Here is a 125,584-nt window from a genome sequence, read left to right as displayed (position 1 = left end):
GACCTGCTCCTGAATCCTGAAATTCCCAAAGGCTGATGTCTGAAGAGGCATATTCTTTAACTTATACACAAACATCCACGTGTACATCCTTATTGACAAACTGTGAACTTTGGAAGGAAATAAAAAGAAGGGCAACAGAAAGAGGGGGAAGGAGAAAATGAGGAATAGGAGTAGAAGAAGAGTCAGGTGGACAAAATGAAACATGGGTACACCTAAAATCAAACTGCTCTTTTGAAGTAGAATTTAGGTTATGATTTTGTGAATTTATCAAAAGGACAGTGATGAAGTTTTGGGGTGATGGTTCACGGGGTTTGGAGCTGACAGCCAAGAAAGAATTCTTGAAGACATCTTTGGTGCAAAAAGATGATTTTATTAAAGCACATAGACAGGACCCATGGGCATAAAGAGCTGCAGTGACTGGTTATATACCATGTAGTTGGGGACATAAAGGCAAACAGGAAGTTGCCAAAGAAGATTCACAAGATGCTCCAGGCCTAGCTATTGTCAAGCTAAGGTTGTTTTTCCCACTAGCAAAACATTAACATTAAAACAGTAGGGAGTTCCTGGAGAAATGTTCTACTCTGTCAGCCTCAAGTATTTGTCAATGGGCTGCAGGTTTTAAGGAAATTTAATGTTATCTGCCATTTCCTTCTTGCCTTTGTTCCCCATATCACTATGGAGGGGTGATGTTGGGGTTCTAGGAAACTGAACCTATAGATTTCTAGAGACTAGGCTATTGATAAGAATTGCTTTTTTCTTATAATTTACTAAGACATTTGTACTCTGATGGAGACTCATGTCCTGCATGACTGTGATCTGTACCACTTAACCATTTGTCTCCTTTCCTTCATTCTTGGGCAGCCAGCAGTGCCTGAGGAATATCACGCTTATCCCACGTGGGGGATGGGGCTGGGTGTGCTAGCCTGTACTTTGACCTTAGCCTGCCTTATGCTCCCTCATCAATGAACAAAAAGGTAATAAAGGTTTTGCCTCTGTTTAGCTTTCAAAGTTTCATTTTTGTCTCCTCTGTTAAGACAAAATATAAACAGTATGCTCCCTTTGTCATTATTGGTATCAATTCCAACCAATTTCAGATTACAATGATTTTTTTTCTTAAAGAATAAATGAATCACTTTAGATTCTTCTAAATGCCAACTCTTACTTCTTAGGTATTACCTTCTCCCTGTAGGGATTTTGTATAAAGGGGTAAAATTGAATAAATAAAATATCAAAAATACAGACTATAAAGTGACAGAAACTCCCCATTTTGACTTTGCCAAATTAGAACTTCATTAACATTATCACCTAGAACTCTACTAGTTCGGTTACTTCTGTCTTACTGATTTTCTCTGAGTGAATAAGTTCTTGTTAGTGGAAAAACTAAACCCACTTTTAAAAAGTTTTAGAAGATATTTGGCCTATAAAAAGCACATAATGCCTTTAGACTCAGGCATTGAAAAGCCAAGGAAAAGGCAATCTGCAGAGACAAACATAATTATAAGTAAATAAATTGTAGGGCTTAATTGTGAATACCCTTTTACTGTGCTCGAGGGAATAAAGCTATTCTCATAGTCTATTTTAGACCTAGAGAGGAACTTTGAGATAGGCCAGACAGACCTCTCTGCTGCTGGAGCCATTTTTAACTCAAGGGGATCAGAATAGGACTTATTTCCTAGAGTTATTATATAAATTAAAGGCACAAGGTTAGCTTTTGAAGTGTTCGTTGAAATAGGTCACCAGCAGAAAAACATGAGTACTTTAGGCATATGAATTGGCACCATTGGCCTGTTTACATTTATTGACAAAAAAAGAGGAAGAAGCAAGCAGAAGATGAAAGGAGACATGGGAGTTTGTTTATTTGTAAACTTTTCTTTTTATACTCAGAAATGAAGATAAATTTTCAATTCTATTTGTCAGTTATACCCCAATAAAGCTGGGGGGGACCCAATTGTGCTGACTTAGACCAAAGGCTATTGCATCAGTGTGCAGATTGTGTGCTGTTAGGATTGAGGGGATGGAAGGAGAGTTGGTACCAATGGGACAATAGCAAGGACGAAGAAAGAAGAGAGTGGAAGTAGCAAGAATTATGCTTTATGGTAATCAGATTTTCGCTATATGGCCTAACACCCAAATATCATTCTCCAGCTATTCTCATTGTTGATCTAACAAGGTTTTGAGTTTCTTTTTTTACAAAGCACTTAATGTGACACCTGACATGTAACGGACACTTAACAAATGGCAGCAAATATTGTTATCCATGTGTATTCTGGCCTCAGTGTTCAGATGCTACATCATACATGCATACCACCATTTAACCAGAATAAATGGAAACATCATTTCAGACTTATCCATACAACAGGTGCCTACTTAATAAAAGTACAGGTGATCTATCCTCCTCTGGAAATATAATAGTCTTTCCCCTCAGTTCAATCCTTTAATAATTAATTTCTACACATACATTTTCCTTTTCCCTTTCTTTCTCTCTCCCTCTCCCCACCCCCCTTCTCTTTTTGCCTTAGATAACAGAAGAAGGACCTATATGAAAGCAGTCATTTGTAAATGGCTGTTTTCAATTTATTGTTGAAAGATCACTCAAATCCTCAGATGGTTACTGCATGATGCTTGTCTTGGGTAGCAGAGCAGAAATGATTTAATTTGAAAGCAAAGGAACTGTTCCCTGAGCTATCAGTAAACAAATTAATGGAAAACATTTCCTTCCTTTACTCTGCGGCAATCTATCTACTGCTTAGGACCTTATAACACCTTGTTCCTTTCAGGTATGTGGATTGTGGCCTCTTTCACACCTTAATCACTTGACCTTTCTACTATTTGAAACCAGAACATATTTGTCAAAACTTTATAGATGTATTCTAATGGAATCTAGGTGGCCAGTGGGTCTGGACTTGAGAAGCTGAATGCTAGAACTTGAATAGTGATGTTAGAGAAAGTGCCCTGGGGCCAAGAAACATTCATTTCAAAAGGAAAAATTCTAAGAGAGACAATTCAGAGCATATTTGTCAATATTCATTTTGACATTGAAAGTTATTTTTTGACCTATCTTTTGACAAAGCCTTGAACTTTAAGAGGAAAAACAGACCTATTTTTTTTTTTAATGTTTGTTTATTTTTGGGACAGAGAGAGACAGTGTGAGAAGGGGACAGGCAGAAAGAAAGGGAGACACAGAATCCAAAGCAGGCTCCAGGCTCTGAGCTGTCAGCACAGAGCCCGACTCAGGGCTCAAACCCACAAACCGCGAGATTGTGACCTGAGCTGAAGTGGGACGCTTAACTGACTGAGTCACCCAGGTGCCCCAAAACAGACCTAACTCTTAAATGCCATTGAGAAGTTTTGCCAAATTTCCTATCAGAGAACATTATTATTCATTACATGGTTTTTCACTATCATGTGTATGTTATGAACTAAAGAAAAGGAAGGGTCATTGTGGAAACCTGGCCTAAGGAAGCAGGATCGGCTTAAGAGTGACATCTGTTAAAAATGTAATTAAACGATTGTTCTCCTATAAAGCTGGGCTGGGCTAAGCTGGTCATCTAACATGGTTGCCTGAGTTATACAGAGATTTCATGGAATCTGTGCCCAGGGCATTCTGTGTTCTACAATCATTCACATTACTATGTGTCTATTTACCCAGAGCCAAAGGGAAGCCAAGTGTTCAGACTGATATGAAGCCTTAACGATTTCCTCTGTGTGATCTTTTCTAGCCTTTGCTTTAATATATATTTTTTTCCAGTGGGTAGGAAAGAGGCAGGGACCGAGCAGGTGGCTGGATGAAAACAAGGTTCACTTAGTGTCTCTGTGTAAGAAGCTTCTAGAATCTCTGATAAGTGAGGGTAGGTCAGGGCAAATCTCCTCAGTGGGGTAACTTTTGGTCAATTCTGCAGCACTCTAGTAGCATAATATTAAAACCATAGAAGGTTGACAAGCAATATCTTTTGTCTCTTAACAACTACCCAATTTCACCTCTGCTTCCACTGGTCCAATTCTCTCTGATTAGCTGTTTCAGTGGCAAATGAAATAAAAATCCATGGTATTAACCTGTCATATTAAAAAACCCTTTTTGCTCTAGCGCATACATTTGGCACAGCTGTGCATTTTGCATTTAAATATCCCTCCACCAGTGGGCTGCTTGAAACTATTGCTTTTCTATGGGAAATTAAACAGGGAGCTGCTTAATGCTCCTTGTTAGTTTTTTAATAAAAATGGAAGTGAGAAGCCAGCAGTACCGGGAGCAAATGTCTGCAGGACCCCATGGCTGTGCTAAAAGCAAAGAGGAGGAACCAAAATGCATATTACTTTAAACTGCCCCTGCACCGGTGGCTTTGCAATACCCACTCCACTGTGGACCTCTGAAATTGCCTCTCAAATGTTGTTTAGAGGTTATGTTAAATTGGGAGAGTCTTCTCCTGGGATCATTAGGCAGCTTTCAATTTGGTTTTCTAATAAAATATTGAAAGTTACAATGTAGAAACAAAGCCACAGCTATTGAATTTGTGTGGCTTTTGTGAATTAGGGAATCAAGAAGAGGACAACAAGAAATAGAGGAATGGAGAAGAAGAGAGAGGGAGCAAAGAGATTGGGAGAACCAGATGCAGCTCTTTCAAGGAAGACACACACACGCGCACACACACACACACACAAACAAGAGAGACTGAAGCAGAGACTGAAAGAAAGAGAAAAACAGAGAGCAAAACAGAGAGAGAGAGAATGGCCAAAACTCAGCGTTGGTGTCTGACATGGCATTAAACAGAAACAATTTATCTAGGCTGAGCCCTTAGTCTCATCAAATTCATTTTTGTGGCTAAATCCTAAACTTTCAGGGAAAATAATTCTGGATTGATCTAACTGCAGTATCCTTATTTCAATGCAGACCATATCTGGTGGAGTGTTGCAGAGATTTGTAATTGTAAACATGAAATTAGTCATTAGCAGCGGTGTCCCAAAGCAATAAAGGTTTTATTTCTTTTTCTTCCTTACCTTCATCATTTCTATGCTAACATGCATACAATTAAATTTATTGAGATGACAAAACCTAATTATCCAATTTTAAAAATAGTGATATGAACTAACTTTAAAAAGTTTACTGTTCAACAGACATTGACAAACTTTCTGTATGAGGCCAGAGAATGGGTAAATCAGTCATGGAGTGTCAGACTCTTGGTTTCAGCTCAGGTCATGATTTCAGGGTTCATGAATTCCAGCCCTACATTGGGCTTGGCACTAACAGCACTGAGCCTACTTGGGATTCTCTGTCTCCCTCTCTCTCTGCCTCTCCCCTGCTCTTGCTCTGTCTCTGTCTCTGTCTCTGTCTCTCTCTCAAAAATAAAGCTAAAAAAAAAAGCCAGAGAATATATAGGTTTTTGTGGCTATATGGTCTCTGTCTCAACTAGTCAACCCTGCAACATAGGGTAAAAGCTCCACAGACAATTGCCAAAATGGGTGCGTTTGTTTTCCAATAAAACTTTATTTACAAAAATAGGCATTAGGATGGATTTGGCACCAGGATCATGTCCCTGCTATGCAGCAACACTTTTTAAGTAATCCAGGAAACATGTACAATAAGCTTCCGGGGGAAACAAATGTCTGGTAGGGAAGCTTTTCCTTAGTTCTAACTCTTTCACATAAGAGAACAAATGCCCTTAAATTTTCTAATATTGCAAAAATACTCATTTAGTATTCTCAGACTACTTACAGCTGCATTTGACACTAGTGTAAATTAATCTTCATCATCTCCTCAAAAGTCAATGTCCATGCTCTCATTCTAATTGGAAGAGTGATAACTTTGGTCGTTTATTTATCATTTTAATTTCTACCAATTTAATACTTCACTAACCTCCTTTGACTTTTTTTTTTTCTTTTTGTATTGTTTTTAAGCACACACTTCAGTTTTTTGGCCTGTGGTTTTAACTTATGTTTTCAGTAATGCTTTGATATAAGAAGTTCAAATAAAGTGGTTTTTTTTTTAAGATTTCATTTTTTAAAGGAATCTCTACACCTTACATGGGGCTCAAACTCACAACCCTGAGATCAAGAGTTTCATGCTCCACTGACTGAGCCAGCCAGGTGCTCCTCAAATAACGTGTTTTTTTTTTTTTTTTTTTAAATCCCACAAAACAGCATACATGAGATGTTCATAATTGGAGTGTGTATGATCATGGTACTTCATAATTAGGGGTTATAGTTAGAGACTATATCCCTTCACTCCTCAATCAGGAGGGAGCTCACAACTCCCAACTTCACTCCAAGGAGTGAAGGTTTGCACTCTACATCTAAAGTTCCAACTTTTAAGACTGCCACCTAAGAAATGTCCCCCCTAAAACATTTAGCTCTTAAAGCCAACAGAACTTGCATCCAGAGACCCACAGAGTATAGAAAACAAAAAAAATAGATCTTAATGGGTTCACAAAGACACTGTGGCTATCCTCCAAGGGTTCAGCCCAGAGAGAGCAAGCACAATCCTATTTCCTAGTCTTTCCCTGAAAGAGGACTATTTACATAATTTAAAAGCTGCTGCCTGAGGGTCAGGCTTCTAATTTAGCACACATCTAGGAGCTAATTGTGATCTCCCTGGAGACCCGGGAAGCCAGCAGACATCATTTTTGCCTTCTCATTCAAGCCCACTCCAAATAACTAATATCTACCTAGAAGGGATGTGTACACACGACCAGCACCCCAGCTTTTGTTGCTGCCACCCAAGGGACAGGCTTCTAGGTCATCTGGCTCTAACAGTCAATGGAACTTGCTTTCACAAGTCTTACAGGACTACAGCAAACAAAAAAGACTATTCATGGACACAAGAGCATGCCCCCACCCCAAAGATGCACCCAGACCCAGCACAGAGGTTAGGAGACAAAACAAACAAACAAACAAACAAACAAACCATCAGCTTGCCCCCAGGTGCTATGATCCTGCACTCTTGAACAGTAATAGGTGTTAGCACACCCTCAACACTGGGGGCCAGTAAGAAAAAAGATGGCTTGGATAATCACAAAGGTTTGAAATATTTAGAATAGGCCAACATAGTCAGAAAGTAGATTGGTGGTTGCCTAGGTGTAGGGGTTGAGGTGGGCAGCATTGAAATATGACAGCTAGAGTATCAAGTTTCTTTTTGAGTTGATGAAAATGTTCTAGATTGATTATGCTGGTGGTTGTACAACTCTGAATATATTAAAAATCCTTGAGTTATACATACACTTTAACTATGTGAATTTTATGGTAAATTTACCTCAACAAAGCCCTTAAAAAAGAGAAATTGGAGTCATCTCTTCTAAACCCTCATTTCAGTAAGATATTTATTTTATACTTAAACATATGAATATACACTAAATTTTATAATATTTTCTAGCATTTACTGAAGGACAACAATGTGTGACTTTTAAGTCTCTCTAAAGACAGATATTTGTTAAGAGAGAGAGGGAGAGAGACTGATGCTCTTACAACAAATTACTTCTAGGGAAAATTCCCTGCATACCTCATCACTTTAGCTACCTCTCTCACTTGGTTAATGCTTTGGGTAACAGGGATAATGAAGAACCAGTTTTCAAATGACTGACAAAGTTTTGAGTTTAACTTAAAAGCTGAAAGTGAAATCTCATAGTTAAGCATTTCTATGTATATTAGCCTAGACAGTGAACAAAGAGAAAAGCAGATGAAAACAATTTTGATTGAGACCCAGAGTTTATAGAGAATGGAGAAGCCAGCCCACTCAGAGGGTCAAAGATCCTGAAGCCAGGGTCTCTTGCCTTTGGGCTTCCTATGGAAAAGACACCTCAGGCCAGTAAACATGAAAAAATAAAATGTCCAGGAGAGTGTACTGGAAGGGGGTGAGCAAGAAAAAAGTATCAAAGAAGACAATTTTGATTAATTCATACAGATTTTGTTTTGGTTATCCTGACCAGAAATGAAGATCTACTTGATTGGAAGACAGAAAATCAGGTGACTTAATGTGACTCCTACAATTGACCAACTGATGACCAGAGAACTCAAAGGAATCATAGGTTTTGGGGTGATAAAAAGTTTCAGACAACTCTTCAATATACTTTTAACAATATCTCAGCCTCATTTTTTTCTGGTTATGTGATAAAGAGTTTATCTTATTTCTGTCTTCCTTTGTCTGGCATTTTTGTATCTCCAGTGCATTTTAATGTTTCAACAGTTATGCCAATTTTATTCAAGGAACACAATTTCTAACCTGTATTAGTTCTCTATGTTTTCTGCCTTCTCCCTTCTCCCCAAGGTACCCACAGACTAGCAAACTTATGTACCCTTTATTTGATCTCCTTGCTAGTAATTTAGAATATGTTAGGATTTGCCAGGTTGTAATGTGATATTCAAGTTGTCTAACTTGATATCATAGCAAGGTATGCACTAAGAGAATTTTGCAAATGAAATCTCTTAAAGACAAGATGATGACACATCACAATTTTCCTTTCCTAGTCGCAAGCACTACAATGCATGAGGTGGAAATTATTAATGTCTCAGGAAGACACAGTAACTCAAAACTGCTGCAGCGTAGTAAGGTGCTACAATTGGGGGGAAAAAGAAGAAAACTGCCAAAAGAGCGTCAGGGAAGTTGAAAAAATGATGAAGTCTGGAAATGCATTTATGAGTCACAATAGATGGCTTTTTATCAACTCACTTGTAGGAAAGTTGAAAAACAATGCTGAGATTCTGTTTGTTTGTTTTTTTCTCATTCCCTTTATCATTATTATTATTGAATAATAGTATAGTACAATTGAATAATAATTCCAGCAGCAGATCTTTTTTTCCTTAAATGAAGGTCCTAATTTCATTAGGAATTACCTGATTTCAGATCAGCCATTTTCCTCACAGGCCAGCACACAACAGCAGTTGATGCCTGGTGGCTAACCTCCTGGTAACCACTGCAGCTTCATTTGATGATTAATTATTCACTGAGCACCTACAGTGCCCAGGGAAAGCCTCATGCTCTTGCTAGCGACTTGCAGCTTACTAGGCAAACACTGACCAAATGAGGCAAACAAAAATGTGACACAAGTGTGACACATTTACAAATGTGCATTCTGGATCCTCCAAAGGGGAGCATATTTCCAAGATGGAATCATGGCCTGCATCATCTTAGAAATTTACCAAATCATTTGAAAATAAATATTTGTGTATGTAATTATGTAAATATACATATATAAAATTCAGAATTTAATATATGCGTGTGTATCCATTTATCTGCATCTCTATATAAATATGAAGTCCACAAAGGGAAAAAATATTTATAAGGTAAAACATTTTCAATCTTTGCTTATGATGAATGACAGAAAATTGGCATGGTGTTTTTGTGTGGCTTTTAAAACAATACCCAAGCATTAATACCATTTATAAATAAAAGTTGCCTAAAAACAGGGCAGAAGAAGATTTAATTGTGAAAATCTCAAACTGAAAGATAGAAATCTTCTGAGACTCTTGCTACAGGGCACACAATTAATACATGTGGCTAGGGATTCAGGGAAACTTAGTTCCAGCTTAGCACCTCATTCTCCAGACCAATTGTGGAATGCTTTGCCAATCTCTGAGGCATGAAGTCCCAGTTTTCTATATGGATTGTTACAACAAGCCACCTTTGTGTCCTGCCTCTCTCAAACACGTGCTTACAAATATTTTAGAGAATCCTATGAATGTCACAGGCTGTACTAAGCTTTGACACTATTTCTACACTGCGTATCAGTTTACCAATGAGAAAATGGGGGTGAGGGCAGTGTGTTGATCTTAAATTTAACAAATAAGTGTATGTTCATAAAGATAAGGCTGGAAAGCCCTTATTATTTCATCTTTAGCTGGGGTGATATTTTGAACCCCATTCTTATAAACTTAAATGTCTAAAGCTACTAGGTTCATTGAGTTTTTTGAAAACTTGCCCTGTTTTTTCATTTTCTCATCTGTCAACATTACAAAATGTAAATGGCATGGCCATACAAAGAAAATCAAGAATTCTATTTAGTTTCTAAGTCCTAGAAGTCCTTCAAAACAAAGCTTATGCATACCTAAAAACACTGATCAAAATTAAGTCTGCAGTCAAAACTAAATAAATATCAGCCAATGCATCTTAGTAATAAAGATTAGAAAAACCAGGAGATGCAATGAATGTGGTATGTGAGCCTTTGTATCTTTAGCAAGTAAAACAGCATCATTTGTGGAAAGCACTGCATTTACCTCCGCAGAACTGGAAAGGGAGTAGCCACCTCGCCCTTATTTCAGGGAACTGTCATTTTTTTTTTTAAGTCTTATGTGCTTTGGCCTAGACATATGTTAACTCATGGGCTAATATATTTGATTTTTATTTTGATATATCCATTCTTCTTCCTGAAGTGTTATTGAACCATCATCTTATTTTCCATATTCCCCAAATGTCTTCTGGTCGATACATTTTCTAGTAGTGTTGACAAATAAAATATAGAATCGCTAGATGACCTGAATTTCAGAGAAACAATAATTTTTTTTTAAATATAATATGTACCATGAAATATTTTTGGCATACTTATACTTAAAAAATCATTCATTGGGGCGCCTGGGTGGCGCAGTCGGTTAAGCGTCCGACTTCAGCCAGGTCACGATCTCACGGTCCATGAGTTTGAGCCCCGCTTCGGGCTCTGGGCTGATGGCTCAGAGCCTGGAGCCTGTTTCCGATTTTGTGTCTCCCTCTCTCTCTGCCCCTCCCCCGTTCATGCTCTGTCTCTCTCTGTCCCAAAAATAAATAAACGTTGAAAAAAAAAATTAAAAACAAACAAACAAAAAAAAACTACATACGCTTTTAAAGGAAATGTTTGTCTTAGCCAGACCTATCACTCCCTACTTATCTCTCCTGATTAGTTATTAACAATAAGATCATTTGTACATAAATGATGAAAACAGTAATATTTCTTTCTGGCATTGTAGCCCCAAAGAACCAACTTTTTCACTTCCTATTGTGCAGATCTTTTTATCATGGAAACCATTGCCTTCTGTAGCTACAAAGTGCAGAGCCAGGAGTTCATCTGACCTCTTCACTAACCAGAGCCATCAATGCCTCTCCACTTCATTTATTTTCATTCCCTGAACTAACAGCACAAATAGAAAAACTTCAGTAGAATAATTATGTGACAGTGGGTACAGAGGAAGGGGACCAAAGTGACATGCTTTGGAGCATTAAAAATACTGTAATCAATGAGACTTTTTGCTCAGTGATGTGACTCATTTGTTTTTAAACATCTTGTGGCCACATATGGTCTTAAGACTGGAGACAGAATCATACAAGATTTTATAGAGGCTTGTGATTTTTCTCCCTTGGAAGAACTGTTTTTCACTAGTACTTGCTGATTTCTATCTATGTAAGTTTCTGATGATAAAGTCTCTTGCATTTGCCAAAAAATAAAAATAAAAAAATAAAGCAAAAGACACTATTTTCCCAAGGTCCTTTTTCTTTGTTCTCAATGTCACCTGCCTAGATCTGTTTCTTTAATGCTTTGACCTATATATTTACACAGAATGACCTTTAGCTTCAGTTTTCTCATTTGTAAAGTGAAGGAAACAGTAGTTACCTCTCTTAATTGTGATGAGTATTAAATGAGATGAATGTCAAAATTCTTAGCTTTGAACAACAGTAGTGTATTGTTTGACACTGGTTGGCTGAATACCTTCCCATCTGCTACTCTTACCAGTTTGCAACTTACTTATTGACATGCTTTCTGTATAATGTTAAATATGCAACTAACTATCCAGCTTCTTGCCTCCACATGGATGGTTGGATTCTGACATTTTGGAGGCACAATTTGAAGGGATAATTGCTATAATTTCAATGTTATTATGCATTTGTCCTAAAGGACTTCATAGCTTGGGGGGGGGGGGGATTGTTTTGCTTTGTTTTTGTGTCGTTAAACTTTACTAAACTGACCATCATTCATAAGTGTTCCATTACCAAATTTAATACACATTTAGATTTTCTTAACTGATAGAAACTTTTAAGTGGAATCAACCTGAACCTTGCTTAATTGTTACCTTATTGTTCACAGCAATTAAGCACTTTCAAAGACCATCTCCACAAAGAAGATGTCTTTGGTCATATGTCTACACCAAAAACATAATCTAAGGATGGTGACTGGTTGAGAGGAACAATCATATTTATTATCAACAGTAAATCAATAATACAAAAGGTGCACTAATAGTACCGCCACTCTCCTATAAAATGATAGCAAATCCATCATAGTAAGTAGCATCTTCAAAAATACAAGATTCTGATAACCTCTACAGCTAGGAAAAATGAATAAATACCTCAAAATTAGATATACTCTATTGAGTTTCATGTTATGTAATTTGTGAACTATGCAACATCAAGTTATGTGATGGGGTGGGGGGGAGCTAAAAGAGAAGACAGCTTAAAAAGAAGCTAGTTATTTCCCTAGGACACATTTACATTTTAAATAACAGCAGTTTTCATTTTTTGAAGTTTAACTATCTCCTACAGTAGCCATGTTTTATGACTTCATGTGATTAACCTAAAACATATGTTACAATAACTGAAGAACATTAAAACTTAAATTTAAAAGTTATATTTACAAAGAAGTTGAACACAGGATCCTTAAATATTAATAAGATACATGCCTCCTAGGGCCTAAGATGTCAGAAAAAAAGCATGCAAAAACTCACTGAAATATAGCAGGTCATTATAGAATGCAACCTCAGTTAAGACTTTTGGTCTCGGCACAACTGCACCAGATGTCAAGGTCTGTGATCATAATGTATTTAAAATATTCAGGTGCACAGACCATTTATTAAACCTGGTCAAAGAAAAAGAATGAGTGATTACTTCATACTTAGCCTTTAATTAAAACAGAATTCTTTCTTGAAAGGGATCTCATTTTTTAAAATTATGTTTGTCCTTCTCAAAGGGGCAAGGGTTATATTTTCTCTTTCTATGGAATTAATATTAAAAGCTAATGAAAAAAATCTATGTGCATCACAAATACAGCATACCAATGCAACAGACCCTGCTTTTATGAATATAACTTATAATAATGTGGGCCTGATATTGCCCAAATTTGTAAGAGATATTATCCAAGTCATAACTAGAGGCGTGTGGAATCAGAGGGTAGTGCATCATCCCATTAATACATTTGAAATTTAAGGGAAAAAACAATGATGACTCATTTGGATGAGTTATTAAATAAGGGAGAACTCAAGGAGAAATTTTGACTTAAGGTATAAAGTATTGAACAGAGCCAGGGAAGATATAAGAGAAAACAGGTGGTATTAAAAAGGTGAGTGGAGGCAGTCTTGTACAACACAGAAGCAAGAGTTCCTATGTGTAGTATAATGACTAAGAACATGAACTTTGGATTTAAACATGTCTTTGTTTGGGGCGCCGGGGTGACTCAGTTCGTTAAGTATTCAACTTCGGCTCAGGTCATGATCTCAGGGTTTGTGGGTTCAAGCCCTGTGTCAAGCCCTGCGCTCAGAGCCTGGAGTCTGCTTTGGATTCTGTGTCTTCCTCTCTCTCTCTCTGCCCCTCCCCTGCTCATGCTCTGTCTCTATCTCAAAAATAAATAAACGTTAAAAAAAAAAGACAAGAAAATTAAAAACAAACAAACAAACAAACAAGTCTTTTTTTTAAACTCGGTGCTTCTCTTTACCAACTGTCTCAGAAATTTCATCTCTGTAATGGAGATGATGATAATGGTGGTGATAAAGATGGTGATGATGATGATGATAATGACACATAGATGTTTGCATCATGAAATCCGAGGGTGTGTACAGAGGACATAGCACTCATTACATGTAACAAATAGCAGGTCTTTGTATTCCATGGGTGGAAAGGTTTAGTTAAAGAGAACTGGACTGAGCTGATTGTCACTATACATAACACAAAAACAAAGTAAAACTGCAGTCAAAGTTGAATAATAATGTGCATTTAAAAACATCATTCAAGGGGCGCCTGGGTGGCTCAGTCGGTTAAGCATCCAACTTTGGCTCAGGTCATGATCTCGCGGTCCGTGAGTTCGAGCCCCGTCAGGCTCTGTGCTGACAGCTCAGAGCCTGGAGCCTGTTTCAGATTCTGTGTCTCCCTCTCTCTCTGACCCTCCCCCGTTCATGCTGTCTCTCCCTGTCTCAAAAATAAATAAACGTTAAAAAAAAATTTTTAAGTAAATAAATAAAAACATCACTCAACATGGAAAAAATTTAAAGACAAAAAAGATGAAACTAATGTGCATTCAGTATGAAAAATACCTAAACAAAAATATTTAAAGTTATATAATACAAAAAGTAAAAATGACTTCCATAATTCCAACACCTAGATATAATTACTTTCAACATTTTTCTTTCATCTCAGACTTTTAAAAATTCATTCACATATACACATACTCATTCACACTATTTTATTCTTTCAAAATATAACCGTACTAAGAATAAGTATCTTGTCTTTTTGGATATACATATTTTTCCATGTCATATATATGGTGATATAGACATATAATATGCTACATATTATTCCATTGTATAAAATAAACTCACAGCCAAGAGACACAGCCTAAGGAGACATGATGACTAAATCTAATGTGATAACCTGGAAGGGATTTTGGAAAAGAAGAGACATTTGATAAAACACAAGGACATCTGAATAAAATACAGACTTTAGTTAATCACAATGCACCAATATTAATTACAATACAATATTAATTGTAACAAATGTACCACACCAAGGAAGATGTTAATAGTAGGGGAAAATGTTGGGGGGATGTATGAGAACTCTACCTTGGTAACTTTTCAAAAGAACCGGCTTCTTATACATTTTGTACTCTCAAAAATGCTCAGTATGAATTTCCAAGAATGAAAAATTTGGGGTCAGAATATTCACATTTGGAAACTTTGTAAACATATTTTCAAGTTATCCTTTACAACACTGTACTATGTACATAAACTAAGTTTGTAAATACATATTTTGTCTCCACTCAGAATATTATAATCCTATTAAATTTTTCATGTTAGATTAAAATTATATTCCTTTTTAAATTTGTAAACATGTTTTTAGTAATGAAGTTGACTGTCTTTTTATTGGCAATTCATATCCATTTACTTGTAATTATTAATATGTATGTATGTGAATTAACAGGAATATTATAACATTCAGAATATTTCCACTGTTGACATTGTTTTCATTCTTGCCTATACCTTGCTTTAAAACTGTACTTTTTTGGTACCTAGCAGTATTTTCAAGACAAGACAGAAATCTCCTCAGTAGAGTCAGTGAGTGTTCATATACTCTTATTTTTCATACTGTCTCTACCTCTGGGAAAGACACTTGAAGCTGCCTTCCAGCTATATTCCTGCTATAAAAGGTGAAGGAAAATTGTACAACCAAGTGATGACTGTAGTAGATTTATGTGCTATTTAAATTTAGAACAGGGGAAATATTAAGTATTTTCCTATATATCTCTATTTTTGATTTGTAGTGCATAATTATTTGCAAGAACAAACTAAATATAAAGCCAATTTACAATATATCAAAAAAGAAAGAATATAATTGTGAAGAGAAATAACTTTCAGAACTATCAGATAAAAAGATGCAAAATACACACCATCTTTTATTACAGTTCAACTGTTATATAAATTGCTTCTTATTGTGGTTATATGTAAGCTTTGTAATAGTTTTTTTTTTTCAGAAACATTGATGTAAGCTAGAAAATTCTGCAAGTGTAATAATCCTCCTCAAAATGAATATGTTTTTAAAAATCAAGTCTAGAAGAAACATGTTCCTTATAGAAACCAATTAAGTAATACCCAAGGCAAGGCTATAACTTAAAACATCTGCATAGACTTTTTAGCATTTATATAAAAGATGAATTGCTGGGGTGCCTGGGTGTTTCAGTTGGTTAAGTGTCTGACTTCTGCTCAGGTTATGATCTCATGGTTTTTGAGTTTGAACCCTCTTTCGAGCTCTGTGGTGACAGCTCAGAGCCTGGAGCCTGTTTCGGATTCTGTGTCTCCTTCTCTCTCTGCCCCTCCCCCACTTGTGCTCTGTCTCTCAAAAATAAATAAATGTAAAAAAAAATTAAAGATGAACTGCTGACCAGTATTTTGTCATTTTTCTCCTTCATAGGGCTTAAAGATCTGGGATAGTGTCTCTTTCCTGTATTCCCCTTAACTTTGTGAAAACTGCATCATTATTGAGAAAAAAACCAAACATCTTTGTAAGTTAGTTTTTTGGATTGATATCAAATTTTTACTACAAAACTCTTTGTACCAACCAATTACTCAAAAACAGAGCATCTGCACCCAGTATTGCCCTGTGTATCCCTTCAAATTTTCCAATACATGAAAAATATGACTGAGAACATTTGCTGATATTTACTGAGCATGTATTATGTGCTATTCTAAGGGCTTTAAATAGTTTTATTTAACCCTCACATAACCTTACAAATCAATGTTAATCCCCATTTCTACAGATGACGAAAGTAACACATAGAGCAATTAGCTTACCAAGTATCTCAAAGCTAGGAAAGGAGACAAGTCACTGGAAACATACAGCCTTCTTTAGAAAACATATTATTAACCTTGTGTTATGCTCCCTTATAGATCACTGAAGACATTGAGGCAACACTGGGAGAAAGATGCTATTAAAATAAAGTTATGATGCATGAACTTGGGAGAACACAGGTAACATGGAGCAAGTAAAGTGATGCAATTCACCTTGATGATATACAGAAGAAACTAGGTCTTTCTTGTAGACATTTACAAAAATTTCTTGAGTGTCTACAATGTATATGTCAGGCACTGCTTTATCATTCAGGTGAATAAAATCAGACATAAATGTTACCTTATGGAAATCATCATCTAATTTGGGATGCATGTATATTTATAAGTTGTAATAGTTGTGATAGGAAGAAGCGATTGTGAGTCATGAGAGGCTATACTGGGGCTATTTGTAGGTGTCTAGGACCAAATCTTGGGGCCTTCAAATATGTAACCCTCCCTTCCCCCCCAAAAAAGAGAAGTACTACAGATTAACACGGATGGGTCAGAAAGGTAGGAGATATGGTAGATCAGATGAGTATATTGCTCATGAAAGCCAAGGGAAAAGCAACTTTTGAGAGACAGAATGATTAATACTAATACTAGTATGAGTTCAAATAAGAGTTAAAAATATCCATTGAAAATATCAACCTAGATATAACAGGTAATCTTTTTTTGGATAAGCTGCTGGAATAACTTTTTATTCCTCTACTCTCTCACTGTCTCTTCCTCTTTTTTTCTTTTCCATAAATTGTGTGTATTTGTTAAGAGAGGTGAAGTAGAGGTAGGTTGAATAAAAGGACATGATCAAGTGTGTAGATTACTGGCTTGAACAAGGCAGAATCTATCAGTGCTCTAAGTTAGCTGGATACTCTTAACATTTATTTAAATCTTCAGCCTTAGAGAAATGAGCTGATTCTCAAATTAGCTACAAATAGCCTGTAGACAAGCCATTTAAAATGTGATTTTCTCAGTTTGCAAAAATGAACCACACTTACTCTTGCAAAGAAAATCATGCTGTCCATCAGGTGGGTGATTGAGTGGCCATCATGCTTCTTTGCTGTCTAGCATGCTGCTCATGGTCAAAAGTTCGGTGGGGATTTAACATGAAAATTTGGAGAATTACTGTGCCCAGGAGGGGAGATGATTTAGGCAAGAGAACATACTGAGATGAATTGTAGCAACTGAAAATAGAATTTTTGTGTGGCTTTTTGTGATGGTTCCAGAGACTGTGGTGGTTTGCCTTTAAGTTCTACTCTGATTGTAGGTAAAAGATGGAATTTCCTTTCACTTTTTTACCCATTCAATCCTGATCATCCATATTATTCTTATCAGACATGATCATTACTACATATGGATTAGTCATTCTAATGTACTGGGACTTGGCAGAAAATATACTAATTATATTGCATCAGTTAAGCCCTTTAGACCTCCACAAAATAGGCTAATGTCAAGAAATGATATATGCTCATAAAAAAATAAATAGGGAGCTTGAGATTAGAATTCAGGGCACTGGTTTAACAATCCTTTTCTCGCCACTTAGCTACAAAACTAATGTTACAGCTGTTCATGGCCATTTAAAATAGAAGAGAACATATTGCCAAAGGAGGGTGTGGGTGTATGTCAGGCACTGTTTTCTGGCCAAATTTCAAGTTGGATAATTCTTTACCAACTTCCTGAATCTCTGTTATTTTACTGGAACAATATCCATTCCTTTCCTCTCTTGTTAATCAGTGTTGTTTGCTGTTAAATATTTGCCACGATATATTTTAAAGTTGAAATGGAAAGTCCTAGTTAGTCTTCTGAAAGGTAATAAAGCAATCTCATGTACATACATTGGGTATCTTCTTTGAGCTAGACACTTTGAATTAATAAGAACATCTGAAAGTCTGTTATTGTAAACAGAATTTCATACTTACCTAATTGAGCTTTTTCAACAGTGCTTTAACTTCAGACCAAATACTGACACCAACTGCTAACAAACAGGAGCTTACCGGTTGGGTTGGGATATCTGTTTTGAAAGGCACTAACAATATTTAAAGTCGTATTTCCAACTTAAAAATTTCTGCTTCTTTGCTTTACTGCCCTCCTCATCTCCCTCCTGCTATATACTTTTAACAGAAGCACTCAGAGCTACTTGGATGGAAAAGCTATCTTGACTTCTTACAAAGACCAACATCTTAAGTGGTTTCCAAGTTGTTTTGATGGATATTGTTTATCAAGTCATTTCTGTCTCTCTGTTTAAAATACACAAAACCAAATGTACTTCGAGAGACAGTAAAACAAATCAAATAATACATATTCAGCCCTTTCCCAAATGCCTGAAAGAAACAAGTGAAGCACTTACAAAAAAAATGACAAGTGCTTTGCTGCCTTTATCTTTTTCTTTCTTTATCAGGCTTGAAATCATTTTTGAAAGGAAAAAAGCGTCTAGTGTGGACATTTCTATTTCAACAAGATAGCTTGCTATTCTGCCTTAAGTAGCAACAGCAAGGTAAATACAGAAAATAACTTTAAATGGACATATTTAACTGTAAGAACTTGAATGCAATTGATACACTTCTAAGAGCAGATTCTGAAGTAGAAAAAATATATATAATTACTCCTCTTTCCCCAGAATAAAAAGGAATATGTAAGTACAAATAAAACATTGGCTTCTTTATATTAAAAAGATTTAAAATATTTCCTTGACTAACTGACAAGAGATTCATTTTAAGAATTATTTAATATTTTTTAACCTACCACTGTTTGGCAATTATACAAACATATTATGCATTTAGTTATTTGAATAAAAAACAGAAAAGCACACTACAAAATCAAGACGTTACCTAAACATCCCCACATAATCAGGATATAAATATTATTCAAACAGTGTGCACTGTTCATATGCTGTCTGAAATATCTAAGTGAATTTCCAATTCAGTCAGTACAAATTGCTTCAAAAATTCAAATAGCCCAAACATGCTAGTTCATAGGACTCTGGCTAGCTGCGAATGTCCAGCTCTTTTATTACCCTATGGTCTTCAGCCAACTTTCCCTTGCTCACCTCCAACATTTGTTCATTTTACCCTCTCAGTTGCTTAAAATGCAATTTCACACACTCTTCTTTCTCCTCCTTCTCTACCTCCTTTTCCTCCTGCTCATTCTTCTCATTCTTCATGTTCGAACTCCACATACTAATAATACTTTCTTTACTTTAACCAATCAAATATTTTTAATTCCTCCAAGAAAACTCTGAAACACTTCTCTGTGAAAACTAAAACAGGGATTTGCCATGAATCCTCCATTCCTGCAATTATAATTACTTAAAATCTTTTTTTTTTTATTGTATAATTGGTTGTCAAAAACCTCTGTGGACCTATCAGTTTATATGCACTGATTACACATGCTTTAGATTAAGTCACTCTTGTGAATTGATGATATTTCCTGACATACCATTTGAGAATATTTCGTTCTTGCTCTTTTCCTCAATCCATATAAAATTCAAATACCTACTCTGGCAGATTTAAAAGCTAAAACTTTCAGCAACTAAGAGGCATCTTAGATTTGCTGTCTTCAACTAATGATGAGTAAATGAGAATGGACAATATCAGGGCATAGACAAAGACAAGCACATCATAGGAGTTAAGAAATGCTGAGATGTGCCTGCTGAGCCCACTGTCTGGTAAGGATCCTGGATACTTGGAACAGAGATTCTGCAGAATGGAATGAGAAGTTCCATGAATTTTTTTTTCCTGGTTTTATATCTAATAGGAACTAACAGAAGGAAAAAATGTTGGAATAATAGGTTTAAAAAAACAGGGGCACTTGTATGTACACAAACCTCAATCCCATGACTAACAGACTCATCTGAAGAGTGCCCATTGTTTGAGGGTAGCTATTTTTGGAAAATATGCAGAATGACTGCCAATGGTGCCAAGTGGCCCAAAGAGAGAACTTTATATCAATGTACTTAACGAAGGGTTCATAGTTCTATAGTGTCCCAACCTAAGTATCTGAGGAGTCCATTTGATTTGACCCCACCTATAAAAAAATGTGATATTTTTATTTATGTATGTAAATTTGTGTGTATCCATATATGATCAAATATATATCTATATCATTACAGCTAAATGTTTAAGCTTCATGCGGTCGTAATCTTACTTAATACAATACTATTTCTTTTGTTTTACTCATTTGGCTGAATACTAGCACTGTTTCAATCTTTTTCCTAGCCTTCAACATTATAACCTTGCCTTATTCTCTTTGGCATCTTATTCTGCATCATTTTATTTCCCAGTTAAACACCCATACAGGTCTCTCTGAGAAAAGCTGCAATGAGCTTCCCTCAATTTTAAATCAATATTCCTTAATTAAGTCTTATACAGTAATTATGCCCAGTAAGAGAAATAGAAAATCAAAATAAGTAAAATAAAATTGAAGTTTATTTTGCCCTGTCATAAAAGAAGTACAGAGTTCAGCCCTCCAGGACTGATAGGAAAGCTGTCTATTGCCAGCAAAGAGGCACACACCTTTAATAGCCCCAAGAATTTAGCACTCAGCTTCCATCCTCAATGTCAAGGTCCAAAATAACTACAGATCTTCATCCATTCGGTCTTAGTTCTACACAAGAAGAAGGAAATGGAAATGAAAGAGATGGCAAAGAGGTGCACATTAGCCGTCTGTCCCTCCCTCAAGGAATTTTCTCAGAAGTGCCATCTGTCAACTCCCCCTTATATGTAATTGACCACCTTAGCTGCAACGGAGCCTGAGAAACGCAGTTGCTATTATGGGCACACGGCCGAGCAATAAACTAGTAATTCATTTCTAAGAAAAACAGAATATACCTGAAGTAGGAAACTAGTATTCTTTGATTACAAAGTCTTTTTCTCCCTAGGGGGAAAAATAGTAGTATTCCAATGAATACTCCAGCTTTCCCTGAATTTTACACTAGCTCTTTAAATTTGTAACTACCCTAAACATATTGAAATGTTTCTACTTTAATTTTCTATGGTAATTTCTGTAACTTTTATAACATAGGAGATATAATTTGAGGAACTCAGTGGTTTAAGAAAAAAATAGCTTTCTTCTACTATTTGTGTGGTTGACTGCATTATGATTCCAAATCATTTGCTTCTCTCTCTCTTTTTGTCTTGGAGAATTACATATCTTGACACATTGCAATATATCTTGCATTACTTTACTGTAGGTGAAATGTATTTCCTTTCTTCAATGTCAGGTATGCCAGTGTGACTTACTTCAGCCAATAAAATGAATCAGAAGTAGTACAAGCTTATTTTTAGAGGAAGCTTTATGTGCTATTGTCTGTCTCCATAAACTGTCTTGTTCTTTTCCCTTTGCCATAAGCATACCACATCACAGATGGGGGTCTACCTTTGGCCTCTGCTCTGAAAGGAGATGGCATATCCAGTAGAAGCAAAGTAGATGAGAACCATAGACATATCAAGCAAGAACCAAACAAATGTTATTACGTGCTGTTAAGATGTTATGGTTACTGAGGGTTCCAGGGATGATGGCGGCGTAGGAGGACGCTGGGCTCACCGCGCGTCCTGCTGATCACTTAGATTCCACCTACACCTGCCTAATAACCCAGAAAACCACCAGAGGATTAGCAGAACGGAGTCGCCGGAGCCAAGCGCAGACGAGAGGCCCACGGAAGAGGGTAGGAAGGGCGGCGAGGCGGTGCGCGCTCCACGGACTGGCGGGAGGGAGCCGGGGCGGAGGGGCGGCTCGCCGGCCAAGCAGAGCCCCCGAGTCTGGCTTGCAAAAAGTGGAGGGGCCTGACGGACTGTGTTCCGACAGCAAGCGCGACTTAGCGGCTGGGAGGTCATAAGTTAACAGCTCTGCTCAGAAAGCGGGAAGGCTGGAGGACAAAGGGAAGGAGAGCTGCTGAGCCCCCGGAAGACAGAGCTCAGTTTGGTGGGGAACAAAGGCGCTCGCTAGCGCCATCTTCCCCGCCCATCCCACAGCCCAAATCCCAAAGAGAACCAGTTCCTGCCAGGGAACTTGCTCGCTCCGCGCAAACACCCAACTCTGCGCTTCTGCGGAGCCAAACCTCCGGCAGCGGATCTGACTCCCTGCTGCTGCCACAGGGCCCCTCCTGAAATGGATCACCTAAGGAGAAGCAAGCTAAGCCTGCCCCTCCTGCCCCTGTGCACCTTGCCTACCCACCCCAGCTAAGACGCCAGATCCCCAGCATCACAAGCCTGGCAGTGTGCAAGTAGCCCAGACAGGCCACCCCACCCCACAGTGAATCCCGCCCCTAGGAGAGGGGAAGAGAAGGCATGCACCAGTCTGACTGTGGCCCCAGCAGTGGGCTGGGGGCAGACATCAGGTCTGACTGCGGCTCCGCCCACCAACTCCAGTTATACACCGCAGCACAGGGGAAGTGCCCTGCAGGTCCTCACCACGCCAGGGACTATCCAAAATGACCAAGCGGAAGAATTCCCCTCAGAAGAATCTCCAGGAAATAACAACAGCTAATGAGCTGATCAAAAAGGATTTAAATAATATAACAGAAAGTGAATTTAGAATAATAGTCATAAAATTAATCGCTGGGCTTGAAAACAGTATAGCTGACAGCAAAGAATCTCTTGCTACAGAGATCAAGGGACTAAGGAACAGTCACGAGGAGCTGAAAAACGCTTTAAATGAAATGCATAACAAAATGGAAACCACCACAGCTCGGATTGAAGAGGCAGAGGAGAGAATAGGTGAACTAGAAGATAAAGTTATGGAAAAAGAGGAAGCTGAGAAAAAGAGAGATAAAAAAATCCAGGAGTATGAGGGGAAAATTAGAGAACTAAGTGATACACTAAAAAGAAATAATATACACATCATTGGTATCCCAGAGGAGGAAGAGAGAGGGAAAGGTGCTGAAGGGGTACTTGAAGAAATAATAGCTGAGAACTTCCCTGAAGTGGGGAAGGAAAAAGGCATTGAAATCCAAGAGGCACAGAGAACTCCCTTCAGACGTAACTTGAATCGATCTTCTGCACGACATATCATAGTGAAACTGGCAAAATACAAGGATAAAGAGAAAATTCTGAAAGCAGCAAGGGGTAAACGTGCCCTCACATATAAAGGGAGACCTATAAGACTCGTGACTGATCTCTCTTTTGAAACTTGGCAGGCCAGAAAGAATTGGCACGAGATTTTCAGTGTGCTAGACAGAAAAAATATGCAGCCGAGAATCCTTTATCCAGCAAGCCTGTCATTTAGAATAGAAGGAGAGATAAAGGTCTTCCCAAACAAACAAAAACTGAAGGAATTTGTCACCACTAAACCAGCCCTACAAGAGATCCTAAGGGGGACCCTGTGAGACAAAGTACCAGAGACATCACTACAAGCATAAAACATACAGACATCACAATGACTCTAAACCCATATCTTTCTATAATAACACTGAATGTAAATGGATTAAATGCGCCAACCAAAAGACATAGGGTATCAGAATGGATAAAAAAACAAGACCCATCTATTTGCTGTCTACAAGAGACTCATTTTAGACCTGAGGACACCTTTAGATTGAGAGTGAGGGGATGGAGAACTATTTATCATGCTACTGGAAGCCAAAAGAAAGCTGGAGTAGCCATACTTCTATCAGACAAACTAGACTTTAAATTAAAGGCTGTAACAAGAGATGAAGAAGGACATTATATAATAGTGACAGGGTCTATCCATCAGGAAGAGCTAACAATTATAAATGTCTATGCGCCGAATACCGGAGCGCCCAAATATATAAAACAATTACTCATAAACACAAGCAACCTTATTGATAAGAATGTGGTAATTGCAGGGGACTTTAACACCCCACTTACAGAAATGGATAGATCATCTAGACACACGGTCAATAAAGAAACAAGGGCCCTGAATGAGACATTGGAGCAGATGGACTTGACAGATATATTTAGAACTCTGCATCCCAAAGCAACAGAATATACTTTCTTCTCGAGTGCACATGGAACATTCTCCAAGATAGATCATATACTGGGTCACAAAACAGCCCTTCATAAGTTTACAAGAATTGAAATCATACCATGCATACTTTCAGACCACAATGCTATGAAGCTGGAAATCAACCACAGAAAAAAGTCTGGAAAACCTCCAAAAGCATGGAGGTTAAAGAACACCCTACTAACGAATGAGTGGGTCAACCAGGCAGTTAGAGAAGAAATTAACAAATATATGGAAACAAACGAAAATGAAAATGCAACAATCCAAACGCTTTGGGACGCAGCGAAGGCAGTCCTGAGAGGAAAATACATTGCAATCCAGGCCTATCTCAAGAAACAAGAAAAATCCCAAATACAAAATCTAACAGCACACCTAAAGGAAATAGAAGCAGAACAGCAAAGGCAGCCTAAACCCAGCAGAAGAAGAGAAATAATAAAGATCAGAGCAGAAATAAACAATATAGAATCTAAAAAAACTGTAGAGCAGATCAACGAAACCAAGAGTTGGTTTTTTGAAAAAATAAACAAAATGGACAAACCTCTAGCCAGGCTTCTCAAAAAGAAAAGGGAGATGACCCAAATAGATAAAATCATGAATGAAAATGGAATGATTACAACCAATCCCTCAGAGATACAAACAATTATCAGGGAATACTATGAAAAATTATATGCCAACAAATTGGACAACCTGGAAGAAATGGACAAATTCCTGAGCACCCACACTCTTCCAAAACTCAATCAGGAGGAAATAGAAAGCTTGAACAGACCCATCACCAGCGAAGAAATTGAATCGGTTATCAAAAATCTCCCAACAAATAAGAGTCCAGGACCAGATGGCTTCCCAGGGGAGTTCTACCAGACGTTTAAAGCAGAGATAATACCTATCCTTCTCAAGCTATTCCAAGAAATAGAAAGGGAAGGAAAACTTCCAGACTCATTCTATGAAGCCAGTATTACTTTGATTCCTAAACCAGACAGAGACCCAGTCAAAAAAGAGAACTACAGGCCAATATCCCTGATGATTATGGATGCCAAAATTCTCAATAAGATACTAGCAAATCGAATTCAACGGCATATAAAAAGAATTGTTCACCATGATCAAGTGGGATTCATTCCTGGGATGCAGGGCTGGTTCAACATTCGCAAATCAATCAACGTGATACATCACATTAACAAAAAAAAGAGAAAAACCATATGATCCTGTCAATCGATGCAGAAAAGGCCTTTGACAAAATCCAGCACCCTTTCTTAATAAAAACCCTTGAGAAAGTCGGGATAGAAGGAACATACTTAAAGATCATAAAAGCCATTTATGAAAAGCCCACAGCTAACATCATCCTCAACGGGGAAAAACTGAGAGCTTTTTCCCTGAGATCAGGAACACGACAGGGATGCCCACTCTCACCGCTGTTGTTTAACATAGTGCTGGAAATTCTAGCATCAGCAATCAGACAACAAAAGGAAATCAAAGGCATCACAATTGGCAAAGATGAAGTCAAGCTTTCGCTTTTTGCAGATGACATGATATTATACATGGAAAATCCGACAGACTCCACCAAAAGTCTGCTAGAACTGATACATGAATTCAGCAAAGTTGCAGGATACAAAATCAATGTACAGAAATCAGTTGCATTCTTATACACTAACAATGAAGTAACAGAAAGACAAATAAGGAAACTGATCCCATTCACAATTGCACCAAGAAGCATAAAATACCTAGGAATAAATCTAACCAAAGATGTACAAGATCTGTATGCTGAAAACTATAGAAAGCTTATGAAGGAAATTGAAGAAGATTTAAAGAAATGGAAAGACATTCCCTGCTCATGGATTGGAAGAATAAATATTGTCAAAATGTCAATACTACCCAAAGCTATCTACACATTCAATGCAATCCCAATCAAAATTGCACCAGCATTCTTCTCGAAACTAGAACAAGCAATCCTAAAATTCATATGGAACCACAAAAGGCCCCGAATAGCCAAAGTAATTTTGAAGAAGAAGACCAAAGCAGGAGGCATCACAATCCCAGACTTTAGCCTCTACTACAAAGCTGTCATCATCAAGACAGCATGGTATTGGCACAAAAACAGACACATAGACCAATGGAATAGAATAGAAACCCCAGAACTAGACCCACAAACGTATGGCCAACTCATCTTTGACAAAGCAGGAAAGAACATCCAATGGAAAAAAGACAGTCTCTTTAACAAATGGTGCTGGGAGAACTGGACAGCAACATGCAGAAGGTTGAAACTAGACCACTTTCTCACACCATTCACAAAAATAAACTCAAAATGGATAAAGGACCTGAATGTGAGACAGGAAACCATCAAAACCCTAGAGGAGAAAGTAGGAAAAGACCTCTCTGACCTCAGCCGTAGCAATCTCTTACTCGACACATCCCCAAAGGCAAGGGAATTAAAAGCAAAAGTGAATTACTGGGACCTTATGAAGATAAAAAGCTTCTGCACAGCAAAGGAAACAACCAACAAAACGAAAAGGCAACCAACGGAATGGGAAAAGATCTTTGCAAATGACATATCGGACAAAGGGCTAGTCTCCAAAATCTATAAAGAGCTCACCAAACTCCACACCCGAAAAGCAAATAACCCAGTGAAGAAATGGGCAGAAAACATGAATAGACACTTCTCTAAAGAAGACATCCGGATGGCCAACAGGCACATGAAAAGATGTTCAGCGTCGCTCCTTATCAGGGAAATACAAATCAAAACCACACTCAGGTATCACCTCACGCCAGTCAGAGTGGCCAAAATGAACAAATCAGGAGACTCTAGATGCTGGAGAGGATGTGGAGAAACGGGAACCCTCTTGCACTGTTGGTGGGAATGCAAATTGGTGCAGCCGCTCTGGAAAGCAGTGTGGAGGTTCCTCAGAAAATTAAAAATAGACCTACCCTATGACCCAGCAATAGCACTGCTAGGAATTTATCCAAGGGACACAGGAGTACTGATGCATAGGGGCACTTGTACCCCAATGTTCATAGCAGCACTCTCAACAATAGCCAAATTATGGAAAGAGCCTAAATGTCCATCAACTGATGAATGGATAAAGAAATTGTGGTTTATATACACAATGGAATACTACGTGGCAATGAGAAAAAATGAAATATGGCCTTTTGTAGCAACGTGGATGGAACTGGAGAGTGTGATGCTAAGTGAAATAAGCCATACAGAGAAAGACAGATACCATATGGTTTCACTCTTATGTGGATCCTGAGAAACTTAACAGGAACCCATGGGGGAGGGGAAGGAAAAAAAAAAAAAAGAGGTTAGAGTGGGAGAGAGCCAAAGCATAAGAGACTGTTGAGAACTGAGAGCAAACTGAGGGTTGATGGGGGGTGGGAGGGAGGAGAGGGTGGGTGATGGGTATTGAGGAGGGCACCTTTTGGGATGAGCACTGGGTGTTGTATGGAAACCAATTTGACAATAATTTTCATATATAAATAAAAAAAATAAATTAAAAAAAAATAAAAAAAAAAGATGTTATGGTTACTTATCATCATTGCAAAAATTGGTGAAAATTGCCTAATACTAAAATACTTAAGTAACTTATTCTAGTACCCATGTATACATTGAAAATTTTACTTTTTTTTCATCTGATGTTATTGAAATTTCTTGGTAAGCAAACACGATCTAAGAGGTCACTTGCACCTGAGGGTCATCTTTCTTCCTCTCCTACAGGTATATTTTAGCCATTACCACAGACCGTATTTGGTGAGTTCATCTTACAGAGTGCCTGTCATTATTTCTGACACAGGCAAGGTAAGATGAAGTGAAAATAAAATGTCTAGAACTGCTCCTCCCATCTACTCTCTTTCTTTATTCAAATGTGAATCCTCATCCTTTCTCTAAATTCTCCTATTAATAAAGAAACAAGAAATGAAACATAATGGAAATCAAGCAGAGGGCATTTAAGCGGGATTTTCATTCTTTTGGAAACAGTTGAACTAAATCAAAGTTGCCCAAGGAAAAATAAAATGTGATTTTTCTTTCAATGAACCCCACTACATCGTCTGAACATGCCCGTAAACATTTCATAAACAATTTTGCTGCTAGTAATTAAAAAATGAGAGAAAAGTTAGTGATTTTTTTTGCTTTTGGGGGGTACCAATGAATTGCTTAAAAAATTTCTGCCTGAGTTGGCAGTCTATGTTTTCTCACAATTCAAAACAACTGCATTTAACATAAAGAAAAGAGATGATTTTAAGAAAATAGTTATGGGTACTAGATTTAATTATGACTAGGTGTACATACACGTACATTTTTTTCCTTCTTTTTTCTCTCACCCTGGTTCAACTTTATTAATTCAATCTTCATGTAATTCAAATAGCTGTGGTTTTGTTTTATATTGTTTTGTTTTGCTTTTTTTGTTTGTTTTGTTTTTAGAAATAAGATTAGGCACAACAAAGGAACAAAGGTAGAAAAAGAGATCTAGGAATGAGTGATTTAATAGGCTTTCCTCAAAGAATAGCAGTCATATGATCTTGAAAAGAAAAACATTTTAGGGAGAACATATAAAGAAAGGATAGCACCAGGGCTATCACTGGAGCCATAGTTTTCCTGACCAGACACTTTATTTTGGACTAATTGCTGTTAGAAACTAAACTTCTTTGGGTAGAATTCATTAAAGAAATCATTTATACCAAATCTCATGATATAGCAAGTTGTAGTGGAAACAAGGCTGTATGCTTGCTGTGATGGCAGAATAGTGGCTCTCAAGATAACCATACCCTAATCCCTGGGACCCGTGAATAGGTTACTTTATACGGCAAAGGGGACCATGCATGTGTGATTAAAGATCTTAAACTGAAGAGATTATTCTGGATTATCCAGGTGGGCAAATAGAATCAACATGGGTGGGTCCTTACAATCTTTCCCAACTATAGTCAGACAGAGATATGACTAGGGAAGGATCACCAGGAAGATGCAAAGTTGGAAAATGGAATGGTCTAGGAGCCAAGGAATGTGCTGGTCTTTAGAAGTTGGAAAAAGCAAATAGATTTTCCCTAAAACTTCCAGAAAGAAGCAAAGCTCTGCCAACAGCTTGATTTTGGCTCAGGGAGACTTATTTAAGATTTCTGTTCTCCAGAACTAAAAAATAATAAATCTGTATTATTGAAACTACTGTTTGTGGCAATTTGTTATAGCAGCCTTTGCTTGTTAACACGCTTACGAAACACCACTACCTTTTCCTGCCAGATACACATTTGAACCACATTCCCCAGATTCCCTGGAATTTAAGTGAAACTTCAGGTCATCTACATGGGCATGTGGACTGCACAGTCACATTATGAACTGTACTTAAAAAGGCTCTGTGCCTGGTTCAATGCTCTGTTGTTATAATCATGAAATTCTCAATTATGTTTGGCCAAGAGGGCCCACATTTTCATTTTTTACTGGGACCCCAAATTATGTAGATGGTCCTGCTATAGGACTATAGAGTAGACTATAGAGACTATAGGACTGACGTCTGTCCAGTGACATTGACAGAGATGAGTTATGCCACTTTGGGGAAGGACCCTAAAACAAAATAATTAAATTAAATTAAAACATCCCAATTCTCATGGTTCTCCTTTTCCCTTTGCCACCAAGAATTAGAGGATTCAGTAAGGATGTACCAGTGTAAAGAACTTCTGGGCCCACTAGTCTGGGGGAGCTATCAGGAATTCTGTGCTCACTGAGCACTGTGAACAACATGCATATGGAAAGGTGCTGCAGGGAAAGGATGCATACACACATTGTGCATCAAACCTCTGTTTGGACACTTGCTCCACTGACCCTTTGACATAACTTACATGACACAAGTTCAAAGATAAAATGTTTAAGAATTTCAAGATGTCAAGAGCAGAACTGAGCACAGTGCCTTTTTGACTGAGGAGGCTTCTGCATCTATGTAGGGCATATGCCTATGAAATCAGCCTAGACACGTTTTGTGTCATTTTGTCTCTCTCTCTCTCTCTCTCTCTCTCTCTTTCCTTCCTTTCTTAATGTGTAGAGGGAGAAAACTCTTAATCCTGCATGACCATGTCTTGTTTAGGCTCCGGAATACTGAAAATACAGCCAAGAAAAGAAAAAGCATATTTAAAATTACAGGCATTTAGTTACAGAGCTAGAATCTGGGTATCCTGATGATTAGATCTTAACAAGCAATAAAACCTTTTAAGAAAGATGCTAATGATCAAAATAGCTACTTCCCTTCTTCCCCTCAACTAATTTTGAAGATATATTTGTAAAAACAAAACAAAAACAAAAAAGTAGAAACAAACCAAAAATGGATCTTTTGAATGACACCATGGAGCAAAGCCCCTTGATTTGGACTGTGATATTAGCTAGAAATAAATTCTCATTATATTAAGTCCTTGGTCTGGTAAGATTGTTTATTAGAATAGTTGGCTCCTCGTAATAAAATATAGTTTATACTAAACTGGAGGATATAGCCTAATTATTACCTGAGCAAGAAATAATATTTCTAGATATGACAATAGAAGTAATGCCAAAAATAACAACTGCTTATTCAGTTGTTGTAGTTAATAAATAAGAATAATCTTGAAAAATACTGGAACAACCTAGACTCAATTCTGCTTCCTCAAACCTATCAGGTCTACTGGCGAGAAAAACTTAAATTGGGATTTTATATTTTTATAATTCACACCATGGGAAATAAGCCATTCCCTGGTTTAAGCTGGACTTTGAAAGAGTTAGACCTTCACAATGATTTTATAACTGCAAGATTATATTGAGTTACTGCTTTGCATTGGGCTTTTTGTTTTTCTTCCTGAGAAACTTCATTTTTTTTTTTTTTTTTTTTGGTAGCTATGAAGAGAAACAAGAGAAAGCCACCACGTCAATGTTTAGTTATTCAAAGTCAAGCTCCCTTAACACAAAGTTTTCCGTTCTTCTCTTTCTTCACTGTTAATTAAATCTTAATAGTAGCCCTCCAAATGATAAATAATATTATACCTTAACGTAAGCCTTCACAGAAAGTGGTTAAATTGGGAGTGTGTTTCTAAGTGTTTTTCTTGGTTATTACTTTCATCATTGCCTTTGTTCTAGTCTTCTAATCACAAACACAGTTACATAAAATGGCCTCACTGAGAAATAGGATGTCAAGAAGAAGGGAAAAAAATATATAATTGAAGTTTTGTAGCTGTTAAGAGATTGAAGGGCTCAGAACATATTTTGCTATTATTGGCATGGTTAAGATGACTTAGATGTTTTGGTTCTTGAACTAAATGAAATAAATGTACAATGTGCCAGTAGTTCCAAACAATGATTCTGCTTTTACTTTTCTGCTCCACTGAGATGAGTGACTTTACTGTCAGTGAAACTTATGACAAGGTTGGAAGGGAGATTGATTTTGGGGTGGGAGGGATGATGTTAGAAAACCAACTGAGATTCACAGAACACAAAACTGCACATCACTGCACATTAAAATTACACTTGTGGTTTTCTACAAAGAAGTATTAATTGATTGAATACTGTGTGCCTAGCAGTGACTTAGTAAAATATAATATAGGAAAACACTTTTCTATAGATAAACAAAACTCTTTCTAGTTAGGATTTTAAAATACTTTGGAAGAAATCAAATTTACTTATTTTAATCATGAAAGGTTTGTAGCTGAAAATCACTTGAAACATGAGTTGTAAAGTGAAAGAAATCCATGATTCAATTACTTGCTAGCTTGGCAAAATCTAATTATGGCTTTAGTTTTTGATTATATTTCTGGGGATGAAGAAAAATTTTTATCGATTTTTAAATTACCATTGGTAAAATGTACAACAGTTATATTTTTATGTCGAGACTATTTTAATGGTGACTAATGTTTGAAAATTGCAGACAACACAAATGCATATTTCCTCTCTCTCTTGATACATCATTAAAATAATGGTAAAATAGTAAGTACTATGAACCACTACAATAAAGAATATCAAATGGAGGCCATGAAAAAATAAGAAAGGCTAGTAAATTTCTAGAATACAGAAAACAGTAGACACAGTGTTGACTAATGACATGAGAAAGCCATAGTCTAGTTGACAAGCAAACAGGTTTGTAACTGATGAGCTAGCTAAACTGCCTGCCAGGCTACAGAAGGGAAGAGTGTAAAGCAGGGTTGATTGCAAGGTCACAGGAGTGGTTGCCCCTGCCTGTCTACAATTCCACTCCACAAATGGGATCATCTAAAATAAGGGTGCATTGGGGCGCCTGGGTGGTGCAGTCGGTTGGGCATCCGACTTCAGCCAGGTCACGATCTCGCGGTCCGTGAGTGCGAGCCCCGCGTCGGGCTCTGGGCTGATGGCTCAGAGCCTGGAGCCTGTTTCCAATTCTGTGTCTCCCTCTCTCTCTGCTCCTCCCCCGTTCATGCTCTGTCTCTCTCTGTCCCAAAAATAAATAAACGTTGAAAAAAAATTTTTTTAAAAATAAAATAAAATAAGGGTGCATTGCTTTAAAAAACCAAATCGTTAGGGATGACTTACTTGGGCAGAAATAGTAGGCATTAGTGCTTCCATTCCTTTTCTTACACTGAAGGGTTCCCCAGCAAAATGACCCTGTACCAGAAGATACTTCCTCCAGGTCATAAAACTCACACACATATTCACAACTGTGAATGAACCTTTCTTTGGCTCACTTAAATATGAATAATTTACTGTTGGCCCCCACAAAAGACCCTAACATTGAAAGACAAAGACCAAGATAAACAAAAGAAGATCAATTCTGAAGGAGATAGAAGTTAGGAAACAGAAAAAAATATGTAAAACTAAATAACACAAACCCAAATTCTAATTAAAATCTTCAGAGAGAGAGAACATATAGATCTATATACACATATACATATACACATATACATATATATGTATGTGTTGCATTAATTAAAAAAGATACTATGAAAAAAATAATCACAAAATAAGTAGAGTTTCCTGGAAGCTAAAACCAAAATATAAAAAAGATTAAAAGATACATTTCAAGAAATCTCCCTGAATACAAGGCATAAAAATAAATTTAAGTAAAAATATGACAGAAAAGATGAGATAAAAAGTATCAACTATTGGAAAAGTCAGAGAAAGCTATCAATAACAATTATATTAATACAAGAAAATTTCTCTGAGTTAAATACTTTCATATTAGAGAGGCCTGAATCCAACACAAGTGAATGAAAAATTATCAAAACTTAGATACACTGAGGAAATCCTAAAATTCTTGAGTGGGAGTAGGAATGAGGGGCACCTATGTAGATGAATCCAGTAGCATCGTTCTTATAAGAATGAATTAAGTTATTTCTTTGTGTCACTAAGTGAACAATGATTTTCAACCTCAAACATTTTTCACTACAAGCCCTATGGATTACTTGACTTTTATTTTCTAGTTTTAATTAAACTTTTATGGAGATAATTGTAGATTTGCATGCAGTTACAAGAAAGATCCAAAGAGATTCCTTCAACACTTTGCCCGGTTTCTCTCAATGGTACATGTGTCTATACCTAGAATGATATGACTTCCTGGTATATTCATTCTTTTATCAATAAGTAATGTCCCTCTTTGTCTCTAATATTTTTCTTTGCTCTGAAATCTACTCTATTATATGTTAATATAGCCACTCCTGCTGTGTTCTTCTTGCTTAATATTTGCATTATATATGTACACATATGCACACATATGTATACACATATGTATTTGTATATAGAGATATATTTTTACTTTCAAATTATATTGCTGAATTTGAAGTCATTTTTCATAAGCAGCATGTGTTGGTGGTTCTCAACACCATCCCCTTATATGATGATTTGTTAGCAGTATTCACAAGATTTAGCATATAGTCAGATTCACAGCTACGATGTATTAGAGCAAAGGATTTACCTGGCAAAGGGAAAGTCATATGGAGTAAAATTCAGAGAAAACCAGGTGCAGCTCTTGAAGAGTCCTCTCCCAGTGGAGTCATACAGTAAGTGCTTAATTCCTCAGGCAATGTGTTGCAATAACAAGTGTGGAATGTTTTCCATTAGGAAAGCTCCTTGGAGACTCAATACCCAGAGGTGTTTTTTGTTGTTTTTGTTGTTTGTTTGTTTTTGTTTTGTTTGTTTGTTTGTTTTTTAATTGGCAACAGGTCATGTAGGCATCTTCTGCTCGGCATGTACCAAAATTCCACATTCTCCCCCAAAAAGCAGGTGTTTGGTATAGACCATACTATTTGCATAGTTTAGGCCGAAAGAGTCAATTTTATCACAGAAAACCAAGTTCCAAGATTTCAGGTAGGGGCCAATCTTACAAGATGGTGCTTTTAAGGCCTGATAGTCTCAGCCTACTCTGTTAATCCTTTGCTGCAAAAAGCATGTATATAGGTTATCTTTTTGTATCCATTCTGCCAATCTGTCTTTTGATTGTTGTACTTAGACCACTTACGTTTAAGGTAATACTGATATGTTAGAGTTTCAATCTGCTATTTTATTTGCTTTCTATTTGTTTCTTCTGGTTCTCATACCTGGGTTACTCTTTTCCTGCTTTACTATAGGGTTTTAGGCATATTTTTTAAGATTCCATCTTCATTTATTTAAAATGTGTTTGAGAGTATCCCTTGGTAGAGTTTTCATAGGGGTCGCTCTGTGTATTAAAATATATATGTGTGTGATACAATAGGCTACTGGAATCAACATTTCACCAGTTCAAGTGAAGTGTGGAAATCTAACTTCCATTTAGGTCACACATTTAAATATCATTGTCTTGAGTATGAGATGGTATTATAATTTTTGTTTCAGTCATCATATATGATTTATAAAACTCAAGAAAAAGGAATTGTTTATTGTAGGTATCCCTATTTCCTCTCTTTCCACTGTTCCTTCTTCCTTCCTGATGTTCCATGATTCCTTCTTTTATTGTTTCCTTTCTGTTTGAAGAACTTCATTTAGCCAATCGGTAAGGTAAGTCTGGTAGCAACAAATTTAGTTTTGTTTTGTTTTAGAATGTCTATATTTCCTTTTTCTTCCTAAAGGATAGTTTCACCAGGTATTATAGCATCAGGAACTGCAATTGTTTTCTTGCAGCACTGAGAAAATATTATGCCAAGTTCCCTTGGCCTTCCACAGTTTCAGATGAGAGATCCATTCCAGTCCAAACTAGTGATCCCTAGGGGTAATGTGACATCCATCTTAGCTGTTTTTAATTTTTTTCTTTAGTTTTCAAAAGTTTAACTATAATGCATCTTGACATGGATTTCTTTGGATTTGCCTGCTTGAAATTCACTCAGCTTATCTATAGGTTGGTCTTTTACCCATTTGGGAAGTTTATAGCCACCACTTTTAAAAATACTCTTTCAGTCCCATTGTCTTTCTCTTCTTCTTCTGGCATTCCAATGATACAAATATTAGACCATTTTTATGTTTCACAGGTCCCTGAATCTCTGCTTATGTTTTTGTTGCTGTTGCTTCTGTTTATTTTCTATTGTTCAGATTGCATCAATTATATTGTTCACTGATGCTATTATTTGTCATCTCCATTCTACAATTGAGCCCACCCCAGTTTTTTTACCCTGTTTTTGTATTTTTCAGTTTTATATTTTCAATTTGGTTTATTTTTATGACTTCTATGTCTTTGCTGAGATTTCCTATTTTTTTTTAATTTTTTTTAACGTTTATTTATTTTTGAGACAGAGGCAGAGCATGAATGGGGGAGGGTCAGAGAGAGAGGGAGACACAGAATCTGAAACAGGCTCCAGGCTCCGAGCGGTCAGCACAGAGCCTGACGCGGGGCTTGAACTCACGGACTGCAAGATCATGACCTGGGCCGAAGCCGGCCGCTCAACCGACTGAGCCACCCAGGCGCCCCAGAGATTTCCTATTTTTTAAGTTAACGAGTTTTTATTATAATCTGTTGAAATATTTTTATGACACCTGCCTTAAAAGTCTTGTCAGCTAATTCCAACATATGATTTATTTTGGTGTTGGCATCAGTTGATTGTCTTTTCTTATTCAAATTGTATTTTCTTGGTTCTTTCTATGATGGGTGATTTTTTATTGTGTACTGGACCTTTTGTCTCTTGTGTTAGGAGAATCTGGGTTCTATTTAACATTTCTTTTTATTTTAGTGGGAATATTTAGAACCTGGAGTTTGGCCTATGTTTGTGGACTATGGTACTAATGTCAGTTTAATTATCAGAGCCTTTGTGGTATTATTTTGATCAATCTTGTTCAGCTGTTGCTACAGTGGCTCCAGCTATTCCCTGCTGGTGCTGCATCAGGGGTGTGGAAGGAGTTTCCTTAGTCCTAGCTGCCAGGTATCTCTCAGCAGGGAGGGTATAGGGGGATTCTCCTACTGGGGTTCCTCCTCTGCATCGTATTTCCAGATGGGGGAGGAAAGTCTGCTGCCTGCAGCGATACAGGTGCTTCTCAGATGAAGCCCCTTTAAGTAGCTGGGTCCTTTGCCCTAGTAGCCCAACCCAGTGACTCTTGGCAGACAGGAAGAATCTGGGTTTCACTGAAGCAAAAGGACCTCTTGGACCAGGAAGCTTGATGTGGCTGCATCCATTTTCCCAGTTCCAGCTGCCCACTCTCCTTTGCTAGGCAGGGGAGGTGAGTGTAGATACAGCAGGGACAATGAGGCTTCCTGAACCAGGCCACCTACTGTATATTGGCTCTCCTGCCAGCTCTGCCTGCCCAGGTGGGTATCTCTTAGTGGGTAAGAGGCGTGGAATTTTTCAGGCCTAGTGGAAAATAAGAGTACCTCTCCTGGCTGTTTATTTCTGGTAGGACTTCCAACTGACCCTTTTTTCAAGTAGTATCGGGCTTCCCTGATTTTGTCAGAGGGAATTCTGTTTGGGGAGGAATGACCTTCCTTCTGTTGCTAATTTAGGATTTGGGAAATGCTGGGTCTGGGTGGCCTTCCTCTGTCAGAAGGGGAAACACAAGATGCCCTGCTGCTGCTGTGTCATTCCCAGTGTCCTTCATACCACCCTTCAGAGTCCTTTGATTGTGTCTTGTACCCTTTCCAGGGTATATAGTTGTCTTTAGAGGAAAGATGCAGGGAAAAGCAATTCTACACCATCTTGTCCAGATTAGAAGTCTCTTATTTGACCTTTTAGTATGTATCGATATATAATAATTCAGAAAAATCATCTTGTAAAATACTAGTTGAAATACTTTCTTTGGGAAGTAAATAAAAACAATTTTAATTTTGGCCAGTTTCAAAACCATATACTATTTTTTTAAGTTCATATGAAATAACAATGACATCTATCATCTTTACAAAACTCATGCAGATAAACTCTTTTCCTTTTTGAAAGAGGGAAAAACTGAACCCCTGAGAGATCCACTCTCTCAGGAGTGTGAGGCTAGATAGTGCTGTCATGGACAGAGACTCAAATTTAGATCTATATAGTTTAGTAAACTGTTTCTTTACATTCCAATTTTATGATTTTAGTCTCAGCCTTCTAAAATTCTGTATATATTTATAAAAAAAATGTTCACTTGGAAACCCTCAATATGCATGAGCTTGTTTATTTTATTTTTAGTTTTTAATGTTTATTTATTTTTGAGAGAGAGAGAGAGAGACAGAGTGCAAGTGGGGGAGGGGCAGAGAAAGAGGGAGACACAGAATTCGAAGCAGGCTTCAGGCTCTGAGCTGTCAGGACAGAACTGGATGTAGGGCTCAAACTCATGAACAGTGAGATCATGACCTGAGCAGAAGTGGATGCTTAACCAACTGAGCCACCAAACAGCCACCCTGTTTGTTTATTTTAAATTAAATCTATTCAGTAGAAATATGAACCTGTAAAATGTGGTTTGAAGTCAGACTTTTCTTTCCACATATCCAGATTGCTCCATTTACGAACAATAAGACCTTGGATAAATTACCTTATCTTTCTGATTCTCAATTTTCATAGCTGTAAATTGAATTTAATAATATTCGCCTCATCATGCCATTCATTGTAGTGATTGTATAGTGACAGAAAAAACATTGCAAAACACCTAGAATGATTTCTGACCCATAAAAGGAACTTAATGATATATTATTATTATTTTATTATTACTATTGATAGATGATGATGATAAGAATGGTAGAGATGAACAGGAGGAAGAGGAGAAAGTCTCTTCAAAAATATCGAGGCATAAAAAGGAAATAATCTAGCCTAAGAAATCAGCTACAGCTAATTGTATTAGTCTGGATGAGAGATATGAGAAAATTGGAATACATAATGAGAAAAGGTATTGGTTAAAATGGATGAAACAAAGAATAAATATAATTTTATAGAATCAAATCAAATTTTTCTCATCAGCATTCGTTTTCCATGTAAAGGCAGAGCAGGTAAAATCACATTGGGAATTCAAGGGGAAGGAAAAGTATGAGTTGAACACATTTAAAATATTCACAAATTCTTATAACAACCAGTTAGAGGCTAAGAATGGATCACTGGCTCAGTTTTACAGTTGTGGAAATTTCATGCATATCCTGTTAAGATCTTGAAAAGTGAAAGGCACCACCATTTTGGATGAACTGAAACATTTTAACAATATTTCCACTAAATAAGGAGCAGAAATTTAAATGCTGGTGGTAAATGTAAATGGGGAAAATAAATACCCCAAATCTGTGGCTGCTGTCAGAGATCATATGCAAATATCCAGCACATGACACATATTAGAAATTAAATAGAACATTAGAAATCATCTGATCTAATGAAATTATTTGACTAATAAGGGAACTGAGGTTACAAATGCACAAGATGAAAAATGTGGCTTTTCCCACAGATGTAAATTGCTAAGGAAGAAGAGAAATAAAACAAAGCAAACCACCTTATTTCTGGAATCAGGTCCATTGGTGGTAATATGAATTACAGAAGCCTATTTGTATACAGGTAATATAGATGTTCCGATCAGGCTGACAGATATTCTGAAAGTAGATTGTAAATAAAGTCTGTTCTAAAATATGATGAAATTTTCTCCAAGGTATTTCAATCTTAAGACAAGTAAACAAACAAAAGTACTTTGTAGTTAACCTCTCATAAAGTAAATAGTTATTTTGTAATGTAGCAAATTCTAAATGATCTCCTTAAAATTTTGAATTTCGTATTAATTAAACAAACACATGGCTGGTATATGCAATATATGCTTGGACATGGAGTATGGTATATATAGTTCTACTATGTAAGAAAGCAGTTTAACAACTAGTGAAACAGACACACCATTACCTATAATGTTTAACCCTCATATCATTTCCATGCCATTTTCATAAGAGAGAATAAAAGAAATGCTAAGATTATGCTGGGGGCATAGTGATTGGTAAAAGGCTTTCTGAAGGAGCTAATTTCCAAGTATGGCATAAAGAATAAATATAGATTTGGTGGTAGAGATGGAGGAAGAGATGTTTCAGGCATGAGCAAAATTACAGAGGTATGGAAGTAATTGTGTAAATAACCTAATAAATGGGCAGGGTGGTGGGAACTCAACGTTTAGAGAATAGAAGGGCACCAATAATCTGAGATAATGCTAAAATTCAAGGTTGGAACCAATATGTAAGGTGTTTGATGCCATTTTTTTTAAGTTTATTTATTTATTTTGAGAGAGAGAGAGAGAGAGAGCAGGGGAGAGGCAGAGAGAAAGGGAGAGAGAATCCCAAGCAGGCTCTGTGCTGTCAGCATGGAGCCTAATGCAGGACTCAAACTCACCAACTGTGAGATCATGACCTGAGCTGAAATCAAGAGTTGGATGTTTACCCCAGTGCCCCTATTCTTTATCTATTAATACAAGGCCCTTATCAGATGAATGGTTTGCAAATATTCACCTACATTCTGTAGGTTACCTTTTAATTTCTTAATAGTATTATTTGCCATTTTCCACCCACTTCTTTTTATTCTTACAGTAACTATTTGAATTAAGTCCTTTTTATTTTTGGACTCATTTCTTAATTGTCTTGTAGACTTCCAAATGGACTCTTGTCTTCAGTTTCTACCCTCTCACATCAATCCATCATGTAGCTGTGAACTATCCTCCAAAATCAAAAATCAGATTGCCATTTCTTCCTTACAAACTATCTGTGTCTTCTCTTTGTATCTAGCATAAATCTTAACTCCTAAAAATGGCAGCAAACACGGGCACCTGGGTGGCTCAGTCATTTAAGCATCCGGCTCTTGATTTCGGGTCAGGTCATGATCTCACAATTCCTGAGATGGAGCCCCAAGTTGGGCTCTGTGCTGACAAGGTACAGCCTGCTTGGGTTTCTCTCTCTCCTCTCTGCCTCACCCCCACTCCTGCTCTCTCCTCTCCCTCTCTCCTCTCTCTCTCTCTCTCTCAAAAATAAAAAAAAAAGTGAGTGGATTTGAATAATATTTCAGTGGTAAAATTAGCAGAATTTAGTAATTTGTAAACTTAGAATGTTGATGAATGAGATTGTTAATAAAATGGCATCCTCTGATTAATCTCTGTGAATGTGGTGTTTGTGGCATTGCCACTATTTACAATTTAAAAAATCAGATGTAATAATATGTTTGGGTGGAAAAAAGTAAATTTCATTTCAGTCATGTTGAACTGAGGTATTGATTTCTTTAGTTTTTCTTTGTAATTCATGAGATTTATAATTTTGTAGAAGACAGGACTATCATCTTGTAGAATAGGACTTATTTCTGTTATGTATGTTTTTCAGGAATACTACAGAAGAGACACTTTGCTCTTGGTGCATCACATCAAGATGCACATTGTGTGGATTTATACTATTACTGGCAAAGCTAACTTGTAATCAATCACTTGGTTAAAATGCTGTCAGGTTATTTTTTCCCTTAAATATATAGTGGAGAGATGTTTCCATTGAATTGAAATGATTTCTTCCTTATACATTTGGTTGAATTCACCAGTAATGCCATTGGTATGGAGTTGTTATTGTTTTAGGAGAGAGAAGTCAGAAATGTTTCATGATAGATGCAATTTATTTAATAGACAAAAGTAATTCAAATTACACTATTTCTCCTTGTGTAATTTTTGGTAGTTTGTGACTTCCCCAAAATGTCTGTATTTCATCTAAGTAATCACATTTATTAACATAGTTTTTTATAACATTTCCCTATTGTCTGCTAAATGTCTGTATAATCTGTAGTGATATTCCCTTTTCCCCCCGATATTGATAATATTGGTATGCTCTCTCTTTTTTTCCTGCTCAGTATAGTCAGAGGCTTATTGATTTTCTTGATTTTTTACAAATAACCTGTCTTTTGTTTCCTGACTTTCTCTATTGGTTTCTTGTTAATATTCTTGCTTTTTGTGCCTATTTTAATTGTTTTAGTCCCTCTGCTTGCTTGGGTTTAGTCTGCCCTTGTTATTCTACTGTGCTAATGCAGAAGCTTAGCTTATTGATTTAAGACCTTTTTCTTTTTTAATAGAAGCATTTAGTGTAACCAATTTTCCCTCAAAATTTAACTTAGTTCCTCCAGTATTAATGTTTTATTTTATTTTCATTTGAATTATTTTCTAATTTTCCCTGTGATATATTCTTTGATTCTTGCATTACTTAGAAGTGGTTTTAAGTTATTTATTTTGATTTTAATTCCATTCATTGATTGTATGATTTATATCTTTTTTAATTTCTTGATTTTTTTTCTGTAATGCCCTAGAATTCTGCTTATTATAGTGAATGTTCCATGTGCAGTTGAAAAGAATACGTAGGGGCGCCTGGGTGCCTCAGTCAGTTAAACGTCCGACTTCGGCTCAGGTCATGATCTCACGGTCCGTGAGTTCGAGCCCCGTGTCGGGTTCTGTGCTGACAGCTCAGAGCCTGGAGCCTGCTTCGGATTCTGTGTCTCCTTCTCTCTCTGCCCCAACCCGACTTGTGCTCTGTCTCTCTCTATCAAAAATAAATCAATGTAATAAAAAAAGAAAAGAATATGTATCCAGTTCTTGGTAGAAAGTAGTCTATAAATATCAGTTAGATGATATTGGTTGATAGTATTTTTCAGGTTGTCTATGTTTTTACTAAATTTCTGTATGCTTTTTCTATCAATTAATGAGTATGGTACTGATTTGGCCAACTGTAATTGTTGATTTGTCTATTTCTTATTTTGCTGTATCAGTTTTGCTTCCTGTATTTTGAAACTTTGTCTGTTACACATTTAGGAACCTAGGTCTTCTATATTAATTAAATTCTATATTATATAAACCCCTCTTTATACCTGGTAATATTCTTTGTTGTAATTCTATTTTGCCTGTTATTATTATAACCAGGCTACTTTGTTTTTAATTAATGCTTATATGGAACATATTTTCACATTTAAAATATTTTTAAACAATCTACATTACCCTTTAAATTCAGTTTCATATAGCATATATTTGAGTCTTGCTGTCTTTTGCAATTTGAAAACCTCTGCCTTTTAATCAAGGGTGTTTAGATCATTCACATTTAATGTCAACACTAAATTGCATCTTAATGTAATTTAATGTAATTATAGTTGTATCTGAATCCAGCATTTTACAAGGTGTTTCCTTTTTTTCCAATCGTTCTCTATTCCTTTTGTTCTCTTTTCCTGATTCTTTTTGGACTAATTGGGTATAAAATTTCATATTCCATTTTATTCTCCACTACTGGATTTATATACATCACTTGAAAAAAAATTAGGATAATTCTTAAACAGTATTTGTCACCTAATCACCAACAATATTTTTGACTCAGACAATTCTCACTTTGTTGTAGGGTATATCCTCTGCATTCTAAGGTGTGTAATACATCCCTGGACTATATAAGTAGACACAGTAGCACATTTCAATTTTGATGGCCAAAAACATCTTCAGACATTATTGATTGTATCATGTGTATATGTATGTGAGTATATACGTGTGTGTGTGTGTGTGTGTGTGTGTGTGTGTGTGAGGGGGGGTGGAGGAGTAATCATATACATGTGAGAAACACTGTTCTGGGTTTATCATAGTACAATTTTGAATAATACCATATCATTTCCATACAGTATAAAAATTTTAGAGCCATCCATTGCTTGTACTGTTGGCATGTGTTTTATTTTTACATGTGTATAAATCCCATAATACATATTTATAGTATTTGTGTACTCTATCAATTATTCATAGTACAATTGAAGAATATATTGATTGTAATTATTTATGCATTTTTTATTTTCTAGCCCTGTTCATTTCTTTGCATAGATCTAATTAGCTTCCTTGATGATACTTCTGATTAAGGAACTTCTTTTATTAAGTAATTTTTTTTTGAGTTTTTAAAATTTTTATTACTTTTAGAGCTGTTATAGGTTGAGGGAAAGGTACAAAGATTCTGCATGTACCCCTGCCCTCACACATGCATAGCGTCCCTCACTATCAACATCCCATACTAGAGTGTTAATTATAGATGATGAACCTACTTTGACACACAGTCACCCAAAGGCAATAATCTGAATGATTGTTTCCTCTTGGTGAATCCATATTATGGATTTAGACAAATTTATAGTGACATATATTCATTGTTATGATATCATAGAGAGAACTGTTACTGCCCTAAGTTCTCTGTACTCTGCCTATTCATCCCTCCCTCCCCCACCTCTGCCACAATCCTGGCAACTACTGATCATTTTACTGTCTCCATAGTTTTGCCTTTTCCAGAGTCTTATATTGGAATCATACAATATATAGACTTTTCATATTGGCTTTTTCCATTTTGTAATATGCATTTAACGTTTATCCATGTCTTTTCATGGCTTTTCTTTTTAGTGCTGAATAATATTCCATTGTCTGGATGTACCACAGTTCATTCATTCATCTACTGAAGGATATCTTGGTTGCCTGCAAGTTTTAGCAATATTGAATTAAGATGTTATAAACATCTGTGTTCAGGGGAGAGCTTCTCTACTCTCTTGGCTCATTCTCCATCTTAGGTGTCTTGTGTTCCTGGGCCCTTGGGGTGGGGTTTTGTCTATCTGCATCCCTGAGTCTTTCCTTTAATGTCGCCCAAACTCTACCTTGTATCTGTTTTGAGTATTGAGCAGGAGACCGTTTCTTGACCCACCTCCAACAGTAATAAACTTGTAACATTTCCTGAAGCTGGAAGAGAGAAATCTTATTTAGATAGACCTGAGTTATCCAATTTATCTCAACCTCTTCCATTTACTCAATGTATACTCAGACACCCAATACAGGACATATTTTCTCACTTACTTTATGTATCCTATGCTTTGTGGACATTTCAGTATAGAACCTCAAATATAAATAAACCCATACCACTATAAAATTCCATTAGACAAAAACTGCCATATCCAATACATTCACATACTTAAAGAAATTTAAGTTGAGATAGGTCTGGTATAATACTACTACTAATTGTCTAGGATTAAAAAATAAACTCTAAAGCCTAGCTATATCTAAGTCTCTATTACTCACTGGATAAGTCACTTAAATTTTAGGACATAATTTCCTTATTTTTTATTCAATTAAATAAAAAAATAGGTACACTTTACAAATCACTGTATTGAACTGAAGATGAAGAAAATGCAGTATTTATCCCAAATGAGTTTGCACTTCAACCACATATTGTATGACTGTCTCTTTATGCTCCAAAATTGTATAACTCTAGATTCTATGCACAAGGAAAAATGAACTCATATAAAAAATAAATAACATCATTTAACCACACTAGAAAATATTTGAAGTTAATAATACAATATTGCTTAATTCAGCCTGACAGAATCCTATTGATTTTAGTTTATATGAGGAATTTGATTTATGCTCCTTTTGTCTCTTTTGATTAATATAATATCTCATCTTACACAAAGATTCAGTCATCCAAAATCCTCCTGTGTATTCCATTTCAAATAAATTGAAAGTTTTGTTCCAATGAAACTTGGTTTAATAAAAAGAATATTTAAAAGTTAGTTTGGAGCATGGAAACTTCAGATTTTAGATAATAAATACGTTTTCATCTTATTATATGTATTTCATAGAATTTAGCATTATCTCAGGTTTCATCTTAGTTGGAGAGAAGACAAAAAGATTTATGGACAGTCATAGCCTACTGCTTTATGCTATAACTTTTAGTGAGATATTTTCTTAGTATAGTTTGTCCAAGATATTAACACTTCTAAGACACTACAATGACTACTAATGCTATCTTCAAATTTAACAATTGACATTAGTTAAATACATTATACATGTATATATATTAATAAAATGACTTCCTATTCCATTAAAGAAAATATTTTCAATAACTATGCATTGACAATGAAAAAAATCTGTATGCTATGGTCTCAAACCATTTGTCTCTGTGTTTAAATGTGTTTGAAGAAAGAGTAAGTACATATGTATGTATTTGTATATCTATCTATCTATCTTAACTATTTATCTGGGGAGTGAGAAAGGTTGTGTTTCTATTTTCTTATATTTTGACTCTCTGAGAGGGTTTTTTTCCCTTCCTGACACCAACATTCATTCTGATAATGAGTGTCCTACAATTCAATTCAATTCTTACACTAACTACCTGCAATTAGAGTCAGACTTCACAAGTTCAAGGGCTCAGTCCCACAAAACTGCCCCCTGCCTCAGATGCCAGAAGTATGGGCCACCATACTTCTGCCTGGCTATAATCTAGAGAGTCTTACAACTACTTCCTCGGGTTTTATAACAAAAAGTACTTTACTTACATTTACTTGTTTATTGTAAAGCATACAAATGAGCAGTCAAATGCAGAGGTATATAGGGCACAGTCTTGAAGGATCCTAAGCATAGGAGTTTTTATTGCTATGGCGCTGGGGTGTGCCATGTCCCAGACATGTGAATGTATTTGACAAACTCTCTGAACCTCATCAGTAGGGATTCTTATAAAGGTTTCATTATATAGCTGTGATTGATTAAATTATTGGCAAATGGTGACTAGCTTAGTCTCTAGCTTCTCTCTAATTCCTGGAGGTTGAGGCTCAAAGTTCCAAATTTCTAATTAAAGATTTGGTCTTTCTGGATATCAGCCACTATCCTGAAGCTATAGGAGCTATCAAGTGCAACTCATCATAACAAAAGATCCCATCACCTTTATCACTCAGGAAACTCCAAAGGTTTTAGGAGCGCTATGCTAGGAACTAGGGAAAAGACTGAGTATCTTTCTATGATACCACACCCTATATCATTTTTTTTAATTACAGTAGATATACGGCACCTTTATAAAAAGAAAAATAATATAACATAAAATTTGCTATTTAGCAAAATACAGTTTTCATATGAAATACCTGTACAGTAAACGTAAAGTTTACAAATATTTTATTTATGTAATGAATATCTCTGAACTAAATTATTTCTTGAGAAGTGTTTGAAATATCTTAGAAGGCCTTTAGGGTGAGTCAAATCAGGTTTACATCATTATTGTGTGGTATGATTTGAGGGTCACAAAACCACCACTTCCTCATTCCCACATTTCCATTGGCTTTGCCACAGAGGTTGAGTTACCACGTAACATGCATTTTCTTAAAGTCTGTTTACTGCATGAGACAGTATGCAAAAGGAATACCGACACTGAAAATAAACTCGAGAATATATTCATCTTCTAGGTGCAAGTTTCTACCCTTGAACAACATCTCCTCAATCACCCCACCCTCATGCCAGCCATGTATTCTGGTAACCATGTATTCTCTGTTTCTACAAGTTCAGCAATTTTAGATTTCACATATTAGTGATATTATATAGCATTTATCTTTCTCTGTATGACTTATCTCACTTACCTAATGCCCTCAAGGTCTACCCATGTTATCCCAGTAGGTCTTTGGCCACAATAGCATACCTTCATAAAACTTTGAATTAGAAGTAGGCTGATAGACTACCTAGTCTATTTTCTGAGGAGTGTTTGATTCCCTCTAGAGCATAGGCTGGCACATGTATTGTCCTTGGGCCAAATCTGGTCCACCTCCTATTTTTATTAAAAAAAAAAATTATTGGAACACAGACTCACGCACACACACACACACACACACACACACACACACAGAAACCTTGAAAAGCAATGTAATTATTAACTTAAATCTCATAAATGCCAGAGAAGGTTTCTGCCCTGGTTTGTTGTTGTTGTTACTATTGTTTTTAATCTTTTAGACTCCACATAAAATCCCTTTAAAAATCAGAATTTGCTGCTTTTATATATTAAGCCTCTACTCCAGATCCCATAATTAACTTTATCTGGTAGGTCTCAGATCTTGCCACTGAATGAATATAGCCCATTTCACGTCTTCTCAGTTATGGTTCTACTTAATCTGGTCAAACCCACAACAAAATAAAATTTGAGGTCCTAAATAACAAAACCTTTTCCCTCTCTTAGAAAGCAGAGAAGGGGCTACCATTGTGATTATTCATAATTCATTTTAAAAATTTATTTTTACCTGTTATTTTAATACTAAAGTTTGGTTCAAGACAACACAAGCCCCCTGAAGTTCAAATGTTCAATTCAGGTTAGAATTTACATTTACCAAGTAACTAGTTGCTTAATTTCAGTGACAGAAAAATAAATAAGACATAATTTTGCCCTCAAGAAACTCACAATCTAGTAACCGACAAAAGAGCACAATCATAACTTTAGTATAGAGGGAATAATGTGATAAACTATCAAGCATCAATTTCATAATTTATGAGATAAGTTTATAGGATTACTTGGCCTTGAACTAAATAGACCATTCATGGGATAAAACAAAAGACAATTATATTTTGCTTTCTAGGAAAGGCTGGGCAAAGATTCAAAGCATAAGATGTTTTCTGAAAGGACAAAAACAGAAATTAGAAAAAGTACACTGGACTCTTCTGTTTGAGTAGAAGCTCATGAAGGAAAAGGATAGGAAGGAAATGTCAGTGAGACTGGATAACACCTTGGATTCCAGGGTGATGTGCCCAAGATAGAGATTGATATATACATGCCGTTGGCTACTATCAAAGTTAGTTGGAGATAGTTGAGGGCTGGAATAGAATTATTTGAAAACACTCAGATTTTCAGCTTCACTTGGTCACTGGAAATGTTAGGCCATTTATCTTCACATTCCTAAGCTTTTTTAAACAGCTTTATCAAAATATAATTGATATACAGAAAACTGCACATATTTAATGTATACAATTTGATGAGTTTGGACATATACTCACCTCAGTAAGGTGATAAATGTTATCAATCATCTCCAAAAGTTTCCTCATGCCTTATTGTGTGTACATGTGTGTGTGGTATGAACACTGAACATGAGATCTCAACAAAATGTTAATTAAGTGTATTGTTATAGGGTATTGTTAACCACAAGTACTATGTTATACAGCAGAAGCCTACAACTTGTTCATATTGCATAACTGAAACTTTATCCTGTTGGAAAACAACTCTCCATTTCCCCCTCCCCTCAGCTCCTGGCAACCACCATTCTAATCTCTGCTCCTATGAGTTTGAAAATCTTAGAAACCTCCTATAAGTGGAATCATGCAGTATTTGTCCTTCTATGACTGGCAAAATTCATTTAGCATAAGGTCCTCCAGATACATTCATGTTGTTGCATACAGCAATGTTTTCCTTTTTTGAGGCTAATATTCAACATTATACGTATACATCACATTTTCTTTATCCATTCATCTGTCAGTGGGCAGTTCGATTGTTTCCACATCTTGGCTATTGTGAACAATGCTCCAATGAACATGGGAGTACAAATGTCTCTCTGAGATCCTGATTTCAATTATTTTGCATATGCCCAGAAATGGGATTGCTGGATCATATGGTCATTCTATTTTTAATTTTTTACTTCCATCCTGTTTTCCATAGTAGCTGTACCATCTTACGTTCCCACCAACAGTGTAGAGGGTTACTAATTTCTCCACATCTTGGCATTTGTTATCTTTGTTAATGACTGTTGTCTTAACAGATGTGAAGTGGTATTCTCACTGTGGTTTTGATTCATGTTTCCCTGATGATTAGTGATATTGAATACCTTTTAATACACTGAATTTTCTTTAAGAAATTGGTTAAGTTGGTTTAAATATCTCCAACAATACTAAGAAAGTACAGCCAAAAAAAATAGAGAAAACAAAACAAAAGACAAAACAACAGACAAAACAAAAAATTAAATTAAATTAAAAAATCACTTTGTGATTTTCACAAAAAGTACTTTTAAGTGGATTCTGACAACGTTTATTCACCTGGTATCTGGGACAACATCACCAAGACTACTGAGAGGAGAACTCCGACTCCAAAATCTGGAACAGCCAGCACAGCTGTGAAGCCAAGTTTATGGGGCTTACTAGGGCAGCAGCTGGGCATGAACTGAACAAAGAGGATAATTCCAGTGCTTTGGAGCAGAGTGTAATGAAAAGCACAGCTTAATCTCTTGGTGAAGCAAGAAAATTGTATTTAAAAAAAATCACTAAGTGATCAGCACTTTAAATAACAATGTCATTTTTAAGGCACTCTGAAAAGTTCATGTTCTTCATCTCCCCCACATTCATTACTGTCATTCACAAATCATTGCCAAGTCAAATTTTCATCTCCCTTTGATTTTTAAACTGGGCATTGGAGTAACTTAAATAATGTTTCAATTTGTTGAGAAAATTTGATTTAAAATAGGAAAAGCAAATGAGGTCCAAATTGACAGCCAAACCTTTGGGAAAGAGGGATTAGAGAATGTGGCATTTCCCATGTGTCCCTAACATTGGACTTTAGGCCGTAATGCTGAAAATAGGCTGAGAGAAGGAAGTAGAATGTCTGTGATAAAGATGTGTTAAAGTTTACCTTGGTTAAATTATCTCTTCAAATGTTCAACTAAAAGATATTTCAACCTTAAGCTAATTATCAGAGGGGTCTTGAAAAAATTTTAAAGTATTGCAATGTAATGTTAAAAACAAATCAGAATATGAATGAATGAATCCAGGGAGTATATGGCCTAAGAGCAGGAGTGGTCTATTAAATCCTGTGTAGCAGGTAAAACTTTATAATTGTCTCACCCCTCCCTTTTCTAAATCCTGTCTGTTTTTCTGCTATAATACTCACTTCCCACCTGTTATACAATTGTTAGAATCTTTATGTTTACTTGAAAGAATTAATAATTAACAAAACATTTGAATTTAATTCTTTCAAAGAAGTAATACAATTCAAAACAGATTTGTATGTGTGGAGATAGATTCAACCATTTTATTGAGGTGTGTGAGCAGTCTCATTATTTTAATGAGAATCTGATGTTTGTGTATATGTGGAATGATGATTGTATGCTTCATCTGGGCATGAGAGAATTTCTGAATATTAGCTGATAGACAATGGTAGAAAACTACATCCTGACCAGAATAACAGATGAGGAGATTCATCCACGGCCCAGAATGTTCTCCTGTCCTGAATGGCATGTATGTAGATGCTACTAGGCAAACTACTTCTATAAGTATTACTGAATGCAAGGAAAATGTTTTTATATATTATGAGATATAGTGAGCAATGCCTACATGCATGAGATAGGAGATGTGTGTAGGGTATGAGTTTTTAAGATGTCAATAAAAAATTGTCTAACACTTAGAATTGGACAGAAGAGATCAGTGCACATTGTTTAAGTGAAATTAAATCTTATCTACTGGACATGTGGAGGAATATCTGATTCTATAGGGGTATGAACTTTTTATTGACTTTCCATGGCTAGACTATTGGACAACTCTGTTGGGCTAGAAGTTAACTTATAGAAAAATGTGGTCAAATGTGCATTGCCCTTATTAGAGATCCTGTACGTTAGTAAATGTATCATTTGCTAGAGGTGTCATAAAAAGAACTACAGACTGAGTGCTTAAATAGAAATTTATTTCCTCAAAGTTCTGGAGACTAGAATTCTGAGATCAAAGTGTTGTCAGGGGTGGTTTCTTCTGAATCATCTCTCCTTGGCTTATAGATGGTCATCTTCTTCCTATGTCTTCACATGATCTTTCCTCTGTGTGTATCTGTGCACTACTCTCCCCTTCTTATAAGGAAACCAGTCATAGTGGGTTAGGGCCCACCCTAATGACCTCATTTTAACTTAAATTACCACTTATAAAATGCTGTCTTCAAATATCGTCACAATTTGAGGTGCTGGAGGTTGCTGGACTCCAACATATAAATTACTAGAGGGGACACGATTCAGGATATAACACCATATTACTTAATGAGTTGAAGAAAATTTCTGAAAGGGGCTCATTTATACTTGCATATCATTTAGGTTTTCCTTTTTTGAAAATTTTGATTTATTTGGAGATAAATAAGGGATGGGTTGGAGCTTGTTAAATTAGCTCTTATCTTTTGACAATGGAAAAGCAAAGTTCTACCCTAGTAGGAAAGTCATGTGATTTTATAATATTTTGTTCATTGCCTATATTTGTGTCTAACATCTACTGTTAATATCAATTTTCTTCATACCCAGAAGCCAAGTTTGGATGGAATCTCAGAACAACCAAGAATCTTCAGAAAGATTATGAAATTGTTTCCTCAACAACTATATGGAAAACAAATCCTCATGTTGAAAAGGAACCTTGATCCAAAAACTTACAAATTACCTTTAGTTCTTTCCCATCTTAACTATAAGAGGAAAAGGAAAGCATTAAAAGGCTGGGGTGAGAAGGAGAAATCTGATGTATGTTTTGACAACAGATTAGTTCTCTGTGGAATTCTATAGTTGTCACTTTATGTTATCTTCTTTTATTAAAGCTTGCTTTATTAAGGCCTACTGGCACCAATATTGGTCGGGCTGGCTGGTAACCTTCTTCAGTAGATGAAGCTGATTCTGAAGGGATGATGGTATAGGGAAGAGAGGAGTGAGAACAATAAGTGCAGATACTGAGCATACCAGGCTCAGGTCCTTGACTGGAAGACAAAACAAGCTTTAGTTCTAATGATTCACAACTTGATAGAAACCTGTACTCCTTATTGTATAGAGATTATCCCTGTGTTAAGAAAATGAGATGTAGTTCTACTCATTTTAAAAATCAGTCATTTGAAACTGCTATGCTTAATTATTTATTGAGTAATTGTATCATAAAAGGCAAAATTTGGGAAATTTCCTACGAGTATGTAGGCCATAAATTTTAATGCCAACCCCCCCACGAAAACAAAATAAAACATTGTGATAAATCACCCCAAATAATGTTTTACTAGTTTTAATCAGAAATTGTTACAATTTTATAAAGTGGTCTTAAAGTTCTCAATGACAGCATTCCAAATTGCTGGCGAGATGATCCATACCAAAGAACCTAAAACTGTTTAAAGTCTTAAAGAAGATACATTTCACCTATAAATTTGAGCAGAGGAGATCCTTCAAAAATAATGTCAAGGTGATTTGCAATCTACCAAATAGTTTCTAGGAGTGCCTTTACTCTTCAATGGACCAAATAAATAACTCACTTTCACTATTATCCAATCTCCCCAAGTTCCAACTTCTTTATATGTAAAGCAAGGACAATGACAAAACCCTATAAGGCTGTTGTGAAGATTTGATATACTAACCTTGTCAACAGAAGCACTCAATAAATAGTATTTTCTTATATAAATAAATATATGCACTTAATTCTGGACATCCAATGATGTTATAAGTAGTGGGGTGCCATACTTAAGTGTTTATTTCATTAAGATGACTAAGGCATCAGTTTGCATAATCAAGGCCAATATGCATGATGGTAGCCAAAGAAATGTGTTAAAAAGACTATTGTATTTTAATGGTCCAGATAAAAGATTATGAAGCCCTAATTTAAGGAAGTAAATGTGGAGAAAAAGAAGAAATTATACCTATGAGAGTTATTAAGTATCTAAAATTCACAAAGCTTGATCTGAGAATGGTAGAACAAGTGAAGGGAATAGAGAAGTCAAACATATCCAAATTTTTGAAATGGAAAATGGAAAATGCTAATAGGGAAAAATCTAAATACCTTATAGGTTCTTAATGATCTGCTTCTTCCCTACCTCTGACCTACTTTTATAGCATAAATAATAGAACAAAGAGAATTTTTAAAAATACAAACCAAGTACATCACTAATCTACATATATCGCTCCAATGAGTCCCACTGCTTTTAAGGTAAAGTCCAAAATTTCCATATGGTCTAAGATTGCCATGACTGAGTTCCTGTGCTTATGTCTCTGAGATTATTTTATGCCTCATCCCTCCTCAATTTCTATGCCTAAATCACATAGCTCTCTTTCCATTTGTAAAACACAGCAAGCACTCTCCCAACTTGCTGTCCTTCTTTTCCCACTTGCGGCTCAACTTTTCCCACTTGCTGTCCATCTTCCTTGAAACTACTTTTGACATAGCTGGACAATTCTCCATTTGGCCTCACCTTAAATATCATCTCCTCAGAAAGAATTTCCTCAGCTACTAAATTTTTTAACCTGAAATCTAATTTTTTTATTATAGCATTGTATTTATTTTTCTGAAGGGCATTGCTTACAATATGTTAAATACATTTATTTATTTGTCTAATTATTATACAGCACTTCCAAAGATTTTCAACTTCATGAATGCAGGGACTATGCCACTTGGCTTTAGATACTGTGTGCCCATCACTTATTGTGGCATTTGGCATATAGTACACAGGCAATACATATATCTCCACGAAAGGATGAATATCCAATAGGAAATACATATATTTGTGGCTTGAAAAAATATATAAATGGAAATACGGATTTGTAATAATAGCCATACAGAGAGTAACTAAAGCCTTTAGAGAGAATGTAATGACTAGAGGAAAATAAATAGAAGGAAATGTGAACTTAGATTAATCTTGGATCATGCCAATACTTTTATTAAAAGCTTTAGCTTTTTTTCCAACTTATAAAAGCAATACATGTTTGTTGGAAAAATAAATAAATAAAGGTTCCAACCATAAGACTAGTTGGGGTACTGCATAGCCTCACTATCAACAATTGTGTAAATATCTCTGAATATGTATTTTAAGAATATGCAAACCTATCATTTAAATAAGTAAATAGAGAAAATGGCACTCACCAGAGTTTCAAATAGAGCATGATATTTGGTCTGGAAAATATCTTTCACTAGAGAACTTACTGAAAGAACTGAAGTATGAGCAAAATAAAGAAGGACTTTCAGTAAAGAAGAGGAATAATTTGTGTTTCTCTCTCAGGAGATAAGAAGTACGTTTAAAAAAATGAGGTGGGAATAAGGATGATGGTCAAAATTTCTGGGACCTTCTACTTGTGTTTCTCTTCGACTTCCTTTTAAACTTTAATAGTTCCAAAAGAAAACAAAACAAAACTTCAGGCTGTGCAACTTTGTGCTCCAAATCTATCTTCATATTTGGACAGGGATAAGAAGAAAGCATCAGAAATAGAAAATGTGGAGAGGACATTTAGAATTAGATCATGGCTGAATTTTATAAAATTTCCTAGTAATATCTGGGTAATATACATATACTTTTTTTTTACTTTCATAGAAGCATACTCTACAAACTGTTCTTTAACTTCTTTTTGTCATTTTGTCATAAAATTAATTCCGTGGTAGTATAGGTAGATGTTTTTAATCTTTTTTAAAATACGTGAATCAAATTCCATTGTACTTCATTGTGCAATAAATTATTTCTTATCCCATGTTTACAGACTTTCAAAGTGTTTCTATATTTAGTTTATTGTATAGTGGAGAAATTAATAACTTAATATTTATGAGCTCTTTCTACATATGTTGCTCCTATAATCCTTGAAGTAGATTTTAGTTCAGTACATTTGGATTTCAATGAAAACTTACTCCCCAAAGTCATGTTAATGTTCATGTTCACCAATAGCATGTGAGAGTTCTTCTACCACATTCTTTTTCCACCAATACTGTCTATTTTCAATTCTGTTAAAAAAATTTTTGCCAGCCTAACAGATGAAATATAGCTTGCCATTGTTAAGAGTAGTACTTTAATAATGAATTAAGTTGATAATCTTGTTATATGTTTATTTATTTTTATTTTTATTTTATTGCTGTGTTGTATTTTTCTTGTTTGCTTCACAGATCCACCTTCTCCCTTCCCTTCTCTATTCTGTCTCCCCTACTCTAGCATGGATGAATTACATAAATTAACCCTGGCTTCTATTTGGTTTCAGCTGAGGCTGAGCTTCAATATGGCATTATCTCCTGATAGTGGGTGGTGTCTGCTCCCTGAAGGGAAGTTAAGTATACTGGATCCGACCTGTCATGACAGATGCCACATTTTGTCTTCATAAGGTAAGGTATTTTCAATATAGATTTGCCTGTTTCTCAAAAAAACCTCTGCTAATTATGGATTTCAGCACACTATTTCACACAGCATTTCATTGAACCAAAGGACGTGTGTGTGTGTGTGTGTGTGTGTGTGTGTGTGTCTGTGTGTGTGAAGAGCCTGTGGCAGTGGCTCAGTCCTATAGTATGCACTTATGGTATGTCCCATCATTCATATACAACTGGTCTGGTAGAAAGTTTGAATGGACTATCAAAGGCTTAGTTACCATGCCAGTAGAGGATCCATCTCAGCAAATTTTGGGTGAAGTCCTACAGAATGAAGTATATGTCTCATAATCTAACAACTATCTTGTGTCTTCTTCCCCTTAACCAAAATGTAAGGACCAGGAAGCAAATGGTACAGGTGAAAATGGCCTACCAGAAGAATTTGTTTCCCTTTCTTCATGACTTCTGGCTCAATGAATTTGGGGGCTCTTATGCTGAAGGAAGTAATGTTTCTACAAGGGGACATGGCCATGCTTTCAATAAATTGGAATTTGGGACAATCTTCAGATGATGTAGAACATGGATAATTTTTGTTCTGAACCATTAGGAAGAGAAGTACGTTACTAGCTAAGAAGTTTGACCCAATTATTAAAGGGCAATGAGTTGCTGACATAAATTTTTGCAAGACTATGTCTGAAACTCAAGTAATTTATTTGGAGTACATCTTTATAGTCCATTGCTAAATAGTCTTGTCAGGGGGAGGGAGTTAAGATGGCAGAGTAGGGGGATCCTAGGCTTGTCTTGTCTCTTAAACACAACTAGACTAATATCCAATCATTTTGAACACCTAGAAAACTGATCTGAGGGTTAAGAGAACAATCTGTCCAATTAGAGGTAGAAAACATGGCAGGTATGAGGTTTGGAGATGTGGCAGGTATGAGGTTTGAAGATATTTGTGGGAGAGAAAAGCCACAATGCCACATAGGAGAGGGAGCCCTTTCCATGGAGAGAGGAGAGAGAGAAAGAAAGAGAAATGGGGAGAGAGAGCAGCATATTGGGTTTGCACAAGAAAAAAATTTTACCAAAACCATTGACTGGGGAGTCAAGAGCAACTGATTATTGCAAATTTTTGCAGGCAGCAGAACTCAAATTCTGAGGTTTTTGAAGTCACACCATTCACCAGAGTGGAGCCACATGGGCATAGCTGTGTTCCTGGGGAGAAGGAGGGCAGAGACGCGCAGCAGAGAGTGGGTGCAGGGATCCCCAGGGTTGCACTGGGAGAGAATGCTACCCTTTCTAGAGCACCTTTGTAAAAGGGTATATTGCCTCTCCAAGGACAAAAGACTTAGTGGGTACCAAGGAGTGGCCATTCAACAGCAAAGGACAGAAATACACACAGAAGACAGATAATCTGGTTGTTGATTTTTGCTGTGCTTCACCATAAACTCCAAGCACTCTTGCAGTCCTGCGACTGCTTTTCTGGGATGAAAGTGTACCAGACACAGCATGGTGAGGCTCTCCTCTGGAGGAGGGGAGTAGGTCTATGCCTTGCTGGGTCCTTTAAGATCTGGAGTTTTGAGTCCCAACTAGGCACCAGAGACAAAACCAAGGAAAACAGTGGCACCAGGCATGCTAATGGCCTGGGAACAGACAGGGTGAGGGCAGGAATCCAATAGAAGCCTGAGACACAATAGGGGAGATTGTTTGCTTTTCTGTGACAGCTTCATGAACAGCAGTGGACAGGTGGGCTTCCTGAACTCCCCGCTGCAGGGATGAGAGAGTAGGTTAATGTCATTTTCCACCTGCCTACCAGCATGGTCAGACTTCAGTGAGCAACACAACACCCCGAGTGGACGCTGCAGGCGTCTACCAAACCCCACTCCTCTGCACCTTACAAGTGCATCCTTACTAGGGCAGGTCTGACTGTGAGCCAGTGCAGAGGACCTCTCTCTCAGAAGACCAGCACAGTGGGCCTGCATGCATCAAGCCTACTGATCATGGAGTACTCCAAAGCATCAGCTTCAGTTCTGGTAGAAATAGGACAAGGCTGTTTTTGTTTTGTTTTGTTTTTTGTTTATTTGTTTGTTTTTACCAGGCTTATTTTAATGAACCAATCAAAGAACACCTAGTTAACGGTCCAAACACTCCCCACTCTACAGAGGACTGACCTGTGGAAAAGAACAGCTAAAACACAATAGTAGAATCCACACAGAATACAATAGAAGCATTTCCTGAAGTGCCAGGCCCTGAACAGTGTATAACCCCTTCTTAATATAGCATTAGTCTCAAGAACAGGAAACATAACAAGCTTTCATAACACACAAAAGACAGAAACCTAAACAAAATGAAAAACAGTGGAATTCTCCCCAAAACAAAGATTGAAAAGAAATCATAGCCAGGGATTTAATAAAAACAGATATAAGTAATATATCTGAACAAAAATTTAGAACAGTCATAAGAATACTAGCTGGGGAGAAACCCTTGCTGCAGAGATAAAGACCGAAAAACTAGTCAGGCCAAAATAAAAAATGCTACAACTGAGATGCATAACTGACTCGATATAATCACAATGAGTATGGAAGAAGCAAAGGAATGAATAAGTTATATACAAGATAAAATTATGGAAAATAATGAAGTCTTCTGGAATCCCAGAAGAAGATGAATGGGAAAAAGGGGAAGAAGGTATATTTGAACAAATTATGGCTGAGAACATCCCTAATCTGAGATATGAAACAGGCATCCAGGTCAAAGAGACACAGAGAACTCCCCTCAAAATCAAGAAAACAGGTCAACACCAAGTTTTACTTTTACAAGTGAAACTTGCAAAATACAAAGGTACAGAGAGAATTCTGAAAGCAACTAGAAAATTAAAGGTCCTTAACCCACCAGGATGGACACAGCAGGTTAGCTGCAGATCTGTCCACAGAAACTTGGCAGGCCAGAGGGAGTGGCAATGATATATTCAACATGCTAAATGGGAAAAATATGCAGCCAAGAATACTTTATCCAGTAAGGCTGTCATTCAAAATAGGAGAGATAGAATTTTCAAAACAAGGAAAACAAAGGAGTTCACGGACACTAAATCAGTTCTGCAAGAGATATTAAAGTGGACCTTTTGAGTGGGAGAGAGACCAAAAGCAACAAAGACTAGAAAAGAATGGATTAAAACTACAGGAACAGTGACTTTACAGGTAATACAATGGCACTAAATGTATATATATTAATAATTAGTCTGAATGTAAATGGACTAAATACTCCAATCAAAAGACATAGGGTATCAGAATGGATAAACACGCACGCACACACACACACACACACACACACACACACACACACACACTAAGACTCATTGATATCATCCTTATACTGCTTACAAGAGACTCATTTTAGACCCAAAGACACCTCCAGATTAAAAGTGAGGGGATGGAGAACCATTTATCATGCTAATAGACATCGAAATAAAGCAGGAGTAGCCATTCTTATATCAGACAAACTAGATTTTAAACAAAAGACTGCAGTAAGAAATAAAGAAGGGTACTATATCATAATAAAGGGTCTATCCAATAAGATAGAACAATTGTAAATATTTATGCCCCTAACTTGGTAGTGCTCAAATATATACATCAATTAATCACAACTTAAAGAAATTCATTGATAATAATATCATAAGTGTAGGGGACTTTAACACCCCACTTATAGCAATGGACAGATCATCTAAGAAGATCAACAAGGAAACAATGTCTTTGAATGACACACTGACCAGATGGTCTTAACAGGTATTATTCACAGCATTGCACCCTAAAGCAGCAGAATGCACATTCTTCTCGAATGCACATAGACCATTCTCCATAATAGATCACATACTGGTCACAGATTAGGTCTCAATCAGGACAAAAAGATTCAGATCATATCATGTACATTTTCAGACCACAATGCTATGAAACCTAAAGTCAACCATGAGAAAAAATTTGGAAAGACCATAAATACATGAAGATTAAAGAAACATTCTACTAAAGAATAATCGGGTTAGCCAGTAGATTAAAAAAGAAATTAAAAATACATGCAAGCAAATGAAAATGGAAAAATGGCAGTCTAAATAAAACCTTTGGGATGCAGCAAAGGCAGTCCTAAAAAGGAAGGATATAGCAATACATGCTTTCCTCAAGAAGGGAGAAAAGTCTTAAATACACAACCTAATCTTACACTAAAGTAGCTGTGGAAAGAACAGAAAATAAAGCATAAAACCAGCATAAAAAGGAAAATAATAAAGATTAGAGCAGAAGTAAATGATATCAAAATTAAAAAAAAAAATAGAATAGGTCAAAACTAGGAGTTAGTTCTTTGAAAGAATTAACAAAGTTGATAAACCCCTAGCCAGACTTATAAAAAAGAAAAGAGAACAGACCCAAATAAATAAAATTATGGCATGAAAAAGGAGATATCACAACCAACACCTCAGAAATACAAACAATTATAGGGACTATTATGAGCAATTATATGCCAACAAATTGGGCAATCTGGAAGAAATGAATAAATTCCTAGAAACATATAAACTACCAAAACTGAAATAGAAAGTAATAGAAAATTTGAATAGACCTTCTTCTGAAACTGTCCAAAATAGAAATGTAAGGGAAACTTCCAAACTTATTCTATGACGACAGCATTATATTGATTCCAAAATCTGACAAAGACAGGTAGAAAACTTGAAAGACTCCACAAAAAAATTGCTAGAACTGATACACAAATTCAATAAAGTCACAGGATATAAAATCTAAGTACAGAAATCTGTTACATTTCTACACACCAATTATGAAGCAGCAGAAAGAGAAATCAAGGAATCAATACCATTTACAATTGCACCAAAAAACGTAGGATACCTAGGAATAAACCTAGCCAAAGAGGTAAAAGATCTACTCTGAAAACCTTAGAACACTTATTTAAAGAAATTTAAGTTACAAAGAAATGGAAAAATATTCCATGCTCATGGGTTGGAAGAACAAATATTGTTAAAATGTCTATACTACCCAAAGCAATTTACACATTCAATTGAATCCTTATCAAAATTACATCAGCAATCTTCACAGTACTAGAACAAACAATCCTAAAATTTGTATGGAACCAGAAAAGACTTCGGATAGCTAAAGTAATGTTGAAAAGGAAAGCAAAGCAGGAGGCATAACAATTCCGGACTTGAAGCTGTATTACAAAGAAATCATCAAGGCAGTATGGTACTGGCACAAAAACAGGCACATTGATCAATAGAACAGAATAGAGAACCCAAATGGACTCATACCTCTGTGGTCAACTAATCTTTGACAAAATAGGAAAGAATATCCAATGGAAAAAAGACAGTCTCTTCTGAAAACTGTGTTGGGAAAACTGGACAGGGGCATGCAGAAGAATGAAATTGGACCACTTTCTTTCACCATACACAAAAATAAATCCAAAATGGATAAGAGACCAAAATGTGTGACAGGAAACCATCAAAATCAGAGAAGAATACAGGCAGCAAACTCTTTGACATCAGCTATAGCAACTTCTTCCTAGACATGTCTCTGGAGGCAAAGGAAACAAAGGTAAACATGAACTATTGAGACTTCATCAAGATAAAGTGCACAGTGAAGGAAACAATCATCAAAACTAAAAGGCAACTTACCGAGTGGGATAAGATACATGCAAATTAAATATCAGATAGAAAGCCAGTATCCAAAATCTATAAATAACTTATCAAACTCAACACCCAAAAACCAAGCAATCCAGTTAAGAAATTGGCAGAAGACATGTCAAAGAAGACATACAAAGGGTTAACAGACACAGGAAAAACTGCTCAACATCACTCATCATCAGGGAAATACAAAATCAAAACCACAATGAGATACCACCTCACACCTGTCAGAATGCTAAATTAACAAGTCAGAGAACACGATGTTGGCAAACACGATGTTGGAAACATGATGTTTCCACGATGTGGAAAAAGGGGAGCTCTTTTGCACTGCTGGTAGGAATGCAAACCGGTGCAGCCACTCTGGAAAACAGGATGGAGGTTCTTCAAAAATTTAAAAATAGAACCACCCTATGAGTTAGTAATTTCACTACTAAGTATTTATCCAAAGGATACAAAAAATAGTGATTTGAAGGGGCACATGCACCCCAATGTTTACAGCAGCAGTATCAACAATAGCCATATCATAGAAAGAGCCCAAATGTCCAACAGCTGATGAATGGATAAAGAAGATGTGTATATACATACACACACATACAATGGAATAATACTCAGCCATCAAAAAGAATGAAATCTTGCCGTTTGTGACAAACTGGATGGAAGTAGATGGTATTATGCTAAGCCAAGTAAGTCAGTCAAAGACAAATACCATATGATTCTACTCAAATGTGGAACTTAAGAAACAAATCATAGATGAACATAGAGGAAGGGAAGGAAAAATAAAATAAGATGAAAACATAGAGGGACGCAAACCATAAGAGACCCTTAACTATAGAGAACAAAGTGAAGGTTGCTGGAGGGGAAGGAGTAAAGGGGATGTGCTAATTGGGTGATGAGCATTAAGGAGGGCACTTGCTGTGATGAGCCCTGAGTGTTATATGTAAATGATAAATAACTGCTCCTGAATGATAAATTCTGCTCCTGAAACAAGTACTACACTATACATTAACTAAATTAAATTTAAATAAAAACTTGGAAGAAAAAATATAAATGAATGGTTATGATCAATGGAGATCTGCAGCAATTCAACAGAAATAAAGATCATCAAGGATTCCGATGTTATAAGAGTAAATATTTGGTCACACAACCAGGCAGAAAACACATTTAGATAAACTGGGGGCAGAGGGTAAAATGACCTGGAATGAATTGAAGAAAATCAGCCATGTTATTTAATACACATCTTGTGATCAGCTATAGCAGCAGTTGCTGTAGCAGCTGTGTTTTATAGAATTAAATTGTTTATATTCTCCCTGTTTTATCCTTTGTTTAATTTAGGTTTTAGAATAGGATTAATTTGGCAACACTTTACAGGAATATTGCAAAATGGAACTTCATGCACTCCCCATATTAGGGACACAAAGTTTACTTAAATGAAGGACAAGGATGGAAGCTAATGTGCAGGACAGGAGTGGTAATTGAGAGGCAAAAGTACCAAAATTTACTGAAGATTTTTAAAGGTTTATTTATTTTGAGAGAGACAGAAAATGCATGAGCCGGGGAAATGTGGAGAGAGAGGGGGAGAGAGAATCCCAAACAGGCCCCATGCTGTCAGTGCAGACCCATGTGGGGCTTGAGCTCAGGAACCATGAGATCATGACCTGAGCCAAAACCAAGAGTCAGACGCTTAACTGACTGAGCCACCCAGGTGCCCCTTGATGTTTTATTTATTCTCCAGATCCATGTTTCATCTTTTCTACATTGCTATCTGTCCAGAGATGTTAACATATAAAGACTACATCAAAGGGGCTGTCAGAGAGAGAAAGAGAGAGAGAGAGAGAGAGAGAGAGAGAGAGAGAGAGAGAGCACTGCTAGGTGTTGAGGTAGTCAGTTAGGACAAAAGTCAAACTCAAAGTAATAGCCAAGTCTTTATTCATTTACTGAGATAGTTGAAGAAGGAGACTAGAAAGAAATTGCTGGCTCCCCCAGAGTTCCCATTTCTTTCCCACAGAATGGCACTAGCATGAGGGTCAGGTGAATCAATGCTAAGAAAGGGATCATCTCATTGCCAAAAGAACCTCCATCCCAAAAGGCTCCTGTCATTCTATAGACCTAGGGGCCAAGAGAGGGGAAGGGACATGGAAAAGTACTGGGTACTGAGTCAGAGTAGATGAAAATGTCTTAAGGTCTTTGCTTGCTTTGGAGGTCTCCAAATGCAGGCACCTGGGGTACGAGTACAGATCTACATAAGAGCATGTTTGGCTGGCTAGTGGGAGGCAGCAGGGAGGAATAAATCCTTTAATGTAATTATCTCCAGAGATTTCATTGCAACTGGCTATGCACCAAGTCTGGTATGAGGTGGGTCGTTCCCCCCATGAGAGCCCGAGAAAGACTTTAGAATTGCCCATGGTTGGGCCTGAAAGATCATACAAAGGATTTTGGCTTTCACCTAGGCTCCTCAAGGATCTCACTGTCTCTAGCTTCTAATTGATTCAGCTAATGGGGATCCCAAAGAATAAAAAGAGGAAGGAAGAAGGTGCTTTCTTTATTCCCTGTCCAAGGAGGTCCAAGTATTTGTTCCCTGCTAATCTCTTTCCCCACCATCAGGCACTGTAAGCCAACTCTGTCCCTGGACTGAAGGTCACAGTGCCTTTGAGGGCAATGAGGCTCTCACAACTCTCTGTCCCTCCAGGTTCTGGTAACTATTCCTGTTTTCCCCCTTAGAGCCTAGGATTGGTACTAGCTGAAATTTTACTAAATCTGGGGTCTGCACCTATGTCATGTGTTTTACCTACCTCACAAAGAAACTGCCTTTGTATTGTTACATTTTGAATGTTTTAATTACCTTGGCTGAGACAGTTGCTCATGTATATTCCTTCAATTTTAAAAAATTTACCTTAAGTCTTTTTTTCATTTTTAAAAATAACTGGTATTCATTGATTTATTACATAAATATTTATTATGCACTTGTCAGGCTTTGTTCTGGGCTCTGTAGCCTATGTATGGACAATCTAGCAAACTTAAGCTTACATTTAATGGGGGAAAGGGGCAGGCAGTAAATAAATAAATATCTCATATACAAGAAGAATATAAAAATGGCCAGTGGTAGTGGTGGTAGAGCTGCTGTTTCACATAGGGTAGGGAGATACACTTTCATCAATTAAGCAATATTTGAGCAGAGACTTGAAAGAAGTGAAGAAGTTGGAACCTAGGAGGTAACTGGGAGAAAGTCATTATAGGAAAAGCATCATAGCAAATGAAATGGCTCTAAGGGGGGCAATGTGCTTGGTATGCCAGAGGAATAGCCAAAAGGCCGACACACTGTAGTGGAACAAGCAAAGGGAAGAGTGGCTGAAAAGACGGTCAGAGTAGTAGCTATGGGCTGCACAAGCTTTAAAAGATACCAATAGCTAAAACTCATCCCATAGAAATTAAATCAGAAACTCTGGAATAGGGCTACAGAATTCATATATTTTGGAAGCTTGCCAAGATATTTTAGTGTGTAGCCAAAATTGAAATCCACAGGTAAAAATAGAAAGTATTGTATACCTTCAAACGACTTTAGCTTTTACTCTCAGAAAGATAGGAAGTCACTGAAGGGTTTTGAGGAAAGAAGAGATGTGATCTGACTTTTGTTTTCAGAGGATCTCTCTGTCTGCTGTGTTTAGAATAGACTGCACTGGAAGGTAGAAAGAGGCAAAGCAGGAAAACCAATTAGGAGGTCATTGCCGTCCACATGCCCAAGATGATGGTGAAGGCGAAAAGTGAAAAGGATAGAAGTAGTGAGCTTCTGGGTGTATTTTTTTAGAGACAAAATTGACCCAATTTGCAGACGGGTTGTCTGTGAAACATAAGATAAGGAGAGGACACAAGAATATCTGCAAGGCTTTTGATCAAGGCAAACAGAAAAACAAAATTCCTAAAGTTACTGAAATGAGGAACACTATAGTAGCTTCAAATTTGGGGATAGGGTGGGATTTTATGTTCGATTTAATATGTGTTTTTAGGCTTTTTAATTTACCTCTTTATTTAAACATCCATTTAAGTTTGAGATGCCAATTACATTTCAAGTGAAGATTTCCAATAGGCAATTATATGTGCAAATGTGAAATTGAGATCTATAGACCACAGACATAGCATACAAGTAGTACACTATTACCTAAGCCATGATGGGATGATCTAGGAAGTGGGAGTACAAAGGAAAGCAGAGACATCTGAGGGCTGAGCTCTGAGACACACCAAAGGCGAGAAATCCTAGACTTGAAGACAAGCCAAGAAAGAGAATGCTGGGGGTGGGGTGGAAGAGGTTAAGTGGGAAGAGGAGAACCTGCAGAGTCTTATCGTAGGAGCAAAGTGAGGAAAGTCTTTGAAGAAAGATAATTAACTATGTCAAATGTTGTCTATACATTATGAACAATGAGGATTTCAAAGCCTCATCAAATTTAGCAACATAGATGGCACTGGCCACCAAAATGAGAGCTCAGTGGTGGAGGAACTCAGTGGAGAAGGTCAAGAGAAATGACAGGAAAATAACTGGACACTGCAAAACAGGCCTCACATTTACTCTAAAGGCAGGAAGAGAAATACCCTGACAATAGCACAGGAGCGCAGGAGCTGTGAGGCCATGGAAAGAATTTTTTTTTGATATGATAGATGTTGCAGCATGGTTGATGGAAAAGATATATTTAAAGACTTCCTCATTTGTCATTAATTCTGCAAATATTGTTCTGTTTGTCTTTTGATATTGCTGCTGAGAGCACTAATATTTAAAGGTAGGATATGAAGAATTAAAATCTGAAAATTCATCATCCGCTACATAGAGTAAGACGGGAGACTGCCAATACCAAGCATCAAGAATGTAGAATTCTTTTTTTTTATTTTTTTTTAATGTTTATTTATTTTTGAGACAGAGAAAGACAGAGCTCGAGCAGGGAGGGACATAGAGAGAGGGAGACACAGAATCTGAAACAAACTCCAGGCTCTGAGCTGGCAGCGCAAAGCCTGATGCGGGGCTCGAACCCATGAACTGTGAGACCATGACCTAAGCTGAAGTCAGATGCCTAACTGACTGAGCCACCCAGGTGCCCCAAGAATATAGAATTCTTTAAGGAGCCAAATCAAAGCAGGGCCAAGAGATAGAGGCTATAAGAGATTTATATTTATTCCAGAGGGATTTAAGGAAACTAAATATTTGGTAAAATTCTTACATAAATCTCTTCTTCCAGGCTACTTGGATCTTCTTCAGGGTAGTGTGTGTGTGTGTGTGTGTGTGTGTGTGTGTGTGTGTGTGTGCGCGTGTGTGTGTGTGTACAAACTGAAGAAGAAACAGAGAAAGAACCTTGGTGCTTGAAACTGGCAATGTTTAATCTTTCTGTCTGTAAGTAAGCTTTAGTGTTCTTGGATCATTTGAGGAAAAGAAGACATCAACATGTGTTATCTCCTTTAAGACAGCCGTGGTATATATTTTGAAGATCTGACATATAAAAGTAGTAAATCTTTAAAACCATTCTGCATTCTGTCATCATACAGACAACATGTATATTTCCAAAAATAAAACAAAACCTAGGTTATGGAAGTCTTTAGCCAGAAGTTTGAAGGCATTTACATATGCGTTTTAATATAAAAATGTAGTCACTTAAATGCATACTGTATCCATCACAACTCAGAGCCCTCTTAAACTACATAATTGCGACAACTCTTCTATTGCCATCTGCCACAAAGACGGTATTCACTGAAAAAGAACCAGATGTGGTAAACAAATTAACACGTGCACCATTGTCAAATGCTGCTGTTCTAAGGCGTATAAGTGACATGGCAATTAATGCCTGTGAACAGCTGGTTTTAAAGAGTATGGAAAGTGATTACTTTGCCCCATAAATGGTCAAATCCACAGATGTTTCAGGTTGTGCTCAGTTGTTGGCATTTGTAAGATATATTTTGGAAAACACTGTGAATGAAAGCATGCTGTTTTGTAAAACTTTGCTGGATGGCATAACAGAAGAAGAAAACTTTCTGAAATATTTCAAGTGGCAGCACAGATTTTAGGGTAAGTAAGATGCAATGTGCAGTTCTTAATATGGACTCTAGCAAATCAAAGATCAGGGGAAAGAAAGAGCTTTGCTAATGCCTTCTGGATGTATTATGCTATCCACTACAATCATCTAAATGATCATGTCTTTGGAGAGATGAGAATAAATGGCATCACTTGTCGAATCTCTTCTTGCAGATCTGCAATGGCAATGATGGAAAAATTTAAAATCGGCAAATTAAAATGTGCTCAAGTGTCACCTTTCTTTCTTGATCAAAAATTAAACTTGGCAGACTAATTGATAATCCATTTAGCTTTACAAGGTCAGCTTCCTGGAATATCCTTTCTTTCTCACCTTTTGAATGATATAAACATCTTCTAATACAAAGAGAAATGCATTCTTATGATCACTGACAAAACTGAGGCTTCCATATAAGTTAGTCAAAAAAATTAGAAAGCAATATTAGGTTTATCTTCTGTGGAAAAAAATTACATAACCGTCCACCAGATTTATCATTCAATAAGAACTTATGAACAAAATCAGAAAATATTGTATGATAGTAGAATAGAGTTTCTCAAAATAATTATTTTATTTCCAGAATCACTTTATAAATATGAGGTTATTTTCTATATTTACCTTTAAATGTGAGTTCTTTATTGTTTACCAAAATAGAATCTCAGCTTTACTATATTATCCAGCATCATACAACCATTTGATTATTGACTGTATTTCAAATGCATCAGAAAATATATTCAGATTATGTATAGTGCTCATTTGAGAGAAAACAATATGAATCAACTGATTCATATGTCAAGGAATTGTTATAATTGTGGTAGTTTAGTAGCATAATTCAGATCAATGATTGCAAATTAAAGAAAGAAGGTCCCAGAGTTAAAATCAAAGAATGTGGTTGTTTTCTAATTCACCAAACACAACCAGGGTTCACAGATACAAAATCAGTTACTTTCTTTTCTTAAGTTTATTTATTTATTTTTGAGAGAGATAGAGTTGGGGAGGGGCAGAGAGAGAGGGAGCAAGAGAATCCCACCAAAGCTGGGCTGGCACTGTCAGCACAGAGCCTGATGGGGGGGCTAGACCTCTTGAACCATGAGATCATGACCTGAGCTGAAATCAAGAGTCAGATGCTTAACTAACTGAGGCACCCAAGTGCTCCTAAAATCAGTTACTTTCAGTCGAACATTCTTAAGTAATAGAGACAGAGATAGTGACGCATGAAAAAGCAGATTTAAAACTACCCCAAACAAACAAGGGTCCTATCTTTCTACTTTTCTCCCCCATCGACAACACCTGCACATTTCTGGCCAGTCTGCAACTTTAGTTTCTTTCTCTGCGGATTTTAGTTTAAGAAAAAAAATCACAATGGATCCCTTTTTAAACAAGAAACAGACATCAATTGACTGAGAAAATGTAAAAGAAATGGATCAGTGGTCAAACACATCTAAATGTTTTCTTTGTGTTAGTATGAAAAGAACTCAAATCTCTCTATATTTAATATTTTCCTTAATAGACACAATAGAATAATAGTAACAAGATTTACTCTTCTACTTTAAAGAATTAAAAAAAAATCTATAAAATGACGGACACCAGACCACAGGCATAGCAGGATGATAATCTTGGAGAGAGGAAAAAAAAGTGAGCTCTTTGATGACATCAGGATATTATGTAGACTGCATATTTAGAAATGTGAGTTGAGAGACACACCTTTAGATTTCAAGGCGGTCAAGTCAGGTAGAATTGCAAGACAGAGCGTCATAAAGGACAGAGCTGAAGATGGTGGAAGAGGGACAGGGAGGGAGACATGGAACTATGCAGAGGTTTTTCCCTTGAGGCTTCACCTGAGTATAATCAACACATGCTAGGAAAAGAACTACTGGAAGAGAACTTAAAGAACATCCTCAGAGTTTACACAGGGATAGAAACAGTTTGTTCTCATTAGACAACAGTTTGGTCTCACGAGACAGATCTTCAGGGGCGCCTGGGTGGCTCAGTCAGTTAAGCATCCAACTCTTGATTTCAGTTCAGGTCATGATCTCAAGGTTCGTGAGTTTGAGCCCACGCCAGACTCTGTGCTGACAACTCTCTCTGCCTCTCTCTCATAGAATAAACAAACTTTTTTTTAAAGAAATTTTCAAATGATGTAATATTGAATAGAATCTTAGAAAGATGTTGTCTCAGTAATCGGGTCATATTAAAACACTACTGCTCTACATCCACATAGCATAGCAAACTTCAAAAGAATCAAATTACTTCCAACTATCTATTGCATGCAGAATAAGATTTTAAAATATTTAAAGGCATACAAAAATTATAGCACTCCAATCACAAAGTTCACAAGTGGCATGAAAAACAAACAAACAAACCAATTGCCAGGCATATAAAGAGTTCAAGCAAATACAACCCATAATGAGATAAAAAAAAAAATAGCCAATAGAAACCAAGAGAAAAAAAAGGAGACACAAAGATAACAAGATAGACAAGGAAACACAGATAGATAGATAGATAGATAGATAGATAGATAGATAGATAAGATAGATAGACAACACAAAGATAGACAATGAAATTAAAACTACTATTACAAATATGCTCCATAAATGCAAGAAAATATAGAAGGGAGTATGAGTATAAAAAGGAGAGGCTTATATGATACAACAATAGCCAAAATGAACTTCTAGACTTAAAAAAATAATGCCCAAAATGAAAAATGTGTTGGATAGGACTATAGCAGACTGTATTCTGCAAAGAAAAGATACAAGAAGTTAAATACACATGAAAAGAAACTGTACAAGATGAAAAACAGAGAGAAAATATAATTTACAAATGTATCATACTAATAATGTAAGATATTAATAATAGGAAAAACTGGTTGTGGGGTATGTGAGAATTCTCCATAGTATCTTCACAACTTTTCTTTAAATTGAAGACTATTCTAAACTGTAAGTTGTATTAAAATAACTGAATGAGGGATAGTGAGCTGAGGGACAGAATCAAGTGGCCTATATTTATGTAACTAGAGACCCAGGAGAGGAGAGCTGGCAGAAGCAGGAAAAAAATATTTGAAGAAATAATGGTAAAAATCTTTCTAAATTTGATGAAGCTACAAACCTACATATTCAAAAAGCTCACTGAAGCCCAAGTGAAGAAATATGAAGGAAACCATTCCAAGACGCATTATAACCAAATTGCTTAAACAGTCTATGACCTATGTGACAAGAATGTTGTTATATCCTTCTCATCTTCTGCACATCCATTCATAAAGTGACCTTTGACTTCCTTTCCAGAGTCCTATTTGCCACAACAGCAACCTCTACTGTCTAGATTTTCTGTATGACTAAAATTTTCAGGAAAACTTTATGGTTTCATGTGTCTATTTCTTCTGCATCAAATCCTGCTCTTATGCAATCTAGGATCACCTATTTGTTTCTAAACATTCTTGTCAAGTGTCACTTCTTAAATGTTTTCCCAAGCTTTTTTTATGAACTCTGTAGGTTCTCAGAAAATATTTGCTAAATTAATGAGAAGATGGATGGATAAATGGAGTTCTTTAAGCCTTAGAGCAAGGAAAAAAGACATGGTAATTGAGAGCAAGTTAGATTATAAATCTAAGCCAGTACATTGGAGTGAACTTCCTTGGAATTCCTTTGAAGAATGGGCACCACTGGACTAGTGGGTGATTATTCTAGTTTAAGAGGAAAAGATGAATTCTTATAGAGAATGCTTTCTCAAGCTTCTCCCATTCAGAGTTTCATCTCTTTTATGATTGGGTGAGAATAGACACATTTTCCTACAGTTCCTTCAGTTTTTGCAGAGGAGGATTCCATGCACAATCACATGCTGACATGTGCATAGGTTTCAGCAACCATGGAGACAATAACTTCAGAGTGCAGCCAGGTCCCATGATGTTATGAAAATTAGACTTCATGTAATAATAACAATAGTAACAATCACTATTTATTTTGTAACCAAGGTTATTCTAGGGCCCAAGGCTAGACCTAGGGTGAGGCAATGAGGTTACTTGCCTCAGCACAAAATTTAAGGAGGCACCCCAGATCTCAGTAATCAAGATAAATATATTTTATGGCAATATTAAAAAAAATAAAAACTGATGCAAAAACCCATGATGGACTATTATATCAAAATTTTAAATAAAAGCAGAATTATTAGTACTGATTTTTTTCTCAGTCACTCATATGTCTCAGAATGATGCCTTTATTAGTTCTGGTTAAGAGTTATGATTCAACAGAAAAGGAAGAAGGAAGGAAGGAAGGAAGGAAAGAAAGAAGAAAGAAGAAAAGAAAAAAAAGAAGGAGGGAGGGAGGAAGAGAGAAAGAAAAAGAAAGGAAGGAAAAGAAGGAAGGAAGGAAATAAAGAAGGAAGGAGGAGAAAGGAAGGAAGGAAGAGGAAGGAAGAAAAGGAGGGGAAGGGAGGAGAAAGAAGAAAACAAACAAAGGCTGTACTAACAGCCTTTAGTTGAAGGCACATTTAAAATGTACACTTGTTGGGGCTCCTAGGTGACTGATTCAGTTGAGCATTGACTCTTGATAGCTCCAGTTATTCCCACAGTCAGGATCTAGCCTTGTCTTTGGGCTCCATGCTGAACTTGGAGCCTGCTTAAGATTCTCTCTCTCCCTGTCCTTCTGCCCCTCCTCCTCCCCAGTTTGTGCTTTTTCTTGATCTCTGTAAAAAAAAAAAAAATAATGTATACTATTTAGCTGAGAGAGTTACCACTTCCTTTGACACCCTCACTGCCCTACCTCTTTGCAGCATCAAGTTGGAAATAAATTCCACATCAGTGTTTATAGTAAGATTATAAACAACAAACAACAGAGAGGATACAGATTCTTGTCTGACTGAGTTTACTTAAGACAACCAATGGTCTCTCTGTATCTTAACCTTTTGCATGGTTAGAAATAGTACTATGCAAACAAACAAACAAACAAACAAACAAGAAATACAAACAAAAACTCCCACTATATTAATTTCAGAGGATTATTGCATTGTGAAATTAAAACAAAATTATCAGGGTGCCTGAGTGGCTCAGTTGGTTAAGCATCTGACTGTGGCTCAGGTCATGATCTCCTGGTTCGTGGGTTCAAGCCCCGCATTGGGTTCCATGCTGACAGTTCAGAGCCTGGAGTCTGCTTAGGATTCTGTGTTTCCATTTCTCTCTGTCCCATACCATTTTCTCTCTCTCTCTCTCTCTCTCTCTCTCTCTCTCTCTCTCTCTCAAAAATGAATAATGTTTAAAAATTTAAAAATAATTATGTCCCCTGACCATTATTGACTTCAGATATAAATGTTCTTAATTTCAAAGTTAAGATGAATTTTCCAGGAAAAAGTTTTGACTTTAGCTCACCGATCCAAAAGCAAACACTTACAGAAATGCAGCTCTGCTTGGCTGAGTGGGTGCACAAACCTCTGACAGTTAAGAGTGAGGTGGCTTTAGTTCAGTGGCTGAACAGAGCTGGATGGAATACCATAGATTCAAACTTACAGCCGCCCCCCTTCTTGAGCCAGATGGCACAGATGTGGAGTGCGATCTATGTCAGACCAACAGAAGGGGCAATGGAATCAGAATTGAACTGATAAGACTTTGAACTCTGTTCAAAGGAATTTTGCAGTGCACTCTAAGGCTACAGATTGAGCCCAGCTTGATCATGTTACTACCTAATAGCTGACTTTCTATGCCACTTTACAGCCTACAAAATGTTTTCATGAGCAACCCCTTTGAGATGCCCAGCTCAAATATAAGAATTGATGTAAATGCTTACACATTGATACCACATGCTACATGAAAAAAACTGAGACCTGAAGAAGACTTGTTCAAGTTCAACACAGTGAGTAAGAATTGTAGTTCCTAAAGCTATCTGGTCCAAAATTCAAGATTTTTAATTTTATTTTATACCTTCTTTACATTACACTGTCATATGCAGAGTGGAAAGAACATCAAATTCCTTTTTCCTTTGCTCACATTAGTATATGTTGAAAATGCCTTGGCTTTATTTTTTTAAACTTTAATTACTTATTATTTTTTAATTCCTTATTATTTTGAAACAAAGTTACAAAAAATTCTAAGTAGAGCACAGATAAATTATTTGCCCTTTATAATTTGAAAGAGATATTTACATGATGTCTCCCCAAATACTTTATTGTATAGTTTTAAAACAAGAACATTTTTTCAACAGAGCACAACAGAACCATTGAAATAGAGAAATTAACATTGACACATCACTACCATTCACTCAAAAAGTTGAATTCAAGTTACCATCTAAGTTTTACCAAGTGTTCCAGAAATGTTCTTAACTGCAAAAGAATAAAACTCAGAATTCTATGGGGCATTTAATCTTCCCCTTCATTATTAAACCTTTTTGCAGTCTTTCATTGGCTTTTATCACACTGCACCTTCATAGATACCGGCTAGACATTTCATAGTCTATACCTCAATTTGAGTTTGTCTGATGTTTACTCATAGTTAGATTCAGGTTGTGCATTTTAGGACGATCACAGAAGTAATATTATGTTACTGTTGCATCTTATTAGATTACCCAAGATTTCTTTTTGCCCTATTACTGGTAGTGTTAATTTTGATCACTTGGTGAAGGTGGTATCTACTGTGTTTCTCCACTATACAAACTTTCAGTTTATTCATTTATTTTTGTGTATCACTATGAACCATGGTTGTCTATTTTATTCAGTGTGCTGGTAATCCATTAACATCATTATTTATTTTGATACTTAGTTGTCCCACAGTTGGCCAGCGGAAGTCCTTCCTGCTGCCTTCTGTGTTCTTTTGGCATGCACCCTCATTGTTTGAGACTTTTATTATTCCTGGTACATGATTGCTAGGCTCATGTTATCCTTTTCTGCCCTACCACTGGAATCAGACTTTTCTGCAAGGATTTCTAGTTATTTGGGGGGGGGGGGGGGAGAATAGAATTTAGAAACCAACACCTGGATTTAAGATGTTCTTACTACTATTGGGATGCCCCTGTTTCCAGGCTTTCCAAATGGAAAAGCAACAAAAAATATATGTAAACACACATATATTTACATCTCTATTCTATATTTAATTCTATATTGAAAACCACAGGTTTACACTAAAGTCTTTAATTTCAATATAATACTGTAGGGTTCAAATTAGTTTTCTCTCTTTCCATATTAAAAAATTTTTTTTAATGTTTATTTATTTTTGAGACAGAGAGAGACAGAGTATGATCGGGGGAGGGTCAGAGAGAGAGGGAAACACAGAATCTGAAACAGGCTCCAGGCTCTGAGCTGTCAGCACAGAGCCCGACGCGGGGCTCGAACTCACGGACCGTGAGATCATGACCTGAGCCGAAGTCGGATGCTTAACCGACTGAGCCACCCAGGCGCCCCTCTCTTTCCATATTTTTAATTTCTATCTCTGATGGTGAGAAGTCCAGTTCTCATTATCCCTACCTGACATATTTATTTAGGTGATCAATGCTCCTCTATGTGACTGCTCTCTCAATACTGTTGCCGTCCTCTTCATGTACAAACTTCATGTACAAACCTCTCCAATACAAACTGGATCCAGTTGGGCTCCAACACTTTGCACCTGGCTGAACTGCTCCCCCACAACATGTGAATGCTTTTTTCTCCCTACTTTTCCTCCAACTTTCTGGGTGGAATTACCCTATAATATGGAAAATGTTATCACTCTACACTCCTCACCCTACCTAGGGTTAAATACCTCATGATGATATGGTCTCCCAGGTGAACATACTCTTTCCTGGCTATGGTTATGACAGCTCTATTGGACAGTGATACCATGCAGATGCCCTTCTCAACCCACTTGGGGTCACACACCCAGTGAAGAGATAATCCTTCTGGAGACATCTTCCTCATACTGTTCATAATCTAATTCTCCATGTCAAGCTTCCCTCCCTGCACACACACTGGAATGTCCTCCATAGGCCACTCAAACATTGACAACTGCACTGAATTAACTCCTCCACAGTCCCCTCAGGCTCCAACACCCTATGCAAGACCACCTTGCAATCCTCTCTTTTATACATGCTTTTCTCACCTTGCTTGAACTCTTAAGACTCTCCCCCCGCCCCCTCCCCCCACCATGGATATTCACCTTATCCCTTCTGAGATTCAATATCCTGAAGAGGGCAACTCTCTACCCACCACATGAACACACTTCTACCCCACTTACATCAGAAATCCTATAACTAGCCACACCATCATGTGGACACACTTCTCACCATGTTTTGGTTCTGACATCCCACATCAAGCTGCCCTCTTAGTGGGCATTCCTAAGGAGGCTTGGGTTTTGATCCTCTCCATTGGGCCACCTCCCCTATAAATGTCTTTTTCACTCACACTGATTCCAAAACTGCACACTGAGCACTGGCCCCACTGTCCCCCCATCCCTGGCATGGACATCTATTATTCTCAGCCCCACCTCTTGATTGGTGCACTCAATTTTTCAAGAGGGAACAGAAAATGGAAGGGGTAGAGAAAAATAAAGCATTGTTTCAAAACATAGAACGATTTTCCCTTACCATTGCCCTCTTTGTTTTTCAATAGGCATTTTTATTCACAAAACTGATTTCCACATTCTTCCATCCTCATCAGATGTCATTGTCTCAGGTTGCTTACTAAGTCACATCAGGAAATGATGTATATAAACTAAGTACAGGAGCCATATTCTATAAAACATCAATAAAATATGCACATATAAAGAAATATATTTTAAAAGACGACTTGGAAAGAATCCTTTTTTTTATTATACCAAATGATTAAAAATCATTTTCCATGATCTTAATTCTCTTGATAATTGCCAATTGATAGTAATTAATTAGAAAATTTTTCTGCTAATTGGATAAAATTCTCTTTATAGATGAACAAAGCCAATTGGTTTTTTGCTCTGTCAGAAAAAAATAATGAAAAACAATAGGAAAAAAGCTTTAAAGTTGTAATATCAGCAGGGAATTATTTTGACAGCACACTTTCTAAGAAAAAGTACATTTGAAATAATGCTAGCCTAGTTGGCTCTTTTTCAGAACTTTATTTCATTTTTATTTTTAGGCTCTTTCCTTACTGAGTATGCTCTTGGCCTTTGAAATATATTGTTTTTTATGTGTGTCTATGTACCTTACTTTAAGGAAAATGAATATATGTGAGAAACAGATCTCAGAGTGAAGACCTGATGCTTTTTGGGTTGCAAAGTCTGATGTATCTATATGGTTTATAGGGCTGGATAACCTAACAGCAGTTTTAGGATGATGCATGATACCTAAGTAGATCCCTATTCCTATGTCACCAAGACTGAGATGCCTAACCTGCCTCATTAGGGGTCACTCCTCATCCTCCAGGCAGCATTCTAGAAAGGAAAAGAAGGCCTAAAGTGTGACGTGTATGAAGACAATCTCAGCATCACCTCTCCATACACATTAGTTCCCCCCCGCGCGGCGGCCCCATAGCACCTTTACATCAGGGCAAAGAAATCTGGAAGGAGGTTGGCTTATTTAAAGTACCATATAGCTAAAGTCTCTGAATAAAACAAAGAGCACAAAGCACTACTGCTTTTATGATCAAACATAGAAAAGTATGTTTATAGTAATGGTTACAAAGGAAATGCACAATATTCATATCCATAATGGCAGGAAATGTTCCTAGAAATCAGGGCAGACCAATGCTATATTCATGCTACTGCATATGGTGCATGAGGTTTGCGGAAGAAGTGGCTGTAGCAAAACATGGCACCTACAAATAACTGCAAGTCGTACAAATCCAATCCTGCTGTTGAAATCTCATACAGGTATCCCCACAGCACTCCATATACAACTGTGAGAGATTTAGAAAGGCCTAGGTATGGAGATTCCAGTTGGGGACAAGTCAGAAAGTTTACACTTTATTCATGATCTTAAGTTTATTTGTTCCTGGTTACTTGTACTCCAATTATATCAGACTTAATTTGTTGTGGCCCAAGAAATGCTTTTTATATATGAACACCCAGATTTACTCCAAAGATAATTCTCCAAATAACTTCCTATTGACATCTCATAGAAATCAGCATATACTGATCCAAACTTTGACAAAAGTTATCTCCGTTTATCTTTCTTTCTTTGACTATCATCTGGCCAGACTTCTCTAGATCTCAGCCAAACCTTTGGGCTTGCTTGACTTGAAAATATCTGTCAGTTTTATCATAACTCAAATCCTTCTGACCCATGTCTGGTGGGTCTTCCCCTCCATGCTTCCCTTGAAGGATGAAGGAGTAGAAGAAACTTATAGTGCTGGCTGCACTTCTTGTTAATGTCAAATGGAGTTACGTAGGATTTTTCTTGTTTTCTAAAAGTGACCCAATCAGAGAAGACTGTATAATAAAGAACTAAAATGAGACAAGTCTTTGGGGAATGCTGTAAAAGTTATTAGAGAAAAGTTTTCCCCTTTCCAAAACCAAGGGATCACTTCTTAAGAACGGGTGCCCAAAGAAAGAGAAAGAATTATGTTCCCTAAGTGCTTAGGCAGTGCACTTGTAACTGTGCCCCTATACTACACAGGTAGAAGAAAGGATTAGAAAGAAATGGTAGAGATAAGAAAGAGGGAGCTGAGCGGAGCTCCTTGTCCTTCATCATTTGGCAGTGTCTGTTGTGAACAGACAGAAGGAACTTCATCAGTAACAGGCTCTTGGGTAGATTGATGCTGGTCGGAAATAAGTGGCATTGGTATGGGTCTAACTAGAGCCTTATCTCTGATATTAAGAAATTGTGCTACTGAACACCACTTTGGGAGTCTTAACATCAATAGGTGTCCTTCTAAGAAAGACAGCATTTAAGTAACTGCTACATAAAAAGCACGAGTAGCCAGTTTCAGTTATCTAGAGAAGCAACAATAATCAACCTTGCTAGATAGTCACCTCTCACAGTGAAGTCAGGGAACACTCCTTTTTCCCCTTCTCTATTCCGCTTTCTAATTAGCCCTAGAAAAGAAAGGAGGGGAGTGTGTAAATAGTGATTCTGTCAGAATTTCCCTTTCCTGCTCTTTTTTCAAAACACTAAAGTCACAAGTGTTTTGTCTGAAATGGTGGAAAGAAGAAAAAACGTTTGAATCTAATTTAATGTGAATGTTTCTTAAATAGTGGGATGGCATACTAAATACTGAACTGAAACTCTTTTAATTACTGAGAAATGACTATGAATGTATTGAAAATTCCAAGATATTAACAGACTCACTACATTGTAATATTTGAATAAATAAAATTGTTATGTGATATATCATCATTGTTACTTGTTATATCATCAAAAGTTGATCTTTCTTAACAAGCTGTCCTCTTACTAGTTAAATGACTCTGGTGATTCACTTACACTTTTTGAATTTCAGAGTTTAAAGTGTGACTTTAAATTTAAACAGCCAAAGTTATAAGCAAAGGAAATCCATGAAGGATAGCAAAGAGCTGACAGGATGGAAATGTTTTCCTTCTTACTTTAGTCAGTAAGAAGAAAAAGGGCTCTACTGCATGGATTTGAAGGTCAACATTGTATGGTGAAAAGCTTTAATTGAATTTAGGACAGAAGGAGAACACTGGAGAAAAACTTGTATCGGCATTAGGAGGTAGGAAATGACATTAAATGGCCAGATCTGGATAAGATAGGTCACAAACAGGGAAAGAGAAGGATATGATAAACCTAAATCCAAATGTCAAAGCAGAACAAGTTTCAAGAAAAAAATAACAAACAAAAAAACATGAAGTACAAGGCTTTAGAGGTCCATAGACAATTACATTAAAATATTGCTGAGGCATGTTTTCGTCTCATTGATCAATGAGTATCAAGCCTGCTAATCAGTGCAACTACACAAGTGAACATAATACAGTCATCTCTTGCCCCCACACTGCTTAGAATCTAGAGAAGCAGAAAGACTCTAATGTTTTCTCTCTCCCATTTCTTGCCAATTAAAATGTTTTATAAACTTTATATTACTAAAGTATTTCTGATTCTCTCAATGTAGTTTATTTTTAATTTTATTTTTAAAAATTTCATTCCAAATTGAGTTTTTAGTCTTGTTAACAGTTAAATTCTATCAAAATTCTTGTGACTGGGGCAATGGTTTTTACAGGCAGTCAATCTAGGCAGAAGTAAGTCTAAGACTTACTTATAAAGCTACTGCTATACGTAGAGGCTACTAATTTTGTCTGTTGAGACCATAGAATACTGGTTGCCACAACCAGGCAGAGTTGGCTTAGCAGGATTGCTAAACTCAAGTATTCTATAGTCATTTATTAACTTGCAGATTGTTTAATATGGACTATATGCTGATAATTATATTTGTCCAAAGTCTACAAGGGGAAGAGGACTGTAACCATTTCTCTTTGGATATACCCTTCAGTGAAGTCTGTTTATGATTTCTCTTTCACAAAATATATGATGAGACGTCTAATTGGGGAGGGAGTCTAAGGGTTGCATTTCTATAAAAGTTTTTTTGGGCTACCTTTTCTGTCTGAAATGCTCAAGTCTATTATTTCTTTTCTGGTTTCCATACTCTTTTATGCTGCCACATAGGAGACTCATTACCACTTAAAGATAACTTCCATTTTTTCCAGGTCTACCCCTTTTTGAAGACAACTTTTGGGTTTTATATTTGAATTTGTTCATAATAACATCCTTTAATTACAGAAGTTTTGTTTTGTATCACAAACTTCAAACTCTTAGTTGTTTTTTTTTTTACTTACTATTCCTGCAGTCACTGTCCTCTAATTTAGTTAAACATGCTATCTGTACTCTAATTGCTACATATTTTCACCCTGCCACCATCACCATAAGATCTCTTCTGGTGAAGGGTTGTTTGACACAGTCATTCGCAACTTTGAGTTCCTTGCTGAAAACAGATTCCGCAAAGAATATGTGTATAACCATTGAATGACCTTATTTACATACTTGGCAATTGTAGTGCATCTTGCTGTATATCTCACAGATCCTCAGGATGGAGACATTCATTCCTCCAATAGTCATGACTATTGGCTACAGATGGCCTATGATTGATTCATTTTAGAAATTGCCTTCAGCCTAAGAAAGCTGCCTCTCCCAAGGTCATGGTCATTGCTGGTGTCAGCTTACATTCAGTGACTGGTACTTGCACATCTCTGAAGTCTTGGCTCTGTTACTTTGACTTGGAGTGATCCAAAGATGCCTATGGTACTGCCTGAGCCTTCTGTTGCATCTGCATTACAGTTCAACTTCTTTCTCTGTTCAGTCCTGCTACTTTCACTTTTTTACACCTGTTGTTCCAGTATTTCTTCCCCAGTACAGCTTTTGCATGCAAATTCCTATCTTAGATACTGTTTCTGAAGACTGTGACTTAAGCCAATTGGTATCAAGAGTGATTCTAAAGAGTTAACTATAAAATGGTATAATAGAGCTAGATGACCCACTGGCTGGCTGCAATTGTGAATCCTATTTTTGATAGTACAGGGAGTACTGAGAAGCCTTGGTATGCTAGAGCAATGCAATTATTAAATTTTAACCAGTAGTGAATGAGTGAAAATAAATGCACTGGAGAATACAATATCTCAAGCATTTAAGAAGTAAAAGAGAAGTAGTCATTATAATGTATGATATTAGGTGACTCTTGCAGGGTACTAACAATGCATCAGAAAAAGACAAAGAAAGACTCTGATCACTGTTTTAAGGCAATATATGAAAGTCACAATACCTCCTTGGAAATATATAAAAATATTCTTATTTTCTGATGCTAGACAGCAGAAAAAGTGTGAGCTTGGGATATATGGGATTAGGGTAACAAACTATACAGCTACATAAGGGAGAGTTTCCTCATACGGGAACATGTTCCTGTCACGTAAAATTTAACATTTTGACAAGGACCCTGGGAAATGGTGCTAATCACTACTAGGTAGGTTGTGCAAAGTTGGAAAAAGTGATTGCCCTCACTAAATAAAGAGAAATGAAGAGATACCCTGGTAAAGAGTGGAGAAAAGATAAAGTGTTCAAGAACATATGCTGTTAGAGTGCATATAATACATAAGTCTGTGAAACATTACGAGAACCCGGAGTACAATTTATTTAGCAAAGTGGGAAGAAAAGTATTAGCGAGGGGTACACCAGTATTGTAAATATCTGTGATGACTATCTCCTGTAGGCTAGGAATTATTTTAAAAGATGATGTTATCTGATTGAAAGAAAGGTGATAGAATGCCAAATTAATAGAGACCAGGTGGTAAGGTTTAATTGTCAGGAGAAAGATGAGTGAAATTATTGAAATCTATGTCAATGTCAACCATCACTATGGTAACTGTTAGTAGAACACAATGCTTCTGGGAAAAAGCTATATGTCAGCCAACAATGACATTGCTTGATTTATAAAATAAAACAAACATTATCCATACTGGCTGATAAGGCAGTCAAGAGAAGCAGCCCCCGTAAAAGTTATGAGACCTAGCCAAGTTTCAATACTCAAGTCAGTTTATAAACCAAGAACTCAGAGTGAATGGGAAGCTGGGTCTCCAGACCCTATAACATCATGGGAAATATGTAATGACTCTGTCAGTTCTTCCCCCAAAGAATGTGAATATTAACTCAATAATCATACCCTGGGAATATACAGCAGAAAGATAATAAATGGATAATAAGTAGATAATAAATAAATCTGGCCCAGGTTCTTTTCACTCTGGTTTCACTTGTTCCACAAAGTTAGTAAATTTCCAAGTCTTCAAACATATAATCAAAATGAACACCTTACTTGTTAGTTTGTATAACCCTTTGTTCTGGTTACTATTGTAATACAACAAATTATCCCAAAGCTTAATGGCTTAAAATAAACGTTTTATTTTTTCTCATTTTTTGTGGATCAGGAATTCAGGAAGAACTCGGTTGAGCAGTTCTTACTTAGGACTTCTGATGCTTCTGTTGTCAGTTGTTGGCTGAGGTTGCAGTCATCTGAAGACTCAACTGGATTATATATCCAAGATAACTTGGTCACCTGTATACCAGTTGATTCTTTGATTGTTGGTTAACAGCTCAGATGAGGACATCATCTACAGTAGTGCATGCTGAGTCTCTAGAGTATTTGGAGTTCTTACATGATAGCTGTTTTTTCCCAAGGCAAAGATTTCATGGGTATTAGGTAGACAGTGCATGACCTTTCCCGACATAGCCCTGAAAGGCATATATTATTACTTCCACTGCATTTGGTGATCAAATTGGCCACAAACTACCAAGATTTTAAAAAGACAGAATAGGAGGAATTTGAAAGACTTTTGAAGCAATGGATTCAAATTGCCATGCCCTTCCATCGATTCCTATGAAGAGTTACAATGGGAAAGGCCAAAGCAAGTTCCTGGAACACTCCCTTCAACAACTTGGTCAAGGTAGTAAATTAAAACCTAAAGTTATATCCTAGGAATGGCAGAGATTAGTGTCACCCTTGTAGTCTTAAAGGATGCAGGAGTGATCATCTTTATCATGTTCTCATTTAATCTCATTTAATCACAAAAGTGAGACAGATTGTGAAGTTTAATAATAGACTATCAAAAATTCAACCAAAGACTAGCCCCAATTGCTGTTTTCCTGGTAGGAGTAGTTAAAGCACATTAGCATAACTATAGGTATATGATATATAGTCATTATCTGAAGAAAATTTTTTTTCATCTTTATTAGGAAGGTGATCAGAGGTAGTTAACAATCATGTGGAATGAAAAAAGAGTATGTATTATGATATTTATGTTAAGTCTCCTTCTCTCTATCATACTGTAGTTCAAAGAGACTAGGATCCTATGGATATTCAGCAGAATATAGTAATACAGTTGTCATTATGTTACTTGGACATGATGAGTAAGAAAGAGTATTCTGGCAACCTTGGTAAAAAAAATCCATGTAGTCAAGAAATAGGAGTTTCAAACCTATAAAGACTTAGGAGCTACCCATATTAGTGAGGTGTTTATGGGTCCAGTGAACTGGAATATGCCAAAATATGCCATATATAACAAAGGCAAAATTATTGCAAATAGGATCTCCCGTCACTAAGAAGGAAGCACAGCCCTCATTTGGCATCTTGAGGTTACGGAGACAGCATATTCCACACTTGGGAATACTGCTCTTACTCATTTAAGCTGCTGACCCAGATGCCAGCTTTGTACAAGAGGCAATGCAAGAAAGGACCCTTGCATGTAGTAGGTCCAAGCTATATTATAAACTACCGTGCAAGAAGACTTGCTACTTTGGTCACTTAACACAGCAGACTCAAATTTTGACCTTCGGAACAAATCTGGCCAGGTTCTTTTTTGTTAATAAAGTTTTGTTAGAACACAGCAGTGACTACATATTTACATATTGACTACAGCTGCTTTCATACTGCAATGTCAGGTTAGAGCACAGGCAGTCTTTACATGGTTCTGATGTTTACAATTTTAGTTATCATAGTTTATTTAGATAACACTAGTCTCCCAAGAGCATGGTTCAAGTTTCAGTCACCACGTTATATTAACTGTACTTCCATTAAGCACAGACTTTGCTGCTAGCTCTTCAGTCCCCAATCATCAAATGATCCTTGAGCATCAACTGTTCAGTTCACACACAGACGGAAAAGCATGTTGTTGTGTTACCTCCTACTTTCCTAGTGATAAACCCAAGTGGTATTTTTTTTAATGAATAATCAAGAAAGAGACTTAGCCAAAAGGAGACTTAGCCACTTTTGAACACTTCAAAAAGTGTTTTGAAGAAATAGAAAGTAATAATGATTGAGGTGAAATTTGAGTCTAACATAAATGGAGCTAGAGAAGCTATAGCTGACCATCAGAATGTTAACACTACTATCATTAGAGAGACACTGGATATACAGCTTGAGGAATTTGATGAAGGAGAATTTATCAACATAGTAAGTGTAATAAAGTGGTTGTGATGCAAAAGGTGAAGATGTCTCAGAGGAAGTGACACTGCAAAATCTTCACAATAAAGGAAAATTTGGATATATTTTATTGAAATTGAAAGAGCAAAGGATAAAACATTGGAAGCTGATGCAACCTTAGAAAGAAGCATGACAATTCACCAGTGCACAGAAAAGATGCCCACTCCATCTATTCAGCTATACAATAAGAAGAAAGCAAGTATTGTTCAAACTACTTCTTTAATCAATCTTTTCTTTTAATTGTAAATTCACATGCAGTGCTAAGAAACAACCAGACAACTCCCATGGGCCCTTTATCCAATGGTAAACATCTTCCAAAATTATAATACACTATCACAACCAGAATAATAAGTCTAATTTTTTTTAATTCTCCACATTTTCAATGTTTGAAGTCACAGTATACTATATAAATATTAGTTTTACTATTTTTTAAGTTTTCCTGTATGCTCACAATTGGCTGTGACCATTTAATATTTTGACAAAAGTTTTAAAACTACGGAACAATCATAATTTTATCCATTAATTATGAGATTGCTTTGCATGGTTTCAGCTTGCCATAGTCATCTTTTTCTGGACCTTCTCCATCTACCCTGCAAAGCAAGGACTTTTGAAGGTCTGACCCACGAGGTCTAAACTATATACTATCAGGCTCTGTACAGAAAAAAACTGTCAACCCCTGGTCTATGGTATTAGTAGGCCCTTTATGTACTCTGAAATATTTCCATTTAGCAGAGTATGTCATCTGACAAAATCATAAGTTTTTTATGAAAAAGTGTTAGGAACTGCCAGGAAATTCACATCTTGAATATAAAGAAGAACTTAAAGTTAAAGGCATTTGAAACTATAAAACGTCTAGCATTAGAGAACATTATAGCATTCATTAAAAGAGGGTGGATCTACTGAGTGGTTGAATGAATTGTATCTCTCCCGCCCCACACAACTCAACCAGAATATGTCTGGAATTATTTCGTTTTTGCCCTTCCTGTCATGTCTTTACAAAAGAAAATGTGGTAAGATAAGAGATGCATGGTACTGAGATTTCAGGACAGTTCTTTTAAACTTGCTTTTTTGTTAGTCTGTCTAGTTTAATAAAAGTGATTATATTTTACTTGTACAAATGTTCTAAGATGGAAAGGTTTATGTTTTTCCCACTTTCCTATACAATATCTTTAACAAAGAAGTTCATTTTATTCAAGAATATTAAGGTATTGTAAGTTTATTTATTTTTATTTTTTTTTTAACGTTTATTTATTTTTGAGACAGAGAGAGACAGAGCATGAACAGGGGAGGGTCAGAGAGAGGGAGACACAGAATCTGAAACAGGCTCCAGGCTCTGAGCTATTAGCACAGAGCCCGACACGGGGCTCGAACTCACGGACCGTGAGATCATGACCTGAGCCGAAGTCGGCCGCTTAACCGACTGAGCCACCCAGGCGCCCCTTAGAAGTTTAAAAGTAGAGGAAAATTCATTTCACAGAGCAGATTTTTTTTTCAATTAGCTCTTGCTTTTGAGTATTTAGAGGTAATTAATTACATATGAAGCTACTTTATTACTTTGGAATTTTGAAAAATACCACACAGGATGATATTAAATCATTTAAAAAATTTTAAAAATGGAAATTGGGAGTTATGGAAGGACAGGAGAGATTTGAGTTTTATCTGTGTCACTATCTGTGGGCTCCTCTCTATCCATGATTACTTACTGTCACCATCAGTATGTCGGTGCTCAGGAAAGCATAGGATAAAAACGAATCACCATAAGAAAGTGTTACTCAGGCAACTGGTCTTGAACAATATCAATATGGAGTCAAGTCTGCAAGAAAATGATGAATACAAAGGGGAGAGACTCTACCAATATGCTTTTTATACCCCTAAAAGACCTACTGAGACTTTTACTTTCATTTATTTTCACCTTGCTGTGTGACTTTGGCCCATGTACTTAACACCTTTCATCAGCAGTTTTCTCATCTTTAAAATAGAGGTAATAATAGTAGTTACCTCAAATATTATCTTGAGAATTAACAAAAATATTGCTTGTGAAATGTTTAATACAAGGCTTGGTGAAAAGTGTTCTGATAGTTATTGCAGCCTTTGAATGAGTTCTGAGTTCCACCAGCAGTCACTTAAAAAAAAAAAAAAGCTAACTATAATGTGATATGATAAGTGTTATAGAAACCATTTGATGTAGTATACAGTCAGGAGCCACTTTACCTATTGACCATGATCTGCTTCCTGAGGCAGCCAAGTGAATAACCTCTCATCTTATGCTTTTTAAAAAATCAACCTGGTGCCCACATATCATAAAATAAAAAAAATATCAGGGTCAAAATAATGGAGGAAAATTATAGATTGGGAAGTCATCAAGAAAAACTGCAAACACAGAAAAAAGTCAAGGGAGTAGTGTATTCTCTATATGGCAGCTTTTCAAGCACAGTGTCTAGCAAACAAAACAAAACAAAACAAAACAAAACAAAACAAAACAAAACAAAACAAAACAAAACACCTTAAAGAATAAATTCTCTTTTCCATGATCATCAGTCCTTGGAAATAGAGGCCCTTTCCTCATGCTAAAAGAATCATCATTCGAGAGGAGAAATTTGGTCTGCAGTTGCTTCCCTCAATGTGTCCTTCAGCTGAAAGTCTGAAATGTAGGAGACTGAAAAGATCAAATGAAAATTAGTCACCCAGACTTTGAGAGGCTTTATCAGCCTAAAATGAGGGAAAAAGTACATGGTATTGAAAAAGATTCTGCTAAATAATTTTGATGCAAGATGAAAAAAACAAGTATCATTTTGAACAATAGTTTGTTATTAAAAACACATAAAATTTACAATCACCAAGTTTTCCTTTTCAATGTATTGAATTATCTATTTTATCAAATAAGAGATGAAAGGTGAGATGACATAATTGAAAGGAAATATGACTGAGGGAAAGTGAGCTCAGTAATAAAAACAGAGACATTCCAAAAATCAAAATTGGGAAAATAAATGAACAGGCACCTTCCAAATAAGATATATAATGGTCAATATACATTTGAAAAATTCTCAGTATTATCATTTATCAAGGAAATGCAAATTAAAACCACAAAGAGAAACGACTACATACCTTTTCAAATCACTAAAATTTATAAATATTGGCCATACTAAATATTGGCAAGGATGTGAAGAAAATGTAATTCTTATACATTGTTGGTGAGAATATAAAACACTGTTGTTTTGTAAGACTATTTGGCATTTCCTAATAAACAACACAAATGACATATGCAATGTCCATGAATAGCAATTCCACTATTAGGTATTAAGAAAAATATTTTTATATATACACAAAGAGCTGTGATAGGCACCGTCATAGTGTCTTTATTCATAATGGTTAGAGACTGAGACCATCCCAAATGTCTGCCAAGAGAAAAATGGATACCAAAATTGTATTCATATAATGGAATACCACTTAGTAGCAAAACAAAACAAAACAAAAATCTATATATACAACATGAATGAGTCTTCCAAAGATCATGTCAAATAAAATAAGAGAGGAACAAAAGAATAAATGATAAATTAATTTATATATATGAAGGTCAAAAATAGGCAAAACTAACCCACAGTGATAGAAGTCAAAATAGTGTTAACTTCTATGGGTAAGGTTGAGATTGACTGGAAAGGTCATGAGAGAACTTTCAAGAATGATGGAAATATTCTATAGTGTGATTTGGTTGGTATCTACATGCTGAGTGTAATGCAATACAATAAAACTTACCCATTTTAAGCATACAATTAGGTAAGTTTTGCCAAATGTATTATAGTTCATACAACCAGCACTGCAATCATGATCTATTTATTCTGTTCCATATGGTAGCCAACAAGTGCCAGTGAGCACTTGATACTAAGAAATGCGGTAAGCATAGAATACACTCTGGATTTTAAAGATTTAGTACAGGAAAATATAAGATATTCTATAACTTTTACACTGGATACATGTTGCAGTGATATTTTGCATATATTGAGTTGCATAAAATATACGATTAAAATTAGTTTCACCTGTTTCTTTTTTCATGTGGCTATTGCAAAATTTTCAATTCCATATGTGGCATGCATTACAGTTCTCATGAAGAGTGTTATAAGACTATTGAATGAAATTATTGAGATTTGTTTTTGCCATTATTTCCCACCTCCTATTCTTCTGCATTACAGATGTCATGTATTTTACTTTTACATATGTTGTAAACACTATGATACATTTTATTATTTTTGCTATAAAGAGGAGGTTATATTTTATTTTATTTATTTTTTAGGTATTTTCTGATGAAATGATGTTTTTAATGCTTTTAATATTTATTTATTTTTAAGAGAGAGAGAGACAGAGCACAAATTGGGGAGGGGCAGACAGAGAGGGAGACATAGAATTTGAAGCAGGCTCCAGGCTCTAACTCATGAATTATGATTATGACCTGAGCCATCAGAGGTTTAATGAACTGAGTCACCCAGGTGCCCTGGGGCAGTTATATTTTAAAGAACATTTTAAAGATAGGCAATGCCTTTTGTAGATAACTGCATAATTACTGTTTGGGGTGCTCCAAATTTTTGTTCTGCCAAAAAGACTTTTAAACATATGTGATAAGGCAGGTTTATTTTTTGTTTGTTGATTTGTTTTGGTCTGAAAAGTCTTTAGTTTGCTTTTATGTTTTAAAAAATTATTTTTGCTGGCTATCAAATCTGAGTTTTTCAGTTATTTCTTTTAGCACTTTAAAGATATCACTTAATCACTTCACTCATGATTTCTCTGTTCTTACCTTTTTTGTTCTCTGCTTTTAGATTTCCTCCTTATCATCAGTTTTTAAAAGTTTAATTTCAGTGTGCCTTGGTATGGTTTTCTTTGTTTATTCTGCTTTGTGTTCTTAGAATTTCCAGGGTATTTAGTTTTACAGTTTCCATCAATTTCTTTTAATTTATTTTTTATTTTTTACCTTTCTTCAAGTTTTCTTTGTATGCTTTCTCTCCTGAGAACTAAATTATGGATATTTTAGTACATTTAATATCGTTCCTCAGGTGACTGAATTGCTAGTTGTTTTGCTTCTATTTCTTCTCTAAGTGCTTCACTTTAGTTTTTAATGCCAGGTCTTTAAGTCTATTGATTTCTTCTTCAATACCTAATTATTGCTAATTTCATTATTTTATTTCCAATTTTGGTATCACATTTTATCTCCTTAGAATTTCCATTTGTGTTTCTTGTTTGTATTTATTCACTTCATTCTCTTTATCAGGTTTGTGTTTTCTCCTCACTCTTCTGTATATAGGGAGCACATTTTATTTTTCTGGATCTGTTTTAAATACAATTATAATTAGAACTTACAATTTAAAATTTACTTCATGTATTGTTTGATTTTGTTTGCATTGTTTGAATTTTATCCTCATTATGGGTCATATTTCCCTGCTTCTGAGCATGTCTGGAAATTTGGATGCTGAAGTATGAATTTTACATTTTTGGGTTCCTCATATTATTGCTTTAATGTAAGTAGTACTGGACTTTTTTAGCATGTAGTTTACATTACTTGGGATTTGTTTAATACATCTGAGGTTTGCTTTTAAGCTTTTTTAGGTCAGTGCAGAGCAGTCTTTAATCTATGGCCAATTGAGCTCTATTACTAAGGTGGTATCTTTCTGAGAACTATGATGCCTTATTTATTGAGATTTTTCCATTTGGACTGGTGGTAATATGAACTATTCCTAACCATGTGTGAGATTTGCAAATTGTTAGGTTTCCTCTTTTCTGGAAAGCCTTTCCCCAACCTGTGTAACTTCCTTTAACACATGTATTGAGGGGTACTCAGCTGAAGAATTGAGGGGTCCTCTTCAAAGCTCTTTGCCCTTCCCTCTGTGCAACAATCCCTCTCCATTATTGAGCCACAAATTATAAGCACTAAGACCTCCCTGAACTTCGATCTATATCGTCTTATATTAGTGACCACCACATTCTCTGCAGGTTTTCTCACCCTGCACTACAACCCCTTCCTGCTTCTAGGCAGGAAGCTGAGGTGATCAGAGGGTTCACCTTATCTGTTTTCTCTCACTCAGGAATCACCATCCTGGCTGCCTGTTGCCCAATATCTTAAAAAATGTTGTTTTTAATATTTTATCCAATCCTCCTGTTATTTGAGACAGTGACATAAATCTTTTTATTTCATATAGACCTAAAATTAAAATCAGTAACTATCTTTTGATTGATTTGTTTCCACATTCAACAGATTATACATTCAGATACTATTTTGAAGAGGCCCAGAAATTTTTACTAATTGATACAGAGAATGCAGAAAAAAAATGTGCCCCCAAACATTTTAAACATTGAATAGAGAACCATGAAAAGAAATAAAAAGTTGAAATATAAGCTGGTAAATATTTAAATATTTGCATGGATAATTTATCAGCTTGTCACTTGGCAAAATTTTGTATTCAATATTATGAAGTGCCTTTTGAGAGTAGAGATTGCTAAGAGATAATGCAGGCTACTAAGAAAAGTTATTCTAATGTTATTTTCCCCTAGAAATAAATTAAGGAAGAAACTTTTCTTTCATAAATTCTTTAAATAATTTTTTCTGGAAGAATAATAAGGCTGAACAGGATAAATGAATTTTTTTTTGCCAAATCCTCTATTTTTGTAATGTGTATTGTCTCTTAAGATTGCTTAATCAGATAATTTATATTTTCACTGATTAGTGTTCACTGTGCCTGGCTCACTAAATAATCCAGTCCCCACTACAATCTGATAATGATGAATCGTGACACATATTCTTCCTACCCTCTCCTTCTCCGGCATCTCGTTTTCATCAAAGTCTTAATGAAAAAAAAGTCACTTATTTATCAAGGTATAACAATATATAAACTTTCAGTGAAAATGAATATTCTATATGACTGAAACTTATCTCTCTGTATCCATACCCTGAAATGTTAAGCAGTTGTGTTTTGCATCTTTTTTTTTCTGTTTAACTCTTAAACACAATGCTACTTGATATCTGTGGTAGCAGAGTTACTCATTTGTGAACACCAAAAGCTGTACAATATTCTCAGATGCAGAGTGTGGGGCTCTTGACTCCTTTCCAGAGGGCTAAGATTATGGAAATTAGATTTCTGGATGAATGTCTAATTACTGTTGAAGTGAATACCTATGAAACTATATGCAATGTTTTTATCAGAAACTAAGGATGGTATTAAAAGTTATAGTCATTAATTCATGTGTTGAATAAATATTTATTGCATACTTACTATGCTTCAGAGACTGTACATCTGAGTACGTAATGGTAATATAAATGCCAATTATAAATATTGAGGCTTGGTTAACATTAACACCCTTGCTCTCTGCATTCAATTTTCCATATGGGTCGGCTACATTCTATTTAATAAGTTTCATCAAGAACTCTTTACTACTCTAATTTAACCTATTTACTCTCCTAATCCTAGGTACAAATTATCAAAGTGCTTAAAATGCACTTCTGGATAGTTTTGAAGTATACATTTAAATAGTGATAGAATGTAGTTTAACCAATATGGTTTAAAAAAATAAGCACAATTAATCTGACTGCAGCACAAATTAAGCCTCACTTTTCATTTTCTTAAAGCCCCAACTTTACACTGGCTCTTTGGATACTGTGTTTGAATCCTAACATCACTGGTACAGCAATATTAATGAATAAAGGTGATTTTTATATCTATAGTAAAAGGGGAGACTCAGAGAGAAGCTTCTTTCAGCAAACCCCCTCCTCCTACAGATGTGATCTGGTTTATGGTAGCAATTTGGCATTGCACATTTTTTACTACAAAGTTTCAAAAAAACATCTTGATACAGTATTTCTGCAAGTAGTTTCAGAGGATTATTTATGGGTCTGCAAGGATGCCAGATTGTCTCATTTTGAGACAATTAAAACAGGATTTTAGGCAGCTATTATTTGCATCTTTAGGAGAAAAACCCATTAGCACAAGGCCAGGGGATCATTGGGACCTGGAGAAGCTACCTTGAATAATAATCCTGGACCCTACTATATTCGAGCAAGCAGACCCACTGATGCCTGTTAGAGCAGTCTGCATGTAGATGGGCACAGAAACAGAAGCTGCAAGTCTTTTAGGATGATAACTAATATATTTTTTATGAGGCAGACTGAAATGAGACTCCAGAGAGAGCAACAGAAAAGACTGATCAGAAAGAGTAAAATTGGTGACAAGAAGTCATTGTAAAACATATAAATCATGGGGAAGCCTGTGCACGGAAACAGACCAAAACCCAGAAATCCACATTTTACTAGAGGTCAGCTTAATGAATTATCAATGTGAATACTTAAAATATTTAATATTTTACCACATATGGGAAAAGGCCAGTTGTTGACTCATTGAAAGGCTGTTGAAAAGGCTCATTTCTCTGTCATGAGGTTCAACATCATATCAGGAAATATCCACTCACAAATTTGGAATAAAGAAAATGGTAAGAATTCTTTCAATGGCACACATTAAAAAAAGTTAACATCTTGGTTTCTATGTTAGCAATTAACATAAAAACTGACCCACTCCCAAAGTTGACATTGGCACTGATACTGATATTCCCACTTGTCGAAATAAAGACTTAACTAATGTTCGATGAAATGCAACCAATGTATTTTAAGAGTCATGGGCCAGGTGTTTTGTAGGGATAGATACGGTAAGGGGGACAGCTGAAGTAAAGAGACCATTTTTCTTCTTTTTAAAAAGTGTCCCCTGTTCTTGGCCTAGCCACCTCTTCTCATAGAAAGTTCTCCAAATAAACTATTCCAGTATCCCCTATGTTCAAGTACTATGCCAGGTACTGGAAAAACAAAGACATTAAAATGGGGTCATTTTTCTCAAAGAGCTCATAAATGAGGAAACAGACAAATAGTGGTAATTGTGTTTGATAAATACAATGCATGTCTTAGGTTTCTATGCCAGCAGTATAGAGGTGAAATGTGAGATAATTACACTTCATTTCTTTCTTCACGAGTTGGAATACTTGCCTGAAGAAACAGAATGCCAGAAAATTCTATCCATTCAATCCCCCTAGCCAGAATACAAATGTAGCAAAATTAAGCCTAAAAGACTAGTATTTATTTCTAACAACATTCAGAGAAAATGTGACAACTTACAAAGCTATTTATTCTAAAGGCTAATTATGTATATATTATATACATATATATAATATATAAATATATCGTATATATTTTATACACACACACACACACACACACACACACACGTACTTTAATTAGGAATTCTCCCCTAAATCTCATCTACTGTAACAGGTATATATCATGCTGTTCAAAATTCATTAAAAAAAAAGCAAACTAAAGCAACCCATAACAAAAAAAAAATAATTACAGCTATAACTTTGATAGAATAGGATTTTATAGTTTTTAGGTCATTTTCATGAACATTTAAGAGTCTACTAACAAGTATCTCACAAGCAAAAGAATATGTATAATATTAGTTTTGTATGTTGAAACAATGTAATAAAGCTATGTGTATGGTATGTGTACAATATATACTCATGTAAATATGTATATCTTTATGTATATATGTGTATACACACACACACACACACACACACACACACACACCAGACAAATTTCTGAAATAGAAGACTGACTTAGAAAACAAATGAAGTTATTGCTCACATCTATCAAAATTCAAGGGGCATACCTCACAGAACTAGAACAAATAATTCTAAAATTTGTATGGAACCTGAATAGCAAAAGTAATCTTAAAAAAGAACAAAGATGGAGATATCATGCTGTCTGACTTCAAACTATATTACAGAACTATATAATCAAGACAGTATGGGATGGGTACAAAAACAGACACACAGATTAACAGAATAGAATTGAGAACACAGAGATAAATTCACACATATATGGACAATTAATCTATCACCAGAAAGCCAAGAACATACAATGGACAAAGGACAGTCCTTTCAATAAATGTTGGGAAAACTGGACAGCCACATACAAAAGAATTAAATTTGACTACAATCTCACACCATATGCAAAAATTAACTCAAAATGGATGAAAGCCTGAATGTTCAACATCAATGTGAATGTGAGTCCCCAAACCATAAAAGTCATAGAGAAAAACATAGGTGGGAAACTCCTTGACATCAGTCTTAGTGATATATTTGTTGATCTGACTCCAGAGTCAAGGGAGACAGAAACAAAAGAAAGCAAATGGAACTACATCAAATCTAAAAAAGCTTCTACACAGCAAAGGAAACCATCATTAGAACAAAAAGGTAATTTACTAAATGGGTCAAGATATTTGCAAGCTGTATACTCAATAAAGAATTAATATCCAAAATGCATAAGAAATCCACACAACTCAACATCAAAAAAAAAAAAAAACTGATTAAAACTAGGCAAAGAAACTGAATAGACATTTTTCCATACACAGATGGCCAACAGAGACACGAAAAGATGCTCAACATTACTAATTACTAATCTCCAGGGAAATGCAAATCAAAACCACAAGATATTGTACCTGTCAGAATGGCTGTTATAAAAAAGGCAAGAAGTAAAAAGTATTCGCAAGGATGTGGAGAAAAAGGAGCCCTCTTGAACTATTGGTGAGAATGTAAATTGGTACAGTCATTACGCAAAACAATATGGAGTTCCTCAAAAATTAAAAATAGAACTACCATATGTCCAATAAACCCACTTCTAGGTATTTACATGAAGAATGCAAAAATACTAATGTGAAAAGATATATGCACCCCTATGTTTACTGTAGCATTATTTTTTTTTTAATTTTTTTTTCAACGTATATTTATTGGGACAGAGAGAGACAGAGCATGAACGGGGGAGGAGCAGAGAGAGAGGGAGACACAGATTCGGAAACAGGCTCCAGGCTCTGAGCCATCAGCCCAGAGCCTGACGCGGGGCTCGAACTCCCGGACCGCGAGATCGTGACCTGGCTGAAGTCGGACGCTTAACCGACTGCGCCACCCAGGCGCCCCTACTGTAGCATTATTTATGATAGCAAAGATATGGAGACAACGTGTCTGCTGATAGACACGTGCGTAAAGAAGATGTGGTATTCATATATACACTGGAATTCTATGCAGCCATAAAAATGAATGAGCTCTTGCCATGTAAGATGACATGAGTCATCTAGAGGGTATTATGCTAGGTGATAATAAGTTAGACTGAGAAAAAGAAATACTAAACAATTTCACTCATATGTGGAACCTAAAAACAAATGAATAAAAAACAAAACAAATGAATAAACACACAAAAAGTAAAATCAGACTATAAATACATAGAGAAAACTGGTGGTTTCAAGAGGGGAGGTGGATGGGGGAGATGGGCAAAATGGGTGAAGGTACAGGACATACAGTCAATGATATTTTAATAGACTTGCATGTGACAGATGGTAGCTGTACTTGTGATGAGCACAGCATAAAGTATAGAGATGGTGAAATCACTATGTTGTACACCTGCAACTAATGTAACATTACATGTCAACTATACTCAAGTAAAAATAAATTAGTTTGGGGTCTATACAAAATGAGATAGTATAAGAAGCTGTTTTTTTTTTAACTGAACCTATATTCCACAGTTCTCCATGTCTTCCTACTCTTAAATTTCTAACCTCCAATCCTTAAAAAAACACTCTTCTGCCTTTTTGATGTCAACCACCAAACCAAACCTATTGAACTCTGTAAGGCTTCTAGATAAAGTACATTTTACTATTTACTCCAACACCAAGGTTGAGATTTTATCAGAGGACTACTGATACCTTGATCTCTGTTCTACACTAACCAGTACTTATGGAATATGAATAGCAATGGGGAAGGGAACAAGAGCCCAAAGAGCCAGAGACCTAAATCCTAGTGGGAAATGTAGGCTCAGGCAAGCAAGATCCAGAATCAAAGGAAAAAATAATGGAACAAACATTTGTCAGCTTTTGCCATAGAGAAAAGGAACTTTTCTTTCAGACATATTTTATAGCCAAACTGTGTCTGAGTGGTGGGGTGTGTATGCCTGTGGCTTAAGAGGATTCCAACAGGGGTTCTATAGGTGCTATTGATATAATATAGTACCAGTGCAGCTATTAGAGTCAGGGTTCTAATACCAATTTTACCATTTATTCACTGTAAATTTAGAAAACTATTCATCAAAACCAGCTTATTTTTTTCAATAGGCAAAATAGAACTAATCATAATCTCATCGGATTGTCACGACACTCAAGTGGAATATTGACAGTCAAATGTCAGATATGTTATCACTGTTTAATACATTCTTTGTCTTTTCTCTTCTAATAAATAATATATAGAAGAACCAGGCTTATCAGTGGCTTCCGATAGCACCAGCTGTTGATTTATTGATATGCTTAGCAAAATTCAAAATGTGTTAGAGAAGTAAAGGATGCAATAGGTACACAGAATCTGGTTACAAAGAAATAGCATTTGGGATGGATTGCTACATCATCCAATAAGACTGTTCCTTCTTACATGAATCCCAACTTTTGTGCATTTTGCACTTATGACTAAGGGATAAGAAAGTGGTTTAGAAACAAGAAGGGCCATTCAGCACAAATAAAGAATGCCTGTCTCCTCTCCCCACCAATTTGCTTGCACAATTCATGCTATCTCTGGTTTTTGACCCTCCTTATTTAATACATCTCAGCACCTCATCCTCCTCTGTTGCAGGTAGGGAAAATAAGTTTTTGTTTAAATAACATCTTAAGTACATTGGCATGTATAAGTATGATTTATATAATTACAGCAGTTAGTAATTAGTGTAAATAGAGATCATGTCACAACTAGCAAACATCATTAAAGCATATACCAAGTCAAGAAAACTCTGTGTTATTTTTTGCAAGAAACAAAGTGTGTTAGATGAATCCCCAAATTGCCTGTTGGAACAAACTTGACATCAAACATATTGTACCTCATATCTAGGTAAAAATTATTGCACAGGAATGTTTCTTAGGAATATTTTTCTTCACAAATTTTAAATAATTTTTAAAATTCAGAAAAATAAAATGCCCCAAACATAAATTTTTCACTTTGTTTCTTCCTGTTTCCATGTGAAAGAACTGTCTATCACTTATACTGGCTCTTTGAGGGAAGTTTTGTTTATAGTCTCACCCTTCTTAGTGCCCTAATGGAAATTGACTTTTTTGTGTTTATCATTTACTACCTTATTCTGTTATTAAAAAAATGAACGAATGCCAAATTTTTCCAGCTAAACTATAAGCTCTTTTGAGAATAGGAGCTTTATAGTTTTACATTCCTCATGCTCACAGCCCCACATATAATGCCTTCCAAATATCTAGTAGTTGCTGAGTCAATTAAAAAAAAGAGTAAAATGTTTATACCAGTAGTAATTATTTAAATAAGTTTAATTTGTCACCATAGATCAAATCTATATAATCAAAGGATAATTATTTTTTCAGCATTGTAGGGTATGGAAAATATTTTGTTGTACACTAGCTCTTTGTGTCTGGATAACTGCCTGAGGAAATTATTTATATACATGAGGGAAAAGAAGTTAGAGACAATGTAAAGTTATAGCATGTCATTCAGAATGCAACTGGTGGAGGTAGAAATTAAATCCAAGAACTTCAGCCACTCAATACATAAAAACCTGAATCTATTTAATTGCAGATTAACTGTACTTAAAAAAAAAACATATGAGTAGCATTTATTTTAAAAAAGTAAGTCTAACTAGCTTCATGAAAAATAAATACATACCTGAAAGAACACTTTTTCAAGGAAATATATACATTTGGTTCTCATTATTCACTGCAGTTATGTTCTGTAAAGTTACTATAAACACTGAATTAACAAATACTGAATCATCGCTCCTTGAAAGGGATTAGATGCTTACATCTAGATGGCCACACATTTTTGCATAAATAACCTTGTTTCACATGTCTTTAGCTTAACGACACCTTATTTACATATTGTTAATTCATTAACATTGAACCCACAGTCAACGGCACTATAACTCACGCCTGAACACAGCTGGTCTAACACACATAGTTTCTCAGTAAGGCATATCATAGCCTTTTGTAATTAGGAACAGTAGATAGCACCCAACACTCTGCTTGGTCGCCTTTTTAAACAGTGACATCAATAATAAAATATTAAAATATGAAATATGAAAAACATCGAATTAAATAACCCACAAAAAGTACACTTGTTTATACTGTGAGAACCGAAATAAGAAGGCAAACCACCTTCTTGTTTGATCTTAGCTGGGAAAGCATATGCTGGGTGATTCACATTTCTTACCTCTCTGTACATATGAATGTTTCTAAATTACTGTGAAACTATCATGAGCATTGATTGATTTGAGGGTTACAAATAAATTTTAGTCAGTAGGCAAATTTGTAAATACAGAATCTATGAAAAATGAGGATCAACTGCATTGAATTTCCAAACAAGACATATTGTGCTATGCATTAAGGAAGATGAATAAAATATTATGGCTGATTTTGAAGGGTTCAAAGTTTATCTGGGAAAATGGAATATCAATAGTTAATGCCAGTGCAATGTAATTGAGTTCTTATCAATGGAGAACCTCAAAGGAGGAAACAACTCAATCTTTAGTTTGCAGTTGACTGTCCTCCAGCATTACACATATGGAATGTAGGGTCAATTCCCACTGCATTCTTATCATTTTCAATTTATGAACTGGCTCTTCCTTGTTGATATGGAAAAAAAATCTCAAAAAACACCACCTCATTGTTCCTCTATCCTTTTGGTGCTCAGCAAGGCAAATTAAGCCTTCATGGAAATTTGAATTTAGAAAAGGGAAACATTTCATATATTCTGTATTACATATAACCACTCTACGATTTCCCACCGAAATGGCTCAACAAACTTTACTGGAAAAAAGAAATTCCAATACCCTCTTTCTTCATGGAAGGCAGTAGTACACTACTACAATGTAATTACTTCTCTTGTCTTCTTTTAGTCTTGTCCAAATGAGGTCTATGTATTTCCATAGAGCCTAAAATTTCTTACCCTCCTCAAACTTCCAGTTGATTATATTTCTTTGGGTAACATAGGGCTTTTTAAAAATAATTATATTTTTATGTTTCAGATCTGAGATCTAATCCTATAAGTATTAAAAGATTTTATATTTGTATATCTGGAAATCCATAATTCCTGTTTTATTTTCTGGCCTGGGGTTGTACTTTGAAAAATAAAGTAATTATTTTGCTATACTACTTTTTTTCCTATGACACACCTATTTAAATCCAGGATATGTTTCTTTTTTTTTTTTTTTCAATTTTCTTAGAGAATTGTTTTTCCCTCCAACTTATCCTTTATATTTTCTACTCCATCTACAACAAAATGACACCAGCAAACTTTGTAACTATTTAAAACTGTTTGTTCATGTAAATGAGACTTGATCCTAATTATCTTTAGCAGAACTCTTACCTTTTGTTGGGAACAGCTCTTTCATTTAAACTTGCCCTTAACACCAGTGCCTTAAATGGCAAAATATGATTTCAACTCATCGCTTCCTATTAATCATGTTTAAATTTCACAGTGAATCATGGACCCCTTTGGTCTGTCCCAGTTTTAAATTGCTTCTCATGTTATTATTGTATAGATTTCCTTGTCTTACATTTTTCTATGTCTACTAAATTAGCTCTTTATTTCCACTGCTCTACTATAAAACTTCTCAGAGTTTGCATTCTCTGAATTTGGAATTAACTTTCAGCTATTATTCTAAAAAGTATTTATTTAGGTGAACATGACATATTTACTTTCTGTATTAGAACTCTGAACCTCCAAAAGAAACTGCTATTTTACCCCTAAAGCACTTTGAATGTTACCCTCCTCCACTAGCCCAACAGTGATGTCACTTGAGCTCATTCGCTTGTTGAAATGGGATTTATTTTTGTCAGAACCGAAGTTCTTTTAATTGATATTTACATAAAATTTCAATTCACTTTGATCTCCTATGATCACCTCTGTGGCATAGAAAGAAACTATGCACTTTGGTGAAGTTTGTTCTGTAAAATGTTATAGATTATTTAGCAGTACTCTCTCATTTGGAAAACTGAAAATTGTTCTGGGATGAGTCAACAGCAAAAATATATTAATATGTTATAGTTTTGTATCATTAGAGGAAATAGAAGCTTTTGAAATATTATCTTGTTAATCAGTTGATCTTTCCTCTCAATAATTAGGTCTTTCAATTTACTTCTAAAATTACCGGATATGGTATTTTCAGCTAATACAAAGTAAAATTCACTTAATGAAAAAAATGACATTTGAAAATAATAGATTTTTCTTTTCTTATATTAAATTCAATTCTCTCACAACTCTTGGTGGCTAATTCATTGCGACTATCATTTAAAACTTTGATCTTCTAATTTTTAATGGTTTAAAATTGAGGTAATTAGAAATTACATGATAATGATTAATTAGAATATGAACAGCACTATGCTTGAAGTACAAATAATGAGTGGGAATGTGTTGAATTTTTTAATGTTTGGAATTATATTGGTATTTGAGAAATGCAATTATCATTTCCAATAGCAATTTCGTTCATACAAAGAAGTTTTAAAACACAATTGCAGCTTGAGACCTCCAAATTTGTTCAAATATGTTAAAATCCCACTATGTCCTTTTAATTTTGATATATATAAACTGTGAATTTGAAGCTGAGATATTTTGTCTATTTATAAAAAGAACATTTGGGGTTACATTAAAATATGTATCTCATCTCATTTTTGAAATATATTAGACAGCAGGCTAATTCATTATGGGCCAGTTGGTTGGGACTGGTGTGGCTACTCAATGAATATTCTAAATATAACCTTAGCCCAAAGTCCTTGGTGAGAAAATAAATAATAGGAACTTTAGTTACTCTCTCACCAAATAACTTTGAGGTAAGGTTGTATTTGTAGCAGCCATATTATATATTTATGTGGAAAAATATTTTGTAAAACTGTAATGTAAGGAATATGGAAAGGTTTTTGGATGAATTATTAGTTATCAATGAGGATCGCTTGGGCAGAGCAGGTGGGTTGTGATGATTGTTTTGCCACTAATTTCATCTTAAAGTTTTTTTTTTTTTTAATTAGGCAGATTTTTATTCTGCTCTTGGTCAAGAGCAAACTCTGAGAGATCCAACTCTACAAATTGTCCAAACACCTCAATTATTTATATTCATAATTTAGAATAACTCAACTTTCTAACTTTTGCATTATTGCCTTTATTATCTTCCCAACTTCAGTTAAGTTCATAAAATATAACTGGAATTCTCTGTCTTAGAAAAAAAATGTGAGACTCCAAACTCCAGATAATTTTTTGTGCGTAGAAAAACTAGATAATTTCTAAAATATCTATAGGGGCGCCTGGGTGGCTCAGTCAGTTGAGCGACTAACTTCGGCTCAGGTCATGATCTCATGGTTTGTGAGTTCAAGCCCCGTGTGGGGTTCTTGCTGACAGCTCAGAGCCTGGAGCCTGCTTCTGATTCTGTGTCTCCCTCTTTCTCTGCCCCTCCCCCACTCATGCTCTGTCTCTCTCTGTCTCAGAAATAAACATAAAAAAAATTTTTTAATTAAAATATCTGTAATACATTGCAGTAATCCATATAAACATTTACTAAAACCTGTGTAAAATATGTATATAAAAATGTGCACATAAACTTTAATTATACAGAATGAAGTAGCTATAATTTGTCCAAATATGAATCTCAAAATCAAGATTATTTTCTGAGTTGGCCAGATAACATTAAGTTTCATCCCCCATTTCAATTTGAAAATTGGCCACATTCCTCAAGTCATGTGAACATGAAGAATTTTCATGAACATAAAAACAGTGAAACACAGAATATGTACTATAGAGCAAACTGAGGAAGAAATAATAACATCACCACCTTTGACTTCTTACCTAGTGCTAGCTGAAAGAAAAGAGAAAAAAGATGTCAAATCAATGAGACTTTCTCTGATATAATCATGGTCAAGAGCAGTAACAAGTCTCATTGGAAATTACTACATTTTCTTGGAAACCTAAACATTTGGATTTCTAGGGCCACCTGGGTGGCTCAGTCAGTTAAGTATCTGACTCTTGATTTCAGCTCAGGTCATGATTTCATGATTCTTGAGACAGAACCCCAAGTCAGATGCTGCACTCACAGCATGGAGCCTGCCTAGGATTCTCTCTCTCCCTCTCTCTCTCTGTCCCTTCCTACTTGTGCATATGCATGCTTTCTCTCTCAAATAAAATACATTAAAAAAAATAAACGTGGATTTCTATATGCATTACCCTTTGAGTAATTAGAAATTTGAAGTATGTATACTAAGTGTTAAAATTTGGAGATGTGGCATGTCAAAGATAACACATTTAACACGTTGTCTGTCCTGGCTCACAGCTTTAATGAATAGAGGAAATCACGTTGATAACCTAGATAGACTGGCTTATCTCACATCCCCAAACCAAGCCATGTAAACTATAGATTTAAAAAGTGGCAATTCCTCAGAGCAGTGCTGGAAACCAAGGAGAGATATACAGAGAAAATATAGATATCAATAGGGTCCCTGAATAATAATATCTAATGGAAAAACACAAATTATCTAATTTTATTCACAAATCAAGAAAAAATTCTGTATAGTATAATAACCATAGGAAAAAAGTGTAGTCCATGTTTTATGACAAAATATACATTAGTCCCCAAAGTTTATGTGGCTGAGTTTTATAAAACTTTGAAAAAATAGAAAGTTCCTGCATTATGTAATTTTTTCCAGAAAGACAAGGGAAGTTGCTTTTATTGTAGGGGTTGTGAAACTTCAGATTGATGAGTCAAAACCAAATCCCTATTTCTCCATAAATACTTTCACTACCAATAAATAAAAATCTCCAGTTCATAGTTACACACCAACACTAAGGGTTATCACATTTATTTGTATAAAAGAGACAAAATTTTATATCCTATTATTTAAATTTGTTTCCCTTACTTACTAGATTGAGAATTTGTTCATGTCTATTAGTGATTATTTTTTAAACATGGATAAATCATGAATACAACAATTTATGCAATGTATTTCATATACACATGTATTATATTTGTTCAGTAGTTACAAAAACATATATAGAGATGATATTCACTAAAGTCTGCATCATGACTATCTTCTGGTAGGGCTTAAGCTAGAGTGCACTTTAACTATAAGTGAGTAGATTAGATTTTTGTTCACAAATAATTACTACCTTCTTCCTGTGACACCCATGAGAAGAGTAAATTCAGCCACCCTATTGATTTGGAGATGGTCCATGTGATTTGTTTTCAGCAGTAAAATATGGATGGAAGTGAAGATATATTAACTCTGAGGAGAAATCACATATTTCCACTCACCTCTCTAGGAACTTCCATTTCCTCCATGAAAAGTAAATGTTCCCTGTATCTGCTGTCCTCAACCAAAGTCCAAAATTGGTACAGGTGAAATTACCTGAACTCAGTGGAAGTCTTTTATCAGAGCTGACCAAGCCATTCCTTAAACACATGAGCAAGAAACTCTATTATATGAAATAGTCCTGCAAATCAATAGGAAAAAAAAAATGACAAAGGGAAAAACCAAATACATCACAGAAGACAAAATACAAATGAGGACCATAAGAAAGTTGTTCAAATTTGTTAGGAAAATATAGGGGAAACATCAAGGGAGTTATAATTAAAATATCAAATAAAACAGCACTTTCCTCTTACCAGGTTGGTAAAATTAATAGCTTGATCATATATAGTGTTAGTGAGAGTATGGGGAATTGAGCATCATATATCTTTGTTGGAAATGTTAATTATTATAGCATTATTGAACACAAATTGACAGTACCTGTTAATTTAAAAAATACACAAATGTAGAGCCTCAGAATTTCAACTTCTACAGATCTATCATAGAAAAATATTGTGCATGGGGTGCCTGGGTGACTCAGTTGGTTGAGTGTCCAACTCTTGATTTTGGCTCAGGTCATGACCTCACAGTTCATGGGATCGAGCCCCACATCAGGTTCCACATTCACATTGCAGAGCCTGGTTGGAATTCTCTTCCTTCCTCTGTCTCTGACCCTTCCCTGCTCTCCCTCTCTTTTTCTCTCCCTCTCAAAATAAATAAGCTTAAAAAAAAAAAAGTGGAAAACTATTGTGCACATACATGAACGGTCATGCAAAACTCTTTTTACTGTATCAGTATTGGTGAGAAGATAAATATACCTTCCTGTCCCATTGTTAAATAATATCAAGAACAGGCAAAAGAACTTAGATATACGCTCCAGGAAGATAAGACTAATAATCAATTATAATACAGGCTAACTCATCAAGAGTAACAGATTTCTTGTCAAAATTTTCTTCCAGAACCTCACCTGTCTGTTCCCACCAATTTGAAAGTGTTATGTTATAAATTCTGCTCAATCCCACTCAGTTCTTTACCATGTAAGACTTTCTTAAAAAGTCACCTTGCCCAAATCTTAAAATCCTGATTCCCTTTTCCAAGACATCCCTAAGACCATGTCAACTTGATATTCTCTCTTATTGAAGTCAATCTAATCAACCTACCATTGCCTGGTTACAGATTTTCCTGGTGGTCTTTTAAGAGTTGAAGGCCAATGTTTGAAATAGCAGTAGCGAAATATACAAAATAGCAGAAAAGAGCACAGTTTTGGAGTTAGATTTACTGAAGTTGAATCCTGAAACCACACCTTACTAGCAGTGTGACCTTGTTTTCTCTCTCTAGTCCTTGCCTGTAAAGTAGGGACAATAACAGAAATTATTTATTGAGTTTTTGTGAAAAATAAATTACATAATTTATTTAGACCACTTAAGGTAAGGGTACAGAGTAAAGCCTCAAATAGTGTTGGATATAAACAACAATAAGTAAATAAATGACCTAAATCCCTTTCAAATTGAAGAATGACTAAAAAATCTGCAATACATTCTTGGTATGTACAGTTTAAAAGAAAGAGATTAATAATTGAAGAAAATCAAATTGTGACACAAAACATATTATGTTAATACTTAAAATTACAGGTATATGTTTTACACTTAATCAGTATACAAAATTGTTTTTGGAGGAGGTCATCAAACCAAAAACTGTGTTCATTTCTGAGGGAAAAGAATTGGATTTCAGATTATTGAAAGGGATTATAACCTTTTTTCCCCAAAAGGCATGTTCACGTATTAGTGGTTTTTCTTACAAAGGAAATATTTTCATTGATGATTTTCTTAACATTGTGGTGATGAGAAATTGTACATATAGCGTATAGAATTGTAAAAATGTATATAAAATACCTACTTTTTAAATCTAAAACTTCCAGGTAATTTATAAATGAATATATGAATTACTTTCAAATACTGCTTTATTTATAATTTTTGAATAGTCATTTCAGGAAAGAGACTAAGCAGATGTTTTTACTGAAGCATAAGCAACTTTGAGTCATGAAGTGAAGAGTAATTCCTTAACCAATGAAAATGTCAAGAAGAGTTTAGGTACACAAATATCATCCTGCCCAGATGGTTAGATTGAATATTGCTTCATTTAATTTTTGGCAAATTGATCCATTTTGCTTTAGTGAATACATTTCTAGAAATCATAGGATATTTTACATTATCTTACAAGGGAATATTTTCCTCAATAAAAACCAGGCAGCATATTTTATCTGGTCTTTACTCAGAACAAAAAAAAAAAAAAAGAAAGAAAGAAATTTCAGTCATCAAGCTTTAAGGATTATAACAGAACTCTCTTTTATAGAACTTTTATAAGCATCAACCAAATATAGTCTAACACCATGGTGTGGATAACAGCTATCCCCAAAGGCAGTTAATAGATTTCTGTACAATTTTGTTTTTAAAAATGATTATTTATTGCTTTAGAGTTTACAAATCTTATTCAGAAGTTTGTGTGATTTTTAATACAGGTAGTGCCATTAAAACACTTTACAAAGACAGATGGATTAAAGAAAAACAATACTGATCAGGGAACATTAAGTACTATATTTGATTCCTCTAATTACTAGCTCTAATATGTGGTTAATACTCTTTCCAGTTGTATTGAGATACACTGGACACATAAGATTATAATAATTTAAGGACTACAACATAATGATTTAGTTATGTATACATTGTGAAATGTTCAACACAATAACTATAGTTACCATGCTGTACATGGCATCTCCAAGACTTATAACTGGAAGTTTGTTCCTTTTGACCTTCACCCATGTCTCCCATAGGCCACCCTTCCAACTCTGACAACTACCAACTACCAATCTGTTTTCTGTTTTTATGAGTTCAGATTCTACAAATAAGTGTGATCATACAGAATTGATCTTTCTTTGTTTGACTTATTTCACTTAATGTAATGCTCTTGAGGTTCGTCCATGTCAAAAATGGCAGGATTTCCTTCTTTTTATGCCTGAATAATAATTAATAGTAATAATAATAATAACAACAACACCTTTATCCATTCATCCATTGATGAATATTTACATTGTTTCTATGTCTTGGCTATTGTAAGTAACATAGTAGTATAGATATCTCTTCAAGATAGTGACTTTGTTTCTTTCATATATACATGAAAGAATATGTATTTCTTTCATATATACATGAAAGACCCAGAAATAGAATTGCTAGAGCATATGGTAGTTTTATTTTTAAATTTTTAAATTTTTGAGGAACTTTCATAGTGTCTTCCATAATGACCATAACAATTAACACTCCTACAAAAGGTACACAAATGTTTACTTTTCTCCATATCCTTGCCAGCACTTTTGTTATCTCTTCTTTTTGATAATAGCCATTCCAACAGGTGTTAAGTGACATCTCGTTGTAATTTTGATTTGAATTTCCTTCATAATTAGTGATGTTGAGCATCTTTTTATGCCCTTATTGCCCATTTGTATGTCCTCTTTGGGAAAATGGCTATTCAGATCCTCTATTTTTTAATCAGATGCTTTTTTGTTATTAAGTTATGTAAGCTTTTTATAAATTCTGGGTGTTAATCCCTTATCATATACATGATTTGCAAATATTTTCTTCCGTTCTGTAGGTTGCCTTTTCTTTTTGTTGATGGTTTCCCTTGTTGTACAGAATCTTTTAAGTGTGATGCAAATCCACCGGTTTATTTTGGCTTTTGATGTCTTTGCTTTTGGTGTTAAATCCAAAAAATCATTGACGTCACCAATGTCAAGGAGCCAACCCCTCTGTTTTCTTCTAGGAGTCTTATGGTTTAGGTCTTTCATTCAAGTCATTTAAAAAAAATTTTTTTTAATCTTTATTTATTTTTGAGAGAGAGAGCATGAGTGGGGTGTGGGTGTAGGGGGGGCAGAGAGAGAGGGAGACACAGAATCAGAAGCAGGCTCCAGGCTCTGAGCTTTCAGCACAAAGCCTGATGTGGGGCTCGAACCCATGGACTGAAAGATCATGACTTGAACCAAAGTCGCCACTTACCGAATGAGCCATCTAGGTACCCCATCAAGTCTTTAATCCATTTTGAATTAATTTTGTGTATGGTGTAAGATAGTGGTCCAGTTTCATTCCTTGGCATGTGGCTGTCCAACTTTCTTACCACCATTTTTTGAAGGTACAATCATTTCCTCATTGTATATGCTTGGATCTTTGTCATCTATTAATTGACCATATATTCACAGGTTTATTTCTGACCTCTGTTCTGTTCCATTGATCTCCTGATTCACAGGAGAGCACAGTGCTCTCTATCCTATATCACTAATCCATTGTATACCTTTATGCCAATACCATACTGTTTTTATTACTATTGCATTGTGATACAATTTGAAACCAGAAAGTGTGATGCCTCTGGTTTGTTCTTTCTTAAGATTGCTTTGGTTATTTGAAGTCTTTTGTGGCTCCATACAAATTTTAGAATTGTTTGCCCATTTCTGTGAAAAATACTATTGGAATTTTGATAGAGATTGCTTGGGTAGTATAGACATTTTAATTCTTCCAGTACATGAACATCAAATATTTTTCCATTTATAGGTGTCTTCTTCAATTTCTGTTATTGGTATCTTATAATTTTTTAGTGTAGAAATCTTTCACCTCTTCAGTTAAATTTATTTTTTTAAGAAATGATAAATGGAATTACTTTAATTTCTCCTTCTGATAGTTTGCTATTAGTGTATAGAAACATATTTTTTGTGTGTTGACTTTGTATTCCACAATTTACTGAAATAATTTATTAGTTTTAAAGTTCTTAGGGTTTTTTATATATGATAATATTAAATTATTCTTAAACAGAGACAATTTTGCTTCTTCCTTTACAATTTGGACATCTTTTATTCCTATTTATTGCCTAATTGTTCTGGTTGGGATTCTAACACTATGTTGAATAAAAGTGGAAAGAGGGGCATTATCTTGCTCCTATTCTTAAAGAAAAAACTTTCAACTTTTCACCATTGAATATATTAGCTGTGGGCTTGTCATACATAGCCTTTATCATGTTGACATAAGTTCCCTCTATACCCAGTTTATTGAGAGTTTATATAGTGAGTGGATATTTAATTTTTGTCAATTTTTTTGCATCTATGAAGATAATCATGTATTTTTAATCTTTATTATGTTGATGTGGTACATCACATTGATTTGTATTTCTTGAACCTTGCTTGTTTCCCTACAATTATTCCCACTTACCACTTGATCCTTTTAATGTATTATTGAATTCAGTATGTTAATATTTTATTTAGGATTTTTGCATGTATGTTCATCAGTGATATTGGCGTGCAAGTTTTTTTCTTCTAATGTCTTTGTTTGGTTTTGGTAGGAGAATAAGGCTGTTCAGTTGATAATGTTCTCTCCCATTTAAAAAAAATTAAGATTATTTTAATGTTTATTTATTTTGAGAGAGAGAGAGAAAGAGAGAGAGAGAGAGCATTAGTAGGAGAGGGTCAGAAAGAGGGAGAGAGAGAATTCCTAGCAGGCTCCATGCTATCAGCATAGAGCCTAATGTGGGGTCTGTATCACAAACCATAGGATCATGACCTGAGCTGAAACCCAATCGAAGGCTTAACCGGCTGAGCCATCCTGGCACACCCTTCCTCTTCTATTTTTTGGAAGAGTTTGAGAAGAATTGTTGTTAATTCTTTAAATGTTTGAAATCACCAGGGAAGCCATCTAGTTCTGGCCTTTTCTTTGTTGGAGGACTTTTATTAGAGAATCAATCTTAGTAGTAATTGTTCTGTTTAGACTTTCTATTTCATGATTCAGATTTAGTGGGTTTATGCTTTTAGGAATTTATCTATTCTTGGTTGTCCAATTGTTAGCATATAATTGTTAATATTAGACTGTTATGATTATTTTATTTGTGTGGTAACAGTTGTACTGTCTCCTCTTTCATTTCTAATTTTATTTATTTTAGTCCTCTCTTTTTTCCTGGTGAGGCTAACTAAATGTTTGTCAATTTTATGTTTTCAAAAACCCAGTTGCTAGTTACATTGATCTCTTCTATTGTCTTTTTAGCTTCAATTTAATTTATTTCTTCTCTAATTTTTATTATTTCTTTCTTCTACTAATTTTGGGCTTTTTAATTTTTCCTTTTCTATTTCCCTGAGGTATAATGTTAGGTTATTTGAACTCTTTCTTTTTTCTTAATGTAGGTATTTATCAATATAAACTTCCCTATTAAAACTGCTTTTGCTGCATCCTATCAATTTTGGTATGTTGTGTTTCCATTTTTTATTTTTCTCCAGATTATTTTTATTTCTCTTGATTTTTTATTTCACTCATTTTTTTTATTGTTTAGTAGCATGTTGTTTGATATCTACATTTTGTGAATTGTCCAGTTTTCTTCATGTAATTGATGTCTAGTTTCATAAAATTTGGTTGGAAAAGATGCTTGATATGATTTCAACCTTCTTAAGTTTATTTATGTATTTATTTTTTAATTTTTTAAATGTTTTTAGTTTTTATTTTTGAGAGAGAGAGAGTGAGTGGGGGGTGGGGGCAGAGAGAGAGGGAGACACAGAATCCGAAGCAGGCTCCAGGCTCTGAGCTGTCAGCATAGAGCCTGACATGGAGCTCAGACTCACAAACCGTGAGATCATGAACTGAGCCAAAGTTGGACACTTAACTGACTGAGCCATGCAGGCACCTATCTTCTTAAATTTATTAACACTTGTTTTGTAGCCCAACTATGATCTATCTTGAAGAATGTTATATGGACACCTGGAGAAGAATATGTATCCTGTTGCTATTGGGTGGGATGTTAGGTAAATACCTGTAAAATTAACCTGGTCTATTGTATAATTTAAGCACTTCATTTATTTTCTATCTGGATAATCTGTCCATTGTTCAAATGGGGTATTGTATTGCTGTACGTTTCTCCCTTCAGATCTGTTCATATTTGCTTTATATATTTAGGTGCACCTATGTGGAGGTGAATAAATATTTAGCAATTGTTATAGATTCTTGTTTTGATGTCTTTATCATTATACAATAACCTTCTTTGTCTCTTATTACATTCTTTGGCTTAATTCTATTTTGTCTGATATAAGTATAGCTTTCCCTTTCTGTTGTTGTTGTTGTTGTTATTGTTGTTGTTGCTTCCATTTGCAGAGAACATCTTTTTCTAATCCTTCACTTTCACTCTGTTTATGTCCTTGAAGTTGAAGTGAGTCTCTTATGGGCAGCATATAGTTTGGTGGTCTTCTTCTTCTTCTTCTTCTTCTTCTTCTTCTTCTTCTTCTTATCTATTTAGCCACTCTGGATCTTTTAATTGAAGAATTTAGTCTATTTACATTTAAAGTAATTTTTCATAGATGCATACTGTTTGCAGTTTGTTAATTATTTTCTATATATTTTATAATTCCTATGTTTCTTTCTTCTTATTTGGCTCTCTTCCTTTGTGACTTGATTTTCTGTAGTGATATGCTTGGATTCTTTTCTTTTTATCTTTTGTGTATTTATTATAGATTTTTGCTTTTTGGTTACAATAAGGCTTATATAAAGCATCTATAAGAGTCTATTTTTAAGCTGTCTACTTTCACCTAATCCATAGTAGTTTATGAGATAGTTTCTAGATATCTTTCAGAAAGAACTATTCCATGTGTAGCTGTAGAATTGGTGTGTCCATAGGAGGCAGTAAATTCAGAAGTCTCCTCTGTCACCATCTTGGACCAGACTTCTTTGTGAGTAATGCTTTTGTTGCTGTGAATTTCACTTTCATTTTGATACAAGCTTTAGTCCTCCTTCTCCTTTTATTTCCACAAGCATGTAATGAAGTTTATGATGTACTAAATTCTAGGTGCTGGGTTCTGAAGATGCAAAACTGTAAGACTAGGTGTCTACTCCCCATCTTAGCCCTGAGACAAATACCACTCTAAAAGATAATTTTCAAATATAATCAAAATACTATGAGTGGCTAGGGAAGGAAAAGATCTGGAATATCTGGGAAAGTTTTCACAGCAATCTTCAATTTAACTAGATATATAGGATGGGTAGTGTGCCAGGCATAATAATTTGAAAGGAAATGATGCTTCAGAAATAAGAAAGCACATGCACAAAAGCATGAGGCTGAGAAAGGTGATGATGGGGAATTTACGATATAGACTAAATTAGGATTGAGGCAATGACTGAAGATGAGGTTGAAGAGGCAGATTACAACTAGAGTAGGATGGATTTTATGCACTAAGCAAGTAGCTTGAACTTGGGAACAAACAAGTCACCAAAAACCTATGGGAAAGTCACATGATATTTTATCTTCTTAAGGAATATCCTAAACAGTCTGGATGAATGCAAATGAGACCAAATGCAGACAGATTGCAAAGAAACCAAGAGGTACGAAATAGGCCTATGGGATACAGAGTTAATCATATGTCTAAAATCTGAATATAAGAGTAGCATTACATATGGATTTTAGACATTTTGAAAAATAGAGAAAAACATAAGAAATAAAATAGATATATGGTCAATCTCACAACATAGAAATTGGTGGTTAACATTTCAATATATTAATTTCTAGATTGTTTTCTATATATACATATATAGTTTAAACCAAAATTCATGACATCAATGTGAAATGCTAAACAGTTTTCTGAACGACCAAATAATAGACAGACATCATTTATGTAATATATCATCAGTTACTACCACTATTAGAAATGTAGAGTTTTTAACATTTAAAAAAGCATTGTGATAAATATGCTTGTGCCTACATATTAGTGCCCTTGTCTGATTACTTAGAAAAAGCTATTAGGTAGAATTTCTAGGCAAGATATAATATACATTTTAAGGTTTTTAAAAGTATCTATTCAAAATTCACTTTAAGAAAGCAATTGATATTCCCACTAGCAGTGTCTTTTCTCTGAAGCTTTTAAAACAATGAGTATTCCTATTTTTTTCTGACAATAGGCAAATATGGAATCTCACTGTTTAATTTGCATTCCTTTGATTACTTATGAAGTTAAATCCTTTCATGTTTATTGTAACTTGCCTGTTCTGTCAATTTTTCTATTGGGGTGTTTGTAGTTTTATGTTTGATTTAAAAAAGGCTCAAGGACCTATCTGTTTAGGCAAAATACAGCATAACAATTGGAATTAGTTATTCATCCATAGAGAGCTGTGAAGGCATCTCAAAAATTCAAAATGTGTGAAAAACAAGAACACAGCAAGGCTTCAGGTAAACAGAAATCTGTTGCAAATATTTGGCAGAAAAGTCATATTAAGGCAAACTTACCAACTGCAAGCAATGATGCTGTTAAGGAAGTAGAATTGGCTATTATCAAGGTTCCAGAAGAATGATGCAATAGAATAGACAGACTTTGTCCCTGTGAATTCAAAGAAATCCCATTGAGTTTTAGAGAAGAAGGCTACACTCAGGTGGGTATGGCTACTAGTTAGCAATCTCAGTTATTTTTAAATATTGCAGAGGTGCCTATGTGGCTCAGTCAGTTTAGCATCTGGCTCTTGATTTCAGTTCAGGTCATGATCTTGCAGTTCATGGGATTGAGCCCTGCATCAGGCTCTGTGCTGACAGTGTGGTGCCTGCTTGGGATTCTCTGTCTCTGTCTCTGTCTCTCTCTGCCCCTCCTCTGCTTATGGTCGGTCTCTCTTTCAAAATAAACATTTTTGAAAACTTGTAGAGGTGCCCGGGTGGCTTAGTTAAGCGTCTGACTCTTGATTTCAGCTCAGGCCATGATCTCACCATTTGTGAGATCGAGGGCCGTGTTGGGCAGTGCACTGACAGCATGGAGCCTGCTTGGGATTCTCTCTCTCCTTCCCTTTGCCTCTCCCCTATTCATTATCCCTCTCTCTCTCTCTCAAAAATGAATAAACTTAAGAAAAAAATTTTAATTGTATGTGAGAGGAAAAAATGTCAAATTACAATCCCACTGAAAACTAGTAGTAATAATCAGCAACCAATTAAATTTCAAAGAAGATAGAAGAAAGCTAGTCAAGGAGAAATTGTATAAGATACATCCAATCTGAATATCAGTCCTTTGAAATATAGGCACCCTGCTCCACAAAAAGTGAACAGACTGTCCTGAAATTTGCAGGAACATTTTCCCTCACATTATTAGGAAAATACAATAAAATGGACTCACTTGTATAACCACCATCATAATCAAGATTGAAAATATTTTCATCACACAAAAAGCCCCCTTATTTCTCTGTTTTCTCTATGGGTAAATTGCCTTTTTCTAAAATTTCATACAAATGGAATTACAAAGGATTATTTTTTATACCTGCTTTTTACTCAATACAATGCTTTTTAAGATTCATTCATGTTTGGGAATACATCAGTAGTATGCAGCAGTAGTATTCTTTTTTTATTGGCATATAGTATACCATGTGGATATACCACGGAGTATTTATTCATTAATCTGTTGTTAAGCGCATGGGTTGTCTGCAGTTTGGGGCTATTATGCATGAATTTGCTATATACAAGTTGGTGTCTACAAATCTTAGTGTGGATAGATGTTTTTATTATTCTCAGGTATTACCTAGGAGTGGAATGGCTAGGTCCTGTGTTATATGTATAGGTTTCACTTTTCAAAACAATATTCTAGCCTTCCCAACAACAACAAAAAATGCTAGTTTACAGAGTGACTGTGCCATTTTCCAGTCCCATCAGAAATGTATGAGAATTTCAGTTCCTCTAGACCCTTGCTAATATTATGTATGGCTAGTCTTTTTAATTACAGCCATTCTAATGGATGTATAGTAGTATTTCATTGTGGCTTCAATTTACATTTCCCTGATGATTAATGGTGTTGAAAATCTTTGCTATGTGAATTGGTCATTTCTACATCTCTTTGCTTAATATTTTCTAAACCATTTGCCTGCTTCTTTATTTTGTTTGTTTGCTATTCTGACATAAGAGTTCTTTATAAAACATGGAAAAAAGTCTTTCATCAGATATACATATTGCAAATATTTTCTCTCAGTTTGCGGCTTGCTTCTATTTGTTGGTGTTATTGTTTTTTCATTTTTGTATTGGTATCTTTCACAGAGGAAATTTAGTTTTGATAACATCCATTTTATCAATCTTCTTTTATATTTTTTGCTTTTTGGTTTAATCTAAGAAAACTTCTACCTATGTAGGAGTTTGATAGTTTTATATATTTACTTGTAGATCTACAATCATTTTGAATCATTTTTGACATATAGTGTTAAGGTTCAATATTTGTTTTTATTTTTACTTTTGCAATATCCAGAGCTTTGAGCACAATATTTTAAAGACTATCATCATTTTTCCCATTGAATTAGCTGGAGCCATAATATTGCCTTTTTCAAAATTAAATTGATCAGTTACATGTAAGTCTATTTCTGAAATCTCTATTTAATTGATATATACCCTTATGCTAATACCACACTGTCTTAATTATTATAGCCTTATAATAATAATTAAGTTAAGTAGCAAAAATCTTTCAACTTTGTTCTTTCATTTTAAATTGTTGAACTATTTCAGGTCTTTCACATTTCTATATAAATTTTAGGATCTTGTCAATTTCTTGAGGGGGGGATAAAAAGTGACTGTTGGGTGTTAGATCACTGAATTTATACACAAATTGGATCAATAATCTTATTAACAATTTAAGGTTTTAATTTAGAAACTTAGCAAAGTGCTTCACTTACTTTGTTGTCTTTAATTGTCTCAAGCAATATTTTGTTATTTTATACACAAATTTTGTTAAGTTCATCCCTTAATATTTAATAGTTTTTTAAATTATATTTTCAAATTGTTACTTATAATATATAGAAGTAAAATTGGATCTTTCTTTCTAAACTTCCTTACAGTGTGGAAAGTGCCTATAGAAACATAGCCCAGATTATCATCGTACTCACCTCTTTGGTATTCCTTTTCCCAGGGATAACAACAATGGGCTGACTATTGACAAATGTAAAGAAAATTGTTTTATCATTTCTTCAGTGTGAAGAACACTGCCTATATTTAAGAAATGGTACATTCATATTTTTATGTACAGAAATTCAGAAGTAGAGAAATTAGAAGAGGGAAGTAATTTCAGGTGTGAAAACATAAAAACTTTGCTTGAGCTGGGCTTACTGGGTGCACAGTTCTTGATGGCAGGTGCGGACACTTGGTACTAGGGATTACAGCTCCATATGCCCCCTAGGGAGGCATCTAAGGCTCCGGCACAATTTTCCCAAGCCTATTGGATATATACTTGAAATTGTGCCAAAATTCAAGGGTTTAGAAAGGGAAGGCATGGAGTTGGAAGGCTTCATTTAGCATCATTAAACCTCGATTATACTTGGTACTGTTAGTCTGTTTCACTAAAGGATTTTTAAAGTAGAAGCAGTCAACTTTCAAGGACAAAAATACAGCTGTTCAATCGACTGATGAAATGCAATTGTTTTCTAAAGGAGAACAGTGAATGGCTATTTATTATTGTTATTTTTTTAAGTAGGCTTCACGTTTAGCATGGAGCCCAAGACAAGCTTGAACTCACAACACTGAGATCAAGACCTGAGCTGAGATCAAGAGTCAGATGCTTAACTGACTGAGTCACTCAAGCGTCCCTATTTATTATGTTTGAGCAAGCAAATAATTATGTTCTCCTTCAGAAAATAGAAAGCTTTGCTGAATGATGTCGCGGATGCTAAAATGCTCTGTTTGCCAGTGTGACAGGCATCCCCATATGAGTGGGTGGGTAGGGAGAGAAATGAAAGCAACAAGGGGAGTGAGGTTAAGCACCCATTTAGCCTCTCCTCTGACTATGGATCCAATGCTCCTTCTCAGAGAAATGCATTCCACATTGGAAAGCAGTATACTGCAAAGATGGAAAAGAGAAATGATAAGCCAGTTATGTTCATGATATAGGCCTTTGTGCTAAAGTTGTCTAATTAAGAAAACAGACAGGAGAAAATATTTAAAATATATAAAAAACTCATGCCAAAGAATTTTGAATGAGAATCAACAGAAGAAAATGCAAATTTGATACAGAAATTCGCTGAAGTCATAAGATTTATTAAACTTGAAGACAGAGCAGTAAAAATACTTGTCATACATGTTGACAGGAAAGATTTACCAGGTACATTGGAAAAGAAAAGCATGCTGAGCTTTTTAAAATTGGTGCATTGCCTGTGGTTCACACACACTAGAATTAATTGTCTTGAATATTAGTTATAGATGATGAGTATCAACCCCGTGCAGAGTCCTTCAGACTCTCCCTTCTGGAACAGCAGGAGAAATTCAAGCAAGCTGCAGCTTATGTGCCTGACACCGAAGGTACAGAATGTGGGCCTGACACTGAAGGGACAAGATTGTGTGCTAGACACTGCTGGTACAGTGTTGTGGGCCTGACACTGAAGGTATGAGGTTAGGCACTATCAATAGACTTCTGTTACAGTTGATTACCTTTCCTATTTCAACATTTAAATGGAAGATAACATTGGCTAAATGGTAAGTATCTCATTCTCTCTACTCATGTTGAGACTGCAGAAGGCAGTACGCTGCTGAAGGAAAATTTAGCATGGAAGGAAGTGCAGACTGTAAAAAGGTTTTTGTAAAGACGACAGAGTAGAAGTTAAAGGAAGAAAGAAGTGGACACAATTCGTATATTAGTGGCAATTAGGAAAGAAGGATGTCATGAAGTGGATCTTTAAAACTAATCTAAGAGGAAGAGGGAAATCAAAACTAAAACCAGGTGTCTTAAAATCTTGCTAAAGTTTGGGTTTAAAGAAGATGCATGAGCCTGAGAGAAAAATTGCAGAGAGTGGGTGGGAGAGGGGATAAGGCAATTCTAACTCTGAATGTGATAGCACATAGACTTTAGACCTAGTTACTTTAATAGAAAAAAAAAAACTATACTCACAAAGAAAAAATATTTAAGGAGGAAAACGAGAATATGCTAATTACAATTGGAGAATAAATACTCTGAGCAGCATACACAGGCAATAAAATGCCTAGAGAGAAACGTTCCAGAAATAAATAAATTAATTAACTTACAAAACAGAACAGAATATAAAAGGTAAAGGGAAACAAACTTTTGGCATACAGTTATCCAGGTTTAAGTAATTGATATTCAATTTCTGTAGAAACTTTGTTGGACTGGCTCATGGGAGTTGGATTGTAAATATGTATAATATGTAAATAACTTTTAATATACTTGAAGGATTTAAAGAGAGGGATAATAGATATGAAAGTGCTCTACAATGAATATCATTACAAACACTGGGAATGTTGAAAGGAATACCCAAAGAACATTTCCAATTCTTGTCTCATATCTGCTTATATGTATTTAATTTCCTGCATAGGGTCACTTACAAAATATAAACCCTTCCTTATTGAATTTATTTTCTTTCAACTTATCTTCTTTCAAGGCATTGCCTCTCAGAATTTCTATACAGTGGAGATTCATTTGTCTGCTTTTCTATGCTTATTGTTTTTGTCATCCATTTTAGGCACAAAGATCTCAAAGGCAGGAAACATAACCATTTACATTTTCTGGTCCGGAAAAAGTAAATATTACATGACAATGCTTTTCAGAGATTAATTCACTAGGCGATATTTCAAACAATTCCATTTTGGAAAACAAATTCAATTTCACTTTCTTACGTACAGCTTGTATCTTCTACTAAAATTCATGGTAAAACTGGGTAAGTCTTTTTAATACATAGTCAACTCTCAATTACTAGGCAAACCGTGTTTGCAAATACTGAATGTTCTTCCAAAAATGTCATTTTCATATTTCAAGAATCTTGGTTCCCAGTCACATATAACTATGAATCCAGCATTTATAGCTTTTAAAAATGCCAACCGGGGCGCCTGGGTGGCGCAGTCGGTTAAGCGTCCGACTTCAGCCAGGTCAGGATCTCGCGGTCCGGGAGTTCGAGCCCCGCGTCGGGCTCTGGGCTGATGGCTCAGAGCCTGGAGCCTGTTTCCGATTCTGTGTCTCCCTCTCTCTCTGCCCCTCCCCCGTTCATGCTCTGTCTCTCTCTGTCCCAAAAATAAATAAAAACGTTGAAGAAAAAAAAAATTAAAAAAAAAATGCCAACCAATATCATCATTGTATAACCATCAAACTCCATTTTTTGTTTCGCTTTGATTAAATTTTGCCAGAACTACTACTCACAAATTTTCTTCAGTCAGTCTGAAGTACTTCCTCACTTCTGCATGCTAACATTTAATATCAAGTCTTTACTTTGTGCCAGATCCACTTCCTGGAATAGCACCCTAATGCAATATCTCTGTGTCAGTGATAATCCAAATTTGCAACAGGATAGGAAGCAACTTATATTTTTATTTTGGAATAATAATAATAATAATAATAATAATAATAATAAATTTCAAGGTGATTTTAAATATATATTAGCAATTAAGTTTCCAAGGAAGGATGAGAGAAGGGGGAATATTGTGAAATGGGACCTGAGAATAATAAACCAATCACCATGTTTTACCATTAAACTTCCTAAGAATTTCTCTTTTCTCCTATATCTCTAGATATCCATGTCCACTCTGTCAGTTCAGACCATCATCAACCCTTGCCTGGATTTAGAAGACCAAGATTTATAAGCCGAGGATTTATAAAAACTTATTACTACCTAATTTTCCAATTTTAGTGTCCCTGCAACTTGTTTTCCATGTTTTTCAAGAAAAACAATGTTTCTAAAATGTAATCTTATCATGTTATCCCCCTACTTTAAAAACTCTTCACAGTGGCTCTTGATTATCTTCAAGATAATTACGATTTGTCACCAGTGCAACCAAAAGTCTTCCACTATCTGGTCCCCAGTCACTGCTTCATTTCTTCAGCTCGAATTTTAAGCTCGAATCTCTTGAATGTATTGGCAGGTATATGAGTGAACCATGTATCATCTCCAGTTCTATTTTATTTAAGAAGGGTATTAATTAGGACAAAAATGTTTTGTAATTCTGATAAGCTTCACTTTGTTTTTCACTTCTTTTATGACTTCAAAATTACTTTGAAAAGACACAGTGGTAAATTGGTAGCTATGGAATAGCTTTTTAAAAATATAATTAACTAATTAGTATGACTTACTCAATATAATTGTTTGTAGAGGCAGAAATTTTACTCTAAACCTGAGCACTTCCTAATGTCCTTAAGTTTATTCTCCTTTTTATTTTTAATTTTTTTAACTTAAAATTTTTTTTAGTGTTTATTTATTTTTGAGAGAAAGAGACAGAGAAAGAGCACAAGCGGGTAAGGACAGAGAGAGAGAGGGAGACTTAGCATCCAAAGTAGGGTCCAGGCTCTGAGCTGTCAACAGAGTCCAATGCAGGGCTCAAACTCACGAGTCATGAGACCATGATCTGAGCGGAAGTCGGACGCTCAGCTGACTGAGCCACCCAGATGCCCCTCTCCTCCTTCTTTTTTAATTGTGATAAAAACAAATGAGATTTACCTTTTTAAGATATTTTCTTTTTTTCACAGTTTTACTGAGATACGATTGATATATATATACTACTGTATAAGTCTCAGGTGTACAGCATAAAGGTTTGACTTACCTATATTGTGAATTGATCACAATAATTTTAGTTAACATACATCATCTTATGCAGATACAATAAAATAAATGGGAAAAAAGAGAAAAAAAATCTCCTTCTAATAAGAACTCTTAAGATTTAGTCTCATAATAACTTTCATATATATCATATATGCTACATATACATATTATATAGCATATAGCAGTAGTAACTATAGTCATCATTTTGTATATTACATCTCTAGTACTTATTTATTTAACAAAATTTTAAGTATTACATTAAGTATTACATTAGTATTGTATAAGTATATGTATAAGTAATACATTAAGTATTAATACAGTGTTATTAACTAGTAAACAAAACAGTATTAACTATAGGCACAGTGTTGTATAGCAGATTTCTAGAATTTATTCATTTTGCATAACTGAAATTTTATGCCCATTAAATAGCATCTTCCCATTTTTTTGTACTCCTAGCCCTGGTCATCACCATTTTACTCTGTTTCTCAGTTGTACTATTTTAAATACCTCATATAAGTAGAATTATATAGTATTTGTTCTTCTGTGACTGACTTACTACACTTTGCATAATGTTCTTAAGGTTCATCCATGGTGTCACGTATGGCAGGATTTTCTTCTTTTTTAAGACTCAGTAATACCCAATCATATGTACATATCACATTTTCTTTATTCAACTGTTGATGTACATTTAGGTTGTCTTTACATCTTTACTATTGTGAATAATGATGCAATGAACATGAGGATGGACATATTTCTTTGAGATCCTAATTTCAACTCTTTTGCATAAATACCTAAAAGTGAGATTGCTGAATCATATGGTAGTTCTATTTTTAATCTTTTGAAGAAACTCCACATTGTTTTCTATAGCACCCGCACCATTTTACGTTTCCACCAACAGTGTACAAGGGTTCCAATTTCTCCACATTCTTACCAAGAATTTTTTTTTTTTTTAAATAATAGCTACCCTAACAGATGGAAGGTGACATCACATTGTGATTTTGATTTGCATTTCCCTGTTGGTTAATTATGTGGAAAATCTTTTCATATGTCTGTATGTCTTCTTTGGAGAGATGTCTATTCAAGTCCATTTCACATTTTTTTCACAGCTATTTTTTGTTTGTTTGTTTGTTTTGGTTTGGCTTTTTGCTATTGAGTTTAGGAGTTCCTTACATATTTTGGATATTAAAAACTTCTCAGATATATGGATTGCAAATATTTCTCCCATACTGTAGGTCACTTTTTCACTCAAAAGTTTGTTTTGCCATACAGAAGCCTTTTTAGTTTGCTATTGTCCCACTTACTTATGTTTACTTTTGATTCCTGTGCTTTTGGTGTCATATCCAAGAAATAATTACCAACATGCATACCATGGAGCTTTCCACCTAGGTTTTCTCCTAGGAGTTTAACAATTTCAGTTCTTATCTTTAAGTTTTTAATACATTTTGAGCTTACTTTTTTTTATAGTGTAAAATATAGGTCCAATTTTATTCTTTTCCATGTGGCCATCTAACACAATTTGTTGAAGACACAGTATTTACCCCACTGCATCCCTTGTCAAAATCAGTTGACAATGTATGTGTGGGTTTATTTCTAGGCTCTTTATTCTGACCCATTGGTGTATATGTCTGCCATTATGCCAGTTTTGACCAAACTAAGACAGATTTTTTAAATCTGTTTTTATAGCAATAGACCTATATGAGAGTAATTTCTTAAGATTTAATATTAATACTTTGCTTTATCCATAATCTGCACCAATATATACCTTTCAAGTGAGGGAATCACAGAAAAAAAAGAGTTACAAAATACCTGACTAAATGTTACTCAGCTACTTTTCTTGATAAAGTAGGAATAAGAACCCTGGCCATGTGAGATCTTGCCCAATGACTTCTACCACATGACTGACCACTGTTTCATATGATTAAGAAAAACTTACTATAGTTATAGTATATTGCAAAATTTTCCATTCTTCTGAATATAATTTCATAATTAAAGTATAAAAATAAAAACAGCAGATGGGAGAGAAAAGGGAGACAGCCTACTTTAGCAGCATTTCTTGGAGAGCTGGACAAGCAGACTGTGGGAACTGGAAAACAATGATCGAATTGCTAACGATGAAGTCACCAATCAATCATAATCAATTGACTGTCAAACCCCAATTTTGTTCATATTTCTCATGGATTGAAGTCCCTTTTTTATTTTTGTGAATGAAATACACAAAAGGCAAAGTTTTTGAGTAAAACAGACTGGAAGTCAAAGATTTAGAAATTCCCTTTTATCTCAATATTTCCCTGTGTCTTCAGTCCCTTATCTATATGATTTATATCATTCTTGCCTAATATAAAGATTCAAATTTTTATAGTTTGGAGAAAATTCACTCTTTACTTGTTTACTGTATAGTTTATATAATACCAATAAATTCTAAGTGTCCTATTTGAATGTAATTTGAGATTCATACATTACTGTGATAAAGGAGAAAATTAAATTCTTGTACCTAAAGAAAGCTACAAAAATTTGCATAATATATAAAATAATAAAAGGTAACAAGCCACAGCCAATTGCCTAATCATAAAATTTATAGAAACAAGTTCTTTTAACTATATTTGATATATTCAATCACTTTTTTAACAAAGTTTATAAAATTCTTACTAACCACATTAGGCAAAGTACTCTTCTAAACTTATGTATGCAGACGAAAACAAACAAAAAGCTGAAAGATCCAAAAAACTTCAGAGTAGCCTTAAATGAATTTTAAACTCAAGTAAGATTCCTATTGTTAAACCAAATGACCACGGACATGTAAGAACATGGCAACTCCTTGAGAAAAGTTGTTGATGAAAATGGCAGGAATGGCAGGTCTGAGAAGAAGAGGCATGCTAGCGTTAAAAGTATAGGAGCAAGGTAGATAACAAATCAATATATGTGCACATTATATGTTAAGGAAAGTTCATTGCTGGGATAGACATTATCAAGCCATTATGGCACAATGGAACAAATGCATTTTCTACACTGGATACTGAGAATGACGATAATAGTAATAATTAAAACATCAGCTACTATATAATATTTACTTAGTTTACTTAAACTTCATAATAACATGATGAATTGGTGTTATTCCCCAATATTACCAATGAGGAAATGTATATTTTTTCTGGTCAAGCCACATGTCCAAAACTGTAGTTGATAAATCATAGAACTCAAACCTATCTCCAAGTCTTTTCATTTAATCTGTAATATTCCCTGCTCTTAGATATATGGTCATACTGTTGAGATTGCTGAAGAACCATTAAATCTGTGGTGTATGAATACAGATGGAACAGATAGACCCTAGAGCAGATTAATAAATATTAGAATGAGAGAAAGGTGGAGAGGGGAACCAGAAAGCAAGACTCAAGCAGTCATGTTTGTGAATTTCTTTTTTTTACAGTTGAATAGAAGATTGGATGTCTTCTCAAAAAATATTTTTTTGCTTCCTTGTATGGTAAGGTGATCTTTAATATATGAGCAATGCTACTGGGTTTCTTTTTCAATAATCTACAATCCCTGAAATGTTCCTTTGCCTTGCTTCTTGGCAACAAGTTCTTCATTAGTGCTCTTTATAATGCAAAGGTCATGAGAAATAATTTACAAGAAGTCTATCAGAGTAAACACAAACAACTCTATTTTATTCAGAATACTAAAAAATCCTATTTGCTTACAGTGATTTAGATAACACACAACAAAATAAAAGCTTTCCCTTGGATAATTATGTTTTTATTCAATTATCTGATTTAGCTGTCGAACCACTTAGGGAAAAAAATCCTTCTGCAATGCACATAGAATAGATGTCTCAAAATGGCTAATGAATAAATCAATGGTTGAACAAAAGTATTTTAAAAAGGAAGTACTTACTTGGTTAGCCTCTCAGAGCACACTTGAGATAATGCATGCTTTCTTTGATTAATCAAAGTCTTTATATTACAAAACAATTATTACTCATCAAAAAATTGTGTCTTATTTTACTGCATATACGTATGTATGTATGAACCAATGAGAAATTATGGTTGCCAAAAAAAAAAAAAAGCTACTGCAATCTTAGGATGGATTAAAACAAGCATCATAGAATCTAGTGGAGGAGACAATCCCATTTTTTCTCTTTGCACCAATCAGATGATATGTAGAGGGATACACAATATGCGGGTGAAAACTTGATTATCATAAGAATTTTTTAGCTATTATAAAAAAGAAAAGGGCATAGACAGAGAAAAAGGAAAAAGAGGGTAAGGTCCCTGAAATTACATTACAAAAAAATAGAAGGTGGTATTTCCAACAGACATCTTAATGAAAGATCTACTCACTCTGAGTTAGACTCCAGGGGAGGGGCAAGTGTTAAGAATAAAGTAAGTCATAGGGATATTTGAAGGAGTAATTGCTTTCTCATTGTAGGTGGTGGAAAATAGCATAACTCCTAGCGATGGATAAGAAATTTGGGTTCTCAGGAACACAAGGCAAGTGGAGAAGAGGAGAACAAGAGTGTACAAATGCAGTAAAGAGCTAAATGAACAGATTGTGGCAGGCTTTGCTCATGAATTTCACTTCATGCTAGTAAAAAGGCAATGAATGATTTTATTCATGAGAGTAACATGGTCAGATTCCTGTTTCAGAAAAACAAAACAGTGCAAGGGTAGTGGCCAGATCATATCCGCTAGAATTAAAAGCAAAGCATCATGTTTGACAGCTCTTAAAATAGTCCAGATGAGGAATGGTGAGGGCTGAGTCAAGGCAGGATAAACATGTTGATTTCAATTGCTCTCGTTGTTCTCAATAGAAAAGAGAATTTAAGGGGTGAGATGAAAACTTTTACACTGTGTCTCTCCTAAGCAAGGAAAGTGTATTCACTGAAGAATAATTAAAATACAGTCTTCCATCTTAATTGTGCCCGTGTGGAAGCCAGATTCTTCTACCATAACTGCTAGCTAAACATGTGAGATTGGATACCAGATATGTCCCTATTTTACAAAAGAATGAGCAACATCAGGAGTTCAACTTTTCTAAAGGTGATATGCTCAATGCTCTTATTACAGAGGTGGGGGGCACCTAATTACATTAATCAAAACAAATACAGTTTCTATCCTCAGAGATCAGTCAGTACACCTTGCCAAGGTAATAACATCTTTTTGTTCCTTTCACCTTTTTCCTCAAAGGCTGGGTTACTTTGTTTCTGCCAATTCCAGATGCTCATTTCACTTAGCTCAGCATTTTGTCTTATTTCTTAAAGTGTTTCCAAAGTTTCTTAAAAGTTTCTGTAACTCTTTTTTAATTTTTTTTTTAATATTTATTTATCTTTGAGAAAGAAACAGAGTGCAAGCAGGGGAGGAGCAGAGAGGGAGACAGAATCCAAAGGAAGCTCTAGGCCCTGAGCTGTCAGCACAGAGCCTGATGCTATGCTGGAACCCACAAGCCAT

General features: G+C 35.5%; 1 long non-coding RNA gene across 1 annotated transcript; it reads right to left on the bottom strand.

Annotated features, from left to right (window-relative positions):
* Positions 1 to 20,933: 20,933 nt before the first annotated feature.
* On the bottom strand, positions 20,934 to 112,980 carry LOC121030509 (uncharacterized). The gene is made up of 4 exons (XR_005790257.1): positions 112,888 to 112,980; positions 104,763 to 104,947; positions 103,569 to 103,747; positions 20,934 to 21,129 (listed from the first exon to the last, which is right to left on the bottom strand). It is a non-coding gene; the product is annotated as an uncharacterized LOC121030509 (long non-coding RNA).
* Positions 112,981 to 125,584: the final 12,604 nt, after the last annotated feature.

The sequence above is a fragment of the Herpailurus yagouaroundi genome, unplaced genomic scaffold (assembly GCF_014898765.1).
Source record: "Herpailurus yagouaroundi ecotype Mexico unplaced genomic scaffold, PumYag 140, whole genome shotgun sequence".
In the NCBI taxonomy this organism is placed as follows: Eukaryota; Metazoa; Chordata; class Mammalia; order Carnivora; family Felidae; genus Herpailurus; species Herpailurus yagouaroundi.
The sequence above is the reverse complement of the archived record's forward strand: the minus strand, read 5'-3'. Positions and strand labels throughout refer to the sequence as shown.